Source organism: Mastigoproctus giganteus, chromosome 6 (assembly GCF_048544385.1).
Source record: "Mastigoproctus giganteus isolate SK-2022 chromosome 6, ASM4854438v1, whole genome shotgun sequence".
NCBI classification, from domain to species: domain Eukaryota; kingdom Metazoa; phylum Arthropoda; class Arachnida; order Uropygi; family Thelyphonidae; genus Mastigoproctus; species Mastigoproctus giganteus.
The window spans coordinates 227,245,645-227,389,823 of record NC_143580.1 but is presented as its reverse complement, the minus strand read 5'-3'; the positions used below and the strand labels follow the sequence as shown (position 1 = coordinate 227,389,823).

Below are 144,179 nucleotides of genomic sequence, written 5' to 3'. Positions count from 1 at the left end.
TGAGGGAAAATTTAGGAAAAGAAGTTTTCCTGAATTTTCTGTTTGCATTTATGAAACATTTGTGAATGATTTGCTATTGAGACCTGAAGTAGTTATTGTAATCAGTTCTCAACTTGGTATGAATACATTTGAATGTGAATTATATATGAATGAATACATTATCTTATAAATTCCATATAATGTGGCACTTAATTAACATTCATATTAATAAGAAGAAAAACCTTTATAATAACAGGTTTTCTTTTAGTCTAAAAAAATCAAATTCACAATAAAAGTCTTTCTCTTATAGAATTTATAATTTGTACAAGTTAAAGTTTTTAATTAGTATTAGTATTAATATTGACAACTGATGCAAGGAAGCAAACATGTTGTTGTTATTTGGTTTTTAGGAGCATTATGAACTAAGGCCATATTGCTCCAGGGATATGCGGTGGTCATTCCCTGACCTTTCCGCATCCTCCGTATTTGGTGGTCACTGGCTCGAACCCCGGTCTAATCAAGAAGCGTGTGCTATGCACTGCCGCTCCTGCCCACCTGGCTATGGAGGCGCCAAACAAACATATACAATGCCAGCCAAAAAAAAGAAAAAAAAAGAAAACCACTTCATTTGCTTATTCCTGCCAATAATTTATCCAAACCTTTTTTTAAATTTATTCAAACTACCCACTTTCACAATGCTAGGTGGAAGTTTATCCCAGAAATCAGTTAAATGGCCGAATATGCCTGAATTCTTTGGTTTAATATAAATTTCCACATATCTATTTTGCAACCATCCTGTTTTAGATTTATGTCCCATCATGTACATCATCTGAGAAAGAGTAAAGATGCCATCAGCACATAGTTTACTTAATCCTTTTAAAGCCTTATACACTTCGGTTAGGTCACCACACTAGTTTTCCAGAGACTGCAGTTTTACAAAACCTGAGTTTTTCATGGTAAGAATAAATATCCTTTTGTGTCCCTAACTGATTGATATTGCTCTTCTCTGTACCCTCCCCAACAAATGTCCTTCATAAATGAAGTTTCCAAACCTGCATACAGTATTCCCGATGTGGCCTAACCGTTGTCTCTTACAGTGGGATATTAACTCTTTTTCTCTGCTGGAAAAATTATAAATATTATATTTAAGTGTTCTCTAATAATTAATAAAAGGAAAGAAAAATATTTTATTATGATATTTATTTGGTATTTTGTTAATTTTAAGCCGAGATGCAGACCTTGAGTTACTTTGTTTCTCATACAGACCATGAATAAGCCATATGGTGACCCCTGATGTAGATGACGGCTGCAATGCAAGAGAAGGCAAAAATTTCTGCATAGCACATAGAGACTAAATTGGATATGCATTGGAACTTCTGCAAAAAAAAAAAAAAAAAAAAGTGTTTGTGTGTGTGTGATTTTTTTTTTTTTTTTTTTTTGTTTTGTTTAAATCTGACCTTTGGGGGTAACCCAAATGATGTATTCACCATTCTTACACTAGGTGAAAAAGGCCTGGGTTTAAATCCTCTCAGTGAGACAGGGAATTTTAATAGGTGATTGAAAAAATTGACCACAGAATACATACAATTTACATAATGTACCGACAGTTCATTTCCTTAGATGCTTTTGTGCTTAACATATACCTAACCTGAAATATCTGAATTTAGCAAATATTCTCTGCCTGATGTCTATCTCTGGAAATTTTCTACCACTCAAACAGCAGTACACATTTGCACTCATAAAATGCATATGTAGGATGTCCAAAAAATATTAATTTTGGAGAGCGTGATTAAAATAAGGAAAGGCAACATATTGCTGTTTATTCTTTTGATAATTACATTTTTTATAATTATAATTACATTTTAACACTTTAACATGTATACTTATACAAAATAGTAAAAAAAAAAAGTGGAGTATGAGTTGCATCAGTTTGGATTAGTGACAGAGTGATTGCATTTGGAAATGTTTAGAAAATGAGTGTCCAACCTATATAAGGGAATGTATAAGTATTATGAAATAATTGATATATTTTTTATTTAATTATTAATTGTAAAAAAAATTTAACCGTAAATATAAATGTTGATAACAGAAAATAAATTCTATTTTGAACTCTTGCAGTCCACAACCTTTACCATTTTATCTCTAAAAGAGATAAAATGGTAAAGACATTTTAAAAGAGATAAAATGTAAATGCTAGAGGATTTATTGGGCGAACTAATTGAACAGCCAATATACTCAATGTTTCTAGTGCTCTCCTTAGCAATAAATAAATGAGCTATTGCTGCAGAGATTTGTTAATGTGTATCTTATGTTTAATGCATTATATTCTTAATGAAATTATATTTATGTTTTTATGAGACTTCAAAGATTATGCAGTATAATATTCTGATGTTGTTTTTTCATTAGGTGACCAATCCAAGTGCTGCCAATGATGAGGGTATTACAGCCCTTCATAATGCCATCTGTGCAGGACACTTTGAAATTGTAAAGTTCCTTGTAGAATTTGGCTGTGATGTAAATGCTCAGGACAGTGATGGCTGGTGAGACATGAAATATTATATTAGTAAAGGCAAACCCCTCTCCCTCTTTCTTTTCCTCTTCCCCGCCTCTCTTTTCTCTGTGTGCGTGTGTGAGTGAAAAGGATGGAGAGAGAAAGAGATAATCTGATAATGTATTTATTTTTAGTTTGTTACCCAAACATCACAAGATACATGGTCAGAATTGGCAATTCTACTACATAAAAAGCTCCATTATATCAAATAATAAAATGTATTAAAAAATATATGATCAAGCCTTGTAAAGAAATACATTAGTCCTAGTTGCATACTAAGATTTTGGCAAAAGAAACTGCTGCAGTTGTAATTGCAAATTACAGATTTTTTCTTCACAACTTTTCTGTGAGTATAATTTTTGTAGTCACAGAAAAGTTTTTTACCATGGGAAACTGTCCTAAACTTTGTTTCCTGATATCAATAAACTCTTGGTTCATTGAAAATCAAACACTCTGTTATATACCTTCACAGATTACTTATCGGTTGACTCATCCTAATCACTCAATGACTGTATTTGCCAAATATTGTCATTGAAATTGTGTCATATAAATTTTAAACCAAGTAAAATAAGTGTTAGAATGATGCTTGGAGATTTCCTCTGCTGCTGCAGGAGGCATCGGAAAGTTTTTCAATGTGAGAATATTTGCGTATTTTGCAATTTAAAAACATCAAAAATGATTTCTTGATGTTGTTGTTGTCATCTTGTTCTTGTTGTCAAAATGATTTCTGGCATTACATTCCAATCAAAATTTGATTGCTTAAGAATTGTCCAGTTGTATCAACTTTTGCTTCAGTAAACTACAGCGAAGTTTCCATGCTCATATATAATTTACAAAAGCCAATGTAAAAAAACTCAAAGGTTTTTAATGTAAAATATTCCAAAAGTGTTGGATTTTCAAAATTTTCATATTTTTTAATGCCAGCTTTTTGAGGTTTTACTGTAATATCAAATATATAAAATGAATTAAAGTTAGGAAATATCCCTGTCAATTTACAAATGAGATACACTATATCTTATAAAGGTATTTCTTAACCATCTTGACATCAGCTTCAAGAAGAGCCTTGCAGCCCATATGAAAATTATATATCCACATCTAGAGGAATGGAAATGGCTTAGTATTAGAATGGCTAAATAATGCAACAGCTCTGGAACTAGGATGATGGCATCTTTTGAGTTAAAATACCTACATATTTAAAATTTTTAATATGTATTTTAATCATTAAGTAATCTTAAAAAACTTGTTATCTACCTGAAATTACTTCTCAGCCCATGAGTTGAGTAATATTCTCTCCTAGGACAAGATGTTTACTTTTGTATATACCATAAGTTTTTTCAGCAGTAAAACATTAAATAAATTATATAAATAATAGGCTATAACAGTCAGCTGAAAGTTAGCTGATTATAGGGCTGAAGGCACTATAATCTTCTGTGACAATATAGTGGTTTTGTCATGTGTCACTCATTCTTTCAGTCCCATTGGAGACTGAAAGCATCCTTCAATTGTGGCCGTAATTAGTTGATACTAGGTAGGGGTGGGGGAAGAGTCAGGTCCCCTATGAATTATTCTGTATTTTCAGCCCTCATAATTTGTAGGTTTCTCCATGAACATGCACGCTTTCACAGGCATAATGCACACAATGCAGAATGGCCTGAGATGCTAATGTGCTTCAAAAATGACAATAATGGCCTGTAATTTGGAAGGACCCATGCCACTTCCCAACCCAGGTTCTTTTTCATTTACTATGAAGGAAAAATGGCTTTATGAATTTACTAGTAATCCAAATTAACATTTCTGCCTTTACCTGAAGCTATCAATTCCAACTATTGTTAGGAACTGTTGACTTCTCTCCTCAAATACCCCAAATATTAAATATCCCAAAAGGTGTCATTTCAGAATGAAACTTTGTGAACTTCTCAGAAGAGGAAATTGTTCAGCAGTTTCATGACTGGTAAGTCACAGGCAAAAGCAGTTAAGCTGTGAAAAGATGAATTTATTTGCACCTCATAGCAAGATCTTATAAGTACTAAAAATTGGACACTCAGAAGATCTGCTATGGGAGATTTGATATAACAAAACTGCAGATCCAAGGAGCACATGCATGCTGACATAGCAGACAGAACCATTCAAAATTTATGATCACTGGAAATCCGAGAAAAAAAAATTCCAGCACAAAATAGAAAACAGTTTCGTATCCAGGGAAAGAAAATATGGTGAACATACATATGCTGAAACTTTCAGCTCAGACAGGTACATCATTTCCTCTGAATGTCTCAATTACTGAGTGGATTTGATCACTGCTCTCAGTTACTCTACATTCCTGAAAATATCACATAATAGTTAAAACTAATAATGCTTCAATCTTAATACCACCTACTGTACAAACCCGCAGCATTCTGATCTTGTTATTGTGCTCAATTTGAGCTAAAACACCATTTTTGCTGATAAATTTGCTTTATAAAATTAATCTAAAGCACATCTGAAAATATTTTCTAAAATTTTAAGATAGTCATTTTCATTGCAAGTTTTAGCATATTCTTAATTAATCATGACATTTGTATGTCAGAAGAAACAATGTGAATTGATGTATATGTTTGCAGGTGCCAAATAACTTTTTAAGTTTTCCTGGTGCCTAATCTTTTGTACCAAATATTAGCATTCCAATTGTTAATGTATTCCAATCAATCTCTCAGCATTTTTAACCCACTAGCATTTTATACAGTCATTTGGCCCTGTTGGAATTTTGTTCTTGTCGTCATTTTGATTGTCATTGTTTTGATAACTTCTCCTAATTCATTTTACACTCTCTAGTATGAACTATACATTAACATGCTATATTTAGCTATGACAGCTAAACTGCAGATTTTTCAATAATTTATCTATTTATTCACAGAAAAATTAAACTTTGCTCATCTTTTTCTGTTTCAGACTGTTTTATATATTGACCACTCCATTACATTAAATTTCACAAATTTCAAAGTCTATAAATTGGTAGCTGTTATAAAATTATTTTATTAAACTGAATAATGCACAAGTTAAATAAAAGAAACCAAACTTATGTAATTTACTTCTTATTATGTAAATCTTAGTTGTTCATATCTTGTGATACTCAAATCTTTCTTCTTCTCAATGCCATCTCTGAGTAACTTTTTTTGAACGCTTTTCTATCTTCAGCCCATCTGACAAGTTATTCAAATCCCAGTCCCCTCTCCCCATCTGTTGATGTTATCCATCCATGAGGTTTTTCGTCAGCCAACTCCTCTCTTCCTCTCATTATGTATCCCAAGTATTTTACCTTCCGATACTCAAATACCAGTATGAAAACAATGAGTTTCTTCATAATGAACAATGTGAAATTGAAATAAATTATGGGAAACCAGAATGCCAAAATTTTACATTAGATTACAATCAAAAATTACATTACAATCAAAATATTGTGTCCCCTTAAATTTTTAAAAATTTTCATTTTTGTTCATTTCATTTTAGTTTATTATTTTTCTAGTTACTTTAGATGTATTTTACCTTAGTAGTATTGCTTGGATATATCACAGTTATCACTATCATGTTACTTATTTAGCTTCACTTTGGTGTAGGACACCACTCCACTGTGCAGCATCATGCAACAACCTTCCCATGGTCAAGTTTCTTGTGGAACATGGAGCATGTGTGTTTGCTAACACCCTCAGCGATCATGAAACAGCAGCCGAAAAATGTGAGGAAGACGAAGAAGGTTTTGATGGGTGCTCTGAATATCTTTACAGTAAGTTTAAAATGTTTAATTATCAGTTACTATAGTTTAGTTAGTCTTGCTTTAGTTTATGTCAGTCGAACTTTGAGACACACCCTATTTTAATTTTAGTTTAGTTTAGTTTAGTTTTCCAATATCTTGTAATATTTAAAAACCATATTTCTGTGCAATAAATTACTACCAAAGTCTTTAATCACAGGCTAGGCAGGTATTTTTTTCATATGCCTGCAGATTAAGAATTATTACAGTTCATTGTAAGCATTCTTATATATGAAATTTATATTCAAACCATGAATGTATTGCATACATTTGTCCATTGTTGAATTAAAACTGCCCCTGTTACTTTATACCTGAGCAAGAACACTGCCAACATTTTAAACCAAGGCCACAGAGTATCATAATAACATCTTAGTTTGCATATATGCAATGAAAGACTAGTTTTTGAGAGGGAAAATCTTACTTTTTAGCCCAAGATTAGTTAAATACTTGTTTAAGTAAAAAAAAAAAATAGCTTCCAACAAAACCCAAGTAGTTGACTATATTTCTTGTAATTACAAATACAGTGGCATGTTTGTAAACATTATAATATATCTAATATTCTAATAAAGTGGAACTTCTGTAATATAGTTAATCAAAAACTACAATTTATTCACAGAAAATGTGTATACAATACAGGTTTATATGATCGGTTACAAAGGAAATTAATAAATTTGTTCAGAGAAAATGTATGATATGTGCATATAGAAGAATTATATATGCTTACTTCAAAGAGAAATTTATCTGTTTATGTAACTCATAATCTGATAATAGTTTTTTTTTTTTTTTCTGTTAAACTGTTTTCACATAATATTAGTTCTTCCAATTTCTATTAAGAGATATTATATTATATTGAGATCTGTACAGAGTAGAAAAATAGGAACACTTTACTGCTGTTTCATCAAAAACAGTCACACAAGGTGTAGAAAAGATAAGGTCATGCATTGTGGACCCATGATATATTTATTTTATAAAAAAAAATAGTAAGGTCTCGAAGTATGCAAACTCAGAGTACGTGATTCTGCTCATGTGCCAATGATCTTCCTAATTCATACTTCTATTCATGGCTCATACCATTTCTGTTTATGATGGAATTCAGTGATGCATAGAGGGAAAATGAAGGAATGGAAAGGGGAAGGTCAATGTCATAGTGAATGCACAGTATTGGCTTTTCATTTGGACAAGTAAGAATTCCCATACTTGAACTAGATGATACCTTATGGATTAATATGAATGATGTGTGTCTTTAGTCCAAACAGCTTTCTGCAAAAATACACACCATTTATGAGGATGGACTTGTCCTGATTATATTTTAAGTGTACAATCAGGACGAGTATGTACGCAGATAAAGTTTGTATACATTCACATTCATGAATGGTTTATAGGAGTTCACCTAGTTTTACCTTAATACAATAGTTTTCTCTGGGAGGAACCTCCATGTGAATTCTCAATTACATGGGGGTGGAACCAGCACACTAACCCTCATGTGCTTTGATACCCTACTGCACTGTAATCTCTATTGCTTTGCCTTTGTCCTTTATGGCAAGTTGACGTTCAACTATTTTAAGAAGTTAAATAAAATATAAAAAAAGTCCCCCCTCTCAAGTAATCAATTGTGTAGTGTAATCAAGGCATGAATAATGAAGATTCCACTGTATGTAATGGGGGAAAATATTAACTCAAAATATAAATTATTAGCTGTAATAAATGATGTTGAAACAATCCAATCACTGAATAAAAACTAGTGCTTAAGTATGTTTGTTTACATCATGCAGCTCCAGCTGTCTGCCTGGATTAAAAACACTCTTTTAGCCATGTGCCATTATGCTTGTTTTACAAAAAATAACTGTGGAAAACATTGAAAATACAAATCAGAGTTTGTGGTTGCACCTAATAAGGATTCACGTTTCTTTGTGTTTTATTTTTTCACTATCTCTTTTTATAATTACATTTTTTTAATTATAACATCTACATACAGTGCAGCACATCTTAACACATTAAATACCATAAAACTTGACTGTCAGGTTTGATGTACCTTGAGACACCTGCTGGTTCACACACTGTTTTTTTTTTTTTAAGCTCTGTTAGATATCAGATGCTTCTCACTTTGCATTGTATTGTATAGACTTTTCAAGAAGTGGCTTGGGGAACTCAATATCATTTTACTCTAAGTTAGTATTAGTACTTAAATTTATTCAAACTACCCACTTCATCAACACCAGATGGAAGTTTGTTCCAGCAATTAACCATTCACTGGCTGAAAACAAATCATGCATATCTATCATACAGCAGTCTTTCAGTTTAAATTTATGCCCTCTCATATGTATAATCTGGGCAAGAGTATGGATACCATCAACATTTAGCTTACTTAATCCATTCAAAGCCTTAAATACTTCAGTGAGATCTCCATGCAGGTGCCTAGTTTCCAGACACTGCAATTTGCAGAACTGAAGCCTTTCTTGGATAGAGTACCCTTTTCTCCCCCTCACTAATTTCATTGTCATTCTCTGAACCTGTTTCAACAGATCCATATCCTACTTACAATATAGCCAGGTGGGCAGGAGCAGCAGTGCATAGCACACGCTTCTTGATTAGACCGGGGTTCGAGCCTGTGACCACCAAATACGGAGGATGCAGAAAGGTCAAGGAATGTCCACCGCATATCCCTGGAGCAATATGGCCTTAGTTGCCAATGCTCCTAAAAACCAAATAACAACAACAACAACAACCTAACTGTTGTCTTATACAACAGGATAATCACCTCCTTGGCCCTTCTGGCAAAATTCCTCTATATCATTGACAAAACCCCATGAGCTGTCCTGGAAACCTGTCTGCACTCTTCAGAGAACATTATCATGTCTGATGGCACATTAACCCTAGGTCTTTTTCATTCTCCACTAACCTCAGCGTTGTACCACACAATTAGTATATTACACACAACTGAAAAAAAAAATTTAACTTTGGCAACCATTGAAATATGAGATCTTGTATTGTGCAATAAGTCAGAAGCTCTTGTGTTTAAAACTTACTGGAAAAGCAGGAAATTTTTGACTTCTGCTTTTTCAGTAAAAACTGTACACACATGTTGCAATTTCCAAAGAAAAAAAGTGACACTAAATTATTTTGCAACGGTCAATGTCTTTTCTGCTGCTTTTTTTCGCCAGAACACAATCCACCAGCCACCCACCTTACTAAGAGTTAGGTAGAAATTTTGAGTTCAAGTATGAAACATGCCAAGTTAGAAGCATATTCATACTTGATCACAAATTTTTCGTGTTTCCTTGACAAAGAGATTTCTGCTGGAATTTTCAACAGAAAAATTAAATTAATGGGGTCTTTTCTTTGACAAAATTAGCAACACAAATTGTGGGTGATGCCTTATCTATTAGCATGTTTATTGTGATTATGCTGCATAAACAATAACTTCATAAACCACTTAAGCAAGGGTACTTGTGTATTTCGGAAGGTAGAGAGAGGTGGAAAGGGTATAGCACTAATTCTGCACTTGTGATTAATCTGCAATAGATATTTAACTGGTGAGCTTATTGGGAAAGACAATTAAGGTCAGGTTAAGAGTACAATATGACTTAGTTATATAGTAGTACAAGAAATTTTATTACAAACACATTGTGAAGAGCAGTCACTATACTTCTACATGAAATGCAGCAGTATAGTAATATAAATAAAATTAAAGGCATCTATTTTGCTGATGCTCTATTGCTATAGTCCCCCCTTCCGTTTAATGCTTTAAACAGAAATTAAATCTTATGTGAAATCATTTTACTGAAAAAAAGTTCAGGTGTAAGTTTAAGTTTTACAAATCCTTGCATTCAATTTCCATCCATATTCTAAATTATTTCAGTATTTCTTTACCAAAGTTCAAGTAACTGTTTTCACTGTTAAAATTTAAATGGTTAAACACCGGATTGAAAAATTACCAAATTTTTTAAAATTTAAACAAAACCAATATGCTTGGAGATTCTTAGCCCTAAATCGACTTAAAAAAATGAGCATTCTGTTCTGGGTTTATGAAAATCAGTATTTATTCTCTTCTAAATATAGAAATAAATAAAGAAAGATGCTGATGATGTTCGCTATTGTTTTGCAAGAATAATTTCATAAATAGTTTATAACTTTGTGGAAGTTATGACTGGAACTGTAGTTTCTGCTCTAAGGAAGCATAGACATGACATAACATAACATGCTTCTTTCTGTGTTCAGAAGAGAATAACTTCTGATTTTCATAACCCAAAGAATAGTGTGCATGTTTGATTAGACTAGAGTCAATATACTTGGCAATTAGCAATCTTTTTCTAACTAGTAATGGGGGTCTTCAGCTGCTTAAAGGACAAGAACTGTTGCTCTAAGACCCCTACATTTAAATTCAGAAACATAATTAATTCCTAAGCATATTAGTACCATTTAGATCTGGGTGTCCCCAAATACAAGTATATTGATATTATTTAAAATTGAAACTTTGATAAATCTGGTATATATTACTAATTAAATACAGTAAATCCTTATTATAACACTCCTGCTTTTAGCACTGTTCTGCTTTTAATGCTCCTTTTTTCTGGTCTTATGATGATTACTGTGAAGTGGGGGTCCATCTTATAGCGCTCTTTTGAGTTGGGCCCTTCGAAAGCATTATAACAGGGGCTTATTGTATATAGGAATTACATGCATAATTAAAACTTGTATGTAATAAATGTATGTGTGTGAACTTTTATCATTTCTAATAATATCAACATAAACAATTTTTTCTTTGCATCATCATAATTTAAATCTTTTCAGGTACTCAAGAGAAACTTGGTATTCTTAATGGAGGTACTGTATATGCAGTGTATGACTATGATGGGCATAATGCTGATGAACTGACTTTTAAAGATGGAGACAAAATCCTGGTGTTAAGGAAAGGAGATGACATGGAGAGAGAATGGTGGTGGTCTCGACTCAATGACAGAGAAGGTTACATTCCTCGGAATTTGGTTGGGGTAAGGCTGATGCATAGTACTTACTATAATATATTTCAGATAGCTCCTATGGGAAGTTTTGTTTTCACTAATCACATGGTATTTTTTCATTGAAATGTAATTAAAAATGCAAATTTTTTTGACGTCAGCGGTTCTTTGTCATTCAGCTTGAAGCAGATAGCTCCAGTTTTTTCTAAAGAAGTACGAATGGTCAAAAATCATTCCATTTGTAGAAAGTTGTAAACTTTTTAGGTTTCTGATAAAAATAGATATCTTTTGAGATCTTTGGTTCCTAATAAAGGCCTGACTGTGGATCTGGTATAATGTAAATGGCCATCAGTATGCATGTTGCAAGATTAAGCCTATGTTGCCATAGAAAAATTTGCAGGCTACTGTCAGGATGTGGCAAATATATTGGGTGCCAAAGGAATTTACAATAAAGATGTAAAATCCTAGGCATTTGTGGCTGAATTAGGATATAAAACAATTATTTAATTAATTTATTTTTTTAATTACAACATTTTAGCAGTAATGATTACTGGTGACTGCAACTGATAGTGCCAAAATAAAAAAAAATGTGTGTTGTGTGTGTGTGGGTGCAAGTTCATGCACGTGTATATGCATTTTTTTTTTCGTTGGAACATTACTTTCCCATAACTTTTAAATCAGGCATTGGCCCAAGGTGGCTATATTTTGAAAATTGGTAAGCGGGACAACTTGAAATGAAATGTGTAGTATAGCATTTTTTTCTTCAAAAAGTAAACGAAAAATATAAAATTACAATTAAAATACATTTTTTTACCAATCAATCAATCATAGTATTTATATGTTATATGATTGTTGTTAATATGTATTTATCCTATAATATTATTTATAATAGTTATTTTAAAAATAGCAAGGAAGAATACTTTTACTTTATATATATATTTTTTAGATTTCACTAGTTTTAAAATTTCTTCTCCTTCCGAAGATTTTAAAAAGTTTTTAACTGAACAGGACATGTTATAGTTTTCTTTCAACATAATTTCGGCTTCTAAATTTTCTAATAAAAGATGGTTTCTCTCTTTCCACCAAACAGTTTTCATTAAGCTGAAAACTCTTTCTGATGAAGCATTTGAATATGGAATGCTTAATATGGAGTTTACAATTTGAGGCAAATTATTTGCCTCCGGAAATTTTGAGAAAAATTGCACTCATTTTTTATCAGCATGCATTTTCTTTTTTTCATTACTCAGTGACGAACAAAATGCCTTTAGACTTTCTCATTTTTCTCTTGTTATTAGAATTAATTAATTTTTAGCGCATCAGTTAGGTTCCAATAAGAATTAATTAAAGATACGTGAAATCGGTAAATTAACAGTTTTTTCCTCTCTTATCTGGACAAATGATGGTATTATCGGGAAGTGGGACAATCCTGGCCATATTGAAACGGTTGGCCATCCTGCGTCAGTCTAATTGTTTAATTTAATGTTTTTCATTATGTTTGTTCTTTGTTTGTTTGTTTGTTTGTTATTTGGTTTTTAGGAGCATTAGCAACTAAGGCCATATTGCTCTGGGGATATGCAGTGGTCATTCCCTGACCTTTCTGCATCCTCCGTATTTGGTGGTCACGGGCTCGAACCCCGGTCTAATCAAGAAGCGTGTGCTACGCACTGCTGCTCCTGCTCACCTGGCTATGGAGGCACCTCACTGTCACATAATGAAAAGGCGCCTCCGTAGCCAGGTGGGCAGGAGCAGCAGTGCATAGCACACGCTTCTTGATTAGACCGGGGTTCGAGCCCGTGACCACCAAATACGGAGGATGTGGAAAGGTCAGGGAATGACCACTGCATATCCCCGGAGCAATATGGCCTTAGTTGCTAATGCTAAACATACTGTCATTCCTGTCATTAACCACTTTGCCAACCTTTTTATCATCTGCAAACTTGAACATTAAACCCAATATGCCTTCATCAAATCATTGATAAATATAGAAAACAACAATGGGCCCAACACTGAATCACGGGGCACTCCACTAATAACATTAGTCCACGAAGAGTGGTGTCCATTGATTATCAATCTCTATCTTCTCCTACTCAACCATCCCTTTATCCATATCAGCAACTTGCCCTTAATGTCATACCGCTCCAGTTTGTACAGTAGTCTTCCATGTGCAACGGTATCAAAAGTTTTCCTGAAATCCAAGTATATGATATCAGAATTATTTTTTGCATCCAGTTCCTTTGTGACTGCATCATAGTATCCAATCAGATTGGTCACACAAGATTTCTCCTTAACAAACTCATCAGTGTCTGAACTATAACTGCAGTCTTGTCTAGATGGTCCTGTAGTGCTTCTTTAACCAATCACTCCATTATTTTCCCCGGAACAGAAGTTAAACTAACAAGTTTGTAATTACTTGTGTCATCATTTGATATTCCTTTATCTACTGGGGATACATTTGCACATCTCCAGTCCATGGAATCTCCACTGAATCCGAGGATGCACTTATGGCTAATGGTTTGCTTACTTCCTTCACTGTCTTCCTTAATATAATTGGATAGATCCCATCCACCCCAGATGCATTTCTTATGTATAACTTCAACAATTTCTCTTCCACTTTACTCTGACTTATTATAATATCACTTAGCTCCTTGTTAGAGTTTGATAAACTACTAGCCTCCACTTCTCTAAAGAATTCCTTGTGTGAATGTAGATGCAAAATACTCATTCAGTTTGTCAGTATCCTGAGTAGCAACATCAATAGTTGAGCCATCGATATCATGTGGAACAATTTGATTCATCCCCTTCCTTCTAAATTTTAAATAAGTAAAGAACTTTTGCATTTGTTTGACGAAGATTTATATGCTGTCACTTGCCTCACCTCCTTTCTGACATGATTACAGACTAGCTTATATCTACCATAGGCTTCTGTGTCATCTGATAATTTATATGCATCCCATACATTTACCTTCTCTATCACAAGTCTCATTAAATCATGTGAAATCTATTTAGGCCTAAACCTTAAACAATATATTTTTAGTTAGTATGAAGAGCTTATTAACTTCCATGATTAATTCCTTGAATGTTTCCCATTTAGAATTGGCTACAGGTAACATCATCAGTTGGTTCCACTGTATAGACTTTAAAAACTGTATAAGACCACCATAGTCACCTTTACAAAAGCAAAAATCCTTCCGTTTATCCTTGATGGTGGTTACATCTTTAAGTAAATTTCACATCGATACTCTGTAATACACTGCCACCTACTAGTTCTTTTACCTGCAGTTTCTTAACGAATTAATAATCACTGCTGATAATCAGATCAGGAGCATTACTCCCTCTTGTTACTTCTCTAACATGCTGCTGTAGAAAACAGTCATCCAGTAAATTCACCAAAGGTTACTAGTGGGAAAGTGACCAACTGACAAGTTCCAGTCAGTATCTGGAAAGTTAAAATCCCCCATTATAAGACATTCTGATTTACTAGCACACTATTTCTCTGTATAGTTGTTCTTTGTACTAATCACAGCTATTAGGCCTATAACACACTCTGACTTTTTTACTTTGCTACAAATTGTTGTCAAGAGGTGCTTCATAGAAAATAAAAAAATTAGTTTAATTATTAGAATGATATCTAATGTGCTGGGAAGTTTTATATATTTGCATAAGAGTGTGAGAGAATACACAAGTGTAATTCTGGTATTTTTTGTTCTTTTGCAGCTTCATCCTCGAGTTACCATAAGAAAGGACTCATAGAGGAAATGCCAAGGAATAGTTCTCGTCTGTCTCGTTGTGTAACGACACTGGCAGAGAACTGGTTCATCTCATATGACAAGCATCATCGCAGTGTCGGGAACACTGCTGATGAATGCTACATCATCCGACTTCCTAGAAGGCACTGAAAAGTCATGAAAGAAAAGTATTTTTATATCACCCAGAGGGCAGCACTGTACAGTTATCATGTAACCAAAGTATCCGTCCATAGTACCGACATCCGTGACTGTCTCACAGTCCCTGTTGGATCCATCCTTCACTGAGAAGGGTGGGCAAGACATTCTGGTTTTTGTTGTCCGACTTTCTGTTCGGTAACAATGTATATAGTCGAATGGTTGAGTGAATATATTTGTTTACGTCTGTTGTGCTGAGTTTTATTTATACAAAACATAAACACATGAGCTTAAAACAGAATTACAATGATTATAATTTTGTTTAGAACATTGCAATATTAGATAGTTGAGAGCTTATCAGAATCATTAAAAATCCAAGTTCAGTGAAAGGCTATTTATTGCCTCTGCTATTATCATTATAATATTTACTCTAAATTTTATTTTTCATAAACTTAAGCACCAACTTTCAATATTTAGCAAAAAGAGAACAAAATACAGTTCGAAAAAATATTTAGAACCAGCAGGGTGTCTATAAAAATAATATGCCCCACCACAGTCAGTGTATGTGATTCTAAATATTATAATCCTTTATGAACCTTTATTTTAGATCATAAATATATCGACCAATAGTTTCTTAAAATGCAGCAAATATTTTTCGGAACAAAAGTTTACCTTCCCTTGTAAATGCGCTAAACTATGCAAACTAACATCACAACACATGCAAAAAATAAAGAAGATTGTGCACCAACTTTACTATTTTAGAACAATGACTAGACTGTGCAGTTGAACACAACCCTGATGCATTCAGAAATTTCAAGTGTTGCTTGAATTTTCTGAAATGTTTATTCTACATGTTATTGAAGGGTAGCAATGGGTATTGTGTAAATGATGCATTTCAGATAATCCCATAGACAAAAATTTAGTAGATTTTAGTCTGGAGAGTGAGCAGGCTATGTAGTAGAGTCCCATTGTATGAAAACCACACCACGACATTGGTTTTTGTACAAACCATGCATTGTACAAAAACCACAATAATTTTTTCGTGATTTTTTTGTCTTTTTTTTTCTTAGTGTTAGTATTACTATTAGTAATGGCCACATGCAAGAAAGCCTAAGGCATATGATGCACCAGCCAAAAAAAAAAAAAAAAAACCCGAATAAAACAATGATAAAAAAAATAATAATAATAAATAAATATTAATAATTAATAAAAGAAAAGGAAATTAAACCTATCATCCTATTGTGCTTCCCTGACCCGAAGGTACTATCCAGATGACCTTTGAATTTCCCCAAACTGTCAGCCTCTACCACCCATGTGTAGGCAACTTATTTCAGTAATTTATAACTTGCTGGCTAAAATAAAACTTCCTGCAATCCAATCTAAACATTCCCCCCCGTAACTTGAATTTATGTCCCCTAGTTCTAGCATCATTTATAATCTTGAAAATTTCGTCCTCATTCATTTTACTGATGCCTCTCAGAGCCTTAAACACCTCAATCAAATCTCCTCTAAGGTGTCTAGTTTCCAAACTCTGCAACCCACATATTCGAAGTCTTTCTTCATAAGGACGCCCTTTTGCCGATCTCACCAGGCGAGTTACCCGTCTTTGCACCCTTTCAAGAAGCTCGATGTCTTTCTTTAGGTGCGGTCTCCATACTTGAACACAGTATTCCAAGTGTGGTCTAACATAAGCCTTATATAATGGGATTATCACGTCCCTATCTCTAATTGCAAAAGTTCGATAGATCATCGATAGGACACCATGGGCCTTCCTTGCAACCTGTTTACAATGCTCAGAGAATTTCATGTCTGACCATATCGTAACACCAAAGGCCCTTTCCTCCAGTACTGGGCTTAGTTGAACTCCACCAAGTGAATAAGTTATTTTGGGATTACTGTTTCCCAGGTGTAATACCTTACACTTTGTTGGATTAAAGCACAGCTGCCATTTTTCTGACCATTCCTGAAGTCTATCTAGGTCTCTCTGAAGAAGCTCAACTTGACAGTGATCATTAACTACTCTACCAATTTTAACATCATCTGCAAATTTAGACATCACGCCCTCTATCCCTTCATCGATGTCGTTTATGAAAATTAAAAACAACAGTGGTCCTAATACTGATCCTTGGGGAACCCCACTTCTTACATCAACCCAATCTGAGGAATAGCCATTTATCACAACCCTCTGCCTCCTGCCCTGAAGCCATCCTGCTATCCATTTGAGGATTTTCCCACTGATTCCAACCTGTTCCAGCTTATAAAGCAACCGCTCATTTGGGACTGAGTCAAAAGCTTTGCTGAAATCTAAATAAACAATGTCGAAATTATTCCCTAAATCCAGCTCGTGAGTGACCCTTTCGAAATAGCGAACCAGATTTGTTAAACATGATTTTCCCTTTACAAAACCATGCTGAGTATCCTTAAGAATTTCAGTTCGATCCAAATGATCCTGAATTCCACCCTTGATCATTGCCTCCATGATTTTCCCTACTACTGAAGTCAGACTGACAGGTCGATAATTTCCCACTTCACTCTTAGAGCCACCCTTATGTATGGCAGATACATTGGCACTTTTCCAATCCAACGGAGTCTCCCCAGAGTCTAGTGATGCTCGCATAATTAGCCTCAATGGTTCAATGCACTTGCTTGCCACCTCCCTTAAGATTATAGGGTATATTCCATCAACTCCAGGAGCCTTACTGGTCTGTAGGCTCGAAAGTTTTTTCATTAAATAATCTTGCGAAATTTCAATATGATTAATTACATATTTTTTAACTTCGCTCCCACAATTTCCCTTTGCCACAAAAGGCTTTTCATTTGTAAATATCGATGCAAAATAACTGTTGAGTTCATCTGCAGCGGCAGCTGGTGTATTTATTACTATCCCCTTTCCCTTACGTAAAGGTCTGATCTGGTTTGTCCTGCTCTTCTTGGCATTTATATATGTAAAGAATTCCTTATCCCCCCCCTCTTTATTAGCGATTTCTCATACACTGACTTTGCCTGTCGAACCTTTTCTGTGGCTCTATTACACATCACCTTGTAGCTGTTATAGGCTTCAGTACTTTTTATTGCTCTGTAACCTTTCCATGCCCCCTTTTTCTGCTCAAGTAATTGTTTTAAATTCTGATTGTAATTTTGACAATAATTTCACTTTAATGTTGAGGACAATCGAGTGAGAATAAGAACAAAATAATATCTAAATGAATTTATGTATAAAGTGTTCATTTTTACTAAACTTCAAATTTTACAAAGAAATTCCCCACAGACTCGCTACTATCAAAAACCATAACTTATGCATTTGGAAGAATCATTGCTATGACATTGAGAACTCTCTGCCACAATCCCACGGACATTCTGCAAACTGGGGCAAGTTTAAACTCTAAACACAACTAGGCAGTCACCAACGGGCAAAGTTTAAAGCCCTCTTCAAACTTTGCCCGTTGGTGACTGCCTAGCACAATGAGTTGCCTGATATTGCACTACCTTGAATAAGCAATGCTTTTTCAATAGAGAAGACTAGTGTTGCTTATTCTTGGCAGACTACCACCCAGATGGCATAATTTGTAAATGTGGGATAATAAATTTGTATAGGATAATAAACCTGGTTATCCACTTCTCTGTCCCTATTAGACATAAAAAGAGCAAAAAAGTAGAGGAATGTAATAAGAGATGAAGGAGAAATGCTGTTGAAAAAGGGGACAGTTACTCCTCAAACTTTAGGAGCGTCTGGAGTAGTATTGAACCGATTTTGCAGGGATGGTTCCCGATTAGGCGGGAAATAAAACGGTTTGTTTTTCTCTCGATAGATGGCGCTAGTTGTAACTTCAGATTTTAATTTTCATTTTATCGACTTTTGCGGGGCGTGAACCTGGGTTTTTATGCTTAGTGAGCAGTGATCTTACCTTGCAACTGTGCAGGTTCCCCTGTTAGACGTGGGTTTTGAATGTATTGGTTGTGACGTCATGAATTTTTGAATAATTTCGACGTTAATTATGTGGCAATGCATTGTGGGTGTGGGTCTTAATCGGGAAGCTCTATTTTGGGGGATGCATATTGAGAAGGGAAAAAAGGCCAAAAAATTCTTCACATCATTGACAGGATTCGAACTTGGGCATTTTCCACCCAGTGTGGAAAGGATTGATCATGTCCACTGTGTTACCTGCGAGAGTAAGTCGAGCGGAATAGTTGTTTAAGTTGAATGTTACTTTTCCTTGATGGGGAAATGAGCATGTCATTTATGCAAATGAGGGGATGCGAGACAGGAATATCTTGTAAATCCCTTTAGTTGATAACTATAGACTTAACTGTAATCGAAACTGTTATTCTCATATAGATGAGATCTTTCTCACTAAAGCAAGTGATTCCCTTAATTCCATTTCCCGGCTTAGTCCCTGAAACTTAAAGTCCCACAAAGCTCATTAATTAAGCTCAGAACTGTTGCTGGCTGAGATCCGTAGCAGAAAGATTTAATTGTGAGGATCAAACGAGAGACTCTAATTAATAGAGTGGATTAGTTCGCCTTTGCTGTCTGGTGGTTGCTTAATCTGTGCATGCAAAGCTGTTTCCATTTCAGAGAGAAAGAGAGATGGACAAAGGGAAAAAACTGGAAATAATAAAATGAAAGAAAAAATTATTCTTAAAACAGACCACTCAGAAATTTTCCTGCTTAGAAAGAATTGACGGATTTATTTATCTAAATATTTTCGTGCATAACTGAGAAGTATATGGACGTAAACGATAGAGCGTGTGTTACACCCTGATGTACAGATCTGAAAGTGCTATAAAAACCGGAAATGTTAGCAGAAAAACAAAATAAACGCGACCGAATAAACGTCTGTGGCAATTCGAATAAAGTGACGTAATGTATAGCTGAAGAACTTTAAAAGGGGTCGGAATATTGGTTCGTTAGAAGGTAGATGGTCAGAAGAGCAAATCGCCATTACAAGAAGATACAAGAACACATCGCGAGGAGTCTGCTGTCATCAGAAGAATGTCAGAACGGAGGAACTAGATGATTTGTTTTCTGTACCTGTGTCAGGGAGTAGGATTAGCAGGCAAGTGGGAAAAGTGGAGCTTCTTTTCCGTCTGCCATCTCCTAACGGAGGTTGGCCACCACAGCAAATATCTCTCAGTCTTTGACAGCTCTGAACAGCTGCATGATGTTCACTCCCTTCCAATTCTGATTAACTTGCCATGATATGCGTCTTCTTCCCAGCTTTTTTCTTCTCTCCATTCTCCCATCAATAATTAGCCATGGAACTGCATATTTGTTGTTGTTGCGCATCAGGTGTCCAAGATATGAATATTTTTTTCTTTACGTTCTTCAGCAATTCACGGGTTTTTCCAATTCGCTACAGGGCACTCCCATTTGTCACCATTGCTGTCCATGGTATCTTTAGCATTCTTCTGTACGTGATGCAGTGCTTCTTAACTCTTCTGCATCTAACGTCATTCCATCATCGTCAGTGGTGCTAGGAGGGATGCTACTTGGGGACAAGAATGGATCGTGTTCTGTTTAGTGTCGAATAACCAATAAGTTGGTCGTTGCACATCTGGAGACAAGGCGGAAACAGAGATAATCCAACCTCCATCAGAGAGCATTATGAAGTCCCAACATCTGTAATCATGGTATGCAAAGCCATCAGTTACAACAGCAGCTTGCCTCTAGTAGCTATTGATGACGTGGACAGCAAGACATGTTGAAACCTAGGTGAAGCCATTGACGAGCAGTGCTTCATGTATTCTTGGATCAACACAACTGGTTAGAGGGATGAAAAACCACAGTTTCTTATTTGAAAACTTACATTGAATCCTTATACTTTTGAAAGTTAGTGCATATTCGTAACACCAGCGTTTTGAGTTAAATCAATTATCAGCTAATTGGTGACAGTTCTATTGAAAAATTAGAACCGTTGAATGGCAGCCAATTGTCTTTTAAATGGGTTGATTAGATGAGCTTAAGTGGCTTTGCTTAATTATTTTGCCTGATAATGGTTGCATCATTAGGCCAATTATACTGTATTTTGTCTGATGCAATCGCATTACATTTGCGTCCCTGGTGTGATCACTTACTGCTGGATCCTTAGAGAGAAGTCCATTGCTGTTTAGAAGACTTTTATAAGACCCCATTTCAGGCACTTTAACATATATGCTTAAAATGCCTTTTGTCTTCAGCATGTTTGTCCGTCTGTCCTTCCGCATGTGACAACTCAACTCTTATTCCTAAGGGATTAAGGAAAAGTTTTATTAAATTTACATTGCACTCCAAGAGAAATAACAGCAATTTTTACTGATATTACGAAATTTATGAGTCTTTCATCTATTATTCTGTTTGAGATTAATTCTATCGTTCTTTCTACCAGGAAATTAAATTAACCTCGCTGTGAGCAGCAGAATAATAACTGGACAATGGAGATGAGAGAAATGATTGACAGATGCCTCAAATTCAATTAAAAGTTAGTTGGGCAGCAGTGAATTCCCCCCCCCCCCCAATTGATTCTGGAAAATGTGATTTGTGTGTTCACGTGCAGGAAAATCCACGACAGCTTTGAAATTGTTGGGCCACACAAGCTCGTAATGAAGTGGGTTAATGCTATTGGCTTTTGTGTTGCTAAGGTAACTGTGACGTAGGAAGCGGGATTTTCTTTCTTTGCTCATCGCTTATAGTGATGTTTGCTGGAGATCAGGAAGTCAGCTGGATAAGGTGTTTGCGCTGTTCCATTCCCTTCCCTCACCCCACGCACATCACCTTTTCTTCTTAGCTGCTGTGGTGTCAGTTTTCTTAGGTGTTACAAGTGGCCCAGTGACCTATCAGCAAAACAACCATCGTGGAAGGAATGATGGAAAGTTGCAAAAACCCACTTATTTTTCAACATAATCCCAGCTTAAAGATGACACGCTTTCTGGTCCATTAGTTTTCCTAAACCCCTCTTGAATAAAATTCAGATTTTGACACAAACCAGTTGTTGACTGCATCTGTGGCACCATTTTCGAATTTCTGTCCTCTCAAATCCTTTGTGAGATTTGGAAATAGAAGATTGAGCCAAATTCGATAAGTAGGGTGGATGATGTAAGAGATCGAACTCACGTCACGCAGTTTTAACTGAGTCACAAACGCTCTGTCTGCCTGTGCATTGTCTTGATGCAAGGTGACTCAGATGGACAATTTCCCTCTTCTCTTGAGCTTTAATTCCTTGTAGAAACGTCTCAGTAGGTTACAATAATACTTGGATTTGACAGTGGCACTTCCTACCACGCCCTCGTGGATGGCCTAGTTGGTAAGATCGCCATCCTCCCCACACCCGATGGAAAAGACCTGAGTTCGAGTACAGTCAATGATTGGAAGAATTTTGATGGGCCTTTTTCACAATGTGGCTGAGTTAGCCATCTCAGTAGCATTCTTTCTGCATCCCAGGAGACGGATGTTATAACTTTTCCAGCTGACTTGCACACTCCAAAGGTTTAAGAAGGAGAGAATAGGGATGCTTCCACTATTTCGTTTGTTCTTCCACTATTTCAGAGTCAAAGTGGTGCTCATGAGTGACATACCACCCCCAAAACTGAGCTTCATTAGCTTCAAAATGCTGCCCAATCACACCTCACCCTTTCCCTCTTCTGATCTGCATCCAGTGTTTTATGGACCCACCTGGAAGAAACATTCCTTAAACATCAACCATAATATTGTGAGCGCTCATGGCAGATGTTGAATGTTGTCTCAACATGCTTCATTGTACCCTCGCCTGAGACCGACTAACTCAGCCATTAAGAAAAAGGCCCTTAAAAATTCCTCCATTACATTGTACTCCAACAGCTCTAAATAGGGATACTTTAATTTGTGCCATCCTGTATATCAAATATATATTTTAATCGGAAGTACGTGTTCATTTTATGAACTGGAAAACGGAAGCCTTATTCTTACAACTGGTGGCGCCACCTCTTTAAAATCAGATAATTGTACTTAAAAACCATATTTGCAGTTTCCCTTTTTTTTTCTAATTAAAACCATTCTTGTTTTCTGCTAATTACATACGTTGGAAATTCCCTCAACCATCCATTCTAGAGCTTACGTACTGTCAACCCCCACCCCTGCCTCAACTGCATCTCCCCTGTAATCAATAGTTTTGTGAACAGAGGAGGCAGAATTTCTTAAACCTCAGAGCTATCTTGGATTTTCTCTCATTTCTTTTTTCTTCCTTTTCTTTCTCCCTCGGAGATTCGACTGGTATTTGGTAGCCATTTTTTTTACCTCTCTGAGTCAACGTGAGAAATATTTAATATTCTAATTAGATTCCGAACAAATTTAATTTGTGATCGATTCCTAGGGAATTGCTAAAGAGGCTACATCAAAAGGGAATTTCTCAGCCTCCCATTACTCATTAAGAAGAGGCAAGATGTTCAAAAGAAGCCGATACGCCGGCCCTCTTGTCTCGTAGTAAGTAACACCAAGAGATGCATTGCATACATAATATAATATGATAAATATGTAAATAATATATACACTGCTCAGTGAAAACAATATGACCACCTACCAAAGAGTGGATATGTCCTCCTCTTGCCTCCAGTACCACCGCTAAACAGTCATCAATGGTCAAGTTTGCATCTGAACAGCGTCCAATGACGATGTCTTGAAAACCACTAATTGTTCCCTGATCTCTCCATTTCCAGCCTTTCCATCTCCAATCTCTCCAAATCCAACCTCTCCATCTCCAATCTCTTCATATCCAACCTCTCCATCTTCCAGATCTCCCCATCCTACAGAACAACTTCCAGATCTCACCAATCCCTGGCTAAAGTCCATGAAATATCTTTCAGACCTCTCTATCCTTCAGAATATCTCCCCATCCTTCAGAAGATCTTTCAGATTTCTCCATATCCAGCCTCTCCATCTCCAATCTCTTCATATCCAACCTCTCCATCTCCAATCTCTTCATATCCAACCTCTCCATCTTCCAGATCTCCCCATCCTTCAGAACAACTTCCAAATCTCTCCATCCCCTGGCTAAAGTCCATGATCATCCATATATCTAGACCTAATGAATTGCATTCACTACTTCTGGACCCTCCCCTCTCGTATATATCTAAAGTTCATGATCAGCTTTTCTATCGGCTCGGACAAGGCTGGACCAATTGGGGGTGCACTACCACTCCACCCTTTGACAATCTTAATTTCAGCAATCCGCAAACAGCCCACAAGATGTACAGTTTCTATAATACTGCCACTCTTCAACCGGTTCTCAACACTCATTCCTCTTTTAGGTTCCTTGCCCATGTCGATCAAGTCCTTGGTATGGATCGCATCTCACCAACCTGCAGCATCACGTTTACTGGTTCTTACTGGGACACATGTGCCACTAGACAGGGAGCAAGGGTCGATTGCTAAATTCTAGGGGTGGTCCTAATGTTATGACTGGGCTGTGTATAAATTATATATCACAAAAATATGTAAATTATACCAATTGTGGTGAAAATTTTATTTATTGCAATCGATTTCGTATAGAAAAATATTCGTTTGACCATTTTATATATTGATTAGTAAAAATAATAAATTTTTATTTTTAATTTTTAAAAATTAAAAATAAAAGCAGTTTACGTTTCGAAATTTATTGTAAAAGTTCGTCTTCAGGCAATAAGAGCTACATAAAGAAATCAGATCCATTGATTTCATTGTAATGTCAAAATATAGAGGTACATTAGTAGTGCAACTACAAAAACGGACGGTTTCTTGGACAATTTCAATTATCCATTTTTTGTTGATTTTTAGAAGATTGGAATGGTTCCAATTAGACCAGATCCACCTTGTAGAATTCATGCCGCGCCCCACACTTGATGATATTCCAAAAAATGGCGGCCCAATTCGATACCGAATAAAGGTTCGTATATTTTTGGCCAGTGGTGTATTTACTCCCACGTAGAAATATTTGGGTTAAGCTGGCATTTTTATCCTTCTCTATTTAGATAGAGACCTTCTAAATCTACACAGTTTTCCAATCTGTGGATAAGCTCTTATGAGACTTATTACTATATACAGTCTGTGCCAGGGCTTCCCAAGGGTCTAGGATGTGGCTCCCCTAAAGGGGCACACTTGGTTGTTTTGGGGTTTGTGCTGTTTTTATGAAGCAGTATTTTAACAAAATATCTCCATCTCCAATCTCTTCATATTCCAGATCTCCCCATCCTCCAAACTTCTTCCAGATGTTGCCATCCTCAGAACATCTTCCAGAACTCCTATCCTTTAAAATATCTTTCAGACCTCTCTATCCTCCAGAACATCCCCCCATCCTTCAGAAGATCTTTCAGATCCCTCCATATCCAGCCTCTCCATCTCCAAATCAAACCTTTCCATCTCCAATCTCTTCATATCCAACTTCCCCATCCTCCAGAACAACTTCCAGATCTCTCTATCCTCCAGAACATCTCCCCCATCCTTCAGAAGATCTTTCAGATCTCTCCATATCCAGCCTCTCCACCTCCAATCTCTTCAAATCCAACCTTTCCATCTCCAATCTCTTCATATCCAACCTCCCCATCCTCCAGAACATCACACAGATCCCCATACTTTGAAATATCTTCCAGATCTCTCTATCCTCCAGAACATCTCCCCATCCTTCAGAAGATCTTTCAGATCTCTCCATATCCAAACTCTTTATCTCCAACCTCTCCATCTTTCAGACCTCCCACCTTCAATTTATCTTTCAGATCTCTCTATACTCTGAACATCTTTCAAATCTCTCCATATCCAACCTCCCCATCTCAAATTTCTCATCTTTCAGATCTCCCCATCCTCAGAACATCTTCCAGATTTCCCCATTCCCCAGAACATCTTCCAGATCCCCCAACCCTTCAGAACATCTTCCAGATCCCCCAACCCTTCAGAACATCTTCCAGATCCCCCAACCCTTCAGAACATCCAACCTCTCCATATCCAATCTCACCATATCCAGTCTCTCCGTATTCCAGATCTCCCTGTCCTCCAGAACATCTAGATCTCCTTACCCTTCAGAACATCTTTCGGATTACTCCATATCGAATCTCACCATCTCCAATCTCTCCATCTTCCAGATCTCCCTATCGTCCAGAACATCGTCCAGATTTCCCCATCCTCCAGAACATCTTCCAGAACTCCCCATCCTCCAGAACATCTTCCAGATCTCCCATTCTCCAGAACATCTTCCAGATTTCCCCATCCTCTAGAACATCTTTCAAATCTCTCCATATTCAATCTCTCATCTTTCAGAACTCCCCATCCTCCAGAACATCTTACAGCTCTCTCTCTTTCCATCAGAACATCTTGCAGATCTCCCCATCCTTCAGAACATCGATCTCTTCATACCAATCGCTCCATCTTCCAGTTCTCTCATCTTGCAGAACAAGTACTTTCACTTGTTTTGGAAGAACAAGTGAAAACACTTGTTCTGGAAAGATGGAGAATCGCGTGAAACGTAGGAAATGTTTATCAGAGTTTGGGAACCTCTGATGTGCGGATAATAAATCATTAACCCAAATATTTCTAGGTGATTGTTCTTCATTTCATAGAACCAGTACATCTTGTCCTTTCTCCATATTTTTCAAGGCATAAATAAATTCAGTAACTGCGCTAAGTTTTCATATCCTCCTATTCACTATCTGAAGATGAAACCTCACGATGAATATTGAAACGTTGAAGTATTGTGTAGCTTTCGCCTGCTTTAAATTTTTCTGTAAAAGACACCGTTTTGAAATTTTATATTTAAGTAATAAATTAAAAGCTAATTTAGATACACACATACCAAAAAAGTCCAGGGCACTCACTCTCCAAATATCACCCTGGAATAATCACGTGACTCTTGAGAATTTATAGATTTTTGGGATCGTGAACATCCATCGGTTTTTGCTAAACTTTTCGAACATTTCAAGGCATCATCCAACAACGACCGGGGCACGCCACAGTTCTCCATCCCGACACACGCAAGACGTGTCGGGTCACGTGGTTACCATGGAAACATCGGAGTACGTGAGGAACACGCGAACGGTGTCAGAAAGTGGAGAACGTTAATAACTCATTAACTGCAAATTGCCGAAGTTAATGAGCCATTAAAATATTATCTCGGGGCACCGAGAAACGAGTTGTTCCAGGTTCGATCAAACTACTTTACGATCCCCCACCCCCTCCCCCTCCCATGAGTGACGGGTCTTGTCCGTCATCTCCGGACAGCGAACAACGCTGTACTCTCTTTCCTTCGCCGGTTGGGAGCAGATAACTACCTAATTATCTACACCTTCGCCCTGCCTAGTGTGAACTAGAAAGTGGTGCGTTGACCTGGTTTCTTTTCGTGTCGTTGGAAGCGTTTGATTTTTGCCGCACAACTGAAGCCACTAATACACTAAGTGAGCAATTTATTAGGCACACTTAGCCGTTTATATAAAATATATATTTTCCTCTATTTCCCTGCGTTTCATCGAAAACGTCATCGGTGCCCTTCTGAAACGAACATAAACCGATCTTATTTGAATAAACAAAACAAAAAAAGACAGAAATGAAGAAAGAAAGTACAGGAGAGGAGACGAGCAGCTGTTCTACACAGACGCGCATATTGAAGACCAATAAAAACGCTGTCTGACGTCATTAAACTGAAACTCGTTTTTAAAATGCAGAGACTGCGCAAAGTTAGACACATCAAACAACAAGGTTAACTTAAAGGAATGAATTCAAGCTCCAAGTGAATCGAATAATCCATGCGTAAATATTTGGTTACCAAGTCCAACAATTCCTCTTTGGTAGGGAGTAAAGAAAACAAAATGGCCGAAGTTAATCACAATTAATATTGGGCCCTTTTCATTATCAATAACTTATTTACTCAACTTAAACTTTGGACTTTGCAACGAACTTTGGCTTCCTCTTTCTGAATATTTTTAGCAGACGCCCTTGATGGTTAAAGATTTTTATTTTGTTCACTTTTTATCGACCACAATTTTGTTATCTTCATCGGTTTATCGAACATGAATCGGTTTATCGATTATAGTACGAAATTCCATTCTCGAATATTTCTGCGAACGCAGCAGATGTTTACTAACGCCGATAGATGGCGCAAGTTATCGAGGAGCACTAACTCTGAGATCGTATAACTGACAGGGGTATAACTATTGTGGCATTTGTGGTGGCACAGTTGCCACAATACTACCTATGATTAAAATTGAGTCTCTAAAGTTCATCGGTGCCCTTCTGAAACGTTGCTAAAAATAAATACATTAACTACAGACGTTTCAGCTGTTATGGATCAGTCTTCATCAATACTACTCATTCTATGAAATGATTATTGATGGGGCTCATGAAGTTCACCTTCATTAGATCCAATTTGTACAATCTTACCAGTAATTCAAATTTGTTAGTTTATATAGTCTTATTTCGAACACTAAAACTAGCGCCATCTATCGACGTCCATAAGCATTTCTTCAAATTATCGTTTCTGTGATCATTGATTCCGGGAATTGTAAGATAAAAAGAGAAAATTTATGCAATATTAGAAAACAGAAACCATTTCTCGTTAGGACCCCCCACGTACATGACATTTGCTCCGGCCCTTGATGAAAGGTCGATAATCTTCGAGCAAAGTTCACTGCTAACAGACATTTCACAACCAATCCGAGAGGTTTAAAATTGCGTTAAGTATTTTGTGAAAATTATTTAAAAAATATAATCTTTTGCTTCTTTTAAGGATGGTCAAGTGGCGGATGCGCAGATACGAAATTTTTGATCTGTTGGAGGTTATGAACCTCAGCTCATTTCGTTACAGGATTCAAAGTATTTAGAACTTACCTGAGATGGTTAGATAGATAATCGTTTGGTTATTTGACCTCGTGACCAAACGATAGGTACTCCATCTATAAATTAGGTTTATGACAGAATTATAAAAAAATATAATTATAGGTTATAATCGATCATTTATCATTTTATGGCGTTGTTGAAAAATTAAAAGTTGTAATGAGGTTTAATTAGTGCAGGTAATTCTTGGAATATCTTTATTAAACAAGTTTTGTATAAAGGAAGTGGTAAAAACTTTATTGGGTCACTTCCGGGTTCCACATTTCACCATTTTGGTGATGGGTGGTTCTACAATTTTTTTTTATGAAGACCTATTTTTTTTTGTACTTTATTATACGCCCTACCACCAGTTTTTACTTTGTTAACCATGAATGGCAATTACTCTTCTGTTTATTTCCCTGTCCTCACCAAATTCAAATGAAGCATTTTGACTTGATTCAAAAACTTGGATTTTTCATCCAGATAGATCGGTTACAGAACATAGATTTTAATACACTGCTCGACAAAATTAACAGAACAAAATATTCGAAGACCGTTGGTCTTCCATCACTCAGTATCGTATCGGCACTGTGGAAGCAGTTTCAGAAGACATGAACCATTATAAGAAGAGCTGGAACAAGAGGGGACCTTAAGAAATCCTCTCATCAACCATCTCTTGATGTTACTACGGCTACAGGTAACAACATTTCCAACCGGATTGTGAATTCAAGAAGCCTCAATTCAAGTGGACTCTGCTCAAGGAAGCCAGTGGTTTGTGCCCCATTGACCCTGTACCACTGCAGAAGTCGTCTTCCAAACTGGTGTTTGGACGACTTGAAGCCCTCACAAATGAAGTACACTTCTCTGTTGAGCCTCGTTTCAACCTACAAACAGATTCTAGTCGTTATTTCATCTGGAGGTTGTCTCCAGATGAAATAATACCATTCCTCCAACATAACAGAAAGGGTCACTAAAGGTGGTATTCTCGTGTGGAGAAGAATAATGATCAATAGCCGCAACTATTCATGTTTTTGGATAGGGGTACCATAACTGGCTAGAGGTACTCAGATCAGATTCTGGACCTCTGTGTGCGACTCTTTAGGGTACAGCTAGTCCAGATTTTCGTTTCATGCACGACAATACTACTGCACATAGCGCTCAAGCGGTAATGAAGGAATATATTGAAACTGAAGATGTGGCATCTGTTGTGTCTTATGTAAGGTAGTCCCTAAACATTAGTCCAACTCCACCATGGTTCTCTGTGATAATATACAGAACTATGTACAATGGCCAGATGTGAGTGTAGTGCTATGTTTGCGCAGTGTGTGTGTTGTTTAGTTGTTTCTGGCCACTTAGCTACCAGGAAGGCTGCTTTCCAGTACCCGTCCATGGCACGAGGAGGAGGGCTACGACAATGCACGTACAAAACTAAATGTAACTGAAGACATCCAACGAGGTCCGTGGCTAGCACGATCACCAGACGTAAATCCTATCGAACATATGTGCAACGCCCTTGAGCGTAACATTGGATTGCACGCCGATGGCCACCTCCTCGGTCAGCGGGCCTGATATCAGTGAACAGGAGAGGAGTTGATGAAGTGTGGCATGAATCTTATGAAGCCATGCATTCAGATTACCTCGTGTCCACTACTGAAGCGGCTGGAGGTGATAACATGGTATGGTGTGTTGTGTTTGTTAGCTACAATGAACCACTTTCTGTCCTATCGACAATTTAAACCTACTGTTTTTCATTATTTCCTGGCTTGCGGTGGATCATTCAAGACGACAACGCAATTATCCACCATGCAAAAATTGTATTGAATGGTTCGAAGTAGATTCCCAAGATTTCCAATATCTAAGCTGGCCATGTAATCTCCAGACCTAAATCCATTGACAGTTGATATGCTGGAAAGGGCAGTTGGACCTCGCAGTTCTTATGGACCACAATATAGCAGCTGATAATTATCCGAATGGTGAACTCTGGAGCTAAATTCTCAGACACCTATTGGAATCTATGCCACGACGTGTACAACAATTTTATTTATCATTTACTTTTTGTTTGTCCCTTAAAAAAAAACTAGCCCCTCGTGGGTAGCACAGATGGTAGAATCACAATACTCCCCCATACCAGGTAGAAAAGACTCGATTTTGAGTCCCGTTGATGACGTGAGGAATTTTTATGGGCATTTTCCCCAAAGTGGCTGAGTTAGTCGGTCTCAGGAGAGGGTGTCATAGTTTTTCCTCCCGGAAAATCGGGATTTTTATCCAGCAAACAGAAAATCGACCACAGTCAAATTGCATAAAACCAATTTTAGCGAGAAAAATGAGGAGAATCTGCGTTGGCATCCCCAAAAAGGATGCCATAATAAAAGCTTCATAACACAAAAGAGGAAGTCTGAAATCTGATCCGAGTCTGGAGGAAGTCTGATCCGAGATTCATAGTCACGGGTATATTACAACGCGGAAGCAAAAAATCTAACAAACATGACAATACAGTTCCTGTCTGTCTATTTTGTTTCCTTTATCTCAACAAGAGATTTGTTATTGGCTAGCAATCCCCTTCCTTGTTTTTCACTAAAGTTATTGCAGAACGAGAAAGGACTGGTGTTAAGTACGGGCAAAGCAGGGGCACATTTGTCACGGTGCTATTTAGGGGCATCTCTGGGCATTGGTACCACTTAAAGAGGCTTGTCGACCAAGAAACTATTCAAAGTAGGACCCCACTTTGGAATATACAAGTACTTATTAACTTCAAAATGTTTGTCCGTCCGCATGTAATAACTAAACTTCTAATGGAAAATATAATTAACATACCATCAATGTTTCTCGCTGTCTCCTCATTTCATCGTTATCTTATGGGGCCCCACCACACTAAAATTTGTCCCATTTTGTACATGGTCTGTTATTTTTTTTCGAACAGTGTATTTGGGATACAACTTAATAATACAAAAAAATAGTATTTTTTTCCTTTGGGATTGATCAAGTCTATTGTCCCTTCTGTCTTCAGCCCATCTATGGCCCTAGATCAGCAGAAGTTTCCAAAAATGTCCGGTTTCCGATTATCATTAAAAATTAAAAATAAAAGGAAGTGCGTACACCAATTTGGAGGACCAATCCCTTATCAGATTCAAGGGATCATTAAAATTCAACTCCCTTTACGTAAGCGGCAAGTACAGAGCCCGAAACCGGTTATGATGGTCTGTCGGTTGGGTTGATCTCTTGACCTTCACACCCTTCTGGGTGTGGTAGACCAGACGCGCAGCGCGCGTGAGATAATTATCGGAAACGTGCAGATGCCAATCAGTAATCAATTTCTGTAATGGTGCATGACGCAAGACAACACCGATACTTGACCTGATGAATGTATCCAAAAATACCGTAACGCCCATCTTGGATTTCCTCCACAGAACCCACCGATTGAGTGAGTTCAAGGTCATTGAAACCATAATGGGTCATCTTGGTTATTGTCAACTTTTCATAAACTGTGAAAATGTAATTAAAATATTATTTAACGTACTCGTCCACACCTTCCCGTGGTGCGGACGAGTACCCAGAATCATCTGTCCAGGTGATTGATGCTCCTGGGTAGCCAAGAGGCCAGAACAGAACACATACAAACCTACACCAATCACATTTCTGGCCCTTCTACTGTGGTACTGTTCTTCACAGAGACATGAGATGAAGTTGAATTGGCGTTCTAGGAGCAGACCTTCACATGTCCACATCACCTTCGGGATAATAATCATACGACTTGGGCTTCATCCTATGGATGCTGGCAATAATACATTTAGTGTAGCACATGCATAGTTGTTGCCTACCTCCTTGTGGAGTGGACGAGTACTGGGAAACAGCCTTCCTGGTGGCTTCCGAATAGCTTTAATTCCCAGCAAATGGTAAAGGTTGAAATGGAGCAGGTCTCGACTTAGTTGAATTCAGATCTTATTTGCTGCACACTGGATGTCCTATTTTTTGGTACAGTCCTCCTTAGAGTAACGGTTGTTGTTCTAGGAGTTTTAGAAGCATCAGTGACCAAGACCATATTGCTCCATGTCTGAAAATTGGGTGTGTTCAGTGGTAGATTTTCTGTTTTCTGGACAAAAAAACCGGAGTTTCCGGGATGAAAAACCTTACTACCCTAGCCTGGGAGCGACTAACTCAGCCACATTGTGCAAAATCCCACAAAAATTCCTCCCATTGTTGACGGAACTAGGATCTTTTCCACCCAGTGTGGAGAGGACAGCGATTCTACCAACTCTGCTAACCACGAGGGCGTGTGTATTTGTTTATGGTAAAAAGATGGCTCGCTTAATGATTAATACATGATCCATAAACTCAAGATGGTGTATGCAGACTCAAGAGAAGGCAATTCAAGGACTCAAGACATTTTTGCCCATCCAAAAACATGAACAAATAGCATTAATTGTTCAGAAATGGTTACTCAAATGGAGGATGAATATCGGCCTGGTAGACTGCCCGAAAGAATTATCCACATCATGTGGAAATAATATTCGACAACATTCACTCTTCTACAGACAAAAATCCAAAGTGGTGTTCGAAGAATATTTGATTTAGAAATGTAGGACTCGTCTCTTTCTATAGTTTCTTTCAAAGGGCCGGATTAAATTGCTCCACAATATTAAAGCGTCGTTGTTAATCAGTGGTCCACCAGATGTAGGTAGATTCATTACTTGATAATGAAAAGTTGAATTCTTGTTTGAAGTTATTAACAGAAGCCAATTGTCCACAGCTGATGGAGAACCTTCTTCAGAGGGAAAAGCCATAGCGCATTTGAATAGTAGATTCATAAGAAGTTCTGGGCTGACTAGCGAAAAGAGATGGAGAGTGGTAACAAATGGACATTCTTCACATTGAATTAATGTAGTGAACGGGGTCCCTCAAGGTTCAGTGTTGGAATCCACGAGAGTGGTATATTCAAATTGGTAGAAAAAATTGAACAGGGCACGAACATTGGGAAAAAAAGGAAAATCAATTTTTGGCTCATCTTTGGAGTACCCAGAATATAGATTCATCTGCCCATTGATTTGCTGGACGAGTTCCAGGGATGAAAAACCTTGTTATCTATGCCCGAGATTGACTAACTCAGCCATGGAGTGAAATAAAAGTTCCTCGCATCATTGACAGGATTCGATTCGAACCGGAACCTTTTCCATCCGGTGACGATGAGCTCATTTGCATATTTCAGTTAGTCATGGCCTTAGCCGAGTTGTCAACTCAAAGAGGAACTAATCTATTTAATTTCAGTGCCATTTTTAAAGTACTCTGTTATTGCCATGGAGACGATGGCAGGGGTACTTAACTGAACTTATTCTTAACTCTCACTGGGAGGACTACGTGCACGCGGAAGTCTAGGAGACACTTGACGATCTTCGTCAGGAGGTGTGTGGACACGGAGAGGTCTCGAGCCAATGAATCACCGTTGACTCAGTGTGCGCTGTTTTGTTGGTATTCTCGTAGGAAGCGTTTCCATGGTGACACATTTCGATACGAGCAGCGCCATCAAGGCCGCGTTGCGCAACTTCGTTTGCTCCGAGTCACTTTTGCACGCGACCTCTGCCATCAACGATCTGCGAACGCGACGACCGCTAGCGACATCTACGTATTAAATTGCCGTAAAACCTGCACGTAATCCCCCGACGCGTTTATCCGAATCGTCCCACACGGCACGTGGGAGGTCACCGGCGATGTTTTGTTTGTAATTTTAATCACAAGTACAAGGTCCTGTCCACCGTTTCACGAGCACCCCTCATCGTTTTGGTTGATGGAAACCACCAGCGCGCTGACAGACATTGTTTATGGGACTTTAAGGGTTTATATATACTCACTGGCCAAAATATTAGGAACCTTTTGTACTTGGCATCTGCAAATCACAAGTCCCTTGGGACAAGATAAATGCTATATGCTATCCTGGAGCTTCTTGTTCGAAGAATGGTGTTATTGTTGGAACATGTTTAGCAGGAGCCACTGAGAAAACAAAAGACAAAAGCAACCATCTTTCTCAAAAGCATAAGAGTGGAAGACAAAAGCAGTCTGCAGCTCTAAAAGGAAGAAATGCGATGGACAGTATTCCAAGAACACAAAGTCCGTGCGCTCCAAATGACTGAAATATTCGGTTTAGACTAAGAAAGATCATTTCCAACCGAACCATGCGGTAAGAGTTGAAGAATCTGGGGTTTGGTGGTTGGGTGCCTCTACAAAAGCCACTTCTTTCTGTAAAAAATCGAAATGGAGAGGTACCAACAACACCAAGACTGGATTGTAAAATAGTTGAAAATGCTGGTATGGTCTGATGCATCTCTATTTGTCACCAAAGGTAGGGTGTACCGCGAACCTCAAGAAGTCACGCATGCAGCTGTTTCTTGTCCACTACTCAAACAGCTGGGAGTGGAATCATGGTAAGGGGTATCTGTTGCTATGGATGATGCATCATTTTTACTGAGATCGCAATGAATTCTTTCGTATTGTATCTGGATGGTTTGAGGAGCATTCCCAAGACTTCCACCATCTCTTGATTTTCCAGATCTGAATCCAGTTGAGAATGTCTACGATATGGTGGAAGAGAGTAGTTCGGTTTTGCAGTTGCCCAGCGACCAAAATACAGCAGTTGATAAATAACCTGATGGAAGAATGGTCAAATATGAAGCATGATGCTTCCTCAGTGGGTAGTCCAGTGGATAGAATCGCTGTCCTTCCCACACCGGTTAGAAAAGACTTGACAGCAAATCGACCAAAGAACACGCTCAATTAGCAGACAGTATGCAGGGGGCAATATGGCCCTAGTTGCTGATGCTCCTAAAATCTGACTACACTACAACAACCTCACCTCACCTCACCTCACCCAACCATCTGATGATGCCACCATAACTGCTGCGCACCCGGTGTACATAAACTGAGAAGCACATTGTGAGTTGTTTAATTATCGGGTTAGTTACCTTGTAAGGGTCACAAACCACGTAATCGCTCTCCAATGATTGGCACACGTGGCTTTGTTTATTAGACTTTGTGTTTCTGTGAACGTGTTTCAATGTCCATCAGTAAATTTACGTAGAGGTTCAAAGGGTAAAGGCATTATCACTCGTCCTTGGATCAATGACACGTCAATATCACAAATATCACAACGGTGGAGTTATCATTTGAAGTACTTTTACCACACCAAGTACATAGTCACATGCGAAGCAGATATTTGCGCTCCTTGTTTGAACTGCCAATTGGATTCCTTTCTCAAGAACGTACTTTTATGTTAATAAATTAACACAACGCAACGCTAAATTTAAACTCAATACATATAAAGCCACTTAGCCTCATCCAAGGAAGATTGTAGAGTTACCGTCCTTGCCATGAGGAGGCGGGTCACCACTATTGCGCTCATTCTAAAATGGAGCAATGGTTTTTTCTTAACATTCTGACTTCTGGGAAGAATAGGTAAGTTTGTCTTCCTTTTAGACATTTCCTTGAATCCATGCAAGAAGAACTCCACCTTGCTGTCCTTTTCCCCATTAATGCTTGCGCTAGGCAGCCCTAAACTATAGGACCCTTTCTGCCTATAAGGGCAATATTTTTGTGGTAATTTTCGATAAGTTACATAATCCCTAAAGATTTGTCCACAGTATGTGAACCTGTGGCAGCACATTTTCAGGAAAATTGTAGAAGAAAAGAAAAAGTAAAATCCTGTTATTGTGCCAATGGAGTATCGTTAAACTGTAAGAAATTGGGTCCCCACAGTAATAAAATATATCCTCGAAGCAGAATCATTTAAATAACATGCTTTTGATGTCTTGCGCCACAGCTGCTTGCCTTCAACTTTCTGGTGTTTCTCGTTTGGGAGAACGAAAGAAAGAAAAAAAGCCTTCTTGGCTACAGAATGGCAATGTCAACTACTCCTTAATACCATTTCGTTTGTCAACTTGTAAATAGATGATGTTTATTTTTGTAAAGGACTTGGTACACATGAATAGGAAGGTCATCATCTAGGATCTGTGACCCGAATTAAGAGGATGGATGTTACTTCTGCATTACTAAGGGATCATAATTACTTAAGTCATGCGAGATTTAAGAAATTAGTCAAAGAACCTCTGGAATTGGTCAGAGATAGGCGCCAACTTTTGTGCTGAGTATTACTCGCACGTGATTATTCACGAGACGCAGAGGAAGAAGATATGAATTCACATAAGCGCCGATAGCAGATGGAAAACAATGATTGCTTTCTAATATGGGTGATAAGATAAGGGTTGTTTCCTGTGCTACAATCATTGGGGACTTAACCCAAGCAAGACGCTTTGGATTAAATTGGAGAGTAGTGACCACAGGAGGGCGTATCTAAACCCAAAACTTTCTTTACAAAACAGTGTTAAGATTGCTTGCACAGCTGGAGAATACCAATCAAGCATTGATTTCAACAGGATGGACTCCAACCTTTCTGGAATGCAAGGGACTCTCAACCTTATTGTTTCATAAGCTGGATACGAAAACGATACCCTGAAAAAAAAAGAATCTCCATGCACCTGGGTCCTAAATACCATTGTACAGTCATTTGACTCCTGGACAAACCTGGATTATAAAATTATTTATAAAATCTTATCTAATCTAGACAATTCAAATATGAAAACACCCCTTAGTCACTGGCATATTACTGTAATCTGATCGAGAACTGATGTTTGTTATGGACCAGGTAATTGAGGTAACTCTGCACTGCTGACTAGCTAATCAGTGTTTGGTTAAAATCTCATCAGTTTGGACAAACATTGAGTAGAGTGATGCACTTGACCTGAATTTAGATAAGGTGAAATTATCAAAACACCACCCTATCGATCTACTGCCAATAAATAGACAATTTCGTTGATAACTGGGTTTGTTTTCAGGGATTTCCGATGAGGTCAAAAGCGAGGATCAATAATGACGTGGAAGCCAGTGATGGTGAGACTTGTCCATAAACATCTCGTCTTTTTCCATGAGGTACTAAGGGACAGAGCGACTTCCCTGTTCTGTTTCATTTTGATGCGTAGTTTGAGCTTCATTTTGACGTAGTTATGCCAACATATCGACTGTCTTGTGACAAAGTGGTCTTGGGTGGCCTTGGACAAGTCTCAGTGGCACTTTTTCTGTTTCTTGGAACTCTTCAGAACTGCTGTACTACGCGACAATGGACAATCAGCTGTCTTGTCACTTCTCCTTGAGTTTGGCCTACTTTCGTTATGTTTTTAACCCCCCTGCCTTCCCCATTTCAGAGTTATGTCACACAATGTTTCCTTTTGGTGTCTTCAAAGACGCTTTGACAATGGATTGCTTTAAAGGGATTTTAATATGGTCGTCTGTTTTGCATTTTCTAAAGACTCCTTGAGTATTTTAGTCCAGTTTCGTTCGAATGTGCTGCTTTTTTTTCCACCTCTTATACTAAGATCATTGTGAAGTTCATAAAAAAACCATTCTACCCTCGCTTGAGTCCGACTAACTCAGCCACGTTGTGAAAAACGCTCCAACTCAGGTCTTTTCCACCCGGTGTCGACAATGTTTAAGGAATGGTACCGTATTCTTCATCGTCTCCAGATAAAATCGCGTCTACAATGTGTTTGTAGGCTAAAACGGAACTCATCAGAGAAAAGAACTGTACCCCATTTGTCAGGGATCCAAGTCACACGTTCATGGCACTAATTTCGACAAGCTCTGCGGTGGTTTGGGGTTAATGGGACACAAATCACTGGCTTCCCTGCGTAGAGTCTACTTAAATTGAATCTTCTTAACACAATCCGGTTGGAAATGTTTTCACCTGTAGCCGCAGCAACCTCAAGAGACAGTTGATGACAGGACATGAGGACATGGTAGGGTTCTGTCTTGATATTAGAGCCAGATAGCGGTCTGTTCTGGTTGATGTAGCCCTCGGACGACCTTAGCCAGCTATTCTTGTAATGGACTACAGAGACCACATTAATCCAATGTCTGCGACTGCCCAGCTTAAAGTCATCCAAGGGCCCTCCATCTCAAAAGATCAATCTAAACGACAACAGGTCCTTGAGGTTGTCACAGACATTCTCTCAGATATGCCAGACAAGCTGTACTTGCTACCTGGGAGTCTAAAACGCTGATGGAATTGATATTCGGGTGACACTCAAGTAAAGTGGACCCAATTTCGGCGAAGTCCGGACGGTCTGTGACAGCCAAATCCTCTGCTTGCACCTTCACGATGGTGGGATTGTTAGTAATCCTGGGTATAACCCCCATGCACAAGTACATGGTGGGTGACCACCCAGGTGTGAACCGACGTAAGCAGGGGTCGAGGTGTGGCGCCCACACCACAGGGAGGAACGCCACCCCTCTATGTTACCAGGCAGTACTAGGTGGAAGATGACTCTCATCAACCGGTGAAATACCACCACTTTGCTTATTGGAGGCTTGAAGTGGTGAAACCCATGTTTAGTCTCTAGAGCTAAGTTCCGGCCAACCCTTCCCTGTCTCTTCCATCATGCAGTATGATTGATGATTTTTGAGGTTATGATGAACGTCGTGGCGAGATCCAATATTCCTTACATTTCGAGGGTAGAGCTCTAAAACGGTTTTCGCAGGCCGGCCGCTAATTAGTACACCGGACTGGACCTATTGGTAACTCTCTAGGAGGCTTCCGGATCAGCTAGTGTATAATCTTGCTACCTCTACTCTGCCAGATAGGGACTGGAGGGAGTCCGAGTAGTGTGTATGCGGGGAGCATTGTCGAGGCCACGTTATGTCAAGGATCTGGGTATATTCTTACCACGTGTACGCCATATCCAAACATTTCATTACTTCATACAGCATGTCCCACCCACTTTTTCTTACTATTGAATACACCATGAATTGTCAAACTAATAGAGCAAGCTTATCTGCGAAAAGATCTAAACCTCCCAAGGACTTCCTAATCCATTTCACAAATATACGTGGTCTCAATTCTAATCTCAACGATGTCCTTTTCCACTTGCAGTCTGCCAAACCTCATGTACTTTTTCTGACAGAATCTCAGTTATCGGTTGATTCAACTACTGCTCATCTCAGATGCCCAAATTATTCGCTATACGATTCCTTTCGCCTCAAAGGTGGTACTTGTGCATATATGTCCGTTCTGATATTCCCTGTCAGAGACTTGGCAATTTGGAATCTCCTCTCTTTGATCTTATCTGGCTTAAAATCTCTCTACCTCATTGTGTCAAATTCATCTGTTGTCTCTACCGTTCTCCCAACTCCACTAATCACTTGGAGCTCTTTGACTTCCTCTCGTTGCAACTTGACTTTCTCCAGTCCAACTTTCCTAACAGTGAGGTAATTTTCCTTGGTGATTTTAATGTTCACAACCCCAGCTGGCTTCCGTTTTCTAGTCACACCGACCCAGCAGGTCGAGATGCTGAGGCTTTTGCAATTACTAATGACCTAGCACAGATTGTTCATTTACCTACAAGAATACCGGACAATCCTAATCATACAGCCAATACGCTTGATCTTTTTCTCACAAACAACCCTTCTAAGTACAAGGTCGAAGTGAGAGGTCTTTTAGGCACTTCAGATTACAACTTGGTGATTGTCTCTTCTCCAATGAAACCTTTATCTCAAGGCTATTCCCAACCTCGTGTTGTTTGGCATTACAAGAATGCAAAATGGGATGACCTGCGAGACTTCTTTTCTTCTTTTCCTTGGTCGGATTACTGTTTCAAAAGTTCTGATGTCAACGTTTGCTCAGATCGTGTCAGTGAAATTATTCTTGCAGGAATGGAATCCTTTATCCCACACTCCACTTTAAAATCTCGTCCTTTATCTAAACCTTGGTTTTCCAATAAATGTGCTAAGGCTGTCCAAGAGAAGAACGTTGCATATCGTAATTGGCTTGTTTCTAATTCTTCAGTTTCATATTCTGCCTACACCAAAGCTCGCAACAATTGTAAAGTAGTTATTAATCAGTCCAAACTAGAGTTTGAACAGGCTAAGAGTAGAAAACTTGCTTCTTGCCCTAATGGTAGCCGAGCATTCTGGTCTCTTGCCAAAGCTATTGGCCGCAACTTTTGCCCATCTCTGCTCTCACCTCTGTCCAAACCAGATGGTTCTGTTGTCACTTCAGCCAAGGATAAAGCTGACCTGCTAGCATCCCATTTTTCTTCCAGCTCATGTATTAATGATCTTGGTAAAACACCTCCCACCATTCCCAACACACACCATTCAATGCCTCCTGTGGTCTTCCGTCAAAAGGATGTCAGAAGGATTTTGATGAATCTCGATGCTAAGAAAGCTCCAGGTCCTGATGGTATTTCTCCACTTGTTCTCAAAACCTGTGCTCCTGAACTTACTCCTATTCTTTGCCGCCTTTTTTCACTTTCTTATTCTAAAGGTGTTTTTCCTTCTGCTTGGAAATTTGCTCATATCCAGCCAGTTCCTAAAAAGGGTGACAAATCCCTCCCATCCAATTATCGTCCCATTGCAATTACTTCTACTCTTTCTAAAGTAATGGAGAAATCAATTAACCGCCAACTCTTAAACTGCCTTGAAACCTTCCATCTGATCAACGATCACCAGTATGGATTCCGTCAGTGTCGATCCACTGGTGATATTCTGGCTTATGTTACCCATTTATGGACTAATTCAATGGAAAGGATCGGTGAAACACAAGTAGTTGCTCTTGACATCTCAAAGGCTTTTGATCGTGTTTGGCATAAAGGTCTTCTAAACAAGCTTCCATCTTATGGTTTGCCAACTGTTTTTAGTAATTGGTTATCCAGTTTTCTCTCTGATCGCTCACTGAGGGTGATGGTAGATGGCTGTCTGTCTTCTAACTTCTCCACTAATGGTGGTGTCCCCCCAAGGTTCAGTTCTTTCCCCCACTCTTTTCCTCTTGTATATTAATGACCTTCTTCGATTGACTGGAAATCCTATCCATAGTTTTGCCGATGATAGAACATTGCATTCAACTTTCCATTTTGAGAAACCTTGTCCTGCTCAATCAGCTTCAACTTCTCGAAAATCTGCTGCCAATTCCTTAAATGCCGATCTTCAGGTAATTCTCCAGTGGGGCAAAGACAACTTAGTTGATTTCAACCCTTCTAAAACTCAATCTTGTCTTATATCTCGCAAAAAGGATTCTTCTGCTCCTATGCTTATCTTTAGTGACACTCCAATTTCTAGGCAAAAGGATATATCTCTTTTGGGGATTACCCTGACTTCTAATCTCTCTTGGCACAAGCACATTACAAATATTGCTTCCTCTTCATCTAAAAAACTTGGTTTTCTCTGTCGCTCTCGGCGTTACTTTTCTTCCAATTTGCGATTTATACAGAGCTGCTCACTCTGTATAAATCGCAAATCCGCCCTGCCATGGAATATTGTTCCCACATCTGGGGTGGTGCCCCCAAAACCTCCCTCAGGCTTCTTGATTCCATTCAGAAGAGGGCAGTTAGGTTAATTAATGATTCATCTCTAACAGAGTCTCTCCACTCGCTGTCTCATAGACGCACTGTTTCTGCTGCATGCCTCTTCTACAGATACTTCCATGGGCACTGTTCTTCTGACTTATATTCTGGCTTCTATAATTCCCACTCTCTCTTTCAAAACAGTCTGAACACGTGCCGCCACCAGCCAACATCCATTTACTGTCCAACTTCAAACCCACAGAACCAACTTTTCATCTTCCTCATTTATTCATTCAACTGCCGTTTTCTGGAACAACCTTCCTTCATACGTATTTCCTGTAAATTACAATCTACAGATGTTCAAGTCCAATGTCAACAAATATCTTCTTTCGTCTTCTCAACCTCCAACCCAAGCACGGTACTAAGTACTATAGGTTCTAATACCTCTCGTGTTTGGGGTTCACATAAAAAAAAAAAAAAAAAAAGACGACAACAACTTGCCATTGGAGTACTGGAGATGTGTTTATCCCAATGAGGAACCCAAAAAATGGCAATTGAATAGGCATGAATAATTTGCATAATGGGCGGTCTGTAAGTTGGTAGATCGATTTCTATTGGATACCCCAAATGGCTGAATGCCTATTAAAGGAAACATTCTTCTTCTGCGACACTGTTCACAATAATATTCATGAAAAACATTCTGTTAATTTTGTGGGGCAGTGTATCTTTCTGCTAATTGAAAATCTTTTTCTTTTGGTAAACTCAAATACCAATATTTAGACAAATGGTACACAAAACACCGATTTAGTTGAGAATTAGTTGTAAGAGGTGGGGTGGATACTTTGGGGGAAGAATCGGAGTCCTGAACAGACTGGATGGCGCTGTAAATTCCTGTTGTGTTTTGTTTGACTCAGTCAAAGAATAAAGCACCATTCTGGGTTTACTGACGACCATTTCAAATATTTGGCAACACGTTTTGTTGTCGGTCGGTGGATGAAACGAAGAGAACTTTCCTTCACCCTCGCGCTTAATTACCGCTATTAGACACAAATTTCCAGGCGTGACCAATTAATGTGTCAGGGTTTCAGGTGGTTCACTTGACTGTCAGAGTGTCTACAGTTGAACAACGCCTGTCAAGTTTCACCCATTTTTGCTCTTAATGTTTCTCTGACGAAAATGAGATCCACGTGTTTTCTAGCTGTGGAACTTTGACCTCACCCGACTGTCATGCTGGTAGAATTATTTGTAAGAAGTTACCAACTGTAATTTACTGCTACATGATGGCCTGGAAAGTAAGAAAGAATAACCTAAAATCGCATGTCGATTCATAAAAGCTCTTCAGCATCAATTCATAAATTATCAAATTATGGAGTTTAAAATAATGAAGAAGCATGGTGGATGCAGCATCTGTTCCAGTTGCTAATTACTGATGGTTTTTCTTGGGGGGGTTTTTCTTCCCCGAAAAAGAACACATACTCCAAGTATTTACTCAACCGTTTTAAAACCTCAATCGTGTCACCTGACTTTGCAATTTAGTGGCTCAAGATTTTCTTCTTCGCGACCTCCATAGTTTATGACTCTACTTTACCAGACAAACCCCTTATTTATAGTCTTCGCACGTATTTTTATTTTATACCCTACTTGTTTATGATATTTATTTGACCTCAAGACCAACTCTTGAAACTCTAAGGTTGCACTGCAGTCACTTAAAAACTGTGGTTTCTTCGTGTACTAATAATCCTTTGCACCCATAACTGATTTTGGTGTCCTCCTCTGAGCTCGTATTACCAGATCTGCATCCTTCCTGAAATGGGGTTTCTAGACTTGTACTCAAGAAGTCTAATCGTTCGTTTATATAATGAAATGATCACCTTTATGTCTCTACTGGCACTAAGGTAACCGTTCTTAGCGGTAGTACACGCGTTATGTTCACTCGCATCCTGTGAAAAGGCTCGGGTTCAAATCCTGTTAGTAACACGAAGTTTCGTGGACCTTCTTTTCACAATCTGGCCGAGTTAGTCTTGTTTTATCTTCTAGAGACTTGAGAAATAAAACTGGTGAACGCAGAACCTTGCAAGGACATTCTTATAAAACTAAAGAACTGAAAAGGTCTTGGGCAGGGCACATGGCTCGAAGACATGATGACAGAATGGTACCTAAGAGGAGTTAAAAGAAAACCTGGAAGACAACAACGATGGACAGATGAAATTCAAGAGTTCGTGGGCAGTAAACGGATGGCCATTGCACAACACAGAAGGAACAGGAAAGTTGCTAGAGAGGCCTTCATCCAGTGGATTGAAAATGGCTGATGATGATTATGATCCTTTTTATCACTGTTCATAATAGATGTAAAATACAATGAGGTCAGCACTGTCCATCCATACCCTATGAAAATGACCTTGGTTTAAATCCAGCCAAGATGGAAGATGGAATTTTTATAGGTCTTCTCACAACGACGTGATCGATTCAGTCAGTCGAACTATTTATCTCCCGAATGATCGTGTTTTTCATCCATCAACAGGACAACAGACCATAAAATACATTCATTTACTCCATATGTCCTTAGTTTCCTCTGCTAAAACACAAAAAATCAAACAATAGTACTATGACTAACGTAGTCAATGCATCAAATCTCCCAAAGCAGGAACGCAAATTATAACCTGGACAGCAGAATCGATATTTAAAGCTTGTGAAATTGATGATATTTAAAAAAAATGCAAAAGAAGTTCATTAAATATTTCTTTCCCACTCTCGGTTACGTAATAGGCAGAACGAAGGGGTTAGGGATGTCCATGATCGATCTACCTATTCAGAAGGGCGTAAAAAAATAAATAAGAATCGCGGAAAGGTGAACTAACCTGAGACCGACTACCATGGCCACAAAGTGAAAAAGTCCATAAACATTTCCTCCAGTAATTTTTAAAAATATGTTAAAAATATTATTCATGCAGGAACTAACAACATTAGAGACAGATGAACTGAAGACCTCATTTAAGTATGATGTAATCTTAAGAAAATCTTATAACTTGGGATTTAAGATGGAAGTTTGGGCATTAAATAAAGGCAGATTGGAACCCTGTTAATTGGAGAAACTACATGTGTAAGGTCTGTGCATCTAAATGAGTGCTTAAAGGAGCAGGGTGGTAAAAGCAAATAGGTCAGAGTGAAAGAAACTTCCACTTTTCCCTGCTTATACTCAAGGCCCACCCACCACAAAGGTAAGTACAACGTACAATCTTCTCTCAACATAGCGATTTACGTTAAATGTTGAGGTTTCGTAATGAATTGCCCAACTGCCCATCCCACATTCAGTGTTTATCCGCCATTGTTTCCTTAAAATGCACTCAATATCGAAATGTAGGTCATCCGCCATTCACGTGTCTGGAAGTGTTCTAGAAAGAGTGGTCATTAAGGGCTCCTTGCAACGAAACTGATTTTCTTCTTGTGTTAATCACAGCATCGCATTCTTTCCCTTCCCCAAGTAGCTCTGGTTCGCTCATCTTAAAACATCCCTCTGAATGTCCTTGACGAAAGTAAGCTTTTACAGCTTATCTACAGTCCCACGCCAAAGAAATAGGGGAAGATGAATTATATCGTGTGTCTGAAATTGCATTTTCTTATTTGCTATTGCACATACTTTTACAAGTTGTATACATAAGAAAGTGGAACAAAGGTGATGTATTGCAATTCTTCTTTATTCTAAATACAATCCTTTGAGAAAATGAAATTGTAAACAGTTAATAAAAAAAATTGTCTACTCCTGGTAAACAAAATTCTTAAAGCAATCGAGACTATTGTTATTTGTATTAATTAGTATGGATCCAACCTCTAGAACTCCAGCTTGGCCTTTGTGAGTAGTTGATAGAATCGAGTTACCTTTTTCACAACGTGGATGTGTATGTCCTGCAGCATTTGCACAGGTAAGAATCTATAGGATAACTTTAACCGATTTGGAGTGGCCTGAAGGATTGGATTGGCCCTACGGCTTGGGACCCAGATCCTCCATCTGCAGTTAGCTCAGAAATCTGGTTCGGAAATAATGCCAACCATCATTTTGATCGCAAAGACGAGCCTTCTCTCGTGAATGATGGCAAGAAGACGTCTGATGTTGAGAGCTGCAGCCATCTGTGTTGTCCTTGGTGCAGGGGGTTGGTGCAGCCGAAATTTCCATATGGTTTACTTCAAAAGCCAGAATTCCTCGCGAAAATCCGTCTAAGATATGTCGTAGCAGTTGTAGTCCAGACTTTGGCACCAATGGACGTGCATAAGTTGTTCAAGCATCCACCAGAGTTGAAAGAACTTTATTTGCAGGTGGATCATGATAATGTGAATTAGGGACCCCTTTTACTCGTATTACAGACCGTATCAGTGGGCCATAGGTTTCACTATGTGTCTGAGAGGAAGGGCCTAATGGCATTTCTGAGAAAACTAGATTTTCATCCCTCAAAACAGACAACAGTTGACATTTTACTAAACACTGACAGTCTGAGTTACCTTGGCGCTTAATCTAACACAGCAACCCAACCCTTCGATGGCAAGATCGAGCGAAAAGCTCTATACTTCTAAGAATTCAAGTAATAAAATTTCTAGATATCCATTTTTTCTTCTTTCCATTCTGTTCATCTTTGAGTGAGAGAATGCTGGGCGCGCCTGTCACTATGATATGTGTGTGCTAAAATTTTAATTCCTCGTATGTGAGGTGATGAAAGAAGGCGGTCTGCATTGTCTGGGTGCAGTTATAGCCAGGATCCTTAGAGACATATACACGTGCATTTGGTTGTTGCCGGGTGATAACCTTTTCATCGTTGTCCTTCATGGCCACAAAAAGGCTTCCGGGAAGTACACGTTGAATAGCAATGCTTTATGATGAAGGCTGAATGTTATCTATTCGCGATTGTTTTTTGTCGCAATAAAGTCCCTTAAGAAGCCATGGACTGGAGGTAAACAAGAAATAATCTACAACTTTCCATCTGCCTCCTGACAGTCGGGGATAAAGAGATGCATGATTTATTGAGTAACTGTAAGAAGCGATTAATTAGCCTGACAGTAGCAGGAAGGCTTTCTCCTCCTCCTCCGTGGGTTCCGCATTGCGGGAATGCCAAATAGCCCGTAACCTCTCCTAACCCAGCTTTCTTCTTCGCACGCGCACGTTTCTCTAACCCACCAGTGGGACACCAACAGGCGCATAAAATGCAGTTAAAACAGTTGTTCAGTTTATGGGGAACAGAAAATAACCACAATGGAATGATTCGGCCTAAGTACACTTAAATGTCCATTGGGGATGATCAGGTCTGGTAGCCTCCCCCCCCCCTCCAACTAAGCAGTTATTTTAATGGATCTGTTCTGATATTCCTTATTAGCTCCTTCATGATATAAAATCTTTTTGATCTCCATTGGCTCAAAATCGAGGATGTAATTCCTTGGTTGGATAATTGTGGTGTTAAATTTTCTGATCCGTTGTAAACTTCAAGTTTCTTTAGAAGGTACATCCTCAACACAGCTAAGGCATCTTTTAGAGTGGCAGACTTTAAAGACCCTACACTGGGTTTAAAATTGAAGATTGTTAAAAATTTCGACTAGGATCTGAACTCAATAAGCACAGTCCTCGGATAGCTTTTCTTCATCAGTTTTGAGCTTGTTCCAGAGTGGGAACCTCGAGCTCAAAGTCATGAAGCTGTTTAGCTTGCATTAGGAGGAGTCAATTGTTATTGTCAGTAAATGGACCATTGTACTGTTTATATATACGAACACTGGCCAAAAAAAAAAAAAAAAAAAAACGAACCTTTAATGGTTGGATAATTGTGTTAAATTTCTTGATCTGGTGTAAACTTCAAGTTTCTTTAGAATCGGACCATCTTCGTTTCGAATAATAGCAAGTGTGCTGCGTGGTATGGATCCTATAAGGTATTTTAGTGCATTTTGGTCTAATTGTAACTATTCTTCCAGCAAATTATTGCGCAGTTGGGTCAAAATTGAAGGAAGAGGACTTAGCTGCCGAAGGGCTTTCTCCAGGATATTCCACATATTCTTAATAGGATTGAGATCAGGTGAATGTGGAAGTCAGAGAAGATGGTGGAAATCCGTGTAATGTTCTACGAACCATTCTTGCACGATTCTGATATGATATGCTGTTGCTTTGTCATCCATAAAGTGGCCATCACCTTCGGGATAAAAGTGTGACATTGCAGGATGACATTCGACCTCCCACCGGTATCAACGGACCTCGCTAACAAAACATGCTCCATTCCATGATACCACCTCCAGATGCTTGGGCCCAAAGGCAAGCGGGATCATTGCTTTGTGAGATTGTCTGACCACGACTTTCTTCCATTGTTTCACTCTCCTTTTTTGTGTCCCACTTTTGTATCAACTTTTTTGTATCCCACTGTTATTGACCTTGTGCAATGCCACTAAGAATTAGGACAATTAGAGTCCAATGCAAGGGATGAATACACACATTAATTATGTAGGAAAAAACAAAAATTGAACTCTAGTGAATATTAAAAAATGTGTTTTCAAAGCAGATCCAGCAGTAAGTGCTGAAGTATGATAGGATGGTAAAGACAAACCAGGAGAGTCCCTGGAAACTTGAATTTTTAGTCGAGCAACAGAATTTACAAGAAAAAGGAACACTATCGGAGCTTCGAAATGAATGAAAGAACATTCAAAGAATGGACTGAGGCGACATTTAACCTTTCTCCAAAATAAATCTGAACTTCTTAATGTAGACGAGACTGGTAGATCTTCCTTATGAACATCATCAATACCCTAACAAATAAGACCATGGTGGTAACAGATAATTTTTCACAAATTTTGATAATGGTGTGCAGTACGTATATTCATCCTTGACTGTCTTCTATATCTCTTTAATCGGATCTTGGAAGAGGTAACCTATTAAAGACATGCAACAACTACTTTGAGAGGCCTCTGCCCAAATTAAAGAACAGAGAGAACCTAATTACTTAAGGAGGCGCAACAGATGACTGTTGCAATACAGTTTGATTTGATTAAGCCTTCCCTCACAGCCCAACTCTCCACTTGCACACGGTAGTGAAGGGCAGATCCATGACCCCAACTATTATTATTTCTCCCTGGTGGTGGTTCTACCCCGTGATGGCTACTGGTACCAATTGCATAGGTCGGTTGTTATGACTGGTGTTACCGTTGGTCGAGGTACTCAACTGGTGTTCAGGATTTCGACTTACTGGAGTTCTTTGTATGTGTTCTCTGGGAGACTTACTGCTGCTAGGCTGTTATGTAGGAACTTTGACACCATACCGGTGGTTGACATGATGATTGGGATGGTTGTGTCAGAGTTATGCGAATGAGTTCGCGAGCCACCAAAAAATGTCACTTCGAATTCAAATTTTATGGATTATCAATGCCATTCTCGATCCCTCCAGATGATGATTCTTCGAGAATCTGATTTAACTGCACTGACTCAGCAGTAAAGAGCACCGCGGTCCATTGGTATTGGGTCCAGTCGTTAACTTATGGACCGTGGTAGTGCATAAAGCCTCCTTCGGTCCTCATGAAGCCTTCTATAGACAACATGCCCTGACATAAACTCTGCTGTACATTCAGAAAGCTCTGAAGTGATATACCATACTGGAAAACGACGCCTCTCAGTTTAGGCAGAAATTAGGGCCATCCGAGAACCAACTCATTTCTCCATGTGTAATTTGTTCTTAATTGCATCTGTTCTTTGGTCGATTTTCCTCTGTTGCTGGAAAAAAACACCGGAGTTTCCGGAGAGAAAACTTTGCTCTCTAAGCCTGGGGCAGACTCATTCAGTCACACAGCGGATGGTAATCGAACCCGGGCCTTTTCCACCTGGTATGGGGAGAACGGTGATTATACTCACTGTGCTACACATACGGACTAACAGTCATCTTGTACAAAGGTAACACGAAGGCAATTTCCGTGTTATGGACCGGATTCCACACAGTGTGCATAATGCACACAGCGTTAGGGTCAAGCGCCACCTGTGGTTTCCCATATCTACTGTAAATGCCAGAAAAGTGTTCTATGTTGAATGTATAGTATAGTGTTGGGTTCTGGCATTAGGCCGCAGGTCCCTGGTGGAACTCCACGTTGTCCTCACACAGGATAGGAGGTAGCCAGGCTGCTAGTTTTTCTCTGGCTGGCTCACATGATGTTGCCAAAAGGTTGGCGAGATTCATCCAGGGACTCTGTGAAGAACAGTACCATAAAAGGGCCAGATATGCGAGTAGTGTAGGTTCGTGTGAGTAGTGTGCATATTGTGTTGTGTTCTGGCTACTTGGCTACCCAGAAGCATCAATCACCTGGAGAGATGATTCTGGGTACTCATCCACACTACTCGTCCTTATTGGGACTGGCCAGGCCTTCCCGTAGTGTCAGAGTCTCAATTCGAGACTCTGACACACCAGATGTTGCCAAAAGGATGGGGCAGGTTCCTCCGGGGGCTAACTCGGAGGGGGAAAAAGAATCCCGTGGTGTAAAAAAATAATAACAATAAATAAATAAAAAATAACAAAAATCCACCGGATTCCATAGTCTGCTTATAATGCTGCGAGCCAATGAACAGCGTAGTCACTTCAACTTCATTGTGTCCTGCCCCATCCTCCCTGTTGCTCCATCACCCAACGATTCCCATAAATGACAAATATTTGGTTCTATTTTTATTTGTATTTAATAAATATATTGGGAATTTTGTTTATTTCTTAGTTTTCCCACCACCATTACATCGTACTGATAAACTTTCTGAAAATAACAATGAATCTTCTACAACCCTCAACTTATCCACTATACAAGATTCAGTAAACGTCTCAGATAATCTGAAGATGCTCGAATACTCCAAATTGCCTTGTACACCAAAATGTCTTTCATCAAACTGACGTGATCTCTTTAAAGGGGAGTGTATTACGCGCATGGTAAAAAGAAAGTTGTGATTTGTAGGTAGGTGGAGCCCATGCTCAGCCAGAGCATGTGTCATTATTAAGGATTAGTAATAACTGGAGTGAGCACATTCCTTACATACAGAACCGCATTCTAACTATGTGATGGTGCCATCTAGTCCGAAGGCCAAGTTTTTGCTCAGCTACAATCCACACACACACACACACACACACACACAACAGGTTACGTCAGCATCTACATCTACCTGAGTGACCACACACGAAGAGTCAGATTTGTAGCAGAGGCCAAGAAAAACTATGAATACAGAGGCTGATTCTTGTGGGTAGAAGATGGGTGAAAAAATAAACTAAGGTCATCTTTTACTGTTTATTTCTTGAGAAGAGGTAGGTGGACAGTGAAATCTTCCTTCTATTCTAAGTGATTTCCCTCACTTTTCTTTGTATTTATTTGATGACTTCAAAAAGTAATCTGAAATTTTAATTGATGGGACACGCGAAATGCCTACACAGGTAGGATGGGGTGTCCAGATTTATTTGGGGAACAATTTCTTTTAGAGTGGGGTTCTACAGGGTATTTGCGTTAACCTGTTAATATAAAATATCGTATAAAGGTCCCCAAGGATCCTAAATAGTCCTGAAATTATGATAATGATCAGGGCTACTGTTCTAATTTTATTGAGGTATTTCTGTGAGTGTTTAGGAATTGGTCCTAAACTCATCAGGACTCAACAAAACATACAAAAAATTTGATAGCGATCCATCTTTCTTTCAAGGGTAATTTTAAAACATCCTAAACGAATATAGACTTCGAAGAATGGGGGGGAGGAGGGGGAATTCGAATCAAAATGGTTCTTAAAACCCGTCAAGAGACCTAACAGAACATACGATGGATATTTAATGTTGACCCTCATTTCCATCATCAAACAATGTCCAAAAATTCGAACTGGAAATCCGTCCAATGGAAATCAAGCTGTTAGGGTGAGTGAAGACGGATGGACAGACAAATATGGTGACTGACAGCAAGAAAAAAAAAAAAATCTCTTGTTGTTGTCAACCTATGCAGCAGAGTGGATGATAGATACGCTGCGATACCACAGATGAAGACTACCAGATTTGAAAATGACTCTGAAATACGCGATTTATGGTCTCTAATTTGATTTTTCCCCAACTAATAGAAAATCAACTTCTCTTCATCAATATTTTATTATTTGAAATAACTTACCCGAGACCGACTAACTCGGCCATGGTGGCCTTTCTTCCAGGATGTAAAAAAAGTCATAAAAGTTTTTTTTTGTCTCCATAGAATTCAAACCCAGGCCTTTACCACATGATCTTACAGGACAGCGATTATAGCTCACCGCGCTACCTCGAGGGGGAGGGTTATCGATATGTATGTCTTAGTGTCAGTCCAATCCCTTTTCCACTCTATCAATAAATTATCCCTTAATCAGGGATTAAGGGATAATTTATTGACTGTTAATCCAGGTTATGTTTGGCATGGCCACAAAGCTTAAAAATTCTAAAAAATAGTACGAAAAATCATAAATATTGCTCTTGAAAATTCTATTTATTGTCTAAATGTTTTTTTATGATTTCTACTTTTTTAATTTTTTTATCTGTTGCAAAGAAAAGAAAAGGAAAAAACTTTCCGGAAATAGTACTCCTTGTACCCTAATCTGACCTCAGAGTTCCCATATCCTTGTGCTGGAACGGTACAAGGACATCGGAACCGGCCCTCAGCGCTATTTTTTATTGATTCAGCTTCGTATTTCATGTATTTAATATGTGAAGCGATGGAGGGAGAATAATATGGAGGACATGGAGAATAATAACAAGGGAAACAAAATGAAAGTAAGTCTTATTGGCTGGTTTATTTGAAGAAAATTGCAATCATTTTCATTTTCCACTATGCCTTTCCAAAATCTTGGTGACATCAATTTTTATATTTCAGATTATCTTTAATATTTAAAGACAATTCTTGTACCGAGTGGTGTACTCAAGATGTGGCCTAATGCTTAGGCAACATCTTGAGTACTCCCAATAGATCTGGAATCCTCATTTTAGAGTGGATGCGCATCTCTTTTAGCGGATGCAGAGAATAGGACACAAAAGGGTACTCTTACCAGAAAAGACTTCAGTTCTGCAAATTGTAAAGTTTGCAAAAAATCAATTGCTCTCACCCAGAGAGCAATTGATTTTTTAAATAGTCTTCTGGCCGTCCAGCACTCGTCTTCGCCCATCATCCACACCCTCCTTGATACTCCTGCCCTTCAAAGAGATCTTTGACAAACTTCTCCTCTTGTGGATGGTTTCCTGTCTGTTTCTTCTATCCCCTCTCTTAAGAATCGGTGCCGTTCTCTCCTACACAGTTCTTGTGATGGTCAGCCTTTCCTTAGTTCCTGTTCTGTCCGTTCTCAACATCGATGGGGCAGTGATGGTACTCGTCTCCTTAGCGGCCACGAGTTCATCGAGCTGACAAAGATTCCTCTTAACGCTTTCCCGTACTTCTCGTGGCCGGTCCACTGAAAGAACTTCAGGGCTGGATGTGACGCCTGCGAGTCCCAGGTCCACATCCCTCAGCGTTGCCACAGAACACAATCGTCCACATCGTCGCGAATCGGCTGACTCAGAGAGGCTGGATAGTCCTGGGAGCCCCATTACCACACCTATGATGGTTTACTGAAGCCTGGCATCGTCAGTCACCGCGATAACTCTGTCTTCATTCTTGAGACCTAAGTCGTAGGACACGGGTCTGACCTGGATGTGACTCGCCGTCTTAAGGCTCGATACCACGATTCCAGTTCCAACCTCAAGCATTTCATCTGCCAAGAATTTGGTCATCCTCCAGCCGTGTCTACATCACAGTTTCCTTCCGTGGAGTTTGGAGTCCTGCCTCTCTCCTCCCTGCTTTCTACTTTAGGAATCAGAGCTTCTGATCTGAAGATCAGAAGATCTTCCTGTCCGTGCCCGAAAGGGAACCCATATGTGCTGGAGATTGCACCAAACCTAGGACCTCAGTTGTTCCTGAGTGATGACTTCGTTATGTTTTGCTGGTTTGCATTATGTTGGCTACTATGCCCTTTAACATGGAAATTTTGGAAAAAAATTGGATTAGACAAATTGTTAGAGAGGATATGTAGATGAGGGTTTTTATTTTTTTAAAATTTTTATGATTTATTTTTTAGCTAATACGTTTTACCAATATTCTGATCTATTCAGATATAGCTATGTATTTCTGATGCATTTGCACTATATTTATACATAGTCTAGACTCTTTCATAGCTTGAGGCTTATGCCCTAAATGCTTGAGTCTAATACTGCAAATAATGGCCTATGTCATTTCAAGAGTGCCTGTAGACGTAGGGGCCCGAAGCCACTGTTGACAGGAAGTAAACTGCAATTAACTTGCAGTAACTTGCACACAGGTTGCTTGCGGTTTACTTCCTATCTACAATGTCCTCAAGGAATGAGACTGATACCAATCAAAGATCGCCTTTTAACTTCAAATCTTATCCTCATCTACTGTCGACATTCCCCTAAGAGGTGAAGCCTCGACAGAATTTTTATCATTATGTGTGTGAATGGCATTTCTACTGGCGTTGAGGTTCAGTTTGCCTCTAGTCATCTCCCCCCTCTCCCCAAGACTTTAAGTGTAGAGTTATTTCTGGGTCTAGGTTTGTTCTCGCTATTTCCAATAAGGTAGTTAAGAAGTTTCTACCGTTCTTACCCTCCCTGCTAATTAATGATGCATGGTACGTATTGGTTTGTCAGGTGGCGTTATGTGATTGCGATTAACTCAATGTCACGTGTTTGTGTAACTGCTAAGTTGAAGTCTTGGTGGTGTGAGGGATGTGCTTGTTTAACCCGTGGAAGAAGTTTAAGTAATAGTGGTAGAATTATCGTGCTAATTTTAATGCAGTTAGGAAAGACCCAATTGAGAAGTTTGTTTTGCCAAAATATCCTTAGTGAGGTGATTTTAACAGAGAATTGGTAAATTTATGAGGTGATTGTTACTCCTAAAAGAACAACTCATGGCTGTTGAAGAAACTCCTTGAGAAACTGATTGCCTTTCATGGTAATGAGACATTTTTTGAAAACGAATCTTTCGAATTGCACATCAATTCTGCAAAAAATAAAGGCCGAACTTCAGATTATGGGTACACCTTGTCACAGCTTTGCGGGCATGGTCAAATTCGGGACGGATTCAAGCAAAAGAAGCCACTACCCCCAGAGATGTACCCATAAACTGGAGTATATGGGTACATCTCATTTACAAATACAAGTTGCTTCAGTTTTCCCACCCAAATAAATAAAATAATTTAAAATGCAAATATACGATTTATTTTATATAATAAATTTTAACCTGGTTATTTCTGATTATGAATTAAATTATAATTTATTGTATAGTTTAAAGTATAAATTTGCATAATTAAAGCAACTTTCTCCTAAATTTTTGACCTGTCCTCAGGAATCCGGATCGTTTCCATGTATAGTGGCACGTTTAATATAACTCTTCTGTGTACTGACCTTGTTTTCGTGATTGATTTCAATTTAATCCTCCCCTCCCCGGTCTGCTTTTTCAAGTAGTTCCTAACCAAGGAGGTTCACCACCCTAGAGGAGGTGAACCTCCTTGGTTATATATTACAACAAGACATTCTAGGATGTCTTGTCGTAATATATAATTTCCTCCACAAAGTCCAAGTCCAGAGGATCTTGCATTATGTTCAAGAACGTTTTTATAGCCTTCTGTTATTAAACTTCCTTCGATTCTAATGATGTCATCCACTCCATAAAAACAGTGATCCAAGATCATGTTCAACCATCACCGTTCTTGATTGTAGACACTAAACAATGTGGAACTATTTTTTCTTCGGTTGATTGTCTCACATAAACTCTACGTTTGGATCTAAAAATTTCAAATTTGGATTCACCCGTCCACAGTACGTTTTTACATCGTTCAATTGTCCAATGTTGATGGCTTTTAGCCCAAGCCAATGTTTCTTTCGATTTTCCGGTTTTAATAAGTTTTTGGACCGCTACACGAACATGAAGTCCTGCTTGTTGAAGACGAAGCTTTAGAGTGGATTAGACAAGATAGTTCCACTGCTTCTATTGAACTTAGTTCGCATTTCAGAGGTGCAGTAAGTCATTGATTGCGTTTAAAATCAATGTTATGGTCTTATCTTGTGCCCCTGTTGTTAGGCGCGATTGTGGTTTGTCCTTTAAACTGCCACTCTCCTTGAATTGTCGAATAGTAGTTTGTACTCTAAATGAAACATCTAAGTTTTCGTCAATACTTCTCATGGAATAACTTACTTTATACAGAGTTGAACCTCTTTTGTTCAACAATTAGTTCCTTGTTTCTTGGTATGTTTATCACGAAACAAAACTTACTTTGAGGTATTGCTCAAAACATCAAAGGCAGATATTGTGGGGATTTCAGAGACGTGGTGTCACACAGATATAAGAAATGCAGAACTGGAATTTGGGGAGTACAATGTGTACAGAAAGGATAGACAGGATAGGAAGGGAGGAGGGGTTATGCTATTAATTAAGAAACACATAAAATCCAAGGAAGTGAAGCCAGTCGACATCGCTGGACAGTGCAGTGTCGAGTCAGTTTGGTGTGACATAAGCATTGGGAGATCAAAATTGAGAGTAGGAGTGTGCTATAGGCCTAATGACTCTGATGAGTATAATAAGAAACTGTTCGGAGAAATAGAGTGGGCCAGTAAATCAGAGAGTCTTATAATGGGGGATTTTAATTTCCCAGATATTGACTGGAATTTGGGGGCTGGTCACTCACACAGTAGCAAGGCTTTTGTGGATTTATTGGATGATTGTTTTCTACATCAGCATGTTCGGGAGGCAACTAGAGGGAGTAATACTCTTGATTTGATTATCAGTAGTGATTCTTCATGCATTCAGAATCTGCAGATAAATGAACCACTTGGTGGCAGTGATCACAGTGTGCTGAAGTGGGAGTTACTCAAAGAGGTAACTACCATTAGGGGTAAAGGGAAGGGGTATTGCTTTCGTAAAGGCGACTACAATGGACTGAGACAGTATTTAAATTCTATACAGTGGGATCAACTGATGATATTGCCAACAGCAAATTCAAAATGGGAAGCATTCAAAGAACTTATCGTGGAAGCTACTAGGCTTTACATACCAACTAAGAAATATTGTTCAAGGTTTAGGCCTAAATGGTTGTCAGATGAACTAATGAGGCATATGGCAGAGAAGAAAAATGCATGGGATACATACAAATTAACACGTGACACGGATGCCTATGATAGATACAAGTTGATCTGTAACCAAGTTACAAAGGAGGTTAGGCAGGCGAAGGCAGATTACGAGAGATCCTTGGCAAGGGATGCGAAGAAAAACAGCAAAGAGTTCTTTACTTATGTAAACTCTAGAAGGAAGGGGATGAATCAGATTGGTCCACTTGAGATCGATGGGTCAACTGTTGATGACCCTGCTCGGGTAGCTAACAAACTAAATGAATATTTTGCATCGACATTCACACATGAGGAGTTATTCAGCGAGGGGAATGCCAGAGGTGTATTCAACTCTAGCAGTAAGCTAGAGAATCTTGTAATAACTGAGAGCAAAGTGGAGGAGAAATTGTTGAAGATAAACACAAGAAAGGCACCTGGGGTGGATGGGATCTATCCAGTTATATTAAAGGAGGCAGCAAAGGAGGTAAGCACACCCTTAGCCATAATTATGAGAGCTTCCTTGGACTCAGGGGAGGTACCCATTGACTGGAGATGTGCAAATGTGACCCCAATTCACAAAGGGGGATCAAAGGCTGACACAAGTAATTATAGACCTGTGAGTTTAACTTCTGTTCCCGGAAAATTAATGGAGGCACTGGTGAAAGAAGCACTGCAGGATCATCTAGACAAGACTTCAGTTATAGCTAGGACACAGCATGGTTTTGTTAAGGGGAAGTCTTGCCTGACCAATTTGATTGGATACTATGATGCAGTCACAAAAGAACTGGATGCAGGGAATAACTTTGATATTATATACTTGGATCTTAGAAAGGCTTTTGATACTGTTGCACATGGAAGACTGCTGCACAAATTGGAGCAGTGTGGCATTGGAGGCAAGTTGCTGCTATGGATAAAGGGGTGGTTGAGGGGGAGAAGACAGAGAGTGGTAATCAATGGACACTGCTCATCGTGGACTAATGTTATTAGTGGAGTCCCTCAGGGTTCAGTATTGGGGCCTTTATTGTTTTCTGTATTTATAAATGATATTGATGATGGTATATCAGGCTTAATGTCCAAGTTTGCAGACGATACAAAGGTTGGCAGGGTTGTCAAGGACACTACTGACACTATGCTGCTGCAACAGGATTTGGAAAGGTTGAGCAGATGGGCTTCGAGGTGGCAAATGAAGTTTAACATTGACAAATGTAAAGTACTACATATGGGAAACAGCAACCCCAGAGCAACGTATCAACTCTGTGGTACTACACTGACAGTGGTAGAGAATGAAAGGGACCTGGGGGTGGTGGTGCAGGCAGATATGAAGTTCTCTGAGCAGTGCAGACGAGCTGCAAGAGTAGCTCATGGTGTATTGTCAATGATATATAGAAATTTTTCTAGCAGGGATAAGGAGGTGATTATTCCCTTGTATAAGGCAATGGTCAGGCCACACCTAGAGTACTGTATACAGGCCTGGAGGCCTCATTTCAGGAAGGATGTAGAGCTGCTGGAACGAGTACAGAGAAGGGCAACTAGATTGGTGAATGGGACAAAGGGGTTCTCTTACGAAGAAAGGCTTAAGTTTTGCAAATTACAGTGTCTGGAAACTAGGCACCAGCGGGGTGATCTGATAGAGGTGTACAAAGCCTTGAATGGTTTGAGCATGCTCAATGCTGATGGGATTCTTCCTCTAGCTCAGAAAAATCACCTGAGAGGGCATAAATTCAAATTGAGGAAAGACAGATGTAGGATAGATGTGCGGAAATTTGCCTTTAGCCAGCGGGTGGTTGGTGGGTGGAACAGACTTCCATCCCTTGTCGTGGAAGTTGATAGCCTAAATAAGTTTAAGGCTCAGCTGGACAGGTATTTCGAACGAACAGAGGGGTGAAGTGGAAGTGGTTATTTTTATTTATTTATGTTACTTTTTTTTTTTTTTTTGGCTGATGCTGCATAAGCTTGCTTTCTTGCATCAAATGCCTCTACTAATGCTAATGCTAATGCTAATGCAAACACTCTTTCTGAATGACCGGTGTTCGATTTAAGTTACAGCTGTTATTGTTCAATTTATATAATTGCAAAACACTCTAGAATCAGCTACAATCTTCAATAATATTGAACCAATACTCCCACTTTCCAGAATCGACTGCAACCTTCAGGAATCTTCTAAATATTCTACCACAATCTTGAGTCTTCTATATCTTACTGGAATATTCTAGAAGTACTTAAATATCATTGAAGTGATTTTGATTTTTATAGGTAACAGAAAATATTTTAATGGTAAACAAGTTGGACCTGTTTTAATAGAATCTTCGAAAATTAAGAAAAATCAAGCGTGATTTCAAACTTTTAGGCACGAATATAAATTTTATTTCTTTGCTTCCAAAATTAACCTCATTTGGGAAGCAGAGAAATTCAACTTGTCAGACTCCTTTACCGCAAAGACTGCTTGGATCCTGTAGTCAACTTCCCTAGGGTACTCCACAAACTCCAGTCTCAGGTGGTTTTTTTCTGTTAAGAAGAGAACCAGGCACATCATACGAGAGTTGGAATTCGTTCAAAAGGATAGGTTAGTTGCACGAAGGGAGCATACCTTTGGGTATTGAATGTTGGGCAAAAGAAAGGATATCGAAATAAGAAATTTTAAGCGGTTCTTTGGAGATCATGTCGAGACAAGCCAAAATCTTGTTCATGTCCGTGTTGAGCAGTGATGTGGTCAACTGCATGTCTCCACCTACAGACTGTCATTCTTCCATTTCATTTCGGTATCATCTGAACGACTTTAATGACTTCAAGTCCTCGAAGGATTTTAGTCACCATCGCCTACAACACGCGTCACCCATATTTGTGTTTAGATTCTTCACGGCACGTGACCAGAGTCGAGAATGCTTTCCCGCTCGAAACAAAACGTTTCTCAAGTGCACAGTCAGATGTTGTTTCAAGGACTTCGGCTAACCCTTTGGCTTTACGCCCACGTGTCGAATACCTCCCGACATTCCTTCACGCGAATGTAGTGGTAAGAGTTCGCGGCTAATCATTTCTCGTGTCCGCGCCCACTCAATTGCAATCGCAAACACGGTCCACACGTGACGTCACCGTCACATGTTCGGATGTAGTTGTTGTTGTTCCTCTGGCCCCGCCTGGGCACAGTGGCGGAAAGGCAACGAAGGGGTGGAGTCCAAACGTGTATGGAGTTCTAAAGATGGAGGTGGATGGTGGACGTAGGCGGCTGTTACGTCAAGCGTGACGCACACATCTGGACGTCATTCGTTACATATGCATCCGCCTACGGACCAGGATGTTGGAAGGCGACAGGGCAGTGACGAAGAACCCTCCGGCTATCCAATTGGATTGACACAGAAATAAATTTTCATGGTCCGGTGCTGGCTATAAATAGACCTTAACTACCCCCTTCGTGTTAAATCTCCCACTTAACTGTTTCGGTTCTTTTGCAAGTGCTTCCAGGCACGATAGATGAATGGCAGATCAGATCAAAACAGATCTCGGAGACAACTTTATTATAAATTCCCACAGATACAACTTCATCTACACCAAAATTAATTTCCTTTCTCTCTCTCTCTCTCTTCGTGGGGAGCATGTGGCTCTCTCTGTCAGTCACTGGCGGTTCACGTGTTTGTTTCCGGAAGGTAACTGCGAAAGGCCCTTGAATCAATAATGATCATTTTGTAAGGAAGGATTTTCGAATGGTTCAGGTACATTTGCATATTTTAATTTTTAATATTTGCATATTATTTGTTTTGTATTAGGTTAAATTCACCCGAAGTTGTTAATTCAACACCACAAATTTCTTTAAAATAGAATTCATTAAGTATGAGGTGACTTATATTGGGGAGGAATTGGTCAGTTGGGTGACCGTCCTAAGGCTAGTTCTATAAGTACCGAGAAAGTATTAGTTGGAGCTTGAAGCTGACAAGTTTATATCTTCAGAGTTTAAATTTATTTCATAATGCATGTCTAAGATATAAGGATTTACTGTTGGTACTTTTTTAATTATGGCCAGCCCATTTATTGAAAAGAATGAACTTGTCAATTTTTGCTTTTGTTCGATAGTTCCATCGAGCAGCTTTACCATGCTTTTCTGCCACGACTGGCAGCGATTCTGGAACTCGTTTACTGATATTGGTTTTATTGTCCTTTATATGCTGTGGGACTTTCTCCAAAGACTCAACATATGCCCCATTTGATGAAAGGAGCAGATTTCAACGAATTTAACGAACAGGAAGAAGCCTGGTGGAACTAAAAATGGGGAATATAGAGGATATTCAATCTGAGAGGTCCGTTTTTCCTCCAGAAATTCCTCGCAGATGCAGATAATACATCTGGCAAGTTGTGATGCAATTCCTACCATTGATAGCGTGTCCTTAGGGATCGACTTCGGAGTGGGCTACTTTTTTACCCAAAAAATATATATAATTAATCCAATTTTGATTTGAGCTTTCTTCCTTCCACTGTTTTACTCTGCCTTTTCGTTTAGTTTGGCAGATAATAAAAATCCCGAATTAGTGAGCGAGTTATTTATTGCCCTGTTCAACCAACTCAAGATCCAGTCAGCGCTTGTTATAAATGCATATAAACATCTTTATACATTTGTATTAAAACTAGATTATGAATTTACACGAAATTCTAGGAATAGACTTTTTCCCTCTGACAATCTGTACCATTATGATATAAATGTAAGGGACATATTTTGAAGAATGGAAAACTACAAAAAACAATTTTCAAAAAATACACCTTTCTTAAATGAGTTAAATCTTATCCATTAAATTACTCTGGATTCCAAACAGGAACAAATGAAACTTTTATTGTGATACAAACCACGAAACCTGAATGAATTGGGTGTTTCCATTTAGGAAGGATGGCGCACTATCTCTCAAGAGAGAGAGGGAGACATTCCAAGGATTATTTGCAGGTGTTGTTCTCAAGATAGAGGCAGTCGTTTCATACGTTCCCTCCCACTAATATGAGGTTGAATTCCACATTAATGGCAGGCGAAAGCAACACTGCATGGAAGTCTAAGGTTTGTCGACTAAATGACATATTAGTACTCCAAGTCGTAGAGAGACTCTTCCCACTAGTCCTACTTATTTCTTCTGTCTTAAATACACACCTGCAAAGACATTTAAGTTTCATTGTTATGCATATCTTACCTTTTCTGCTTTCTCTGAGTAATACGACTTCTTTCAACTATCACTGGAATCGCCACGGCCTCAGCACCCTTCCAATAATACTGTCCTCAAAATGTCCCGAGAAAAAGCCGAATAATCAAAGTGACACATCATCTGGCAAAAAAACTCCAATACTCCCACTTTCTCTCACAGAAAGTGGGAGTCTTATTCGCCTACCAATGGTAATAAGAGACATTTGCACTAAGGTCAAATGGTAATTTATTGCAATCGTTTCTGAGAAAGTCATCCGCAGTAGGACTCCGATCACTGGCTTGCCTTACAAGTGGTTCCAGACACATTTTGCCATAGTTGTAAGTAAACTACAATTGTAGCCGTTTATTTCTGTTAATGTGATTGATTTTTCCCTAAATTGTGTACTTGTCTTTTAAACGAAGCCGATTTTGGCTTCTTGGAACAATCTTGAACAATCTTCGAAATTAAAATGAATCTCTAGAATTGAAATTCGGTTTAAGTTCACTTAGAGATTTAAATTCAACTAGATTAAACATCTTTCTTAACGAATAACAGGCAATTTTGCGAAGAATTTAAATTAATTTGATTTTCATCCCATTTTGTGTTGGTGTATAGAGAAACTTTTCACTCGAAATTCATTATGGACCTAACAAGTAAATATTTATGCAAATATATATTTTATAAAATTATCTGTTCCCTGTTTGAACAGGAGATTCATTCGAACATCTCCAGTTCATAGGACCGCTCCTGAATCATGAACGCTCTCATAATTATGGCTAAAAATTTGCTCACTGCTTCTTTTAATACAATTGGATAAGTTCCATCATTTACAGCCTTATTTACTTTTTGCTTCGACAATTACTCTTCCCCTTTACTCTCAATTATCATAAAATCGTTTAGCTCCCAGATGTGGATCAATTTGGCACACTTCTGGTATCCCCTATTACTAAACTTCTTTGCAAGTGAATGTAACTGCAAAATATTTATTCAGTTTTTCAGCAACTTGAACAGGATTGTCAATAGTTATGCCGTTCCTATCTAGTGAGCCAATGGAGTTCATCCCTTTCCTTCTGGCCCTCGTGGATAACATAGTTGGTGAATCGTTCTCCTATCCACAGCGGGTGGAAAAGACCTGAGTTCGAGTCTTGTCGATGAAAAGAGGAATTTTTATGGGCCTTTTTTCACAAAGTGGTTGAGTTAGTTGGTCTCAGACGAGAGTAGCATGGTTTTTTCTCCCGGAAACTCTGGTTTTTCGTCAAGCAAAATAGAAAATCGACCTCAGAACACAGGCAATATACACGGAGCAATATGGCGTAGTTGCTGATGTTCCAAAACCCTAAAACAACCTTTTGCTTTTGATTTCAACATAAGTGAAGAATTCCTTGCTATGTTTCTCAATCTGCCTTAACCTCTTCTAACCTCCTTAGTGTGACTTTATTGGAGATGTTTGAATTTACTGTTCCTTTGTTCTCCCCTGATAATTTATAATCATTCCGTGCGTTTGTCATCTCTGCCACGAGTCTCATCAGTTCATCTGCCAGACATTTAGTTTTAATCCTTCAACTGCATCTCTCGAAAAAGATTAGTAGCTTCTACGATTACTTCCCTGAACCATTTCTCATTTCGAATTTGCTGTTGTTACCAACATCAGTTGGTCACACTGAAGAGAGTTTACCAACTAACAAATCGCACAGATCTCTAAATTAATCCCATGTTAACATACTATGAATAATCTTCAGATAGAGGAACCAAACTAGTGATTCCTTTACCTGAAGATTCTTAATGCATGAAGACAAATCTAATTAGATAAAGAGGCTTTTATTGGTGCTTCTCTAATATGATGGTATGAAAAAACAGTAATCTAAAAATGTTCTGTTACTGTGTAACCCACAAGTTCCAATCAATACCTTCTCCATTATAAGATTCTGATTTATGGCCCACTATTTGTCTCTATAATTGTCACCCCTTCTTGGGAAGAATCATTCCCATATTGCTTTTTGACAATCGACATCTTTTAACTGGAAAGATTTTAAATAAAAATGTTTACTAGAAGGTAGAGGGATTTGCAACCAAAGAGGAGTTTGTTAATCCACCATTGCTTGTAAATTTGCAAACATTTATGTTATTGCTTGGTAAAGACTTCGTGTATATTCTTTGCATAAATACAATAATCTTGGAAGAAATTTTTAACGTCGACATCCCACCACCCTTCGAGAAACAGATCTATAAAGTCAACATATTTAATTTGACATAAATTCCAAGTTCTGTCTAGATTGAAGTGTGTCTAGTTCCAAAAACATGAAGAAGGGTGTGGCCATTGATTATTATTCCGTCCCACAAGAACATTGCCTTCACCATAGTTGTCCCTTTCTCTGATGTTGGAGGGACAGTCTCGCATTCTTTGTTGTCTCCAGGTGAAATAACGTCTAATTGTACCCTATTTGTCAGGGCTCCAAGTCGCATTCTCATGGCACCACTTTCGACGACGTATGCGGTAGTTTGAGATTGGGATACAAATCACTGGCTTTCTTGCATTGAGCCTACTTTAACTGAGCCCTCTTAACAGAGTCCAGTTGGAAATGTTTTCACCTGTAGCCGCAGAAACCTCAAGAGACAATTGGTGACAGGACATCACAGGTTTCGTCTTGCTGTTAGATCCAGATAGCGGGCTGTTCTGGTTGACGTAGCCCTCCGCCGACTTTGGCCAACTCTTCTTGTAATGGTTCCTGTCTCCTGAAGACATTAAGCCATTTACACGTTATAGGCGCCACAAAATGAAGGGAAAGTAGAATATTATTTACCAAAATTATGAATTTATGTAAAAAGCAATATATAACGATTGATTGAAAGTTTTTCCAAGATCAATGTTGCATTGATATTGTTTTCACACCTCATCAATGCGTCTGTTGCGATAAAATAAGGATATTCATATCTACAATTATCAAATTTTGTATACAAATGTCATTGATATATACCAGATGATCCAAATCAGAAATCGTTGACCAATTTTAAACGTACTAGGTCGAAGGCCTTTGTAGGTCATAAAGCAAGAGCTTGTCCGATGTCTTGATTCTAATACTATCTCCAATTCATCCAGAGGTGCATTATAATCAGCCCTCGTGGATAGTGCAGTTAGCAGAATCGTCGTCCTTCCTACACCGGGTGGAAAAGATCTGAGTTTGAGTCCAGTCGATGACGTGAGGATGGGCCTTTTTCACAACGTGGCTGAATTAGTCGGTCTGAAGCGGTTGCATGGTTTTTTCTCCTGGAAACTCGTGAACAGAAACTTGAATGCGATATTCTAAATGCGGAGAATAACTCCGAGAATTAAATCCGAAACTCCTGAAATCATCAGTTACAGGCCCGATTGAAGAGACCTAATTTTAAGCATGGCAGATATACAAATTATTCGTATATGGACCTCTACAGAGGGGTAGGGATAGCAAGCATTTAATTCAGTTTGAGAGCTCTTTGTGTTTGCTGGAAACAATGAATCCTTCTCCTCCACAAACGCAAAGATGGATCCCTAGGCATCTACTTAGTTTTCAAAATGGATAATCAGGCTCTATCTTTAAGAATTCTTCTAGTCTCTGCAGGGGAAGTTTAGATGAAAAATGGGGAATTTACTATTATTAGAAATTTGTGTTAGTGGCTGAAATGGTTTCTAGTCCACCTTATTAACTAAAATATAATTATACTAACTAAATTACATTAAATGAAACTATTTCATATACCTGGGAAATTGAGCCATATCATTTATTTTTCTTCCAGATTCAAGGTAACAAAGGCATCAATATTCTCTTGTGATACTTGAAGATAGTTAAGTTGGTCTGAAAACGATATCCAAAGCGCTCGTGAATATCGTAGTTGGCAGAGTCTGCGTCCTCACCCACATCGGGTGGAAAAGACCCTAGTTCGAATCCCGTCGATGGCGTGAGGAAATTTTATGGGCCTTTTTCACAACATGACTGATTTGGTCTCAGGTGAGGGGTGGGATGGATTTTTCTCCCGAAACTTGTTTTTTGTCTAGCAAACAAGCAAATCGACCATAGAACTCAAGCAATTTATGAACATTTATACCGTATAATATGGACAAGGTTTCAGGCACATCTGTGATGTGCCTGAAACCTTGCCACAAACCACAAAAAGCTCTAAATATAAATGCGTACTTCATATGAATATTCTAGACAATTTAAGGGATTCAGGTTTTTTTCTGGATCCAACTCTAATCATGAATGAAACATGGTTGCATCACCACTGCACAAATTTAATTTCGCTGATAATGTTATCAATGCTGTAGAGTCCTGGTTAGAAAATCAATCCATGGATTTATCTAGAAAGAGGTGGAAGAAAGCAACCAAAATTATGGTAACTGTACTTGTGATTATATTGAATAATAAACTTTCTTCCTTTAAAAAAAAAAAAATTCGAAATTGTTTTCCTTATACAAGGAGGAGGTTGTCTCCACATCCCCAGATAAGAGGAATCAGTTTAAAATATTCAAAGGGGAAAAATATACCTCCCTCATCCATTTTATTAGTTCATTCTACTTCAGGGCCTTATATATCTCTATCAGGGGCCCCTTTCCCCTAGATAATGTCTAGTTGTCAAGCTTTGTAGTCTGGACTTTTTAAGCCATTCTTAAAGTTAAGGGAGTAGCTTCCCTTAACAATCATGCCCTTCACTGAACCCTTTCAAGACGTTCTGTCTTTCGCCCAGTTCGTTTAGTCACCGTCCACCCCACACCAGGTGGAAAAAACTGGGTTCGAATCGCGTCAATGACCGTGGTGGAATCTTTATGGTTCTTTTTCTCCTGGAAATTCGGTGTTTCTTCCAGCAAAGAGCAAATCGACCACAGAACAACAATTTACAAAAATATTATATACGGCGCAGTGTGGCCTAAACTGTGCGCCTACAACAACCAACCAACTTTGCTTTCTTCAAGTGTGGCCTCTTGACCTGAACGCGATATTCTAAATGCGGTCTCACCATCCTCTTATACGAAGAGATAAAGGCATCATTTTCTCCATTTGCGAAAGACCTATGTACCAGTACAAGCTCTAAGAATTCCAACCTTTTTTTCAGAATACTGGAGTACATTGATGGAATCAATGTATCATTTTCTTCTAATTACGGAAATTTGGAACTGCAAAATAAAATAAATAATAAATTCTGATTTAAGTAAGGTGTTTCTGAATCAGTTAATTCCTCCTTCGACACATCCTCACAGCAAGCTCTTCCTATTATTGGGAGAAAACTCGCCTCAGCCCTGAATTGGTGGACAAAGCTCGTAGTTTAGCAAGTGATTGCCCTTTAAACCTGGGGATGCCAGCAAGTGAGCTAAATGTGAATGAAGAATCGATATGGTCTTTAATTTCCACAGTATTGGGATAAAGAAAAACTTCCGTGGAGGTTGTTCCATGGTGTTTGCGTGATGATTGGATACTTGCAAAGATTTTTGTTAAAATAGCTGATAATGAATCTAGTTTCTCAAAGAGCATTAGGCTCCAGTAGTCAGAATCTGAATTTTTAAAGTTGAAACTGAGATCGAAAGGACGCTGATTTGATTGTGTTGCATGAAATTCAGAAGAATGATGTGATTAATGTAACTTAAAACTCTGAATCTTCCTAGACTTTATAGTTATATCGTAATGACTGTACTTAACTGAAAGCCCTCGTGAGTAGAATCACCGTCCTCTCCACACCGGGTTGAAAAAGACCTTAGTTTGAGTCCCGTCGATGAGTGGAGGAATTTTTATGTCCTTTTTCACGTTGCCCAGTTACTTGATCTCAGGAGAGGGTGGCATGGTTTTCGTCTAGCAAACAAAAAATCTACCTTAGAACAAATGCAATTTACAGACAATATATGGCCTTAGTATCCTTAAACCCTGCTATATAATAAGGCTAATGAGCCGCTTTCTGGGATTCCAGTAGAATTGCAAAGCACCACGGTTTGGGCAACTAATTTGGAAATGATGTCAGAGTTCGGTTGTATGAAAGAATCAGTTATCAAGAGAAACTTGATCGTTAATGTAAAACATCACATTAGAAGTGGAAGAACAGCTGCAGCGAAGGCTAAAGTAATATCCAAAAAGAAATCCCCAAAGTAGGCCTTTGACTAAACAAAAAACAAACGAATCGCGCAACTTTTCTAACACAGGACCACTCTGTTTACTAATTCCAGCTCCCTTTCTGAAATTTTTGTTTCTATCCTGTTAGGGTTTAAAGGTCCGATTTCTCGAATGGTACGAAAACTAGTAAGAATATAGTCCTTTCCACATTCAAAATGGCACAGCCGCTGAACCATCCCTGAGGACAGGTAAAGGAGGCCCACGACTGAATACAGAAACGAAACAGCAAATGAGACCAGAAAAATACTTTGTACAAAGGTCATGAAGTGTAGCTTCAAGTCCAGAAATCGTGTTATGTTCATTCAGCCAGCGTAATTTGATCTAAAATTCGGTCAATCAACTCAAGAAGTATAGTGTCCACTTTTAAGACTATCTTTCTTTTCTTCGTGTTAAGAAGGAAATACGAGGTCGCACATGAACTTAGACGAGTCTGCAGGTATTGACTTAAAAGGTTGTTGCTTCGAATCTATGTGACACCACAAAATATGGTGATATTCTTGAATTCCTCTATCTTCTAAACTCCTGTATTCTTAGTGTTCTGAGTCGAAATGGTATAACTCAGCTATTTTATTTATCAACTGTTCTTTTTATGTTGAACTAAGAGTGTCAACCCGCTCTGAGGTGGCAGGACCACCGAAATAGCTATGTTGTAATCTTAAATGCCTAGCAATATGCTGCTCGTTGAGTAGCTCTGTTTGTTAAAAAGTATATTAGTAAATTGATAAGAGGAGTTTACCTCAATATAGTACGTGGAACACTTCCGTATGATACTCTCCAGAAATTAAAACGGAAAAAACGAAAAAATCGGCAACTTACCGGTCCATTAAAGTAAAATATAAATAAAGTAAAATATAAATAATTAAATAATCAATTTAACACAATTCAAAATCAATTCAAAACAATTAAAATTCAAATTAACGCAATTAAAAGAATAACGAAAATATTCAAAACGATTTTCCTTCCTTATCAACTGTTCTTTTTATGTTGAACTAAGGAAGGAAAATCGTTTTGAATATTTTCGTTATTCTTTTAATTGCGTTAATTTGAATTTTAATTGTTTTGAATTGATTTTGAATTGTGTTAAATTGATTATTTAATTATTTATATTTTACTTTATTTATATTTTACTTTAATGGACCGGTAAGTTGCCGATTTTTTCGTTTTTTCCGTTTTAATTTCTGGAGAGTATCATACGGAAGTGTTCCACGTACTATATTGAGGTAAACTCCTCTTATCAATTTACTAATATTATTATCAACGTAGAACATATTGAGTATTACAGCTCTGATTCATACTATCTAGTTAAAAAGTATAGTAAATTGGCAATGAATGGTGGATAACCATATATTGAGTTCTTGATCTGAAAAAAATCAGATCTACAGGGAACCCACAAGAATTTCCTGTTTTCATCGAAAAGTCCCAATATAGTTGTTGTTTATGATTTTAGGAGCATCAACAACTAGGGCCCTATTGCCCCGTGTGTACTGTCTGTAAATTGTGTGTTCTGTGGTCGATTTTCTGTTTACTGAACAAAAAACCAGAGTTTCCGAGAGCAAAAACCATGCTACCCTCTCCTGAGACCGACTAACTCGGCCACCTTGTGAAAAACGTCCATAAATTCCTCCCGTCATCGACGGGACTCGAACTCGAGTCTTTTTCACTCGGTGTGGGGAGGACAGCCATTCTACCAACTAGTATTAGCAGTGGGTGGGCCATAGTTTCAGAGCGTAATGTTGACAAAAAAAAGAGGACGTTGGTTTTAAGAGAAGGCGCTTAACGATTATATAATTGTCCTAAAGACTTATTGTTAGTAATCTTAATGGATGTATTATAACTGCTAATGATAATATATATAAAGAGGTCTTTAGAGGAGACATGCGTAATATGGGGGCTGTATTTTCGAGAATCAAGAGGCATGGCAAGAGAGGGCACTTCTATAAAAGGAAATTGTAGTACCCGTACGTTACTCCAACACCTTCCGTCCACTACTTTTACAGTTGCATTTGGTACAACTATCACAGTTCAGTAATCACGTGACTGTGTCCCACTACTTACAGAGAATCATTTACGCACCTAGGAACCCTTCAAGGTCTGTCGTCATCAAGTGGACGTGCATGTACAGGTTTAGAGGAAGAGGGCGGCAGCTAGCAGTCGACGTTAGAGCCCATCCTCTCCATCCTCACACTGCTATCGGATGCTGAATGTCATCCCTCCACTCTGTCAGGTACGCGGTCATCCAATAGGAGTGCAGCGCCTTAAACTTTCAGCCAGTGAACGAAGGGGGTGACATTAGTGCCTACCCTTTGTACATATAAAGTTCTCCGTACGAGATGATGCCGACAGTAAGCCCGGAAAGGACGTCGTCAGCAGTTACAGAACGCACAGCCCGTACGCGGCTATAGGAGTGTCATTTCCGCAGTTTTAATTGCCGTCCCTTGAATTACACGAGGTAAGTCTTCGCCATTTTATTTCAAACCGAAAACGTTTAAAGATTTTTAACCATTCTTACTTAACTTAGTTTTCTTTCGGACTCCGAATTGACCTCTTTGGTTGCATCTGACCCAATAAGATCAAACTTTCTACATGAAGACTTCCAATTCTGCAAATTCGATTATTTTCTTTACCTCAATGTTCAGTTTTTTCCTCTCAATACTGTTGTTTCTAACTTGAGTTTAGAGTCAGTAGAATTCTCTTGGATTTTGAGAACAAAAATACTCTGCGCAACTTTCTTTATTTGGTTTTAGCCAGGATCATTATGGTCTCGATAGGCCTAAAAGTGTCCATTATAAGCTGTACAATAAGTACTCGAATGACTCCAAGGTCTCTTTTTGCTAGGCCTACTTCCTTAGATTAATACTGCATACTTATCTCACTCTCTCTCTCTCGCAGTATGTGGACAATACTCTCGTGGAGTCTCCTCCAATAGAAAATGACTCATTCTTCTCCCTCTACTTTATAATATCCACTTTAACTACATTTTATGCATCAACTTTCCTTGGTAAACTCGAATCACTCTTAAATCCTTCACAATTGTCATCATGGCAATCATGGCAGACGTTTTTGATATTCATATATATTTTCATTGCTATTAATTTAGCAAACTACAAAAAGAAATCAAAAATTATCAATATGTATTATGAAATACTCTAAAAATATTCTGTTTTAAAGTTCATCTCAATAAAATCATTTCGTGGTAAATTTTAACAAACCGCCATCTTTAATGGCGGTTGTAGAAAATGCATCCATGCTTCCCAATCAAAATAAAAAGATTGATTACTTTTCAAATGTAATTTATGATCCCATGATCTTGTTTGCTTAATTTTAAAAGAGACAAAACAGACAGGACTCTTTAAAGGATCTTATTTGCATTCGCAATTCCTGCCTTGATTACTCAACTATAAAATAAATCTTAATGATTTATTCCATGATGTGTCAGTTATTTGAATTTTTCCATTAAGGATTAATTTTACATTTATTTACAATTAGATTTGTTTTTAGAGTACACAATACAACATCCATGTTTAATGTTCCTTTTTTGTTTTTACCATTTTTAAAAATTTTCATTGATTATTGGAATCTGGATTTCAATCCATATCTTCTTTCGTCGTTCCTGGTTTATGGCCTAGTTTTAATTCCTTGATTTGAAGTCCCACAAAATCTTTTTCTCTTAAGTTATATTTGTAAATTTTTTGGCAAATGAGCTGGAAATCACCACATTTACAAAATTTCCACTTCTCCAAATATAACAAGGTGTCCTTTTACAAATACCGAATCTTTTAAAGGGAAGAAGTGAAGAACAGGGTGAATTTTATAGGAACAGGAGTATATTGATCGCCTTTTTGAATACGAAAACTTTTCAGGAATGTCCTGAAGGAACCAATTACAACTTCCACTACTTTATTAATAGGCAGTTCCTAAGTACAGCAATGTTACTGCAATCCTGAGAAAATTATGTAACAAATTGTGTTTGGGATTTTTGAACCAATAAAAGAATATAGCTATTGGATTCTGAATCTTAATTTGTGTTGTAAGAGTACCTACCTATATGGGTGTAGCTAAATCTTTGTCAAGAAAAGGGAAAAAAACCTTGGACAATAGCTGTAGTAGAATTTTAGGGGCATCGGTGACTAATGCTCCATGTATACTGTCTGTAAATTGTGTTCTGTGGTCGATTTTCTGTTTGCTGGACGAAAAACCTAGTTTTCGGGATAAAAATCCATGCTGTCCTCACCTGAGATCGACTAACTCAGCTGCGCTGTGAAAAAGTCTCATAAAAATTCCCTACCTCATTGATGGGACTCAGCTCAGGTCTTTTCCATCCGGTGGGGGGAGGATGGCGATCCTACCAACTGTGCTACAAATGAAGGCTTGGGTTATAGACAAAAATGGATATCATTTTGGATTCAGTATACAAATACTTACCACAAAACACTTTAAATATCAATTTAAGAGTTAAATGAGAAGTGTTTATTGATCATATTTTGGATCATATAAAGATGATCAAGCTCTATTTGTTGGATATGAAACCCGAATAGACTATTCCGTTTATCGGGAATTTAAATCACCAAAACGAGAAATTCTCGAGACCAGAAAAACCTTTCGTAGACCATAATTGAGCGAAATGCTGTTGTCATATTTTCCTCCTCCCAAAAACAAAATGCTAAACATTTCCTACTCTCCATATTTCATATGTTGATACATTTCATGTTCTTTTAACTTCACTGGTAGTTTACAACTACGCCTCCAAGCAACTTGTGCTCAAGTCTTTATTCTTAGTTTGTCACTGGAATTTGGACCTCTAAAGATAGGTCCTGACTTTCTGAAATGGGCCAAGGTATTCGTGCTGGCTTCTTTACATGAAAGTAATAACCGATTGCACTTCTGTAGCGTGTTTTTCCTTTTAACTAAAACCTTCTGTGTGCTTAAAGAAGTAAAAATAAAAACAAGCGCCTAAAGAAATTCTACGAGTTCACTGGTTGTATCTGGTCTCTAGACGAGTACATCGGAGATCAAAATACATGAGGAATTTATATAATTGATGCAGGTGATTCTGGATACTAAGGAGTGCCAGTTACTGAAGGATAAAACATTTTTCGTGGGTGCAACATATGATAGGGTAAAATCCCAGTAATGACAACTGTTGAATAGGTGCCATGTACTGAAAGAACAACATTCATCAAGTACAAGAATGCGGAAAAGAGTAAACACCAAAGTATTAACCACACACCTTTTAAATATGAATTAGTATCGTGAGAGTATTGCATACACTTCGTGAAACATAAGAGCCTACCACATACGGATATCACACTCCTCAGTTGGATAGAATGGGGAGAGATTGAGGGATAGTTTTTCAAGGTGCGTTATACTTCCACTATAGAAACACAATAGCGTTTTTGGGTAATGTTTTCTCAATATAAAGCTGAATCCCTTGACAAGGGATTCAGCTGTATTACGAAGACCAAAATGATTGTAGATCTCATACACCCAAAGATCATGATCTTAAAATTAATTCATATAGGGAACCGATAAACAAAGGAGAAAAACCATAAACTTTAGAATGGTCACGATATTTTCTTTTAAGTTTTGCACACTAATACAAAAACAACGATTTTGAAACAGAAATGAGTTAAATCACATTTTGTAAGACATCTTAAGAAGCATATTTATGCTTGTCACTTGATTGCAGTTCTGAAAAAACAGTCTATTTTTAATGGTAAATTTGAAAACACTGCAAAGAAGTATGACTTGTCCTTCTAAACTCGGGATGAGGTTGCGTTTTCTTAATAACAGTGCCAGAATAAACATGGAAAGACCATCCTAAATGAATGATATCAACCTAGATACCAGTCATAGCTGCAGTCTAACGAAAACCATTACCATAAAAGTCAGCTATGTTTATATGTATAACAGTAATCAATTCCAGTTTCTAGTTCTTTCCTGAAATGTTTATCGTATTATTGTTATTCTATTTAATGGACGAATTATCATCCTTGAATATATGTAGCAGAATTTCTTTTTGTACTCTTATTTGTTCATTGAATACTTTCGTTTCTCTAAGCAAGCACTTACAGAATCCAAAAAAAAAGCAAACTTCCGTAGTGCAAGCATTCTTCCTCAATTTCAATTAATGCCCTCATGAGCGTAGTCACAACCAGCGGAGGAATGTCTTCAATATTGAGCTTACTCCATTCATTCAAAGCCTTAAACACCTTAATCAGATCTCCTCGCAAATACATAGTTTCCCCACGCATTTTCAGCACTGAAGCTTTTCTTGGTAAGCCCACCATTTTTTTCTCTTAAACCAAACTCATCACCCTACTCTGTAGCCGCTTCAGCAGATCTATGTACTTCCTAATATCAGGCCTCCAGTCCTGTACACAGTACTCAAGATGCGGCCAACCACAGTCTTGTACAAAGGAATAATCACCTCCTTATCCCTGCTAGAAACGTTTCTCAATATCATTAACAAAATCCATGAGCTGTCATGGCAGCCTTTCTAGCTCTTGAGAGACCTTTCTATCTGGCTGCCCAATTACTACACAGCTGTTACATTATTTGGGATAACTACTACCCATATGCAGTATCTTGCATTTGTCAATGTTAAACTTCAACGGCCATTACTCAGCCCAGTTGCCTAATTTTTCTAGGTATTGTTGCATACCTTGATTAATATCATAAACACCTTGTCCATTTTTGTATCATCTGCAAACTTAGACATTAATCCTGTTACGAGTTCATTCAAAGTCATTAATAAACACGAAACCAACACTGGGCCCACCATAGAACCCTTGGAGTGGAACTAATATGTTCTTACAATAATGTAATATTAAGGTTTAAGCTTTCTTAGATGTTCCATGATTCCTCTAATTTAAAAGTATTTGCAAATGCTGATGTGTTTGAATTCAAATTTAAATTAAGGTCAAATTTTAAATCTTTACTGTCTTTAAGTAACTATTCAATTGACTTGTTTTTTTAGTGTCTTGTTTGCTATTAGTATTTCATTTATTTTTTACGTTTATGACCATGACCATAAACTTCAAACTTTAGAGGTTTAAGGGTGCCCATTCAGTTTTGAATATTCAAAACTTTGAAAACTTTTGAATATTTTAACGATATGGTTGTAATTTCTGAGGTGACCATCAAATGATGACACCCTAATTTATTCGATTCCTATTTTTTCACCATCGCATCGCATACCATTCATCCAAGGAACTGTGCAACCCTCTGAAATTTTTGTTTATCCCCTTTTATTCAAATAGTTTTAACGCATTGTATTTCAATACATTGAAAGTTCCATCTCCTTCAATAGTCGTTCTAAAAGTCACATATCATCACCAATTTCGTTAACTTCTATCTCGGGAGTGGTAAATGCTGTCCAATATAGAACCTTGTATTTAATTTAGCTTAGCTTCGAAAATAGACTTCAAATTTCTCAACCATATGAATTGTTATTGCTCTTCGAACAATGAATTAATCATTAACAATTTCTCTTTATACATAGTTCTGATCAATTTTAATCCAACTCTAAGAGCAGGTTGTGTTATCCGTTCTTGCTTACAACTGTGGTTTAGGCACCAATCCAAAAATACTTCAACATAATCGAGTTTGCCCAAGTTAAATTTAATCGATTCCTATTCATTCACCATCGCATCGCATACCATCCATTCAAGGGACAAGCCTGTGATGTATGTTAAATTCCTGAGGATATTTTCGGCAATAACTGGTTATTCCGGAAATATCTGCCGAAAGCCACCACTAAATTGATAAAGATGATGTTGGTTGGTTAGACAATTTAGAGTCAGATAAGTTTCACTGGAATGATATAAAGGTGGGGGTGTAGGGGAAGTTATTTGTCCTTTACTTTCTCCAAAGTTTTCTTACTGTTATTTCCCCTCATAACTTAATGTGCTCATCGAAAGACCTTGAACTCCACGATCGAAGGTGAAGAAGGAAACATGCCAGCTAGATCGTAAATTAAAATCTGCAAATGTAGTTGCCAAATAATAAAAAAAACCATCTGTTTATACTCATAGACACACACATAATGTCTAAAGTGGCTGATTTCAATTTTTGTGCTATAAGCTCAGTAGAAATGTAAATTTTTCAAAATTTTTTACAAAACTGGACATCAAAAATGAGTTTCACATTGAGTGATAAGTCTTAATCTTTTTGTAAACCATTTAAAGTATAACTATTTTTCTTGGTCTTATGATATATGCGACTTCTATCTATGAGTCGTCCAATCCAGTGACTTCCTGCAATTTCAATAATGCAATTTTTGCAGTTAGTATTAGTAGTGGCAAATGATTCAAAAAAGCAACCTTAAATATCATTAGCCAAAAAAAAAAATAACTTGTCCAACCCCCCCAATAATCTGTCTAGTTCTTCCTTGAATTTATTCAAACTACATATTTCCACAACAACAGATGGAACAAGCAATCACCCGCTGACAGAAGACAAACCATTTTGTCAAATGGTTTGGAAAAATCCATTTTGCAACCGTCATCAAATTTTGAATTTATTCTCATGTGTTGTCTGAGAAAGAGGAAAAATCGCATCAGCACTAAATTCGTTCAATATATTAGCATTAGCATTAGTAGAGGCATATGATGCAAGAAAGCAAGCTTATTCAGCATCAGCCAAAAAAAAAAAAAAAAAAAAAAAACACCACTCCCATTTCACCCCACGTTCTTTCGAAATACCTGTCCAGCTGAGCCTTAAATTTGTTTAGGCTATCAACTTCCACAATAAGTGATGGAAGTCTGCTCCACCAACCAACTATCCGCTGGCTAAAGGCAAATTTCCTCACGTCTATCCTACATCTGGCTTTCCTCAATTTGAATTTATGCCCTCTCAGGTGATTATTCTGAGCAAGAGGAAGAATCCCATCGGCATTAAGCATGCTCAAACCATTCAAGGCTTTATACACCTCTATCAGATCACCTCGCTGGTGCCTAATCTCCAGACACTGTAATTTGCAAAACTTAAACCTTTCTTCGTAAGAGCAACCATTTGTTCCATTCACTAATCGTGTTGCCCTTCTCTGTACTCGTTCCAGCAGCTCTACATCCTTCTTGAAATGAGGCCTCCAGACCAGTATACAGTACTCAAGGTGTAGCCTGACCATTGCCTTATACAAGGGAATAAACACCTCCTTATCCCTGCTAGAAAAATTCCTGTATATCGTTGACAAGACACAATAAGCTACTCTTGCAGCTCGTCTGCACTACTCAGAAAACTTCATATCTGCCTACACAATTACCCCCAGGTCCTTTTTATTCTCTACCACTGTCAGTGTAGTACCACGAGTTGATACGTTGCTCTGGGATTGCTGTTTCTCATATGTAGTACTTTACATTTGTCAATGTTAAACTTCATTTGCCACCTCTCGGACCATCTGCTCAACCTTTCCAGATCCTGTTGCAGCAGCATAGTCTCAGTAGTGTCCTTAACAACCCTGCCAACCTTTGTATCGTCTGCAAACATGGACATTAAGCCCGACATACCATCATCAATATCATTTATACATACAGAAAACAATAATGGACCCAAAACTGAACCCTGAGGAACTCCACTAATAACATTAGTTCACATTGAGCAGTGTCCATTGATTGCCACTCTCTGTCTTTTGCCACTCAACCATCCCTTTATCCATAGCAACAATATGCCACCAATGCCACACTGCTCCAATTTGTGCAGTAGTCCTCCATGTGCAACAGTATCAAAAGCCTTTCTAAGATCCAAATATATAATATCAAAGTTATTCCCTGCATCCAGTTCTTTGATGTGAATACATCATAGTATCCAATCAAATTGGTCAGGCAAGACCTTCCCTTAACAAAACCATGCTGTCTCTGAGCTACAATTGAATTCTTGTCTAGATGATCCTGCAGTGCTTCTTTAACAAGTGTCTCCATTAATTTTCCAGGAACAGAAGTTAAACTCACAGGTCTATAATTACTTGTGTCAGCCTTTGATCCTCCTTTGTGAATTGGGGTTACATTTGCACATCTCCAGTCTATGGGTACTCCCCTGAGACCAAGAAAGATGTCATAATTATGGCTAGGGGTTTGCTTACTTCCTTTGCTGCCTCCTTTAATATAACTGAATAAATCCATCCACCCCTTTTTTATGTTTATCCTCAACAATTTCTTCTCCACTTTCCTCTCAGTTATTACAAAATCATCTAGCTCACTGCCAGTGTTTACTTCACCTACGGCATTCACCTTCCTAAGCCGGATCCTCAACTGTTGAACCATCAATATTCAGTGGACCAATCTGATTGATCTCTTTCCTTCTAGAGTTTACATAGGTAAAGAACTCTTTTCTGTTTTTCTTTGCTTCCTTTGCCAAGGATTTCTCATAATCTGCCTTTGCCTGCCTAATCTCCTTTGTGACTTGGTTACAGACCAGCTTATATCTATCATAGGTTTCCATGTCACCCATTAATTTATATGTATCCCATGCATTTTTCTTCTCTGCCATATGTCTCAATAGTTCTTCTGACATCCACTTAGGCCTAAACCTTGAACAATATTTCTTAGTTGGTATATAAAGCCTAATTTGCTTCCAAGATAAATTCTTTTTGAACGCTTCCCATTTTGAATTTGCTGTTGGTAACATCATCAGTTGGTCCACCGTATAGAATTTAAATACTGTCTCAGACCATCGTGCCGACCGGGCTAGCCAGGTAGGTAAAGTGCCTGCCTGGCAACCCAAAGGTTGCGGGTTCGATTCCCGCCTCGGGCTTGGATAACAGTAAAATGCAAAACCATTGGGAGGTGCATTATGGCCATAGAAGCTGATGCGCCAACAACTAACAAGGAAAACAATCAGACCATCGTAGTCGCCTTTATGAAACCAAAAACCCTTCCCTTTACCCCTGATGGTAGTTACCCTTTGAGTAAATCCCACTTCAGAACAATGTGATCACTGCCACCTAGTGGTTCCTCTATCTGCAGATACTTAATGCATGAAGAATCACTACTGATAATCAGATCAAGAGTATTACTTCCTCTTGTTGCCTCCCGAACATGCTGATGTAGAAAACAATCATCCAATAAATCCACAAAAGCCTTGCTAGTGTGTGAGTGATAAACCCACAAATTCCAGTCAATATCTGGGAAATTAAAATCCCCCATTATAAGACTCTCTGATTTACTGGCCCACTGTATTTCCGTGTACAGTATCTTATTATACTCATCAGAGTCATTAGGCCTATAGCACACTCCTACTCTCAATTTTGATTTCCCTTTGCTTGTGTCACACCAAACTGACTCGACACTGCCCTGTCCATCGATCTCCACTGGCTTCACTTCCTTGGATTTTATGTGTTTCTTAACTAATAGCATAACCCCTCCTCCCTTCGTGTCCTGTCTATCCTTTCTATACACATTGTATTCCCCAAATTCCAGTTCTGCTTTCCTTATATCTGTGTGACACCACGTCTCTGATATCACAACAATATCTGCCTTTGATGTTTTGAGCAATACCTCAAATTCATCAAATTTATTTACTAAACTCCTAGCATTGGTGTACAAGCAAGTATACATGCACCTGTTCTTATTCTTAGCTGCCCTAACACAACCCATGTGTTTACTTGTACCGCAGTGATTTCCAGAAGTGTCTGAAATATATCCCGCATCTTGTTTTCCAGGCTGCTGCTCATTCCAATAGAAGCAGTGCAAGAATCTCTTTCACCTCTGCCAGTGGCTACTGTTAATCTATTAGTCCTTGTAACTCCCCAAGCTAGCAGTTTTCCGACCTACCTAACACTGCCTCGATAGCATCAGCAAATATTCTTGCACCCTTTCTATTTAAGTGTATCCCATTCCTGTAGACGTAGTCGCTCCTGTTAACAAGAACAGACCAGGCTGAAAAAATTGTACCCCTTGAGCCTTGCACAATCTTTCCAGGGCCGAATTGATCGATAAGGCTCTCATCATATATTCCCTCCTATCGTGTCTGGGCAGAATTGCAGACACTTTCAAATTCAACCGTACTTCACGGCTTTTGTTCAACAGTGACCTGTACTTGTTAAGTAATTCTGTCGGTCTCCTACTCTTAATATCATTAGTTCCAACGTGTACAACTATATCACCTTTTGTGCCCTTAAAAGATGATATCCGCTCTACAACGTCATCAACCTTTGCCCCTGGCAGACATACACTGGTCCTGTTCCACCTATCCTTTTTACAAAGCATGTTCCCCGTTTCCCTGACAATAGAGTCACCAACAACTACTAATTCCTGTGGGACCACGCATTCTGCCTTAGGGGTTGCCGCTGTGTTGCGTGATGACCAAGTGCAAGCTCTGGCGTTGATGTGGGCAGCTGAGAGCTTGATGGGCACCTCAATTTAAATCCTTCGAGGGCATCCACCCTGTCCTTCAAGCTCTCATATAGGCCCATAGCAACGCTGAGTTGTCGCCTGTTACAGTCCTTACATCGCGCACAGACAAAGACATCCCCCATGGCAATATCATGTCCCGTACCCGATTTCTCCACAAACATCATGCAAGCGGTGCATTTTAAAAGGCTGTGATTCAGAGGGCAACTGCCTCCTTTAGTTCTCCCCTGAGCCACAGCACTCCCATTAGCTTGAGCCTTTTGCTTTGCTGCTCTGGTCTGAGTCATGATATCGATTTAATTTCAATAAAATTGCAATTTCAGTACAAAATTATAACCTTAAACTTGTATCCCAACACAGTTATAACGCTATATTTATTTTTCAGTATCAAATATTATCTATTAGTTCCCTTTATATAACTTCCGTATAAAGTTATGTATTAATTATGTTACGTTTGTAATCTAAGTCGTTATATGTATTTAGTTAAAAATTACAATTTAATTGACAATGAAGTTTAACAAGATTAATAGATTTACTGATTAACTGACAATATTATATTATATACTATACTATACTAAGCTTATGCTATCTAGTTCGAGATATAATGTTGTATCGTATAACAATTGGTTAATAAATCGGCTAAATATGGTTAAAAAACCTCTCGTTCAACGACTATTGAAAGACTTAAACATTTCAATGAGATCACCGTGCAGGTGATCTGAGACCTTTCTTGGTAAGACCACCCTTTTGCGTTTGTCCTTCTCTGGACCCGTTCCAGCAGTTCTACATCGTTCCTAAAATGAGGCCTCCAGATCTGTATGCAGTAATCAAGATGTGGCATGACCATTGCCTTATACAATAGGATAATCACCAACTTATCTGCTAGCAAAGCTCCTGTATATTATTAACAAAACCTCTTCAGCTATTCTGGCAGCCCATCTGCACTGCTCAGAGAACTTCATATCCGACTGCACAATTACTCCTAGGTATTTTTCATTTTCCACTGTCCTGAGTGTATTACCAGACATTTGGTACGTTAATCCATATGCAATACCTTGCGTTTGTCAATGTTAAATATCAACTGCCATTTCTCAGCTCATCTGCCTAATTTTTCTGCATCTTTTTACAGCAGCATACCTGGATTACTGTCACTAACAACTCTGCCAACCTTTGTATCATCTACAAACTTAGCTGTTAAGCCTAATATGCCTTCACCAATATCATTAATAAACACAAACCCCCAACAACGGCCAGTACTGAACGCTAAGGGCGTTTCCCTAATAACATTAGTCTTGGACGAGCAGTGTCCATTAATAACTACTGTCTTCTCTCACTCAGCCGTTTTATCCATACCAGTAACTCGCTCTTAATGCCACAATGCTCCAAAAAGCTACAGTAGTCTTATTTGCAACAGGTTTGAAAGTTTAATTTTTTGCATTCAGTTACTTTGTTTCTGCATCGTAGCATCTAATCATTGGTCAGATAAGATTTCCACTTAACTAATCCATACTGTGATTGCAGTATAATTGCATCCCACTCTAGATGATCCTACGTTACTTCTTTAAATAGTAACTCTAGTATTTTCCCTGAAACAGAAGTTAAGCTAACAGGTCTGTAATTCCCCCTGTCACCATTTGGTCCCCCTTTGAACTGGAGATACATTTGCACGTCTCCAGTCCATAGGTACCTATCCCTGAATCCAAAGATGCTCTCATAATTATGGTTAAGGGTTGTTTACTTCCTTTGCTGCCTCCCTTAATGTAACTGGATAGATTCCATCCAACTCAGGTGCATTTTTTATGTTTAGCTTCAATTTCTCCTCCACTTTCCTGTCGGTTATCACAAAATCATTTAGCTCCCTTTTAGTTGACGTCTGGCATTCCATTTCCTAAAGAATTCTTGATGTGTGAATAAATACAAGATAACTATTCAATTTGTAAGCAACCGAAGTAGAATCATCGACAATTAAACCATCGTTATCAATTGGACCAATGGGATTCGGTCCCTTCCTTCTATTGTTAACATAAGTAAAGAGGTCTTTGCTGTTTTTCTTTGCATTATTTGCCAAAGATTTCTCATATCACCCGATGAGTTATGTGCACCCCATGAACTTTTCTTCTTGGCCACGTGTCCCAATAGTTCACCCAATTAGGTCTATGCCTTTAACAGTATTCCATAGATGGTATGAAAAGCCTAGTAGGTTTTTATACCAAGAATTGTACAGAACTGGTTCCAGGAACATGAGAATGAAGTCAGCATAGTGTACTGTCTCCCTTAATCATTAGCTCTCGATTCAATTGAACAAACCTGTGTGAAGCAATAGAGTAAACATAGACCAACGTTCCTGTGCCACGCTTTCGCCACCATGAGAGGCGCCTCCGTAGCCAGGTGGGAAGGAGCAGCAGTGCGTAGCACACTCTTCTTGATTAGACCGGGGTTCGAGCCCGTCACCACCAAATACGGAGGATGCGGAAAGGTCAGGGAATGACCACCACATATTCCCAGAGCAATATGGCCTTAGTTGCTAATGCTCCTAAAAACCAAATCACAAACTAACAAACAAGCCACCATGAGTCCATTCCGCGTAGAATTCAGGGCTAACGGGGACCTCCTCGCTGTTAGGAAGGTGTACAGAATAAATAGGCTAATTATTGCAGTGTTGCATTTCGGTGGAACGTTGTTTGATTACATCGCGCTTAATTTTTACACATTGTATACTTTATATTTTAAGATACTAAACCCAATTACAATGTAAAAACTAATTGTTAAAGCTTCATTTCATTAGTTTATATAACATATAAATTTGAAACATAAAATACTTAGCCGTAGTGGGTAGCACAGTTAGCAGAATCACAATCCTCTCCACACCGAGTGGAAATGGCCAGAGTTCGAAGCCCGTCAATAATGCGAGGAATTTTTATGGGCCTTTTTCACAAAGTGGCTGAGTTAGCATTAGTAGAGGCATATGATGCAAGAAAGCAAGCTTATATAGCATCAGCCGAAAAAAAAAAAAAAAAAAACCGCCCCTAATTCACCCCTCAGTTCGTTCCAAATACCTGTCTAGCTCAGCCTTAAACTTATTTAGGCTATCAACTTCCACGACAAAAGATGGAAGCCTGTTCCACCAATCAACTACTTTAGTGCTCTAATTTGTGCAGCAGTCTTCCATGTGCAACGGTATCAAAAGCCTTTCTAAGATCCAAATATATAATATCAAAGTTATTCCCTGTATGCAGTTCCTTTGTGACTACATCATAGTATCCTATCAAATTGGTCACGCAATACTTCCCCTTAACAAACTCATGCTGTGTCCGAGCTATAACTGAAGTCTTGTCTAGATGATCCTGCAATGCCTCTTTAGCCAGTGCCTCAATTAATCTTCCTGGAACAGAAGTTAAACTAACAGGTCAAAAATTACTTGTGTCGTCCTTTGTGAATTGGGGTGACGTTTGCACATCTCCAGTCCATGGGTATCTCCCCCGAGTTCAAGGAAGCTGTCATAGTTATAGCTAAGGGTTTGCTTACTTCCTTTGCTGCCTCCTTTAATATAACTGGATAGATCCCATCCACCCCAGGTGCCTTTCTTCTGTTTATCTTCAACAATTTATCCTCCACTTTCCTCTCAGTTATTACAAAATCATCTAGCTCACTGCCAGTGTTTAACTCACCTCTGGCATTCCCCTTCCTGAATAACTCCTCATGTGTGAATGTAGATGCAAAATACTCGTTTAGTTTGTTAGCCACCTGAGCAGGATCCTCAACTGTTGAACTAACAATATCCAGTGGACCAATCTGATTCATCCCTTTCCTTCTAGAGTTTACATAGGTGAAGAACTCTTTTCTGTTTTTCTTTGCATCCTTTGCCAAGGATTTCTCATAATCTGCCTTTGCCTGCTAATCTCCTTTGTGACTTGGTTACAGACCAGCTTATATCTATCTTAGGCTTCCATGTCACCCATTAATTTGTATGTATCACATGCATTTTTCTTCACTGCCATATGCCTCATTAGTTCATCTGACATCCACTTAGGCCTAAACCTTGAACAATATTTCTTAGTTGGTATGTAAAGCCTAGTAGCTTCCAAGATAAGTTTAAATTTTCTGTTTATACTCCGGCACGACAACCAAGTCAGTAGAGTTTACAATAAATCGTCAATACAAATATTTATCGTATTTAGTAGTCACGGGCTTCTTTGAATGCTTCCCATTTTGAATTTGCTGTTGGTAACATCATCAGTTGGTCCCACTTTATAGAATTTAAATACTGTCTGAGACCATCGTAGTCTCCTTTACGAAAGCAATAACCCTTCCCTTTACACCTAATGGTAGTTACCTCTTTGAGTAAATCCCACTTCAGCACACTGTGATCACTGCCGCCTAGTGGTTCATTTATCTGCAGATTCTTAATGCATGAAGAATCACTACTGATAATCAAATCAAGAGTATTCCTCCCTCTAGTTGCCTCCCGAACATGCTGATGTAGAAAACAATCATCCAATAAATCCACAAAAGCCTTGCTAGTGTGTGAGTGACCAGCCCCCAAATTCCAGTCAATATCTGGGAAGTTAAAATCCCCCATTATAAGACTCTCTCATTTACTGTCCCACTCTATTTCCCCGTACAGTTTCTTATTATACTCATCAGAGTCATTAGGCCTATAGCACACTCCTACTCTCAATTTTGATTTCCCTATGATTGTGTCACACCAAACTGACTCGACACTGCCCTGTCCATCGATGTCGACTGGCTTCACTTCCTTGGATTTTATGTGTTTCTTAACTAATAGTATAACCCTTCCTCCCTTCCTATCCTGTCTATCCTTTCTATACACATTGTATTCCCCAAATTCCAGTTCGGCATTCTTTATATCTGTGTGACACCACGTCTCTGATATCCCAACAATATCTGCCTCTGATGTTTTGAGCAATACCTGAAATTCATCAAATTTATTTACCAAACTCCTAGCATTGGTGTACACGCAAGTATACACGCACCTGTTCCTATTCTTAGCTACCCTAACACAACCCATGTGTTTACTTGTACCGCAATGACTCCCAGCAGTCTCTGAAATCCCTGAAAATTGTTTTTCCTTAGTCGGTCTCGGGTGAGTGTAGCAGAGTTTTTTATTTTAGTAGTGGCATATGATGCACGAAAGCAAACTTATACATCAGCCAAAAAGAATATATTCCACTCAACCATCCCTTTATTTATAGTAGCAACTTGCCCTTAATGCCATATCTCTCCAATTTGTACAACAGTCTTCCATGTGCAACAGTATCAAAAGCTTTCCTGAAATCCAAGTATATGATATCAAAATTATTTTTGGCATTAAGTTCCTTTGCGACCACATCATAGTATCCAATCAAATTATCCAGACAAGACTTCCGGTTAACAAATCCATGCTGTGTCTGAACTATAACTGCAGTCTTGTCTAGACGGTCCTGCAATGCTTCTTTAACCAGTGCCTCCATTATTTCCCCGGAAAAGAAGTCAAACTAACAGATCTGTACTCTTGTTGCCATTGATCTTCCTTTGGGAATTGGGAATACATTTTCACATCTCCATTAAGTGGCGACCACCCCTGAATCCAAGGATTCCTTCCCTATCTCTCTTAACATAATTGCATAGCTCCCTTCCACCCACATGCCTTTTTTATGTTTAACTTCAATTCCGATTCCACTCCTCTCGGTTATTACAAAATCATTTAGCTCTCTGTTAGAGTTTAATAAGCTTCTATCCTCCACTTTCCTACAGAATTCTCCGGTGTGAATGTAGATGCAAAATACTCATTCAATTTATCAGCTATTTACGCAGGATCATCAACTGTCGAAACATCGATAACAAGTGAACCAATATGATTCCTTCCTTTAATTTATATAAATAAAAAAGTCTTGGCTGTTTTTCTTTGCGTCCTTTGCCAAAGATTTCTCGAAGGTCTTCGCTTGCCTAATCTCTTTTATGACTTGATTGGAGACTAGCTTATATCTACCATAGGCTTCTGTGTCGCTTGATAATTTATATGTATCCCAATTATTTTTATTCTTCTGCTACAAGTCCCATCAGTTCATTTGACATCCTTCTAAGACTAAATCTTGAATACTATTTCTGTGTTGGTATGAAAAGCCTAGTAGCTTCCAAGATTAATTCCTTGATATTTACAATTTGCTGTGTACGTAACATCATCAGTTGGTTCCACTGTGTAGAGTTTAAAAATTGTCTGAGATCACTGTAGTCACCTTTACGAAAGCAAAAACCCTTCCCTTTACCCCTGATGGTAGTTACATCTTTAAGTAAATCCCACTTCAGCACACTGTGATCACTACCACCCATTGGTTCCTTTATCTGCAAATTCTTAATGCATGAATATTCAATGCTAATAATCAGTTCAAGAGTATTACTCTTCTCTTTGCCTTTCGAACATGCTGCTGTAGAAAACCGCCATCCAATAAAACCACAAAATTCTTGCCAGCGTGCTAGTAAACAATCTACAAGTTCCAGTCAATATCTTGGAAGGTAAAATCCACCATTATAAGACAATCTGATGTATTTAAATGTATCCCATCCCTGCAGAAGCACTCTCTGGTTAACAAGCACAGACCAGGCTGAGAAAAATTCTTTCCCATGAGCTTTGTACAATCTCTCCAGGGCTGAGTTGATTGACAAGGCTCTCATCATATACTCCCTCCTATGGTGTATGGGCAGAATTGCAAACACTTTAAAATTTAATCCTAACTCCCGAGTTTTTTCCAACATTGTTCAGTACTTAAGTAAGTCCACAGATCTCCTACTCTTAATGTCATTAGTGGCAATGTACAACGATATCTCCTCCTATTGAGCCCTTAAAAGATGATATCTGCTCTACAACGTCGTCAACTTTTGCCTCTGGCAGACATACCCTGGTCCTATTCCACCTATACTTTTAGCACAATATATCTCTCGTTTCCCTGACAATAGTCACCGACAACAACTAACTCCTGTGGGACCAAAACATTCTGTCTTGGGTGTTGCTTGATGATTTTTCTCCCGGAAAATCGGGTTCTCGTGCAACAACAGAACACGTGCCATTTATAGACAGTATACAAGGAGCAATATCGCCTTAGTCGTTGATGCTTCTAAAAACCTAACAACAATTTATTTAGGACAAGTGGAGAATTTTACAAATTTGTTCTCTTCTGAATCCACAAGAACATTTCTACACCAATTCAGACTCAAAGTAACCAAACCAAACCTGTAGACCCAGGTAGAGTTTCTATTTTAGATTGAAGTATTCATTTCTGTAATTAATCGTGCACTAGGAAATAAGCACTAATTGCCCATTCACGACTTCTTGGTGGTGGGGTGGGGCGTTCACGCATTTGTTCAGCGTTCGATGCATGATAGCCCAACACACGCACGCATGCATCAGACGATATATACACGCGGTTGTCCAAAAGTTAAGTCACAGTCATTAAATCTAAGAAAGATACCCAGAACCATAATATTAAGACACACAAGTATTGGTTGAAATTATAACAATTCTTTTGCGCAAGGGTCCATTTTAAGACTCAATTATATCTTTATTTGGAATAATGAATAAATCTGCAGCCATTGTCAATCCGCAAGCAGCAAAAAAAGATTCCCCGGAAACTAGGATTTTTCATCCAACAAAACAGAAAATCGACCACAGAACACGTAATTTTTTTACAGACATTGTATAAGGACATTGTACATGGCCTTAGTCCATGATGCTCCTAAAATGCTACTACGTGTGCACGTACTTTGTATTGCATGGTACGAACACGTGATGCTACCAGTTACCATCTCACGAAAAGGAATATCTGAATCAAGTGGGCACCCGGTGTACTATTCCAGATATAACAACTAGAATGGATACAGCTTGGCTCCAACGCCCAAGTAAAAGACAAAAGGTGATGTGCATCGATGAAATTTGCTGGTGTGCAATGGCTACAAAGCTCAAGACCATAGACCGTTATATCCCGAACTAGATAACGTTAGTTCTGTCAATTAATCAGCAAAATCTATTAATTTTGTTAAACTTCGTTGTCAATTAAATTGTACTTTTAACTAAATATAACGACTTAGATTTTACAAACGTAACATAATTAATTAATACATAACTTGATACTGAAGTTACCATATATAAACGGAACTTGTAGATAATACTCGATATTGAAAAATAAATATAGCGTTATAACTGTGTTGGAATACAAGGTTAGGATTATAATTTTGTACTGAAATTGCAATTTTATTGAAATTAAATCGAAATCATGACTCAGACCAGAGCAGCAAAGCAAAAGGCTCAAGCTAATGGGAGTGCTGTGGCTCAGGGGAGAACTAAAGGGGGCAGTTGCCCTCTGAATCACAGCCTTTTAAAATGCACCGCTTGCATGATGTTTGTGAAGAAATCGGGTACGGGACATGATATTGCCATGGGGGATGTCTTTGTCTGTGCGCGATGTAAGGACTGTAACAGGCGACAACTCAGCGTTGCTATGGGCCTATATGAGAGCTTGAAGGACAGGGTGGATGCCCTCGAAGGATTTAAATTGAGGTGCCCATCAAGCTCTCAGCTGCCCACATCAACGCCAGAGCTTGCACTTGGTCATCACGCAACACAGCGGCAACCCCTAAGGCAGAATGCGTGGTCCCACAGGAATTAGTAGTTGTTGGTCACTCTATTGTCAGGGAAACGGGAAACATGCTTTGTAAAAAGGATAGATGGAACAGGACCAGGGTATGTCTGCCAAGGGCAAAGGTGATATAGTTGTACACGTTGGTACTAATGATATTAAGAGTAGGAGACCGGCAGAATCACTTAACAAGTACAGGTCACTGTTGAAAAAAAGCAGTGAATTAGGGTTGAATGTGAAAGTGTCTGCAATTCTGACCAGACACGATAGGAGGGAGTATATGATGAGAGCCTTGTCGATCAATTCGGCCCTAGAAAGATTGTGCAAGCCTCAAAGGGTAGAAGTTTTTTCAGCCTGGTCTGTACTTGTTAACAGGAGAGATTGCTTCTACAGGGATGGGATACACTTAAATAGAAAGGGTGCAAGAATATTTGCTGATGCTATTGAGGCAGTGTTAGGTGGGTCGAAAAACTGATAGCTTGGGGGGATACAAGGACTAATAGATTAACAGTAGCCACTGTCAGAAGTGAAAGTGATTCTTGCACTGCTTCTATTGAAATGAGCAGCAGCCTGGAAAACAAGATGAAGGATATTTCAGAGACTGCTGGGAGTCATTGCGGTACAAGTAAACACATGGGTTGTGTTAGGGTAGCTAAGAATAGAAACAGGTGCAGGTATACTTGCGTGTACACCAATGCCAGGAGTTTGGTAAATAAATTTAATGAATTTGAGGTATTGCTCAAAACCTTAAAGGCGGATATTTTTGGGATTTCAGAGACGTGGTGTCACACAGATATAAGGAATGCAGAACTGGAATTCGTCAACAGAAAGGATAGACAGGATAGGAAGGGAGGAGGGGTTATGCTATTAGTTAAGAAATACATAAAACCCAAGGAAGTGAAGCCAGTCGACATCGCTGGACAGTGCAGTGTGGAGTCAGTTTGGTGTGACATAAGCATTGGGAGATCAAAATTGAGAGTAGGAGTGTGCTATAGGCCTAATGACTCTGATGAGTATAATAAGAAACTGTACAGGGAAATAGAGTGGGCCAGTAAATCAGAGAGTCTTATAATGGGCGATTTTAATTTCCCAGATATTGACTGGAATTTGGGGGCTGGTCACTCACACACTAGCAGGGCTTTTGTGGATTTATTGGACGATTGTTTTCTACATCAGCATGTTCGGGAGGCAACTAGAGGGAGTAATACTCATGATTATTAAGAATCTGCAGATAAAGGAACCACTAGGTGGCAGTGATCACAGTGTGCTGAAGTGGGATTTACTCAAAGGGGTAACTACCATCAGGGGTAAAGGTAAGGGTTTTGCTTTCGTAAAGGCGACTACGATGGTCTCAGACAGTATTTAAATTCTATACAGTGGGACCAACTGATGATGTTACGAACAGCAAATTCAAAATTTGAAGCATTCTAAGAACCTATCTGGAAAGCTACTAGGCTTTACATACTAACTAAGAAATATTGTTCAAGGTTTAGGCCTAAATGGATAACAGATGAACTAATGAGACAAATGGCAGAGAAGAAAAATGCATGGGATACATACCAATTAACACGTGACACAAAAGCCTATGATAGATACAAGTTGATCTGTAACCAAGTTAGGCTACAGTAACCAAGTTAGGTTATACTTGGATGTTAGAAAGGCTTTTGATACTGTTGCACATGGAAGACTGCTGCACATATTGGAGCAGTGTGACATTGGAGGCAAATTGCTGCTATGGATAAAGGGATGTTTGAGGGGAAGAAGACAGAGAGTAGTAATCAATGGACACTGCTCATCTTGGACTAATGTTATTAGTGAAGTCCCTCAGGGTTCAGTGTTGGTCCATTATTGTTTTCTGTATTTATAAATAATATTTATGAAGGTATATCAAGCTTAATGTCTTAGGTTGCAGACGATACAAAGGTTGGCAGGGTTGTTAAGGACACTACTGACGCTATGCTGCTGCAACAGGATTTGGAAAGGTTGAGCAGATGGGCTGAGAGGTGGAAAATGAAGTTTAACATTGACAAATGTAAAGTACTACATATGGGAAACAGCAACCCCAGAGCAATGTATCAACTCTGTGGTGCTACACTGAGAGTGGTAGAGAATGTAAAGGACCTGAGGGTAATTGTGCAGGCAGATATGAAGTTCTCTCACAGTGCAGACGAGCTGCAAGAGTAGCTCACGGTGTCTTGTCAATGATATACAGGAATGTTTCTAGCAGGAATAAGGAGGTGATTATTCCCTTGTATAAGGCAATGGTCAGCCCACACCTAGAATACTGTATACAGGTCTGGAGGCCTCACTTCAAGAAGGATGTAGAGCTGCTGGAACGAGTACAGAGAAGGGCAACAAGATTAGTCAATGGAACCAACGGTTGCTCTTACAAAAAAAGGCTTCAGATTTGCAAATTACAGTGTCTGGAGACTAGGCACCTGTGAGGTGATCTGATTGAGGTGTATAAAGCCTTGAATGGTTTAAGCATGCTCAATTCTGATGGGAATCTTCCTCTTGCTCAGAATAATCACCTGAGAGGGCATAAATTCAAATTCAGGAAAGACAAATGTAGAATAGATGTGCGGAAATTTGCCTTTAGCCAGCGGGTAGTTGGATGGTGGAACAGACTTCCATCCCTTGTAGTGGAGGTTGATAGCCTAAATAAATTTAAGGCTCAGCTGAACAGGTATTTCGAACAAACGGAGGGGTGAAGTGGAAGTTTTTTTTTTTTTTTTTTTTTGGGTGATGCTGCATAAGCTTGCTTTCTTGCATCATATGCCTCTATTGATGCTAATGCTAAAAGTTGCTGTAAGTTTTTGGAGGAGGGCTGTCATCCTGCTGTCGAATGACAATGGCTGAAGATGATTATGGTAGCTGATAACAAAGAATGGTAAAGAGGTGCAAACTGCATAAAAAGTAACAGTAAAATCAAGCTGTGATGAAGAATCAAATAAAAACCACAAGTTCAATAAGCAAGAGTCTGTACTAGCTGAAGCAACTCATCCATCGACTACACAAGTAAACTTGTGTAGTCGATGGATGAGTTGCTTCAGCTAGTACAGACTCCCCCAGCATCAATTAATTGGACGAAAACTGGCATTCTGTAAGAAAGCGCTCTTATATCCCTATTGGCCTGCTAATGGATGTCCCGATGCGAGCTATAAACAGAGTAGAAAACAAGTTTTAAAAATAGTTAACTCAATAACTGGATTAAATTGTCTTCATCTTGTCCGTCCGTATGTAAAAACTCGACTACAGTGACCGATTTTTTTGAAATTTTATTTGATTCTTGTTAAAAGTTTTAGATGAGGCAGTCTAAATTTCATTAAAATCCAGCCAGTAGAAATCTGGCAATTATTGGTATTTTTTTCCATCATGTAATAATCCAACTCCCAGTGAATGGATTTAAATGAAATTTTATATTTGGCCTTTTAAAAAGGAATCGTAGAGCCAAACTCCAGTTTAAAACGCACAAATATAAATCCTGCAATATTTATATTTTTTGTTCGTCCGTCCGCATGTAATAACTCGATTCTCTGTGGATGAATTTTCATTAAATTGTGTAAATGGCGCTTTTAGATCGAGCTTTTCCAAATTTAATTAAAATTGGACCAATAGAAATCTGGCAATTATTTTTTTTTGTTTCCATATATCTCATAAAGGCTATCCCTGTAATCTAGCAGAAATACTGAATATTATTCGCTGGTTGGAGAACTGAAGAGGCAATATGGCAGATGCGCAGAAACCATATTTTCTGGGCTGGTGCATTAAACTTCATTACCATAACGAAATTTAAGTAATTGCACAATTTTAAGTTGCTCATAAATTTACTTTGAAACATTACCCATTTTGATTCACAAGCAGACCCAATCTACTCTGTGTGTGGCAATGTCTGATGGGCAATTGTAACAAAAGATGGAGTGATTCATTGATGAGTGGGTGGGAGGGTTGAGAGATGATCACTGAAAGGAAAATGCCGAGCAAGTGCCACCAGCAACTGTGATGCAGAAGAGTGTTGGAGAGATAGAGGGCGAAAAATGCAAGTCGCGTGTTGATGGTTTCATGTTTGTCAACATGGGTATGATTTAGGGCGACCTTCTTCAGTAGTAATTATGACTTCCGCTGCCTCCGCTGCGATGTGTCATCGCTGGGCTCCGAAGGGTGTGGCTTAACTTTTGATGTTCGCCGTTCTTCGCTTCTGTCCCGTCACCCCTAGAATTAATCAAGCGTTCCTACCAATCGTACATACTAATCAACTTAGATGTTTGCTCATTCATGCACCTGCGCAGTACATTGTAATCTTTGTCGGCCAGATACTATGGACTTATCGAAAGATCCTCAGGATGATATTAAATAACATAAATGGTTAACTTTTAGGAGCCATTTATGGATTCAGAAGGAAACGTTCCGCGCTTAATGATGTTTTCATGTTTGATCTTGGGATTGCATACAAGATGGAAGTTGGTAACAGCTTCAGCAGAAAGTTAACATTAGCATTTGTAGACGCATATGATGCAAGAAAACAAGCTTATTCAGCATCAGCCAAAAAAAAAAATAAATAAATAAATAAACACCACTCCCATTTCACCCCTCCGTTTGTTCGAAATACCTGTCCAGCTCAGCCTTAAATTTGTTTAGGCTATCAACTTCCACAACAAGGGATGGAAGTCTGTTCCACCAACCAACTACCCTCTGGCTAAAGGCAAATTTCCTCACGTCTATCCTACATCTGTCTTTCCTCAATTTGAATTTATGCCCTCTCAGGTGATTATTATGAGCAAGAGGAAGAATCCCATCAGCATTGAGCATGCTCAAACCATTCAAGGCTTTATACACCTCTATCAGATCACCTCGCCGGTGCCTAGTCTCCAGACTGTAATTTGCAAAACTTAAGCCTTTCTTCGTAAGAGCAACCCTTTGTTCCATTCACTAATCTTCTTTCCCTTCTCTGTACTCGTTCCAGCAGCTCTACATCCTTCTTGAAATGAGGCCTCCAGACCTGTATACAGTACTCAAGGTGTGGTCAAAAATTCCTGTATATCATTGACAAGACACCATGAGCTACTCTTGCAGCTCGTCTGCACTGCTCAGAGAACTTCATATTTGCCTGCACAATTATCCCCAGGTCCCTTTCATTCTCTACCACTGTCAGTGTAGTACCATAGAGTTGATACGTTTCCCATATGTAGTACCTTACATTTGTCAATGTTAAACTTCATTTGCCACCTCTCAGCCCATCTGCTCAACCTTTCCAAATCCTGTTGCAGCAGCATAGCATCAGTATTGTCCTTAACAACCCTGCCAACCTTTCTATTGTCTGCAAACTTGGACATTAAGCTTGATATACCATCATCAATATCATTTATAAATACAGAAAACAAAAATGCACCTAACACTGAACCCTGAGGAACTCCACTAATAACATTTGTCCACATTGAGCAGTGTCCATTGATCACCACTCTCTGTCTTTTGCCATTCAACCATCCATTTATTCATAGCAGCAATTTGCCACCAATGCCACACTGCTCCAATCTGTGCAGCAGTCGTCCATGAGTAACAGTATCGAAAGCCTTTCTAAGATCCAAATATATAATATCAAAGTTATTCCCTGCATCCAGTTCTTTTGTTACTACATCATAGTATCCAATCAAATTGGTCAGGCAAGACCTTCCCTTAATAAAACCACGCTCTGTCTGAGCTATAACTGAATTCTTGTCAAGATGATCCTGCAGTGCTTCTTTAACCAGTGCCTCCATTAATTTTCCTGGAACAGAAGTTAAACTCACAGGTCTATAATTACTTGTGTCTGCCTTTCATCCTCCTTTGTGAATTGGGGTTACATTTGCACATCTCCAGTCTATGGGTACCTCCCCTGAGTCCAAGGAAGCTCTCATAATTATGGCTAGGGGTTTGCTTACTTCCTTTGCTGCCTCCTTTAATATAACTGGATAGATCCCATCCACCCCGGGTGCCTTTCTTGTGTTTATCTTCAACAATTTCTCCTCCACTTTGCTCTCAGTTATTACAAAATCATCCAGATCACTGCCAGTGTTTACTACACCTACGGCATTCCCCTTCCTGAATAACTCCTCATGTGTGAATGTAAATGCAAAGTACACATTTAGTTTGTTAGCTACCTGAGCAGGATCCTCAACTGTTGAACCATCAATATCCAGTGGCCCAATCAGATTCATCCCTGTCCTTCTTGAGTTTACATAAGTAAAGAACTCTTTTCTGTTTTTCTTTGCATCCTTTGCCAAGGATTTCTCATAATCTGCCTTTTCCTGCCTAATCTCCTTTGTGACTTGGTTACAATCCAGCTTATATCGATCATAGGCTTCCATGTCACCCATTAATTTGTATGTATCCCATGCATTTTTCTTCTCTGCCACATGTCTCATTAGTTCATCTGCCATCCCCTTAGGCCTAAACCTTGAACAATATTTCTTAGTTGGTATGTAAAGCCTAGTAGCTTCCAAGATAAGTTCTTTGAATGCTTCCCATTTTGAATTTGCTGTTGGTAACATCATCAGGTTGTCCCACCCTATAGAATTTAAATACTGTCTCAGACCACTCCAGTTGCCTTTACGGAAGCAATAACCCTTCCATTTACCCCTAATGGTAGTTACCTCTTTGAGTAAATCCCACTTCAGCACACTGTGATCACTGCCACCTAGTGGTTCATTTATCTGCAGATTCTTAATGCATGAAGAATCACTACTGATAATCAAATGAAGAGTATTACTCCCTCTAGTTGCCTCCCGAACATGCTGATGTAGAAAACAATCATCCAATAAATCCACAAAAGCCCTGCTAGTGTGTGAGTGACCAACCCACAAATTCCAGTCAATATCTGGGAAATGAAAACCCCCCATTATTAGATTCTCTGATTTACTGGCCCACTCTATTTCCGTGTACAGATTCTTATTATACTCATCAGAGTCAGTCATTAGGCCTATAGCACACTCCTACTCTCAATTTTGATCTCCCAATGTTTATGTCACACCAAACTGACTCGACACTGCACTGTCCATCGATGTCGACTGGCTTCACTTCCTTGGTTTTTATGTGTTTCTTAACTAATAGCATAACCCTTCCTATCCTGTCTATCCTTTCTGTAGACGTTGTACTCCCCAAATTGCAGTTCTGTATCCCTTATATCTGTGTGACACCACGTCTCTGATATCCCAACAATATCTGCCTTTGATGTTTTGAGCAATACCTCAAATTCATCAAATTTATTTACTAAACTCCTAGCATTGGTGTACACGCAAGTATACCTGCACCTGTTTCTATTCTTAGCTACCCTAACACAACCCATGTGTTTACTTGTACCGCAATGGCTCCCAGCAGTCTCTGAAATACCATGCATCTTGTTTTTCAGGCTTCTGCTCATTCTAATAGAAGCAGTGCAAGAATCTCTTTCGCCTCTGCCAGTGGCTACTGTTAATCTATTAGTCCTTGTATCCCCCCAAACTAGCAGTTTTCCGACCCACCTAACACTGCCTCGATAGCATCAGCAAATATTCTTGCACCCTTTCTATTTAAGTGTATCCCATCCCTGTAGAAGCAATCTCTCCTGTTAACAAGTACAGTCCAGGCTGAAAAAAATTCTACCCCTTGAGCCCTGCACAATCTTTCCAGGGCCGAATTGATCGACAAGGCTCTCATCATACACTCCCTCCTATCGTGTCTGGGGAGAATTGCAGACACTTTCAAATTCAACTCTAATTCACGGCTTTTTTTCAACAGTGACCTGTACTTGTTAAGTAATTCTGCCGGTCTCCTACTCTTAATATTATTAGTGAAAGCTTGGGAGACATCTCCCCCAAGTTTTCACCCTTGGACATGGTGTTTTTAATGCTTGCCAAATAGACGATAGATTCTGAAGCTGATTAAACAACAAATTAGGAATAACTTAAACCCCCCCCCCCAGTTCCTCTGCATGAAATTGGCTAACTACAGCCCAATGGAAGAGTCCTCAGAATTTTCCCACTCTTCGATTCGAATCAGGGCCTCTCCAAACAATTGATTTCTTCACTTATTTGTTGCAGAGGTCTGGTTTCTAGGAATGGGAGCAGTGTTCAGTTTGACATCCTTTTGTTAGCAATCTTTGAGAAGCAATCCATGTTTCCTTGACTGAACACTGCTCCCATTTGCATCATTTAATCACAGCTTTGTCTGAGACAAAGCTGTGATTTTCACAATGTGGCTTTTCACAAATTTCCACATTTTTCACAATGTGGCTGAGTTAGTCGGTCTCAGGTGAGAATACATTGTTTTGTTTTTCGTCCAGCAAACAGAAAATCGACCACAGGCACAAGCAATTTACAGACAATATACATGGAACAACATTGTCTTAGTTGCTGATGCTCCTAAAACTCTACGCTGACAAACAACTTGGAGCTGTTCATCACCTCATCTAAACCGGAGTCGATCCAACTGAACTCCCAAGAAGCATCTGAAGTCAGCCATTTCAAGGATTACGTAAAACTCAATTGGTATTGAAATAAACAAAGATAAAACAGTACGAAAAGAAGAGAATTAAGATGTCTTCATTAATAGACTTAGTATTTAGAAAATCATGGAGGGACCATGGATGTGCTGCTAGATAATAACCTGACCTCTGCTGTCAATCTAATTAAAAACAAAAAATATAAAAATTATAATAGAAACAACTTTTTCATTAGAAAACTATATGTTTGTGGAAGACGTTTGAAACGTCAGAGAAACATGGCCTGGATTGCCTTGGCACTAATCCGAATCTTTCCATTTTTGTAAAACAAGATTAATGATCTGTGTCGTCTAGGTAGACGAAGACTATGAGTACATGCTTCTTGAGTACATGAGTTCATGGTTGTTGTTGTAGGGTTTTAAGAACATCAACAACTAAGGACGTATTAGTTCTTATGTATTGTCTGATGTCGATTTCTGTTTTCTGGATGAAGAACACGAGTTTCCGGGAGAAAAAACCATACTGTCCTTGCCTTAAACCGACTAACTCGGCCATGTTGTGAAAAAGGCCAATAAAAATTCCTCCCTTCATCAACTCGGGTCTTTTCCACCCGGTGGGGGAAGATGGTGATCCTACCAACTGTGCTACACACAAGGGCCGGCTTCTGGGCCTTCCTTTTAAAATGGATTCGATGCAAACCACCTTTTGCTTCATCTCCAAGTAATTTTAATACAGTTTTAACGATCTGTATTAAAATTACATCTACCAGGAAGCCAAAGACTACTACAGACCTCCAGTCATTGTCAACAACGAATGATAAATATCGATTCAGTTTGATCACAGAAAAGCAGTGGAATAAGCTAACGAAAGTTTAACCCTTTAAACACGCAGTTACCCTTCGTGATCTCTAATTCACGCATGGTATGTAGGGTGTTTGTTTAAGTGACGTCACAGATTCTCGAGACTAGTTTCCAGCTCATAGCAGTCGTGTTCGAAGAGTCCCTGATACTCAGCGTGTTGAGAGTTGTACAAATACTTTCTACCCCCGCGGCTGACCTGCTGTGGTATCGTGATTAGAACCTTCTCCCACTTTACAATTTGCTGTCTTCAAAACGAAGCCTCGAAGGTTAAAGGAAACCACGCTTATATGATAAAGCCCATCTCGTTCCCTAATAAACAAAACACCACACCCCTCTTACTAATGGTCTTTTCTCTATTCTCTACTTCCGGAAATAAAACCTTGTTTCCTGTAAGCGATTTGATTATGGTCAAAAGGTTTAACTTTCTTGTGCAATTTTGTTCAACTGTTCGCATCTGCGCACATTTATTGTAAGGTGTCCATTAAGATCACTCTTAATGACACTCGTTGACTCATAACATTCTCTTAAAGAATCGATAGATGTCATTGGCCCTCGTGGGTAGCAGAGTTCGTAGAATTTTTCTTCCTTCACCGGGTGGGAAAAACCTCAATTCCAGTTCTGTGGATGACAGGAGGAATTTTTATGGGCCTTTTTCATAACATCGCTGAGTTAGTCGGTTTCAGATGAGGGTAGCATGGTTTTTTATCCTGGAAACTCGTTGACTCATTAAAATAATTAATTGCAAGAAGTGTCCAAGAGGGTGAAGACCTTTTCATCTAAATCTCACACCTAACTATCTCAAACCTCTTCTCTCTGGTTACGTTCTAGAGAAAATTCTATTTTTAGAAAAAAAATAGAACCATGGTCAGTAGAAATGGCTAATAAACAGGTAATTCGTGCCATTTTCAATCCACTGCAGGATGTGAAGGCCTCTCCAGCAACTTTCCAGTTCCTTCTGTTTTGTGCAATGGCCATCCATTTACTACCCACGAACTCTTGAATTTCATCTGTCCATCTCCGTTGTTGTCTTCCAGGTTTTCTTTTAGTTTCTCTTGGATACCATTCTGTTATTTTCTTAGTCCATCTGTCATGACTTCGAGCTATATGTTATGACAAGTCCCAACTCGCTACGATGCCAAATTTCAAGATACAATGTGAGCCCCATACCTTTTTGATCACACCTTATGTCTTAACAGGACCCATCAATTGATATCAAATCTTTTAATGACATTTCAATGATATCTGTTAATGAGACACCTGTTTGACTCTTAGTAATCACCCAAGAGAATCAAGAGGCCTATCCAGGTTAGTAAGCTGTTCCGGTCCTTTATAGGAAAGAGAAATTGCAGAATAAAAAGGCTCTCAAAGGTTCTGGATGCACTCGTTGACTAATGACACCTCTTCTTGAGGCTGACTCATGTTAGCTCTTGGTGAGCCTGACTCATAATACATCTCTTGATGGCAAACGTGATTCTTTAAACATCCCCTAATAGCCCGTTGACTCATTAAAGTAATCTTAATTGCAAGAAGTGTCCAAGAGGGTGAATGAAGACCTCTTCACCTAAATCAAACCTAACTATAATACTTCTCTTTGGTTACTTTTTAGAGACAATTCTATTTTTAGGGGTTGGGGGGGGATTGGCTACTTTTGGGCTAATTTTTAGGAAAAAATAACAGCGCCACTATCAATTAAACATCAACCACTCTGAAGTTATTTCTATGTTTTGTAGGACTACTTTTAGGGTGTACACATTAAAAAGTAGATTTGTTGGATAATTACCACTTTTTCTTTCTTTCCTTTTGTATGTTCGTGTTCCTTGATGACGTGCAGGTGTCAGATTATACGCGAGGTACTAATATGGTAATTACTGTCTCATATTCTTAATTTTCTCCATCAAAACTGCTCACGAATTGCGTTAAACAAAACAAGATTGGTACACGTAAATAGGGCACGATTAACAGGACGCTGGTTTAAAACTGGTCGTGGAACTTTAAATACCATTCGCAACACACCAAAATGTTCACAAAGGACGAATAAATAAATGTTTAAAAAATAAAACGTGTAAGTTTTTTTAATTTAAAAAGTATTTTAAGAAATACTTTTCCGTTATGAGGTGAATATAGAGAACTTCAACAGGTATTCATAAATTTATTTCCCAAATAACTTTTAAAGTCTGCCCCATACTGATTGGAAAAGACATTAGTTTGAGTCTCTTCAATGATGTGAGGAATTTTTATGGCCTTTTCCACAACGTGGCTGAGTTACTCGGTCTCGGGCAAAGGTAGCATGGTTTTTTCTACTGGAAACTCGGGTTTTTCATCCAGCAAAGAACAGTCAATATACATGGAGCAATATGGCCTTAGTTGCTGATGTTCCTAATACCCAATAACAACAAGGTAGGTTGCACAGTTGGTAGGATCGCCGTCCTCCTCACCTGGTAGAAAAAACTTGAGTTCGATTTCTGTCAATGACTGGAGGAATTTTTACAAGAGTAAAGAACTCCAGCTAAGGAGATTGGGTTAGTCTTTGGATCCCCTAGTGGGACTCTACGTTGCCTACCACCACTAGTGGGAGGTAGCCAGGTAGTCCATTGTTTGTGGCTAAAGTCTGCCAGGGCTTCCTGACAGAGACCAGAAGAAAAGGAAGAAAGCCAGAGGATAGTTAAAATGAAGTTAAAGGAGGAAGGAAGAACGTGAAAAGAAAGCGTCCTCCAGATGAGCGAGGTAGGAAGGGAACGAAGGTTGGAGACCCCTTGCTTGGGGAACCCACTCACCCAGGTCCAGGGAAAGAAAAAAAGTTTCAAGGTTAGAGTTATCCAGCAAAAGGGACACCATATGGCATTTCACACCCGAAGGCGTCAGTAGCACCTTAATCACCTTCCAGTATACAGGTGCAGAGTCATCCCACCCTCGAAGGTGTTAGCAGTGTTTGTAGTTGCACAAATAGAAGAATTACAGTTGACACTGAGCTGTATGGAATCAAACTTGCTATAGATGGCATGCCCTCGTGAGTAGCACAGTTGATAGAATCCCAGTCCTCCCCACACAAGGTTAAAAAGACCTAAGTTCGAGTCCAGTGGCTAACGTGGCTGAGTTAGTCAGTCTCAGGCGAGGGTTGCATGTTTTTCCTTCCCTAAAACTCCGGTTTTTCATCCAGCAAACAGAAAATCGATCAATATAGCCTTAGTTGCTAATGCTCCTAAAACTCTACAACAACATGGATAGCATATAAAGACAATTTTCCCTTCCATATACGGCCCCTTGTCCTTCATCAGTCTGTTTTGCGTCCACCTTACGTATGTTGTTAAAAAAAAAAAAATGTTAAGACAGTTGGGGAAGGAACACTGTAGTAACCTTTTATAACGCTGCCGTGTTATAATTGAAGAAATTATTAAAAATGCACACTTAACCCATTTGATACGCCATTTCGAAAGTGCACATCGTGTAGTAGAGTTTTAATTAACTTTGTAAGAGTGACTGGTCATGTTTTAGTGTCTACTAAACTCACCACATGGCTGTGGGCTCAATTGTAGATGGTTGCCGCTTGTGGCATGTCTTTTATGCCTCTCCTTGGTTTTTTTTGTTTCCAAGAGAGTTAAATCTGTAACATCTACGCCGTCTCAGTAATTGCTGTATCCTGTGTACAATAAAAGAATTTATTAAGAGAGACGTCTGGAAATCCCATAATCCTTTGCACTTTTTGTGTACTTCAGTAACGAAAACATATCCGAATTTTAAACAAATTTAAATTTTTGATTGACTTTATATGCATCACGATGATAGTAAGTTCCTGTCCCACAGCCCACGTGGGTAGCACAGTTGGTACGATCGTTTCTCCCCACATCGGGTCGAAAAGACCAGAGTTCCATTTCCATCGATGATGTGAGATGTCTTTTTTCACAACGTGGCCGAGTTAGTCGGTCTCAGGAGAAGTAGCATGGCTTTGGTTTTCTCCTGGAAAGGAGAAAACTTAGTCTCTGATGCTCCTAAAACCATACTACAAGTCCTGTCCCACATCTTTTCTGACCACCCTGGCCCTCTAATAACGTATATTCTTTTAGTTTATTAGTTCGTTTATTGGCCGAAGACCAGTCTAGTCCATCCTAGAGACTTCCTGGTTCTTTTAAGTTCCTTGGTTTCATCTCCTAGAGTCTAGGAGATGGAACCACTGCAAGAAACAGATGTAAGTAGAAACTAATGTTGGTTGTGTAAAGGACTCCACCGAGGTATGGCTGCTTGCCAGTGACTTTACCAAGGTGCTGATATGAATCCCATTGACCATCTTTACAACAAGCTAGGATGGGTTGGTCAGGGTGAGCCCACTACTATGGCGACTAACTGAAGAAGGAATTGCCCACTTCCATTCATGGGTGTCATCTTGGACTAGTTGAAAACTTGCCACAACGGATCCGTGCAGTCATTACTGGTGTCTGAATATTTTTGAGAAGACAGTATATATTTTTTTCTTCTTAACTCCATGTATAGTCAACTTTTTTTCTAATAACTATTAATTGGGGACTTGTCGATCAATAAGATCACGAGGTCTTTGGTTTTATCTTTCTCCTTGAAGTTTGATTATCGAACTCCCATTAAATGCTTTTCTCCTTTGTATTAATGATCTTTATCACTTCCGATAAGTTGTTAATCTGGTTTTCATTGACTCAATCATATAATTGCATGCTCAGTTAGGGACTTGGGTCCCTTTACTGTATATCAGCCATGGGCATTAAAATAAACCTGTTTTTTAATCTTCGATACTTTTAATCCATTATCGGTGTTTGAAATCTTTTTTCATTCGTTTCATTTCTAGTTTTCTCTTTCCTCTATTGGGGAAAGAATGCAATCTAAGTTCCCCAACTGTTTATAGTTGAATTTCCTTTGTTTTGAACGTTAAGAGTTCTTTTAAGTTCCTGCTATTTCACCAGAAATATGCGAGAATATTTCGTCTTGTGTTCCAGGAAAGTGCAAAAGATGAGAATGCTAATAGCGTTCATGTCAGAAAGGAGTGGGTCAAGGCAACGTAGGTCAAAGCATGGTGCAGCCTGTTGGACTGGAGCAATGACGGATGAAGGGCTGCCAGGAGAAATAAACTTCTTGCAGTAAAGGCTTATGACAACGTATCTGTAGACCTTCGTGACAGGCCCCTCTCTCCTTTCGAGTTATGAGAGCTCCCCGCTGTTAGGAGAAGTCAAATTGATAACTGTATAAACGCGCATTTACCGCCACACGCACGTGTATCCGATGGCGGAGAAATGGAAGAAGTGGTAGCGGTACTCATACACGGAAAATGCAAATGTCACGAGGGAACGCCATATTTCAAAATGACCTGGATAAAGCGTACAAAAAAACCCTCGAATTCAGCAATCTTTTAAAGATAATGTAAGTAAAGTGTTGTAGAAGGTAGCTGTTGCCATGACTACCACATTTTTTGGATGGCTTCATCAATATTTCTACAAAAGTGAAATTTTACGAAAATCCATCCAATAGGAGTGGAGTTATTACATGCGGACGGACAGACAGATGGACAACATAGCACAGACTGATGTTTTACGCATATATGCTAACGCGCCCAAAAAAAATGCTGGTTCCTTTTGGAAACATGGGATGGTGACAATCTAGAAATGGCGTTCTTAGTTCGGGTCGCGCTTTTTTTGAGGAGCTCCCTTTTTGTTATCAGTTGACTAAATATATAAATCAAGAATTATTACTATTTGACTGCTAATCACAGAAAAAGGTGACAATGTGTCTTATATTTCAATTATTTAGTTTATTTAGTCAAGTTAAGTGATTTAAACATTTATTTCTGGAGAGAGATAAGTGAAGTGCATTACAAAAATGTTTACTGTATCCTACGATCTGAGGTAGGTGTGCTTATTTTATTAAATAACAATAGATTCGTGAACTACGTTGTTTCAATATCTGTTAAAAATTAAAAGATTACAAAAACGTTGAATGAATGATGGGTAGGGGGTCCAAAAGGTGTCAAGAATGTCATCTTGATGAACATTGAATGCTTCTTGCATTTTTGGAGTCGGGCAAAAATTATAGGTCAATGAATGTCCCATCATATTCCAAATGTGTTCAATGGGCAACAGAGTGCTGGATGTGCAGGCCAAGGAGTCATGTCCACATCATGTAGTCACAGTTGGTGTATAAGAGCCGATGTGGTTTGTGGGTTGCAGAGGGATGGTCTAGGGCTGTTTTTCATGGTTTGGCCTCTTATAGTGAATTGCAACCTGGGACGATTGGTTGTTTCAGACAAAACCATGAATGCTGAGGTCTATCTAGACGTCCTGGACAATACGTTTTCCGGATATTAATGGTAGGGCAGTGTATGTGTAAAAAAATTATAAATACGTACTAATTCAACTTTCCTATGATGCGTACAAGTGACCCTTAATATTTTAGACGATTATTTTATTTCTTCAAAGGTAGTCTTATACGCTAAAATATACGGTAGCATTGCACAATCAAAAGCGTTTACCCCCTGGAAACTTTCCTTCTTCAGACAGCAAGATTGGCAATAACAGTTTCAATGAGCACCAAATCAGCATGCATGCTTGTATTTTCCCCAATTCCTCTGATGACATCATTGAGTATGTTCGGATATTTCCAATATACCGCCATGACCTGCTAATGTCTGTTCGCACAGGTTACGTAAGAAGGAAAAAAAAAAAAAAAAGCCATGACCTTTTAATCTTTGCGTTTCTCCCTCCAAGAAAAACGGCAGATTGAGGACGTATCCATTTTTCAGAGTCACCAACGAAATCGAGTTTATTTTTAAATCTTCTGTTTCCTTCGAATAATAATCTCCTCGCATTCTGAATTTTAGAATGGTATGTGTCAGTAAACTAATCCCGATTGAAGAGGACTTTAAGAATTCCTCCAGCCTTAATCGCGTTCACTTTCATGAAATGGTGAACACGATCACGAAATTTTAAAGGTTGCAAAGGCGTGTTGTCAGTACAACGCTGTCCGATCACGTGATGCAATTCGTCTTTTGCGTACCTGTTGGCCTTGGACAGAACCGCCATATAGAACTGGCTATGCGGGCCTTGCGACCCTAGTGGATAACTGCATGGTCCTCCACCCTTCTATAATATTCCGACACCCTAGTTATATGGTCCCTCCAATCTACCTTTTGTTGTTTATTTTTTGCGTCTTTGGAACTTTGGTAATTGCTTGAATTCAGTGAACTGCTAACTTGAATTTCTATATGGAAATCTTGGAATCTTGAAATCTTTCTGTTTGTCTTTTATCATTCTTTGTGTAGTAAAGCACCACAACGTGGTGAAACCACCACAACCACACCTACAGGGAACATTAAACTGGGCCCACTTTGGTTTTAATCAGGGGAAGTCTCAGGTAGCAATAAAATAAATAAGTAAATATCTACAATGGTTTTCATCATTGGGCGAATGCAGTCCCTTCAGCCCCTGCCTGGGACCGCCCCTAACCTTAATCATACACTGTATTTCGTCCGGAAACTTCAAACAATTTTGTCATAAGAGGAAGGTGGCAAGTCTGTGAAGCTTTTGCAAACGCATGTCTTAAGACATGTGCTATGCAGTATGACCTGCGCATTGTTATGCTGAAAGATAAAAGGATTCTTGCCATAGTGCAGGAAGAGCAGAATTGTCCACGTTGTCAATGTGTTGCATGGTGTTCATTATTCCATGAAATTTTATATTTGGCTTCTGCAGCCCTGTGAAATCATTTGCCCTTCGTATACCTCCCCAACTGCAATAATCCTCGTATGGAAGGTTTTTCCAGGAGTTCCGAACCAGAAGTATTTCAAAAAAATCTAAATACAATAGATGCACGTATAGACAGTGTTATCCCTTATGGCTGAATCTCCCAGTATCCAACTTTGTATTTTAAATGAGGTTGGATACTTGGACTTCTTGAGGGAGAGTCAATTTCTTCATTAACTTTTCCCCCTCCATATTAAGTCCTGTTCATAGTGCCCTCGCAAATTGCACAGTGGTTATAACCACCGTCCTCCCACACATCTTAGAAAAGGTCTGAGTTCGAATCCCATCAATGACCAGGAATCTTTATGGGCTTTTTTCACAACGTGGCTCAGTTAGTCCCCAACTGTTTGAGTTAAACAGCTGCCTGTTTAACTCAAAACCGTATGGAACTAAACTTTTTCTATTCCTCATTTCCTTTCTACTTTTGTTTTGAAACAATCTTGTGTATTTCTTAAATTTTAATCTACATAAATTCAATTCCAATGACAGCAAGTATCTTCTTGTTGTTTTAGAATCATCGGCAATTAAGGCTATATTGCTCCATGTATATTGTCTGCAAACAGCGTGTGTCCTGATGTCGATTTTTGTTTTCTGGATGAAAAACCTGAATTTCCAGGACAAAAATCCACGCTTCCTTCGCCTGAAACCGACTAACTCGGCCATGTTGTCAAAAAAGCCCATAAATATTGCTCCCACCTTTTTACCCAATGTGTAGGGGGAGGACGGTGATCCTGCCAACTGTGCTACCCAAGAGGACATCTAATGTCTTATCAACCCATACCATTAAAAGAACAGAGAAGAAAATTTGATTTGTGGAATCTCCTTTTTAGGTATCATTTCTTAAAATATTGCCAACTTCAGCTGTTTACTTTCCTCCTCTGCCTGAGTGGGATCAGTAAATTGGCAAATGCTATTTCTCGTTGGACGCCAAAAAATCTCTTTGCAGCTAAGTAGGTGTCTTTAGGTGTTTCTGTACACCAAAATAATACTCCTAATCTTCCTATAGGAGAGTTTTCTGTGACACAACCATGCTTCGAATGCCGTTTTGTCTATTAGCGACCTCTGCCATGAGTCACTGGGGGTTGTGATACAAGCCGGCTGATTACCCGCTTGTACTACATTATCTGCGTTTCAAATCTGTTGCGATACGCCCCCCTAATGTAGGAGCGGGTTCCAAATTACAGATGTTCGCTAAAAGGTAGTGTTTGTTCGAATCCTGTCATATGGTAATGACATACGTAGAACACTACCGTGCAATCAGACATTTCTTGACGTCATTGCATCTCTTTGTGCTCCAGGTGTTCTTAAAACAGCGCATTCCTTCACACAGTGATTCACCACCCACAGACACGTCTGTCAGTCCTGCTCTTAGGCCTAATTTAGACACTTCCAATATGTTTTTTTTTTTTCTTTTTACTCCCAGAAAACCATTCTTCCCCCTTTCCTGGATGTCCTCCTGTGGCTTATTCCAAGAACATACGCTCCTAGGGTCGAGCTAAGTACTGTTGTTAGGGTTCGTAGGAAGTAACTAATGATAAATATCTGAGGGACATTTTTCAGTGGGACATCCTCATGAAGGAAGCAAAAGTGTTTCTTAGAATCGAGTTCCTCAGTTGTGTGACGAATAGAAAATGTGGCAGAACAAATGCAAACGGGGAAAGTGATGCGGTCCAAATGCTTTTTACGACTCATTTCTCCAGTATTAAATCATCGTGACCTTTTGATTGTATTGAACCAGGTGGACAGATTTACACAAACAGAACGATAAGGTTTTAGACTTTCTTCCAAACTCAGAATACAGGAAAATTTTAAAGAAATGTCTGACCAGATGGTGTAAACAATTCAACTTTTAAGAAATTAGCAGAGATGATTCTTGCAAAACAAAAGACATTTCATAAAAAGCGATCGAATTGTTGGTGTTTGGAAAATACTTCATAGATCTCGGCATATTTGTCTTCTAGGATGGTATGAAGGGCATTTTCAAGTCAAATGGGCTCATTTACTCTCAGAATACGATTAATATCAATATTGTGTATGTTGTATCTTCACTTGAGAATCTTTTTGATTCGTGGTAGCGAGTCAAACATAGTGACAAATTTCATCCTATGGGAAATCTGTCCACGCTTGCAGTGCTTGTGCTTTAAGCAGGGAAAAGATTTCAGCCGTTTGCATATGCCAGCCGTGCTCTATTGGAGACAGATCCCAAAGGACATTTGTGCGATATGTGGGTAAGCAGTCTTGTTGAGGGATATAAGAATGGCGGTGGCAGGGGTCTGAAGATGATATCCACAAAACGTTGGGCAGTCAAAGAGTCTATTGGTTACAGAAAGGCACCCATTAGTATGAATGCCTTCCTATAACCGCTGATTTTAACATTTTACTCCAACTTGCAGCATGTCCTGCACAAGCATGCTATAGGAACTGGGAGGATTGGGTTCCTCTCCAAACAGGACAAAATCCCGCTGGATACCTCATGAATTTATGGAAGGCCTCTTCAATGGGCGCTATAATTGGCCGATCTCAGTCGGAGGGAGTTATTCCGAGTTTTTCAACCCAGACACATTGCAAATCGGTCAGTAAACTTGTACAGACATAATGTGCTTTATGAAATCGTAGAGGTTTTGATCCATGATTTATTACGTATGCCATGCTCTGAGGTTAATTTCCACAGGAATGATTGGATGATTTTCTGTATCGTAGTAGCTCTCTGTCTTTCTTGCGTGTTCGTGAGAGAAAATCAGGTCACCATTACGATTCTCGCTGCATGTCTCAAGATGTTCTTGAGTCGTGATTAATGATTCTAGTGATAGAAGTATTTCACTTTTGCTAGCTAGACAGCTGTGGGCTAAAGGGTTAACTGAAGGTCACATCATCCATCACACTGAGCAGGTCTTTGGTGAAATATATGAGTATATCACATATCCAGCTTAATCATCTCCTATATGGAGGGTCTCTATTAGCGTGCGTCTAAAACCTCCCACAGGTTGTCCATATTTAATTCTATAGGTATGTATTAAATTCTGTTTATATCTACATAAAGGTACATTTATACATTTTAGTAACCTGTCAAACGGACACTGGCTCTCATAACATAGTAGTTGCCATACAGCGCAGTGAAGCCAGAAGTATTTGCTGCATCAGCCAAAATCTTGTTTTCTTCTTTCCTTAGGTGTTGATCCAACTGGACTTTCAGTTTCCTCAAACCACTGGCCTCAACTGACTTATTCCATGGTTGACAATTCACTGGCCAAAGGGGAAACTTTCTGCAATCCAGCCTATAATTCTTTCCCTCTTAGTGTGTATTTATCTTCTGGTTCTACTGTCACTTAATACCTTGAAAATTTCTCCCTTTATTCATTTTACTATCTTTTCTTAGAGCCTTGTAGACCTCAGATTTCTTCAAATGTGCCTCGTTATTAAGCTCTGTAGCTCACATTTTCGAAGTTTAGCCAATCTTACTACAGCGTTACCAGTTTTTCGGACCTTTCCAAGAAGGTATATTATCTTTTAAGCATGTGAATAAGACCACACTTGGATTACTGGACACAGTAATCCAGGTGTGGTCTGGCAATTGCCTTCTGCAATATAATTATATCTTTCATATCTTTAAAATCAAATGCTCGATAAATCACCGAACAGACACTAAGATCCCTATTTGTGTCTGTTTGTACTGCTGAGAACCTTTGTCTGGTTATTGTAATCCCCCAAACCCTTTTTCTACTTCTACCCTTTTCAATTTTTTTTACCAGTGCATAACATCTTTCGGTGCAAAACCTTAAATTTTTCGGCATTAGAATATGTTTCTTCCAATCAATCAGTGGCATTCTAAATTTGTTTCTCCTCCACCATTAGCAGAAAGCCAGATTTAGAGATGGTAACCGGCACTGTTACTGACTATGGTTGTTCTTCCATAAAATATAGACCCCCTCGTGGGTAGCGCAGTTGATATAGTCGGTGTCCTCCCCCTTCACTCTATGGAAAAGGCTAGGCTTCGATTCCGGCCAGTAATGTGAGGAATTTAAGTGCTTTAGGAGATTAATGTGAATACTTAGTGTGGGATTGCTGTAACACTTTTAATGTCCGTGTTTAGTGTGTGGACATCACGTTGGGAGAGGCGGAAGAGATAGCAGAGAATCCATCGGAAGTGCATGCCACACCTGCACAAAAACACACTTGACCTTGGAAACCTATAATAGAAAACCGAAAGTTTTGCATTTGTCTACGAAGAAGAAACCCCTTCCCACCGTTGGCAACATGTGCATGCCACCTCCCGCCAAGGGTCATCATTGACGTCACATAAGCAGCAATCGCCCACGCGCCACGCGGGCTGGATGAACACCGCCCACGGGTTCTGTTGTTCGCAAGCAGTTCCGGCTTGACAGACCTGAGGCGGGGGAAGGAAGGGTTACCGAGCAACTATTATAGAATTAATTGATGTTTCCTGAAGGCTTACAGGGAAGAAAATGTGGTTTCGTATATGCGCGGCACTGAGACAACCCCTGGCCCTCTCCTTGATTTAATTACGTGCAGCAGAACCTTGGCAGTACTTCGCTTGTCCAGTCTGTTGTTGCATACTTCCATCAGAAGGTCGTTGAGGCGCGTAGTAGTGCAAGTCTCGAAAATGCATTCCCCCTTTTCCTCTTCCGTCTACAGCTCCTGCATATTCTTCATCAGAACACTTAGCAGACAGTTTCTTGCTACATTTCTCAAACTCGGTGCATTAGAGTTCAGTGGAGTCAAATTACCAGTTGAATAATAGCCTAGAAACCAGAAATTCAAGTAGGAACGTACTTGTCACGTGAATCACATAAGAGACTCTCTAATTAGAGTATTGCAGTACACGAAACATGGTTTTATTTCTCCTATCAGTAAATAGGAGGAATATTATGAATTTCTGTGGCAGGGACCACTGATTAGCTCTACTGCTTTCTTCTCCAAAGAGAGAGGAATTTTAGAGGCATTAAGGGAGCCACCGTGAACGTAGCTAGAAAGAAGGGGAGGGGAAAGTACTTTGAACAGTTGTTCAAGGGAAACATCAATAATTACACAGCTTGTGAGCTTGAACCACAATCAACTCAAAAACGTGTGTTGCTGTATCACACTGCTAGACCTTAACTTTAGTTTACAGTCCTGGATAGCCACAGAGCCAGGAGTTTACAGGATAACGAAAACGTGAACATTGCCGTATTTAAGGATCACGTGGGCAGAAACCACAATCCATTAAAACGCGTGTGCTGCTGCTGCACTTACGCTTGTCCACTCTCTTATCAGTTCTTTTACAAATTTATGACGCCTATTAAAATATTTCAGCTGAAACGATCATAATTTTATTAGCCTTGAAGTAGAAAAATGTTGTTATAAACTAAAATAATCTATACTGGAGGTGCTCAAGTATACAGCTGCCAACTAGGTCCGATCCTTAAAGATTTTCAAGGACCGGACCCTGCCCGCGAACGAAGTTAGCTTGGAGTTTGCTGTTAACATTAAAAATTTTTCCATTTATTCTATCGTTAATGTAAACAGCAAAAATTGTTAGCCTAAATCTATATCACACATGTGTATTCAAATCATGACGTATGTGCGTGAGCATGCGCACTTATTTATCCCGCTGTACGCAACGAGTGTGTAAAAAAACTGCTCCATCCGAGACTGATTTTTTTTTGCATGCTCAGTTTTCTCTCAGAAAGAGTGACTTAACCCCCGTGTTTTCTCGAGAAACAAATCGGTGCAGTGAACCCACTTCGTGCCGCTCGTCCCTAAACACGCGCTACCAGTATTTGGCGTGAACTGCGACAGGCCCTATCATAACCTGAATAGTTCCCTTTCGGTCCATTAATCTGTGGCTTGTCGTAATGGTAGGTTCGGCAACTGGCTCGTGCCGCTGGCTAAATCCCTGACATCTCTTGACCCTTCCATTTGCCGACGGCAGCAGGCTCCGTCACAACAGTGCGGTTGACCCAGTTGCTGTTCCCTGCAGGTGTCGCTGTCGTGGTTTCACGTAAATGCGTGGGCACGAAAAGCTGCAGGGTACAGGCCGCGTGCTGGTCCGCCCACGTGTAACGATGTTCCTGCTCTATTAGTGGAATGTGCGGACCGCGAGGTTTGGCCGAGGCACGTCACATGAGGGGATCACTCAGATATACGGATTCTCGAGTGGTCAGCTCCGTGTCTCGAGACGCGAAATGCTCGGAACTGGTCTCGCGCCGAGGGCCTCAATATAAAAACCACCTTCACCGTGGAACGAGGATTTGAATGGCAGCGCTTTTTCTAGTCGCGGGACAGAGCAGACACAATGAAGGCAGTGCGGAGGACCGAACAGTAATCAGGTACGTAACCCCCCCCCCCCTGACAAATGGCACGTGTACCTTCTCCACCCCTCAATACACTTTCCTAAATCTTACATCTTTGCCGGCAATCAGCACCTAGCAACTCCACGATAATAATGATGAAAGTTGTAGGGACATTCCCTGATGTGATCTTCACTTTCCCTTGAAAACCAGGAAACGAGCCTCCCCCGGGTAAACAGGGGGTCGTCTTGTTGTAGCCAGTTTGCATTAGTTAAAATGGAATTCGTTCCTTATACGCCAAATTTGTGTTACAATGTAAACTTTTTGTTGTATCTCTATAATCATATAATTGAGATTATTTTGTCACTAAACAAAAACAATGAAGTGTCATTTGTGTAAATAAATTGATTTCTATGCCCAATTATTCCATAGAGAGAGAGAGACCTAGTATCTTCTAAGGTGCACTTTATATTAAGCATCATATATGGAACAGTTTAACTGTTATAATAATAATATTATTATTATATATATTATTGGATATATCTAGTTTACTTGCTTGATTTATTGCTTTATTATTATATTATAAAATATATTAATAATATTTTATCTAGTTTAATAATAATATATCTAGTTTATTTGCTTGATTTATTGCTTTATTATTATATTATAAAATATATTAATAATATTTAATAATATAATATTACGTAATTTGATAAATATTCGATATACGCCCCCATACGGCAAGTTTTTAAAACAAGAATGAAAATTTCAATAATAATATATTATATGCTATTATTTTATTTATATGTTATATTATTAATATATAATTAATAATATAATACTTTGATTTCCAAGTATATTATTATTTATTATTATTATTATTATTTGCATGTTTGTTTTAAGAATTTTCGGTATGGGAGCGTATATCGAATATTTATCAAGTACGTGTAATAAATATACTATAATATATAATAAATATAATATATATATTAATATTTATTTATCTATTATTATTATTAATATATAATTAATAATTTGATTTACAAATATATTATTATTTTCATGTTTGTTTTAAGAACTTTCCGTATGGGGGCGCATATCGAATATTTATCAAGTAAATAATCTGCAAATGTCAGAGTTCATCGAAGTTTGTTCTGAAAAACATTCGGTTAATTTGAGTAAGCAGATTTTAAATCAGTTTGAAAATTTTATTATTCTCTATTTTCAAAGGAAAGAAAATGCGAATGAAATTTAATCATAATTGATAATATAACAAGATAAAATTAAATATAAAATAATTTTGTTCATTAACCTCTAGCTTCTCTGTACTTAGCCAAAGAATAGGCAGCCATATTTGGATTCTAGCTCTTACATATTGGATATCTCTTGATGAAACCTTTCCAGTATGAATCACTAATAGAACAGTCTGGTGGAAGGGGCGGGGGGGAGATTCAATTGGAATGTAGGAGTTATCTTTAAGGATATATTGCAGCCCATTTTTTTTTTTTTTTATATACATCTAGCATTTATTTAATATCACCATATTTTTCGGCCTTAATATTAACAAATTGGCAGTGATCATTTCCAGAGTTCCATGCTGTTTTTATAATTGGGGTTAATGTGAATAAGTTTTCTGATTTGTGGCAAAAAGTCTCTTTGATTTCCATGCACTTATTCTTAGGAATATATTCTTTAAATAAATAAATTCATCACTGTTCTTATTCGTGACTTTTTTGTTTGCAGAGGGTGGCAATTTTTTCCCCTCCTCCCTAATGAAGCTTTTTTTGTTGTTGGCTTTCTTAAACAGTGGAGCAATTTCGAATCAACTTCTCCTCTCACATGCCCAATAAAATTAATCAGGATTATTAAACACTTTTAGGAGCAACTAAAAATCAAAACTAATACAGTATACAAGTAGTAAGAAAGTCAGATATGAGGTTAAATTTTCTACCAATCAATGCAAGACACGATAATCTGATCAATCCCAAATTTACTTTTCCAACAACAACAAAAAAATACTGATCGAACATTTTTACAATTAGGACATCAAAATACACTAAAATCGGCCAGTGTTACACTAAGGAGAATATCTGTGGTGTCCAGTGTAATCAAATTCAAATCTGGATTAACTTTACATTCATACCTTTTTACAGAAAGAAAAGCCTTTAAATAAATTTTAATCTCAATTTACATATGCACTTTAAATTAATATTTTATGTACCGAAGGAGTACAGTGCAGCTAATGTAGCTATTGCAACATAACATCCATAATTAATAAATACTGAGAGCTTAATTTGTGTGTGTACTCTGATATGTGTAATATTTTTATCATATTCTGCGTAATACTGATAATTACTCCCTGATTGCTTTGATCTGTCACCGATTTAAATTATTTTATCAATTTACTTTTGTGCCCACATGATGAGACAAATGATTCAGATGTTATCTATTATGATGACTGTCATTCCAGTAATATTCACTCTTACCTTATAACAAAATTTCACAAACTTGTCACGTACGCGCTCTAAATGGTATTTTCTACATCCATACCCTGTTTATGGATACTGTACTGTGTGTTTTTGTAACACCCCTCATATCCAATCCTATAATTATTGTTAGTAGGAAAAGCACGAGTAGAAATATCAAAGTGAGACGGCAATTAAAAAGAGGTTCAAAAACATTACAATACTGTATACAAACTAGTACTTGTGAGCATTCAGTCTGTTGTTCAAAGCCCATCTTTATTTGAAGTGAAGGGTGTTCGATGACAAAAAGGCTTTCCTATTGGGAAAAAAGTTGCGAACCTTGTGCACTTTGCTGCACATATATTTACACTGACAATTGATTATAAATTAACTGTAGGTCAATCCTATCTATTTTAATGACAAATATTTGGTCTTTGAAGCTGTGGCAGACATTCCCTCAGGTATGGCAAACTGTACTTGCTACCTGGGAGTCTAAAACACTGATGGAACTGATGTTCAGGTGACACTCAAGTCAAGTGAACCTAATTTCGGCAAATTCCGGTCAATCTGGACAACCAAAACCTCTGCGTGCTCCTTCAATGGTGGGACTGTTAGTAACCCTGGGTAGGACACCCCCATCTGTAAGTGCTAAAATAGGGCAGCTAGCACACCGGAGGTAACCACCCAGGTGCGAACCAACGTGAGCAGGGTTTAGGGTGTGGCACCCACACCACACGGAGGAATACCGCTCCTCTGTGTTACCAGGCAATATTAGGTGGTAGATGACCCTCATCAACCGTTGCAATACCACCACTTCGCTTATTGGAAGCTTGAAGTGTTGGGACCTTGAGTCTTCAGAGAAAATCTCCAGAATTTCCTACCCCAATCTCTTCCATCATGCAGTATGATGATGTCTTTTGAGGTTATCATGGCGAGATCCAATCTTCCTTACATTTCGAGGATGCATCTCTAAAACGGTGTTCACAGTTCTTTCTCCCACTCTTTTCCTTTTGTACATCAATGACTTTCTTCCATTGACTTTCTATCCATAGTTTTTCTGATAGCACATTGCATTCCACCTTCCAGTCGAGAAACCTTGTCCTGCACAAACAGCTTCAACTTCTCGAATATCTACTACCAATTCCTTAAATGCTAATCTCCATGTAATTCTTCAGTGGGGCGAAGATAACTTAGTTGATTTCAGTTCTGTCTTATATCTCGAAAAAAGGATTTTTCTGCTCGTATGATTATCTTCAGTGATACTCTGATTTCTAGGCAAGATCATATATCTCTTTTGGGGATTACCCTGACTTCTAATCTCTCTTGGCATAAGCACATCGCAAATATAGCTTTCTCTCCATTCTAAAAAACTGGGTTTTCGCTCTCGGCGTCACTTTTCTTCGAAACAGTTGTTCACTCTGTACAAATCGCAAATCCTCCCTACCATGGAATATTGTTCGCAAATCTCGGGCGGTGCACCCCAAAACCCCTCTCAGGCGTCTAGATTCCATTCAAAAGAGGGTAGTTAGTTTAATTAATGATTCATCTCTAACAATGTCTCTCAATAGACATTCTGTTTCTCCTACATGCCTTTTCTATAGACACTTCCATGGGCACTGTTCTTATGATTGGCTTCTATAATTCCCGCTCCCTCTTCCAAAGCAGCTCGAACGCGTGCCGCAACCAGTCAACATCCTTTTACTGTCCGATGTTAACTTACAACTTTTCTTCTTCCTAGTTTATTCATTCAACTTCCGTTTTTTTCCTGTAACAACCTTCCTTCATACATATTTCCTTAAAATTACAATCTACAGAAGTTCAAGTCTAATGTCGACAAATATCTTCTTTCATGTTCTCAACCTTCAACTCATGCATGGTACTGAGCGCTGTAGGATCTATTACTTCTCCTATTTGGGGTTTTTTTTCATAAAAAAAGAAAAAAAAAGTCTTATGAGTAGAAATGATATTTGTAATAGCTGCGTCAAAATGGTGCAAAGAAGCAAGCTTATACAGCATCAGGTGGGAAAGCACTACATGCTTTCGTTTCCCCCATCTATTCTAATAATTCGTTCAATCCATCTTTAAATTTGTTCAAACTACCCGGTCTTAACACCATATGGAAGGTTCCAACAATAAATTGCTCTCTGGCTGAAAGAATTTCTAACATTGTTCAATTTAAGTTCATGTCCCATTATGTGCGCTGTCCAAGAAACAGTAAGGAGATGCATTTAGTTTACTCAATCTATTTAAAGCCGCGATCATTTCATTCAGGTCTCCTCACAGCTATCGCGTTTCCAAGCTCTGCAATTTGCACAACTCAAGTCTTTCTTGGTAGGAGTACCATTTTTGTTCCCATCAGTTGTCCCGTTGTTTTTTTTCTGTACCCTTTTTTAACAAATTCACATCCTTCCTGAAATGGAGCATCTTTACCTGTATAACAGTACTGAGGATATCTCCTAACCAATGCGTTACAATTTACACAATTGGACACAAATCGTTTAGTATCACATATTTATTAAAAAATAAAGGGAGCCAAAACCAACAGTGCACCCTATACCCCGGACCCATTGCACTCCTGACAAGAGTGTGTAGAACCCCATGAATTATAGCAACTTATCTATAGTGGTCGGAAAATTTCATTTCGAACTGTAAAATTACTCCTGGGTCTTTTTTTTTTTTGTCCACTGTCTTGAATGTAATTCCATCACTTTGAGTGTGATCTTTAAGGCCGAATAATGCAAGGAAGCGAACAGGAACACTGTTCTCATTCTCACAAGGTACTCATCCAATTCTACTTTAAACTTAGCCGGACTCAATGGCTCCGCCACATTGAGAGGAAACTAATTCAAATGTTCGACAACCCTCTGCCTATAGCTGAACTCCATTCTTCGGTTATTCCCTGGAGTTTGTTTGTGTCCTAATGGTTCGTGTGTTACCCACGAGGAAGAATAAATCTTTCTCGTTCATTTTACTCAATCTTTCGGTGTTTAAAACCTCGTTCAGACCTCCCATTAGATGTCTGGTAATTAAACTATGCAGACCACGCCTTCTACTCTCGGATTACTGCTACTCAAATGCACCATCTCGCATTTATCAATGTTAAACCTCGGTTTCAACTTTTAAGACCACACAACATTATTGTCCTCGTGGGTAGTAGAGTTGGCAAACTCGCTGTCCTCCCCACACTGGGTGGAAAAGACCTGAGTTCGTATCCCGTCGATGATGTGAGGAATTTTTATGAATCTTTTTCCCAACGTGTCCGACATGGTAAGTCTTAAGGGTAGGTTTTTTCTCTCGAAAACTCAGTTTTTTGTCTAGCAAATATGGTCTAAAAGTTGCTGAGGCACCTAAAATCCCTCAAGAACTGCCACATAACATTGTTGCGTGTATTAGAATACAATAATTAAACTTGCCAACATAGCTGAATAGTGTGAGTCGCCTTGTTGAGATTCAGAACAGTTCTCAGCAATAATAGCGACCCCGAATCTATTCCACACGCAGTCTGGGGATTACGTGAAATTTTTGTTCATTGCTTTAGATGGGGGGCGCAGGCAGTTAATGCCAGGAGTCATCAGTATATAACTGTAAATTTCATAAATTCTATGGTCGGTTTGCCTGTTTTGCTGGATGAAAAACCTAGATGCTGGGAAGAGGGGGAACTGTAACCCTCTTCTGAGACCAAATTGCGTGCAGTTTGATCTCAGTCTAATACGGTGTAGAAAGACAGCAATCATAACCATCGTGTTAGCCATGAGGACTTAATTTTGGACATGGTGTTCACTTATGGTAATAATTACAGGTAATTTATTGTCTGTCTCTCTTTCTCTGGGAGAGAGAGAGAGAGAGAGAGAGAGAGAGAGAGAGAGAGAGAGAGAGAGAGAGAGAGATTCTAAAAAGGTCGAATTATACAAATACCATTCATGTAATACATAAATAGTAGTGTAGTGCAAACTATCAGATTTTTTTATCTCTTATCTATCTATCTAAACCATGTAATCATCCTTAATCTCCAACCACGTGAGCACGAGTAAAAGCTGCCTTTTTGTTTTTTTTTCTTCTAGATAAGCTCCGAAGTGGAGACCATAGGACCTAACGCACACAGTACGAGCTACGGAGCATTTTCTGTCCAACGCTAGTACTCGGAGACGCTCTTCTCTCGATGTAGCATCATGTTCGGCACTGGCGGACCACTGGTGTCCTCTCCCAGCGACTACCTGCCTCCTTGTGGCGTGTTCGATGTGTCGAGAGAGAAGGAAGAAAGGGGTCAGCGTTCGGCCCCTCACACGCCAGAGATTATCTCAAGCCTCATCAACATGGTTCCTCCTCTGTCCAACTACTCGGACCTTTCCAGCGGCTCCTACGGTGATTTGGCGTCTGACGAGGCACACATGACGTCTTCACCACAACCGTCCAGTGCTGGTTCACCGGGAACTCCCGTAATCGGACCTTCCTCACCCCCGGTGTTCATCACGTCTACTGTGAAGGCCACCAGAACTCATCTCATCAAAGAAGGACTCAAGCTAACTATCCAAACCAGGAGACTGGTACATGGGCTCGACCAAATCCGCCCCGAAACAAGACATCCGAAAACTGAAGAGGTAAGTTCGAATCTTTGGTTGATGTAATCACAGCTTAATGAACGTTGTAAGATGCTTTCTTTGCTGTTAGGGAAGTGCCATGTTTTAATAATCAAGATTGAGGTAATAACTGCGCTATGTAGACTTAGTAGGTGTACTCTGCTTTGCCTAGGATATTCAATAAACTAAATTATAAATAATTTAAATTTGTACGTAAATACAAACTTATTATTCATTTATAAGTAATTATGGTCCTGATAAACGGCAGGAGAACTCCAAAGACCAATCTTTGAAGTTGGCTCAAGACAATGATACCTTCTTGCAGGTGTTAAATTACGTAGTAATTAGTGTTTTTACTCCAAATTTTTAAGAGTGTGCACTTTCACAAATGAAGGAGAATCTTGTGGTGGTTGGGAGGGAAGCTAAAATCCCCCGAAGGAGACTTTTTGTAAGTTAGAACAAAGGGATTATAGCTGTACTAGTCGCAACCCGTCTAATTCAGCTTTACCAACCGGAAGGAAAAATGACATTACGCATGACTAATGTTGGATGGCGTCCCAGGAAACTAAATATTTTACAAAATATAAAGTCACTGAATGGTTTTTGAGCTGAAGAAAGGCTTTAGACTTGGTAGTGAAACTAATGATAGTGTGCTGGCTGAAAATCCTTTATCTTTTTGCAAGTTGCAGGCAGAACCCTCAACGACAGAATGACTGTTTTTCTTAAGACGTACTCCTGTTTTGTTTTGGTTTTCTTCAAAAGTTCTGTTATCACTTTCTAAGATACAATGCCAATATGAAGTCTTTTGCGATATATTTTAAAGTTAATTCGTAAAAAATTATTCATGTTTTGTAGAAGCTGGTGTGAAAAATAACGTTATCTTCCTGGCTTCGGTCTTGTGGTGAACAGTCTCGTTTCCCAATAAAGGAAACGAAATTTATTCTTTCATAATGTTTCAGACATGGTCACGAATTCAGCTTTAGATCATAGACCAATCCGAATGCTTAATTAGATCTTGCCTAACATGAGACTGAGACAATTAAATTCACGTAATCAGCAAAATTTCTGGAAAATAAGGGTCATAAAGCAGCTTGTAGATTTTAATTAGGATGAGTTATGTAATAAACGCCTGAGTAATATTAGTGAACTCGAACGTAACAGCCATCAAAAACCTTCCAAATCTTCGAAGAACGAAATCATTAAATGAGATCTAAAAACGAATCTAATCAATCAAAGATCTAATCAATCATGCAAGAGGCAGAGAAACTCTTTTAGCAGGGAAAGGGCAAAATTCTTAAAGTTGAGAGGAATGGACGTGCTTACAGTATTTGCAACGATTACAATCATTGGAAAGTTCGAACTCAATCTTCTTGTGTTAGAAGATTATCTTGTGTTACCTTCAACCGCCCCCTGACATCAGCTAACTAGGACCTCGATTGACGAGGATTTTAGAAATTCCTCCAGTCGTCGAGGGGGATCAAACCCAGACTTCTCAAACGAATGACAAGCGGCGAAACCACTATACTGTTAAGGAGGACTGGTTGTTGAGAGGCACAGAGTGTTTATTGAGCAGTGCCGGTGGTTTCCCATACCTCGAGGCATCACTATGGCTTTTTCCAGGGTGTCTCCCAATCATCTTTTTTTTTTTCATATATCGGAGAGGTTTTAAGTAACCTCTCCGATATATGAAAAAAAAAATTTAATAACCCATCGATTATTAACCAATCAGGTGAGAGTATCCTTGTTACTAATACTCCCATTGAGTCTGCCCGTCAGTGGACAGATTTAACTGGAAAGTTCTTTCTTCAGAGGGTAGATTTCCTGTTCTCTTCTCCCTCAATCCTTGAACATTCTCCTCCGCCCATAACTGTAGAACTCGTCTTATTTTCTACTTTCTGACACACTTTTACAGGTTCATGGACTGGACTGTCTTCTGGCCTCTGCTAGACGGTGGAAAAGCAGAATGACCCTCCTCATGACCTTAGATCTTGAATCGCTTGGAGGCTACTTTCTAAATAATCGCTGCTCCCTAGTTGCTAAGCGACCAGTCATACCACACATCTTAATATACTAGGATACTATTATGATATTAGGGTTCCCTGTAAATGATTACATCTACCCATATATTTATTTTGTCTGTAAATTTTGTGTGTTCTAAGGTCGAATTGCCTGTTTGCTGGACGAAAAAAAAACCCGTTTCTGGAGGGAAAAACCTTGCTATCTGCGACTAACTCAGCCACGGAGTGTAAAAACCAACTAAAGTTCCTTGCGTCATCGACGGAATTCGAACCCGGGCCTTTTCCACCCGGTGTGGGGAGGACGGTGACGATACCACCGTGCTACACGCGCAGACAATATACCACGATACTGCACAGCATCCGCACACCACTAGCATTGGAAAAGCGGTTCTTCTCGGTGATACAATGGTGGATATGGAGAAAACCCCTAGAACCGCTGACACAGTACAATACAAACACAACAAAAGGTAGAGGAGTTTGCAACCAAAAGGAGTTTGCAAATGAAAAATGTGAATTACAAGCATTTGTGTATTACTTGAATGGGACTTCGCATATATATTTTGGTATTAGTTGTGGTAAACGATGCAAGAAAGCAATCTTATATAGCATCAGCCAAAAAAAAAAAAAAAAAAAAAAAAATCCAATTTCACCTATCCATCCACTTTAATAGTTTGTCTACTTTGAATTTATTCAAAATATCCACTTCCAAAACAACGGATGGAAGCAAGCCTGTTCCAGCAATAAACCACCTGCTGGATGAAAGTAAACTTCCGCACATCTATCCTGCAACCGTCCTTCCTCAATTTGAATTTATGCCTCCTCATGTGCATACTCTGAGCAAGAGATAGAATCCCATCAACACTGAGTTTGCTCAAACCATTCAAAGCCTTAAACACCTCAATCATATCACCTCGCAGGTGTCTAGTCTATAGAGGCTACACTTTGCAGAACTGTATCAAAACTGAGGCCAGCCTTGGTAAGAGCACTCTTTTATTTCCTCACCAGTCTCGTAGAGCTGCTGGAATGGGCACTAATCTGTGCCCATTCCAGCAGCTCTACATCCTTCTGAAAATGAGTCTTCCAGACCTGTATGCAGTACTCAAGATGTGGCCTGACCATTGCCTTATACAATGGGATAATCACCTCTTTATCCTTGTTGTCAAAATTCTTGTATATCATTGACAAAACCCTATGAGCTGTACTAGCAGCCTGTCTGCACTGTTCAGAGAACCTCATATGACTACATAATTACCACAGATCCTTTTCATTGGTAGAATTCATAAGTGGGCCACTACAGCCTCATAAGTTCTCATCCTCATCAGCCTCATCAGAAACTCGATTTTCTGTTTGATGGACGAAAAACCGAGTTTCCAGGAGAAAAAACAATACTACCCTCGCCTGAGACAGACTAACTCAGCCACGTTGTGGAAAGGCCCATAAAAATGCGCTATTTTTTATTATTATTATTAAAATCAGTTTATTTCCCAAGAAACCTTGGGTCACCCCGGGACGGCTCTGTGCCAGAAGGGTGATGTTATTTGTGGTGTTAACTCATCCTGTTTAAAAAATCTGTTAACCTGTAAATCACCAATCTGTAATTCTTCATCAATAACCAATATTGATGAAGAATTTCTAGTTCTGGTAACAACTGACATAAGCACTATATTGCCACAGCTTCGATACACACATACCTACCTAATCGACATACTAAATCCGTCCGTGTCTAGCCATCCAAGTATTCTTGCTTGACCAAAGCTATTTTCAATTAGATAGAAACACCCAAATGTTCTTTCCATTATTTAACTTCCGAAATTAAAAGTTTTTATCTTCTATTTGATAGACTGAGCTAGTTCCATTGCAGATACACGCGACACCGTGCGGTCTACAATTGTATCATTAGTTTAGTTAATGGTTTTGGTTTAAATTTTATGTTTCTGGCCCTCTTTTCTTCATGCACGGAAATGGAGGTCGCGCGGTGAAAGGTGCGACATTCCAAAGCGCAACGCAGTATTGTCCTATTTGCCGTAGTGACCTTGATGAAGATTGGCAAACTCTTCAGGTATAACGAGAGAAACGTTAGTAATCGATCGAGGAAAGTTGGCAGGTCCGCGGAGGGAGATACCGAAGTGTGAAAGGGCACTGGAGCTATCCGTTGCGGAAAACTTAAAAAGTGGCGAAATCAGGACCGTGATAAGAAATGTGAGATCGTGACCTCTTTGATAACAGATGTGATTAGATAGGTTGTTATGCAGGGCTGATAAACGCCAGTTATCAGTACCATAACGCAGGAAGAAGTGAAACGCAAAATTCCCAAGGGGAGAGAAAGGAGAAGTCCTTTTTGTTGACCTTAATCCGATTGTATTCATGGTAACAATGCGCTGCTTTTTTTTTTTTTCCTCTCAATGAACTCCAATCAGAGTCTGGATCTGAAAGTTTTCTTAGCTGATAGACCCACGCAGTGGTTTTTCCAAACCACTCAGTGCATTCCAACGAGGGTGGAAAGGTTGACATATGGATAGGGTGGCCATATAATATTTATTTGTGTAATAAAAAATAACTGGGAAACGCCCCACTGACTACGCATGCGTCAACCGTTGAAAAATTACATCACTGGTGTGATAATATAATTGACTTATGAGATTGTCACCTGCATACCCGATGGTCGATTCTCACATGGTTCAGCCCTCTCCAAAGTTTTGGATTTCGAAGGAACTCTGGACAGAAGAATAAACTTTTCTTACAATCCTCTTCTCCCCTTTTCCAAGACCATTTAGGGAAATCGGGATCTTCATGCTCTTCTGTTTCTATTCCAACTGAAAACCGGCCCTACCAGAAATGTGCACCCATTTAATGACGAAAATATATATAGATATAAATATTCCATGATGTCATAATAAACAATGGCCAATGAGCGCTCACAATTTATGTATGAAACCTTGGTCCCGGCTACGATGTCCCAGCAGCATTTCCGGTGGTGACGTCATTTGTCAGGTCGAGTTGCCAGAAATAAACAGAATACCGACACAACAGTCTAATGTGGATACTAAGTAGGGTGAAGTAACTGCACGGACTGCACCTTGACGTAATTCGGGAATGACTCCATCCGAAGGTCACGTGTTTATTAGCAGGCCAGTGGGTGTGACTTGAATTTGGTAAGAATACATACACTGCAATGCCACAGCAAAAGGTGAGCCAGAAAGTTGGACACTATCCACACCTTTTGAACTTTAAATTGTTCAAAACTCCTTGAGGGCATGGTTAATAAGGAGATCTTTACTGAATAATAATAACTTATTTATTTATAAATTATTAAATAAAAGACAATAGTGTTGTTTTATCTCTAAAATCTTTAGTTAATAAATGTTTTTTTTTTTTGTTCTTTTCTATCTATTGCGATATTCTGGGAGGTATTATTGTACCTGAGGTTGGTTGGCCAAACTTGCTTCACTCATACCGCTGTCGCGTGCATTTAGGCTACTCTTAAGTTGGTCAGGTCGAAGTAAACTCCACACGTGTCGATTATCACACACGGTAACCGATTAGACGAAAGCGTACCCCTTGGCTAAACGTGACCCAGCACGATTCATCACGTGCTTAGGTTGATGCATTCTTCCTGTATGAACCTTGTGACAGTTTCTGGCTTCGTGCGCCTTTCTGCTTATCTCCCTCTCCATACTTATTGATAAGCCACATTTGCTCTTCTGTGTCCCCTCTGATAATCCCCCCGGCCTCAAAGAACATACAAATGTATTGAGATATTCTGATTTCGTTAGTTCCCTGAAAAAAGTTGGTCTCAGCTCAGTGCAACCATCTGACTACATGGGTGTACATTCATTAATCAAGCTAAATCAATTGGCCACCTGAGCCGTAGCTCATCTGCCACTTACAATCATAACTGTTTTATTTGTTAACAACCTTGGTCAATCAAATTAACAAAAAACATCAAACAATTACAAAAGTCTAACTTGACTAATGACAAAATCAAAGATAGCACAACCTTTAGCCTCGTGGTGGAGTCGACATCTCCGCCCCCACCACGAGTTTCCGTCCCCACCACGAGGAGGTAGGTTGCCCTATCTAGTGAAACACAGTCTGGTATCTGTCAGACTAAATAATAATAACAATTGATCTTTCAATTTCATTTTAACAATTGATCATACATTACTCACACCGGTCCAGTCCTCATGAACACCAACACTGACATTACTGTGACCGACGACCCCCAGCCACCAACCGGGAGAAGTCTTCCTACAATTACTGGAAAAGGGGTACCCCGACATGATACCAACTAATCTTGTTCAGTTCTTCTCTTTAAAGTATCTACCGCCTTTAAATATTCTGGACAAGTTCGATCATTAGCACCATGTGCAGAAGGCACCTTCCTCCTCCAGCAATTTACACATTTTGGAGCATCCGCTCTTTGCGTACAAGACTTAAAGGTATGACCACTCCCGGCACAGTGACTGCAGAACTCGCCCGCATCACAGTACCGGGCCACATGGCCATACGCCATACATTTGTAACATTGTGTCGGTGTCCACAACTCCCGAACACGGTGTGAGCTCCAATTCAAAAACACTCTTGAATATTTTAAAAGGTATCTCCTTACACGTGGGGAAACCTCCACCACAACATTATACCCAGGAGAATTCCTTGCCTTATTTTTAGCAAGTATTTTTATTTCGGAGAGAACTTGGTCTTTATTGACAAATCCGTCAACCAAATTTCTTTCCCACAATTCCTTTATTAGGGACTCTCGATCTACGTCTGAATCAACATCGAAAATTACTAATCTTGGTAATCGACGAAGGGGCCTTTCAACCTCCATCCCAAGCTTTTGTACCTCCGTACACTCTTCAATTTTCTTAGCATCGACTTCAGAAGCAGTTTCGATCATTACCCTTTTATTTCTTATAGGTCGAACTGATACTATCTTGACGTCAGTTAAGACAGGGGCAAATCGTCCCATCAACTCACTCTTAACTTGGTCACTAGTACTATAATTGTCCGCCTTTGCCTTCACTATAATCATTTTATTCTTGGACTTTACCTCACTAGAACTAACAGCCTCTGCATATGATCTTTGAACAGCCGCATCTTGTTCTTTCTGCTCCGTCAAGGTGTTCAACTTAGTCTCAAGGAACACATTTCGAACAGTTAAGGACTGCACCAGCTCAGCCATCTTGTCCCAGTATCCCATTACAATATCTAGATCGTGTATACTTGGCTTTCTTAAAGTTGATATAAAAGACCTTAATTTACTTCTATAATGATCTAAATTCTCCAAGGTGGTAGGTTCTAACATACACCGTACAAATTCCGAGGAACTCTCCTGTGAATCCAAAGGTGTCTTCTGTCTTGAACTCTTCCCATCTGGAATTCTTTTCCTTGCAGGTGGTCTACTCGAAACCTCTCCTGTAACTTCAATTGACGACTCCGAACTTTCCTCCGAAGATTCTTCTGATTCTTCCACTGGAGGAGCCAGAATCTTTTTCCTAGTTCTTGGCATGATGCTCTAGGACTTTCTAGAACACTCACAAAATCAAAATTTTGATTACACGAAATTACAAAAAGAACCAATCCAAAACAAGCTCTATCTGCCAGCTGAGGGAACAATCACCCCAGCTGCCCAGCCCAGACCACTAGGAGGAAGAGCCTCTTCAAACAATTTGTTGTTCAGGGATCTAAACAACCAGCCGCACTATCAGAAGACCAAACAAGTCGCAATGATAAAGTTTTGACCAACTAAGCAACAAATCATTTGGCACCTAGGCCTACATGGGTGTACAGAGAGATATAACATTTTCAGTGACTTAGGACTGCCTTACGCAAGGTCAAAGTTGTTGTAGGGCTTTAGGAGCATCAGCAACTAAAGCCATATTGCTCTGTATACACTCTCTGTAAAAATTTGGTGTGTGTTCTGTGGTAGATTTTCTGTTTGCTGGATAAAAAACCCGAGTTTCCGTTTGAAAAAACCATGCTACCCTCGCCTGAGACCGACTGGCTCGGCCACGGGACTCGAATTCAGGTCTTTTCCATCCGGTGTGGGGAGGATGACAATTCCTTCAACTGTGCTACCCACAAGGGCACAAGGTTACAGTACACAGACATTCCCGACATAGATAAAGTGACGTCAAGGATACTTTAGGAGTATACAAATCTGCAAAAGCACATAAACGTAACCTGAACAGACAGACAAAAAGTAACAACGTAAAAAGGGAAAGAGAGAGTATCTAAGATGTATAAGATATCTTGTTCATTTAATTTCTGGTCTTTGCCTTCCAGGCAGACTTCCTTCCTGACAGCAATTTCTTCACAGCGTGTGGCATCTTATTTTCTGGCAGACACCTGTCAGAACCGGATCATGGAGTATGTCTCTTAGAATTTACGTCTTGTATGATTTCTCATCAAAATTTTCTTGGATGTATGCCAGTACATTGAATGACTGTATTGTGTTCGTGAGTAACATGTTCTGTAGATTAGCCAGTTGTTAACATATTATTTCCCTAAATTGCCTATGTTCTCTGGTTGATGTGACCGTTTTTCCGGATGAAAAATCCAAGCTTCAGCGGGGGAAAAAACCTTGCTGTCCTCGTCTGAGACTAACTCGGCCACAGAATGAAAAAAGTTATGGATTTTTTTTTCTTCTCTTTGAGAAGAAGAAAGGTCATTAATTTCTCGCGTCATTGACCGGATTCGAACCCAGACCTTTTTCATTCGATGTTGGTAGGACGGTGATTATAACCATTGTGCTACGTGCGAGGACTTGTTCACAACCTACCGGAGTGGCAGACGAGGGTCAATTTGATTTCTTCCAGCTATTCTGGAACTAGAGAAGATTTTCACATGAAGACTAAGATCAACCACTGATACTCCTCACAGGGAACAACAACTGATGCTCCCTGTGAGGAGGTTATGCGATCATATGGTTGTTTCTTGATACGATTTGCTGCTTCGAGATGTCTAATTTCCATATAGTATTGCTCTAGAGATGGTCAAGAGCTTGCCAGCTATCCTGTTCATCCACCTCAGGAGAGGTGGATAATATCCATAAACTTGTTTTGATATGAAGATGGAGCAGATGACCAAATCACCGATGCATGCAATGAGATTGGTATAAGGCATTTCTGTATATAAGATAATCCCAGCTTGCTTATGAACAGAAACACCTTGGATGATTTATTACTCCCACCAGTTACTGCCTGATTATCCACATGGCTGAGTATGTTTTAGATTCACTGTTGGCAAAGTGTCTGTGGTAGCTAATCTCTTTCACTCATGATCCATATATTTTCGTTTTTATCTTCTTGGTATATGTGATTTGAGCAATACTGGATTACTCTAGTTTCAATCCGAAGCTGCCCAAGTATGTTTGAAGGTTGAATTGCTGATTAATCAGACATGCGCCTTGGGCAGCTTCGGATTGAAACTAGAGTCATCCAGCATTGCTCAAATCACATATACCAAGAAGATAAAAAGTTCTTTTCAGTTCTTTTGCATACGACAAATAGTGTGACTGTAAGGAATGGTTCAAGGATGGTGGCAGAGTAACTGCGTACTCTCATCCCAAGGTACTCTGCAGAATAGCGCTGTAATTGGAATTTTGATGAGATATAAGATGCCTTGGTTTTAGAATGGTGTCAATAATAATTAATATTTTCCCAGGGATTCTGCAGTAAATATTCAATATGTAGATCTGGGCAGGAATGGATAATTTGTCATTCACTGAACTAACATTAAAAAAATAATAATAAAATAAAACCTCATTTTAGGCCTTCCTGTTGAAAGCTTGTTGTATACTACGTAAAGTATTGGTCGTCGTTAATTCTCTTCTGGATGACTATGCGATTGGTCTGGTCTGTGGCCAAAGTACAGAACAGAGTTATCAAAATTTTTAGAAGGGATAAACTTATGGATATTGACCTGAAATACTGGCCCTACTTTTATAATAAACAACCGACACCCATCAAGTCCAAAAATGGGCTTATGTTTATCACTCAAACGAATCCTCATGAGTTATTTCCATATGGCATTGACTCCATCTTTGGGAAACTTAGGACGTGGGGCTTGGGTGGTTGAAATCCAAATATTAAAATAGATAATCTGGTCTTAGAAGACCAGATTATCTATTTTAAACTGTTTGTGTTTTTGACTTAACCCTTGTGGATCGCGTTAGTTTGTTCAGAACCATTTTCGCAAAACCTTACCGTTTTTCCTTAAGGAAGCTGTCCCTTTCCTTCTTAAAGGTGGTGTGGTCAAAAGTTTGCTTGTTTTCCACCAACTCCTATAGGCTTTCTGTTTCTTGATAAAGGCTGCTTTGATGGTGTACTTACCCAAGTACATAAGTGCTTGAGTTACCGTGGTTCAATCGCACATGACTGACCACTAAATAAAATGTAGTACTGTTCGTGTATTCTCTCTCTCTTGTGACAACTTGTGGTATCTTCAGTCGGCTGTTTTATTTCTGATTTTTAAGCAGATGAACATGCACCCATGCCATCATAAACAAAAAAGTCCAATAACTGGCAATCTCTGGATTATGATGATATGACAATGTTTGTCAGCTGAAACCATGTAATTTTATAGATCCATCAATTCATTGTCTTTAAGACTAGGGTTTATTTTACATAATTTAATTATTAACTGATACCAGCGATGAAGTCTTATTTCTGCCAATGGTTTGGTTTCGCAGCTCACAACGGAAGACGAAGAAAGACGTCGCAGGAGGAGAGAAAGGAACAAAGTTGCAGCAACTAAATGTCGGAACAAGAAGAAGGAACGAACACAAAGGCTTGCAGTGGTAAGTAGACACCTTGGCACTCTTCTTATTGATTCTTGCAGTTACTCTCCATTGTAATTGTTTTTATCAATAATGACAGGATGAGAATTATGAACTTTTCATTCGAAGAGGTCCTGGTTCGAATCCTGTGATGACGCGGAAAATTTTTTGAAGATTTCAATTAGAGTTGAGTTAGTCTGAGGTTTCTATCCCGGTGTTTGCATGAAATCCACTTCAAAAGCCAAAAAATGTCTGCGAAGGTTCTGTCCGTAGTTGTAAGACGCATCAAATACCCAATTTCCTCTCATGTACAGGATTTCAGGTTGGAAATTCTGCTGATTTTTAGTTGTGGTATCCAAATCATAGATGTGCAGCTATCTACGTATAAACGGACAACTATGTACATAGGTTACATGATCGTGAAAGGTTACCTCGGGATCAAAGATCTCCAGATCACTGCAAGAAAGAACTTATGGAATGGATAGCTCTAATGTAGAAGGGTGAAAGCAGGTAGGAGTTCGCTTGAGATTCTTTAAGATTCAAGCTATGGTTAAAATTGAGACAATTTATGGAGGATAGAATTCAAACAGTGGGCGAGACATTGTGGGTCATCAGCGGCATGATAATTTCTTAAGAGCTTGTCATCTGTAGAGCAGAAATTATGGGGAACAGAAGTTGACAGTTGGGCGGAGTACAGCCTTCGCATACTTTATGTATTCTGAGAAATACCGTAACTTAATGCTGTTGATTTATTATATGAGTTTCGCTACAGCTCCTAGGATGAAGGCCAAGCGACTAAGTAACTCCTTTGGCATCACTCTCAATGCAAAAGTGTTTGTACAGGAATAATGTTGAATTCTTTAAAATACCGGTTTAGCGCTTGGTCTCAGGTGGAGGGGGGTCATTCTTGAAGTAAATATTTTTTTACCGCAGACTTAGATATCCCCTGAATATTTCTATAGAAAAGATTAACTCAAAATTCACACCATACGACCTGACTTTCCTTAGCAGTGATCCAAAAAAATCCCAATCGCTCACTCAAAATCTACAAGAGTGAGATATTTGGACAACTCCACATGGTAGTGAAGCATTAAGTTTTCATTTACTGAGGTAAGAAAGGGATATCCCCAATCCCTTTATAAAATTTACCACTTGAGTTTTAACTGGAATCCGACTTACTTGCTATACCCAAGTAGGAAACACCGCCAAGAATTCAATTCCAGATAAAAACACTTCACTATGGCACCGAACACAATATTACATTGAAGAGATTTTTGGGAACAAAATTCTATATAGATCTTCCTATACTGCCACACTCATGATGGCACTGAACATTATGGTGTTAATGATTCAAGCTAATTAACATGCACATATCATTGAATGATTCGTACTGATCTAATCTGCCTTACCATTAATGAAATGAATGGTTAATATGTTTAATAGTATAATTGGGATTACACCTCAAAAGCTTGTTCAATAAAGGCCCATTTCCCTAATCACTGGCCTTCCACACACACCGCGTGGAAAAGACCTGAGTTCGAATATCCTGTCAATGATGCGAGGAATTTTTATGGGTATTTTTCCCAACATGGCTGAGTTAGTTGGTCTCAGGAGAGGGTAGAGTGTTTTTTCCTCACAGAAACTCGGATTTTTCACCCAGCGAACAGCAGCAATAGACCACTGAACACATGCAATTTATAGACATTGCATTATAAACGGCCTAACATTTTACAACAGCAACAAGAATCATTGCCTTAATGGGGGACTTGGGTCTAACCAAATCCACTGCAGAGCTCCTAACATCTGGTTTAAGTGTCTTTCAACAGGATTCCAGCGGAAAGACTTCATGGTTTCTAGTTTTCTCCAGCGGAAAAACTAGAAACCATGAAGCATATTATAAATTAATTTGATTTTACTTCTAATCAGGACTAAACTGTATTCCCTGTTTCTCTACCTCCAATTCACTACCTCCAATTTTTAATATAATCTGACCACTTTTTTGTGATCAGATTATATTAAGACATGGATATGATTAATATTCAAAATATAGATACTCATAAATGACGATTCGATTTCTGCTAAACTAGTAATTATTGATAGAGTACCCATGTATACTAATCCAGTTTTCTCTCTGACCAATCACTAAAGGTGACTGTAGAGGCTCTGTCTTCTAACTTCTTCACAAATGCTGGTGTTCGCCAAGGTTCAGTTTTCTCCCACCCCTTTCTCTTGTATATCAATGACCTTCTTCCATTCCCAGTCAGTTTTGCTGATGACAGCACATTGCATTCCACCATCCAGTTCAAAAAAACTTGGCCTGCACAAACTACTTCAACTTCTCGAAAATCCGCTACCAATTCCTTAAATGCCAATCTCCAGTTGAGCAAAAATAACTTGCTAATTTCAATCCTTCTAAGCCACAGTACTGTCTTAATCTCGCAGAAACAATTCTTCTGCTCCTATACTTATCTTCGATGACACAGTTTCTTGGTAAGATCACTTATCCCTATTAAGGATTATTCTGACTTCTAATCTCTCTTGGCATAAGCACATCACAAACATTGCTTTCTCTGCATTTAAAAAACTGGATTTTCTCTTTCGCTCTCGATGTTACTTTTCTTCCAAACAGCTGTTCACTCTGTACAAACCGCAAATCGCTCCCCTTGGAGCATTGTTCCCACTTCTGGAGGTAGTGCCCCAAAACCTCTCTCTCAGGCTTCTAGATTCCATTCAAAAGAGGGCAGTTAGGTTCATCAATGACCCATCTCTTACAAAATCTCTCCCTCTCATAAGCGTTCTGTTTCTGCTGATATCTTTTATACAGATACTTCCATGGGCACTTATTAACTTCTATATTTCCCGCTCTTTGTTCCAAACCAGTTCGAACACGTGCTGAAACCAGTCAGCATCCTTTTACTGATCAACTTCAATATTTCCTGAAAATTGTAGTCTAGAGAAATTCAACAAGTATCTTCTTTCATCTTCTCAACCTCCAGCCCACTCAAGGTACTAAGTATTATAGGTTCTAATACCTTCATGTTTGGGATTTAATTTTAAAAAAATCATTCTTTACTTAGCGTTTTAATATTAAGATGTTTTGTCTCAACAGTTCCTCATATTCTTTTTTATTTTTGTCTTAAAGGAATCAGATAGTCTGGAAGCAGATAACCAAGCTCTTCGACAGGAAATCCATCAGCTAGAAGATGAAAAACGCACTCTTTTGGATTTGTTGAGAAGTCATCTACCTAGGTGCGGTCTTCCTGCTCCTCACAATTCTTGTGCGCATGCTCAAGGCGGTCATCCTTGTCCGGAAGTCCTCGTATGAGTAACGGAAGAGATCTTTCTTCACGAGATCTGACATGCGGAGGGCAATATCTCCAAGTTCTTTTCTCACGAGATCAGATCTGGATGTGTATATACATATACATATTATATATATATATATAAAAGAAGATATTTCTTTACATGTGTGTGTGCGTCTGCCACTAGAGCCATTCATTCCTGTTTGTGCATGTCTTTACTAGTCTTTGCTGTCATCTAAATTTCTCTTTGCTGACCCGCCGAATCTAGCTGGACCTACTCACGTGGCTGTACCAGAAATAACCCAAACAAGTGCTGTTTAGCACGTTGCTACGGAGACAAGCGCCAACAGAATGATGTCGCATGAGTCAGGGAAGTTCGGATTGCACGAGCTATTTTGGTGGACGGTTGCGTATTGTTGTGAAACGTCCTGTGATACCAGAAAGAATCAGTATTAACCCACATAAATAGGTGCTTACAGTATTACACTTTGATCTGTCTCTTTCAATTAGGCACCGAGTCGCATAAGTCCAGGACTTCTACTTACTCCTGTGCCCCAAATAATTCTCCTACACGTGCAGCTACACCAACTCAGCAATACTTCAAATCTCCAGATTAAACCTCACTTCGTCAGCAAGCATTCGAATCAAACCGAGAGGTTAACAACATGCAATGTGGAGTTGATACCATTTTTTTGTTTGTCTTTGTGTGTTTATGTAAATGTCCTCGTTACATCTCAAAAGCCAAATGTGTCCCAGAAACTCAAAACGATTCCTGTGTGCTCAGAAAAATCTACACAAATGTATAGAATCTTTATTTTTGAATAAATTTTATAATTACAAGTAGCTAACGTCTTCTTTCTCTTTATCCACTACACGCAAAGGTGGAGTTCCGGGAAATTTTCATTACCAAAAGAGTAATTTTTGAAGAATTCACAACCTGGGTACGAGATTAAGAGGTGAACGTTGACCCGTCGTCTGAAGAAGTGACGTTGCGTGGGATTATTTCGCCGTTGCCCCGTGACAGTGTGTCTGTCCTTGGGCCGCTTTTCTCTTTCAGCGTTGAAGTCCGATAGCGCTACACCATCACCTTTTCACCCGGATTCGTGTCCACTCGTGGAATTTCCCTCATCCTACTTTACTTCTATGTTCCTCTTCGTGGGTATTTACATAATTGCCAGAGTAAACAATGATCTCCATGTCTGATAGGATACGCCCACTCATGCATCACCAGTGGCCCATGAAGTATCAATATGTGGTTGAATCCGGAAATGGGAGGTATCCTTTATTGAGCTACTGTCCCCTCCTCCAGAGATTTAAATATTATAAATGGCACTGGTAACCATTGTCTCCTAACTTTTCTTTATTTTCGCTTCACCTTTAAAAAAAGATGGGATTTAATGGTCTATTCACAAGGCGGGAGAGACCACTTATGAAAACTTTGTTTCCAATGGAAATGGGGTCAGGATACTTCACGAATAAGGTCAGAACTTTTACTCCACACATTAAAATAATAAAAGAAGTTGCAATCGACTCTTTAAGAAGACTTCATGTCAAGGTCAAACTGAATACAACTGAAAGGATAGACAATGTTCAAACTAGAACTGCGTTTTAATAGAGAATGGAAAAAAGCTAAATCTGCACGAAACCAAATATTTGGTTTCGTGCAGATTTTATTTATTTTTTTTGATATCCAATCGCATGCTTCCATATATTGCTGCTCACCATCATGGGTGGAAGGACTCAATCAACAACTTACTTTTTAACTGTGTTTCTGGATGCTGTCCTACTGAATTTTTTTTAAAAAAATTGCGGCTTAGAACCGGTCTACACTCAGACCAAGCCCATTTGGAATTTGCCCCATCAGTATTGCGCAACCTCTTCTAGTTCGCGACCTCATATTTCATGGTTCTATTTTAAGCGACCCCAACCCTTCTTATGCTCCACGTACGGTATATTTATTTTTAAATCTGCTAAAATCATGTACAGGTGTTTATAATTTTATACGACCTCGGGGTTGCGAACCACTGCCCCATAACCAGTCAGCCCCTGTACACGTCAAAAGTAGCCCGACATCACTACTTTTTACGAAAATATATGTTTACTCAGGAAATTAATGGCGTTTGGGTCAGTCTTAGGCCTTTCCAACAGCAGTGAACCTTCTTGAAAATACTTTCAACTAATTTACGGTAGGAGGCACTCCTCCTTGAAAACAGCTAAGGAGACGTGTTCGCCGTGCCTTCTACGTTCCGATGTTTCGCTTACGGGATGTTTTTCCGCAGTTACGAACAACGTTGATTCTTCTCTTTCCAACGTTGGTTGACTTTCTAATGTTTAAATTGATTCCAGTAACATTCAACGATAAATCATATCCTGTTGGACATATTTCCATAGTGCTTGAGAAGTATTACCAGTATGAAAATGTAATATATATTAATTGAAACTTAACTCGTCCAAAAAATTGTTCTGTTTCTTGGAAGATTTTTTTTTCACTTGGAGAGCGGAAAATCGGGATCCCATCGATGCCCTCATGAGCTCAGTTGGTAAAAGCCCCCGTTCTTCCCACACCGGGTGGAAAAGATCAAAGTTCGAATCCCATCAATGACGTGAGGAATTTTTATGGCCCTATTTCACAAAACGTGGCCGAGTTAGTTGGTCTCAGGCGATGGTAGCTTGGTAGGTTTTTTTTTTGTCCAACGAACAGCAAATTGACCACAGATCGCACGCAATTTATAGACATATTATATACGACGCAATATGGCCTAAGTTTCTGATGCTCCTAAAACCCAACAACAACAAGATTCCCTCCATGAAAGAGTTTATCGTGGCGAGGCCCGGACAGCTCAAATTAGCCAGTTGGCACTTTTGAAAGCAGAATATTTTTTAGAAAGTAAAAACTCTATTTTTATCTTAGCAAGGTACACCGACTAGCACTTTATTAGGTGCACCTACCTAATAGCAAGTAGGTCATCCCCTTTTAACAAGGTGCTGAAAGCGTGCCACGCCGATACCAGCGCAAATTGTATGGGTGTGGATCTCTACTCCGAAGGGCTCGTTCCACCTCGCTGAGAGGCCACCGGAGTAAGCTGAATTCGCTATGTCCTCCTGGAACCAGATTTGTACAATTCTGGCTTGACATGGCACATTGTCTTGTTCGAAAGAGATGGGCGTACTGCAGCAATGAAGGGATTCACCTGGTTGGAAAATATTTCCAGGTAGGCATCCAAATGTTGCCCTATTGGTATTGGTTACCACTATTGTACCGAGTCGTAATTAAAGGTCCTAATGCCTTAGAAAAGGAGATTAGATAAATATTGATGTAGTTTTTTGTTTTTTTTAAGTAATCTGGAATAGTACGAGGTAAACTTTTACTGTATTCCTTTCAACAATCTGCAATCTTTTCTCCTGTCCCTAGGTAACAGAGGGTTGAGATCTGATACATAAAAATGGGTGCATTAACCCATTAAGGAAATCGAAAGCCAACACACATACAAGGGTAGAACGGGTTTTTTTTTTAAGAGGTCAGATTCTAAATGGGTGGAAAATATTCCTTTTTTTTCATTATTTCATGATGATAAACTGTGGTCTTCTGCACGAGTTGAATATTGTTATGTAAAGTTTGGAAAAGAAGTATACAGTTTCTGAAAACTCCTATTCTCATTAGTGAACAAGTTTTACCAACTGTCGTGGTGATCTTTTAAAAATGAACCTCTTAAGGACAGAATTTTCGAAAGAAACCTTGTTTCTTAGTCTGCCCTCGTGTGCAGCAGTTGGTATAATCACCGCCCCCCCGACACCGGGTGGAAAAGACCTGGGTTCGAATCCCGTTAATGATGCGAGGAATATTTTATGGGCCTTTTTCGCAACATGGCTCTAGAAGAGGTTCTACCTTCCCTCTTCCTCAGCAAACAATTTTACCCCCCCACTCCCCGAAAACTTTGACTCAATAACAGAGGGAGTAACAGCAAGCGATATGAATGAGACTTCTTAAATCATCTTTCGGGAAACAGCTGTGCTGTTAATCCTAGACCAAATAAATCATTGGTAATTATAATTATTAGGATGACTCAACTAGCGGTGTCCTCAATGAGATTTAGGTTGGCGTTAGGCAAGCCATTATAGAATAAACACAAACTTCATTCACGTGGTAGGGGAGGAGATAAATGCAGTGTCATTGGATGCTCGTAATTAACTAGGACAGGGACATAATCTGCCCTCTATTATTATATGTCATCCAGATGGGGCAGAGATCATCCCTTTTTTTCCATATAAGGAAAACACTTTCTAAGCATTTTCTCAGAGGTTCAAGTCGTCATTAGCAATATGGGATTCACTTTTAAGGGAAGAGGCTTCTCTTGTACAATCATCTATATAGACACACAAAAGTAACCTCTGTTTGCAAAATAATTGACGCAAGTAAAATATTTGGTTTAGAGTACCTTGCGTTATTATGCAACAATATAGTGAGCGAAATCATTTTTGCATATTATAAAAACCCGAAGGTTGAGTTGAGTTTCTGCAATATGCAAGAAATGAGTTTCTGATTTCTGAATAAGGAGTCTCATTCATATCACTTGCTATTACTCCCTCTGTTATTGAGTCAAAGCTTCTAGGAGAAGGTGGGGGTAAGACTATTCGCTCAGGAAGAGGAAAAGTAAAACCTCAAAAGCAGTAGATCTCAATCAGTATGAGTATGAATTTCCCTGGAAGACAGGTAACCCTCACAATGAGTTCTTCTAGGAAATCCGGAAACAAATAATTCTAATATTGGTATTCATATATTTTCTCACAGGACAATTTGATTCCTTCCATTTTGTATCCACTGGGAGATCTTAAGGGGTATACCTATGTGATTCCGCTTATATCAACCGATATGGTAGATTGAGTCAGATGTTCACCAACTTACTCTACTTAATGCCGGTACCCACACATTCACTTCCCTTCAAAAGATGTCCAGATATGCGTTGCTTTTGCATTATATGAGGAATGGAGGAGTATACTCTTTCCAGAGCAGTGGCCAGTTGAGCTAGCGATGTGGGACGTGTTGGTATAGCCCTTTCACGAAGTTCCAGTTCATCCCACAGGGTTAATCAGGAATGTGCACTAGCCATTCCAACTTTTGTCCATGAACCAATCTCGAACAGCATCGGGAATTATCCTGTTGAAACAAACATGGGTCTGTATCAGAACAGCCATCATCGTAGGGAAGATGGAATTAGATAGGTCATACGCCTTCCTTATATACCAGTATGAGTCAATTCATTATCTGCAAAAGTCCATTGGAACGTAAAAACAATGTTTCCGAGTATGTTTTTGGAGAGTAGTGTATAAGAAATGAATGTACACAAAGACATATACAGTTAATTTACATTAGGGTCCCACAACGATAAGAACAGCCTGTAATATAATGTGAGTATGAAAATTCATGGGTTTGGTGGAACTAAGCCCAGATGTATAAAATGAAGGACTGAGGGGAGAATGTTTTCGGATGTCTTTATCATCACATTTAGGAACACGGGATAAAAATGCTCTCGTGGATAGCACAGTTAGTAGGATCGCCATCCTCCCCACACCGGGTGGAAAAGACCAGAGTTCAAATCCCTTAGGAATTTTTATGGGTCTTTTTCATACTGAGTTAGTCTGTCTCAAACGAGGACAGCATGGTTTTTACTTCCGGAAACTCGGGTTTTTCGTCCAGCAAACAGAAAATCAACCTCAGAACACATGCAATTTACAGACAATATACAGATCAACATGGCCTTAGTTGCCTATGCCCATAAAACCCAACAACGGGTAAATATGATTTACAGGACCTTCGCGAATCAAATTCATGCATGATATTCCAAATGAATACGGTAGAAGGTGTATTGTTTCAGTGAAGTCCCAGAAAAGTTTCTTCCACATGTTTTTAAGCAGCCTGTAGAGATCCAGTTGGAGATCTGTCAATGAAATAACCCAATTTCCCTAAAGTGTTTGCAGAGTTCCATTTCTGGAGCCACTCCAATAAAACCATATAACACTTGACGTACAAGTTCTTTCATGACTTAACAATCTCCAGGCTGCATTGGCAAGTGTTTTTTTGTCACGTGCTCACCGATGACTCAACATCATTTCGTGGCCAGTGTACCCTGCAGAATTGTGTATAGGTGCTAGCTCAGAGTGTGGTGGGTGTCCAAGCAGTAGTATACAATGTTTTAGTTTCGGAGAGTGGGTGTGAAGGTCACTCGTGACGCAATCCAAGCCATTCTCAGAACTAGGCGAGAAAAAAAGGAAATCCGGAAAACATTAATGAATCTTCTCCAGTTGGCAGTATTCTGCCAGTCTATTCAGAAACTCGACATCTTTGCCAGTTCTTCAAAGAAGTTTTAATATACGACTCTGCAATATCAAATGAAACAGCTGCCAGGGTGAGGGAGGCAATCCCTCGCTGGTAGCAAAGTGGTTATAATCACGGTTCTCCCAAAGAGGGTGGAAAAAAGGCCCGAGTTCAAATCCGTCAATGAAAAGAGCAATTTTTTTGGACTTAAATAAATATACTGACCCCTCATATCTTTGGTTTCTTTGGCACAAACACACACGGAAGCAATGATTGAGTCAGAGAAACTAAAAAGTGACGTAGTCTACACGGGCATGCTCGAATGAACGAAACAGCTACTGTGCTCTGACGTCAGGGTTATGTCAGAGTCAGCTGACATTGATTTCCAGGTCCTTGGTGGGTACACTGAGACGCTCGTCATGACTAAAGACAAATTCCTAAGCTGATCGTATTATCCATAATCGGCAATAAATTAAAAAGATTTATCTTGGTTCACGTTTACCAAGTTTATACAAACGAAAGACATTGTCAAGAGATAGTGAAAGTGTCATTTACTTTCCAGATGTTAACTAAAAAAAGTTTGAAGACCCAGAAATGCAGAAAGCATTTACTGCACTTGACACAGGGAGGAAGAGAATGAAGCATGACAAGCGACATTACAAAATTTGCACCAGGCAAGTAGCCAAAACTTCACCTCCCCTTGACGGCCTGACGTGTTATTGTTAAAAGGGTTGGTTCAAGTGCGTGACCTACATTGCCGAAAGATGACACAGGCCTACGCTCTCCTGCAGATCAATGCAAAGCGCATCGCGACATTGGATAGTCCATCAAAAATAATCCCCTCTTTGCCGCGGTGGATGGAAGAAGGTGGGGATGGGGAAGGAAATCTTGGCGTTGGGTAGAGCCGGTAAGAGTTTGAATCGGAAGAGTTCAAACGTACAGAGGACTTAAAATAATTTCTGCGGGGGGTCTGGTTACAGCTGGTTACACTACTGATTTAGTGTTTTTGCTCGGGTTGCAAACGAGAGTGCAATCGCTGTTGCTATGGTGATGCGATGAAAGAAGATGTGTGATCTAGGAACATCTTTTCGTACGACAGGGAGCGGAAAACACCACGAAATCCATGATGAAATGTTTCAATTACTCCCACGCAAGAAAAGTTGCGCAACAACAGAACCCGGTGAGGTCAGTACACCAACCAAAAGGCTTTTCTTGCCGAAGAAAACCACCGTTCCTTAATTATGCATGGTCGGAACTTGTTTAAATTAGTCTAGAAAATTTTTCCTCAAAATAACATCGAAGAACGCTTTTAAAAATATAGTAAAAGATTTTTTTTTAAATATGAAGGTGGTTAAAATATAAACTACATATATTATAAAATTTCCAGCTTATTTAAAACCATACGAATGAGCAGCAGCTAGTGGTTTAATCAGCGCTTAGCGTAATGTTTGAAAGGGTTAGAACACTAGTTGGAGTCGTTGAAAAATCTCGTAGAAGATATACACTGCCCTACCATTAATATCCCCCCCTCCATGGACAGGGAAACAGGTCTTCGAACAGACAATTGCAAAAGTGGGCATGCAAGATGACACGTTCAACGGATTTACCTCAACAGTTCAACAGAATTGATCACCTCAACAAATGCTAGACGCCGATTAATATGGTGTAAGGAGAGCGAATCCTGGACGGTAGAGCAGTGGAAAACAGTCCTATGGACAGACTAATCGAGGTTCGCACTCTACCAGTCTGATGGCCGTTCCTGGATGTGGCGAATGCCAGGAAACAGTTCCTTCCTGATTGTGTCCTTCAAATAATGAAGTTTGGTGGAGGCAGTGTCATGGTATGGGGCTCCTTTCTTGGTTTAGTTTGGGACCATTAGTCGTTATCGACCAAACCATGAATGCTGTGCAGTACCAGGACAGCCTGGGCAATTATGCATTTTCAACATTACGGCAATACTTCGAGGAAGGTCCATACCTGTATAAGCAAGACAACGAGCCATGCCATACTGCTTGGATCGTAAAAGAGTGGTTTGAGGACATGGGTGTAGAAAAGTTGGATTGGCCAGCCCAGAGTACTGATCTGAACCCTATCGAGCATCTATGGGATGTATTGGATCGTTGGATCGAGATCGCCCAAAGAACAAGGCCGAAGTGGTGGCTGCGTTAAAGGCCGAGTGGAGGAACCTGACATTAATAAAAAGCTGGTTGAGGGTATGCCGCGAAGATTGAAGGCCGTCATAAAAAGCAATTTCAGCACAAAATATTAAATGACACAATAAAAGCTCTTTTTTTTTTTTTTTTTTTTTTTTTTGTCTAAAGGCAGGTGTCCGGATATTAATAGTAGGGCAGTGTAAGGGAAGCCCCTTCGATAATAAATCTTTTATCTTTTGGATTAGTTTTTAATTTTTACGAGGCAAACTTATTGACACGGGGTATTGCGAATCTAGGGGATCCGTTTCTTCGTCAAGTATCTAAAATAATTTTCACTTTAAAAAAAAAACTAAGAAAAATGTTAATATAGTGGGCTAATTAAAGGTCTTCGCTTCACGTCCAACATACCAACCATGGCACAGACTTTATATCTACTTGGATAGAACGGTCAAGTGGAAACTTACTCTGGAGTAAGTTTCCACTTACTCATAAACTGGGAAGGGGCTGAAAGCGGTTTAAAGACGAAGAGGACTTAGTGGTTCTGATTTTATCCGAACCACTAAGTGGCGGGGATGGCATCTCCGCCCCCACCACGAGGAGGTAGGTCACCCTATCCAGCGATTGGACGTCGTCCAAAAGAACCAGTTACAAATTTAACAAATCTGTTAAATGTATCATATGTCTGAGTGAGCTCCACCAAGGTTACTCTAGACAAGGAGAGCTTCCCTCCCTCAAGCCTCGCTCGAATGTCTTGATAGTTAAGGCAATCAAGCACGATGTGAAGGCCTGTTTCTGGCTCTTCACTAGAACAGAGATCCGAGGCGACCAACCCCAACTGGTGCAGCTCGACCTCAGGCCATGTTCAGTCAGGACAGAACAGACCACCAGTCCGAACCGGAGCCAAGGCCTACGCCGGCTCACGGTGCGAACGGAGGGGATAAAGGAATGCAAATGACGTCCTTTTTCAGAGGTAGTCCATTGAGTTTACCATATGGTCTCTATCTCATCATTAATCCGCCTCCGCTCAGTTGTTATGTTAAAGGCCGCGTCCATCGGCCCAACTAGGCATGATCGGACGCCGAAAGCCAGTCTAGGGATCCCCTGGACTGGTTTTCATATATATGGCATCTTCAAGTGGTACCTCAGGTGGGCCTTTGCAACCTGCCGGTCAGCTGGCAACTTACTAGCTAACACACACACATAAGGCGTCAGTTGCTACAGTCCTACAAGCCTTGGTTATGTCCAGAAGAGCAGGCCTCTGTGCCGAGAGAAGGATCCGACTGACATGAGAGTGCTCAACTCTCCTTCCCCAAACCCCAGCCGCGTAAGTCAAGATTGGGATAAAGATGTTATCATAAAGGAAGTGGAGTGCTCCTCGTTTAATACCCCAATCCACGAGGGTGATACGCTGGAACTTGGCATATGCCCGCTTCACCTTCTCCCGCAAGCAACTGGCATGAGCCATAAACGTCAGCCGCTCCTCCAAGACAGCCCCCAAGTACAGAACCTTTTGTTCCACTC

General features: G+C 39.1%; 2 protein-coding genes across 7 annotated transcripts in view; both read left to right on the top strand.

Annotated features, from left to right (window-relative positions):
- Positions 1-15,406, top strand: part of LOC150085053 (apoptosis-stimulating of p53 protein 1-like) — a 103,663-nt gene extending 88,257 nt beyond the window's left edge. For 2 of the 3 annotated variants that reach the window (XM_090376754.1, XM_090376753.1), the window contains exons 8-11: positions 2,386-2,519; positions 6,124-6,290; positions 11,109-11,308; positions 14,990-15,406. In XM_090376754.1, coding sequence (XP_090232880.1) covers positions 2,386-2,519; positions 6,124-6,290; positions 11,109-11,308; positions 14,990-15,025 — 537 coding nt within the window. In that variant the 3' untranslated portion in view covers positions 15,026-15,406. Of the gene's footprint in view, positions 1-2,385; positions 2,520-6,107; positions 6,291-11,108; positions 11,309-14,989 lie in introns of those variants that run through there. The other variant, XM_090376755.1, reaches the window with a different exon arrangement.
- Positions 15,407-61,028: 45,622 nt separating this feature from the next.
- Positions 61,029-134,339, top strand: LOC150085052 (cyclic AMP-dependent transcription factor ATF-3-like). 4 transcript variants are annotated; one of them, XM_090376749.1, is made up of 5 exons: positions 61,029-61,141; positions 70,623-71,167; positions 119,578-120,114; positions 130,804-130,911; positions 134,033-134,339. In XM_090376749.1, exons 3-5 carry the CDS (start codon positions 119,686-119,688, stop codon positions 134,213-134,215), a joined length of 720 nt encoding a protein of 239 aa, XP_090232875.1. In that variant the 5' UTR covers positions 61,029-61,141; positions 70,623-71,167; positions 119,578-119,685; the 3' UTR covers positions 134,216-134,339. The 4 variants fall into 4 exon arrangements, with proteins under 4 accessions (XP_090232875.1, XP_090232878.1, XP_090232874.1 ...); XM_090376748.1 differs by lacking the exon at positions 61,029-61,141 and having other exon boundaries at positions 70,493-71,167; XM_090376750.1 differs by lacking the exons at positions 61,029-61,141; positions 70,623-71,167 and adding an exon at positions 112,909-113,090.
- Positions 134,340-144,179: the final 9,840 nt, after the last annotated feature.

What these genes read in the sequence shown, in the direction of transcription:
- LOC150085052 (XM_090376749.1), top strand. Translation starts at nt 119,686, where the DNA reads ATGTTCGGCACTGGCGGACCACTGGTGTCCTCTCCCAGCGACTACCTG. An exon ending in GACATCCGAAAACTGAAGAG is followed by an intron (nt 120,115 to 130,803) that starts GTAAGTTCGAAT and finishes TTGGTTTCGCAG; the next exon opens with CTCACAACGGAAGACGAAGA. An exon ending in GAACACAAAGGCTTGCAGTG is followed by an intron (nt 130,912 to 134,032) that starts GTAAGTAGACAC and finishes TTTGTCTTAAAG; the next exon opens with GAATCAGATAGTCTGGAAGC.